Genomic DNA, 141,845 nt, shown 5'->3' on the forward strand with positions numbered 1-141,845 from the left:
GAAGTTAACACCATCTGATACTCACTTTCCAAGGAGAAAACCAGACTGTCTAGCTTGAGAGAAGAACAGTTAATTGTATTTTTTGCAGGTTGAGGGAATCTTCATGGTAAGCAGAGACCACGGCAGCTTCCTTGTTCAGGAGAAATGGCACAAAAACTCTTTGCCTTTTTCTGAAGTAAGACATCTGAAACAAGGTTGTGAGAGCCTGTGTGAAGCTGAATTATCTGGATAGATTGGTTCTGTAACTGGAAGTTTTTTGGTAGAGATGCTTCAGTGCATCTTCAGAAAGAGATGATGAGAGAAGTGGTACAGTGCTGCAGCTTCTGAAGCAACTCAAAAGACTTCAAGAAACAGAATTTTCTTCAGGTTTGGGCAGCTAATAATGAAAATTTGTCAACACGTGAAATGTGAGTAAACACCAGCTTAAACTGATAGCTCAGATGTTCAGAAATCTCTGACTATAGAACAGTTTATCCTGGATTGTCTTTCAAGGGAAGACTGTGATAGTGAACATTCACCCTTGCTGACAAATGGGGAAGGTTGCCTCTGAAAATTAGTGCTCTTTTAACTCATCATTCTACTGTTTTTATGATGAATCAAATTTGGTTACAATCATTATGTGTATTGGGGGAAAAAGGCAGTAAAATTGCATACAGGTTTGATTTGAGGAAATTCTCTTAAAAATTTGTCAAAATCAGAAAAATAGTGTCTGGAATGTAATTAATTTGCAGTGAGCACACTGCATTGCTTCAGATGGTGGCACAATAGCAGCTGCAGTACTTGGCTTTCCTGGAGATGCAGGATGATCTGGAAAAGAAGAGTTCATGTCAGTATAAAAGCAAAGGTAATGGTGAGGGTAATGGCAGGCAGTGCTCCTTCCCAGAAGAGCTGACAGGGAGGTTGTGGCAAAGCATCCCTCTGTTACTGTGCTGTTCCTGTTCTTGATGCAGACCACTGCTCTTGAAGTGCTGATTTGTTAACAAATAGTTTGTGATAAGCTTAATGCAGCCAATATGAAAGTAAGCCCAGAGAAATGTAGTGTGTTCCATAAAGAGCAATTTAATGTGAACCTGCAGCCAGCACAGGAAGAGGGGTTTTATCATGGGAGAGAAGGAGAAGCTGTGCAGTGCTGGCTCAGTCTGGTGACATGAAGCTCCTTTGCCAGCTTGCTAATCTTAGAGAATCAGGACAAAAAGATGCAATGCTTTCAGTCTTTTTCTTCTCAGGCTTGAAAGGTTCTTGTTCCTGTTCATGTGTCTTAGTTTGCTCATTTTATCCAAGCCCCTTTGGCCACTGGTCACAGATGTTTGTGCTTTTGCTTTGGGTGTGGATTGGATGTGAGAACAATGCAGCACTGTCTTAAAAGCATGGAAGATGATTACAGCTGAGCTCTGTGTTCTTGTAGGATAAATGGTTGTACCAGGTGAAAGGGACCCTGGCAATGGCTACAGCTGTGCAGCATTTCCATTTTGAGAAATGTTGTTTAGGGACAGCCACAACTCCTTGTTAGACTGGAAGAATCTGAAAGGTTGTTTCCCAATGCTGGACAATCCCCAGGACCTCAGGCCTGGGCACAGCCATGGTGGTTCCAGTGCCCTGTGGAGAGGCACTGCTGACAGGCCAGTTGCTCTTGCAGCAGCTGAGTGGGAACGGCTGTCCAGGCATGCTCAGGAGGAGATGCCAACCCCTGTGTAATTCACAGGAGGGCAAATGTTAGAGGAAATGAATTCTCAAAAACACTAGTGTAAGATGTGATTAGAAAACCCTTGAGCAAATGGAGGCACCTTGCTAAGAAACCTGATTCCATTACTGCCAAAGGCATGTTCTGGCTGCACTGACTGAGGTGAAGTCCAACAAATGATGTAGCAAGAGGCAGTGATTAGCTGGGTACGCTGTGGCTGTCTCAGAATGTCAAGACTGAAGCAGTAGCAGGATTTTTGTACAACAAAATATTGACAGAAAACTGCTGAAAAGAAATACTGTGTTTTCATTGCACAGGAGGCTTCCTGTGAGACATGGGAATCTCAGGGAGTAGTTCTGTTCTGGGACAAATATGTTGGTAGCAGTGGGCTGCTTTTTAAAAGTTTAAAAGTCATAATCAGGAACCAATAAATAGCAAGAATAATGGAGGGATAAAGATTGCAGTGAGCTAGTTCTTTATGCTGAGAGTATCAGACCAAAAGGAACATCATCTTCAGAGGAGTCCACAGAATTTGTGTCACTGTTAGAAATGTGCAAAGATTGTCTGGGGCTGGAAGGCAGAGTCACAGCAGAGATTGGAATGGGTTTGTGCTGCTGGTTCCTTTGAACTGTTTTCTTCAGGGCACTTCTGAAAAAAGCAGGAATTTTCAGGAAGCCTGTGCCTGTGGAGCTCAGTTGATGTAAGAATGCAATGAATTCAATGAATGGAGATAAGGAGATAAGCATTTTTAGTCCTTATCAAATGATTTTATCAAGGCTCTTCATTTAGAAGATGAAGTGGTCTTCATCTTTAGAATGCTTCGGTCTTGGTAGCTTCAGAGTTCAAAGATGTATTTGCTTTGCTGTAGCTGTGAGCAGCAGCACAAAAACTCTGTATTTTCTTGTCTTCTAACAAAGTAAACTTGTTCTAAGGAGCAAACCCTGATTTTCCATCCCTTCCCATAACTTCTCCCACCCTATGTTTCTTGCTGCAGATGGACTGATACAAAAACAAATACAGTATTAATACAGGGTAACACCAGGAAATTGTAATGGGGACTGAAACCTAAACCACAGCACTTCTCAGGGGAGGATTAACACTCTCTCCTCACACCAAACCACCAAACAAACAGCCCTGCCAGCAACAGGCTCACAGCAGAAGTCACCGGGGAGTCTTTCTGTTGGAAGCAGAACATGGTCCAGCTTTGTTAAGAAAGTGACTTCTCTGGCACTGGTGAGGGATGCTTTGAGGAACCAGGCCAGGTAATGTGAGAGACTAATTTCACTTCTGTTGCAGAAAGGATCACTACTACTTAATGAAGACCTAAAGAAGGGGTTTTTTTATGCACACAAAGAAGTTTCTCTGTTAGGCTTCTGATCTAGAAATGTATCACTTTCTGTGGTAATCCCTTCCTTAGGATTGATAAAATTGTATTCTGTGAGACTAAGAGTTTATATATTGTCTGAAATGATTCAGAGTTGCATTATTTAATGCAATTACAAGGTTGGTAATGGCAAGGACTAGTTCAAAACATACTGTTTTAATAGGAATTTTAGGGATAGTGGGGTTTGTACAAGATCTAAGGTTTGCCTACATTAGTGGCTTGTTCTCACAGGAACATTTATGCATGGCTCTTGGATCCTTGTAAAGAACCTGTATCTCTGGCAGCTGTGTCACCATGATCTTTGGCAATAGTAATGAAAAACTGCTTCCCCCTTGAAAACCTATTCTTTTTAAAGTATTTCTGTAAAGGCTGTTTGCAGGTTTTCCAGCTGTGCTGCTCCAGCAGAGAGCGCTTTTGTTATATCCCAGATTGTGCATACACACATGAGCATTAAGAACCAGAAATACTAGCAGCTGGGAAATTTGCTCCCCTGGCACTTGAGAAGTAATCCATTTCAGGTGATCAGTTCCATCTTGAACATTTGTTTGTTTTTTCAATTATATTGCATATGGCTTTTGTTTGCTAAATTAGTAGCTCTTCTGTTTTTATAAGAATAAGGTTTACTGACTCTCCAGGTTAATGCTATAGGGTTTTGGGGAAGCTCTATGTGACTGGTTCTATTTCTAATATCATGCTAAAGGATGCTCTTTAATCCTGGGCTCATTTGCCTTAGTAAGTCGCTCAGCCCAACAGGGGACCTTGTCCCTGCTGGGGGCTTGCTCAGCTGTGCTCCCACAGGAGCAACTCCCAGCAGCCATCCAAGTGCATTCAATGCACTCCTAGAGTGCATCCTCTGATTGCAGTTTCATCTGAAAGGAATCCAGCTGGTGCACTCTGGAAACCAAAGTGGAGTCTGCCAGGCTGATAGGGAGAGTCACTTCAAAAGCTGCCTCCTGTTCCAAACTGAAATACCTGGGCAGGCACACCCTGCCCGTGCAAGGGCCCTGCCCGCTCAGCGCCCAGCCCCTCCAGCACACGCCTCTGCCCCCAAAATACACCCTGCTGGGAAAACAGCTCTCTTCAGTGTTTCTGCTCTTGGTAGCACGCCAATGCCGCCCTCTAAAGTCAGCTCTTTCCTCACCTTAGCTTGTCTCTTTCATAGCACTTGATTCACTGGTTCTTATATTACAAAGGGTGGTGGAGGAGAGTAAATTGCAGCACTGATCATTGCTAGTGGGTTCCCTGAATGGTAACATTTCTCCTTAGAGATGCTGCATTCATTCCTGCAAGAATCTACACATGTGGATTCAATTCAGCTATGTACTAATCCCACCACAGGCAATGGAAATTCTGCTATCTATGAGCTAATTGCACATGTGAATTTACAGTGCTGGGACAATAGCAGTGAGCCTTTGTTTCTTGATGGGGCTGATGCCTTGTTGTGCACCTTGCAGCAGAGTAAGGAAAGGGATTTTTGGTTTTTTTACTCCTAGAAAGAATGGATTCCTTTACCTTTCTATGCATTCTTCTCAGGAAAACTCAACTGAATTTTGCAAGCTTATAAATGTATTTTTTCATTTTAATATAGATGTCTTAAAAGCTTAATTTCTCCCTGAAGACATTTGGGCAAGGTGGAAAGAGAGATTGATCATTTCCAGATGTTCTTCACTGACAGGCAAGAAAAATTCTGCTTCAGGTTAACACTTGTGAATGTACTTTAAAAATACACATTTTGTATACAAACCTGCCAGGGAGAGGCACAAGCCAGTGCAGCAGGCGCTGAGATGCACAGATTTGCAGTGTCATAGCTGCATTAATAAGGTAGGGCTTGCCCCTGCTGACTGGGCTAAAAGCCTTGGGAACTTCCCTCCCTGTAATCTCCTGTGGACAGGCAGGGGAGATGCATATGCTTTTCAGACAGAAACACCATGTGCAGTGTGCTTTGAGGTAGACACTTGGCTCCATGGTGTTTGCTGAATCAGATATATTAAAAGAGATAATTCACTATTTCTTTGATGTTCTAGGAACATTTCATACTGGGATTCCTAAACATGGCACACTAAATTCTGGCAAGACTTGGTCCAGAGAATGACAAGTAGTTTGACTTCAGGCTTCTGGGAAGTACCCCAGATTAGTGAAGCAGGGGGAGCTGGTGTCCTACATGTCCTCCATGTCACCTGGGAGGACAGGCAGGCCCATGGAGCAGCTGGGCCCTGGTGTCCTGCTCCCTGTGTGTCCCTCTGGCTTCCCGAGCAGCACTGCAGCATCACCCCTGCAGATGCTGCCCCCTGCACCATGGAGGCTCACCCTGGCACTGGCTGTCTCGCCTTGCAGGGATCTCCAGTGGCTACAACGTGAGGACTTCTTAGTGGTGAATGATAAACATCAATCAGTTCTGTAGGAAACCCTGATGCCTGGGAAGTGCAGATTCTTCTTCAGTTTGTTCTGGTCTCTAAGGCAACAGCAGCCTGAGCATGAGAAGTAACGGAGCTCCTGCCTGTCAGCAGCAAAGGAAGTGCCTCCTTGGGAAGCAGTCCTTCCTAACAACTCTTGTCCTTCTCAAATGGTGTGTGGAACCAGAGATGCCACTGGAGAGCAGGATGCCTTTTTGAGTCACAAGCTGGTTTTCACTGGGTGGGCAGAGGAGGTGGGGCAGTGAGCAGAACCAGCCCTGCGTGTTGCCTCCTTGTGCACATTGAATCCTGAAGGAATAAGTTTCCATTGGAAGGTCAGTAAACCTGTCTGCTTTCTGAGGTTGCTGACTGCTAAGACTGTTTTAAGTAACTGACAGACAAAAGACTGATAAACCCATTTTCCTGCCTACAGAGGCCTCTGCCCCTATGAGGGGCAAAGCTCAGGGCCCTGGGAGCGTTATGGGCAAAGCCCCTCTGAAGGCCCAAGGAACAGGAGTGTGAGGACTGCCACAGATGTGAGGTCTAAAGATGGTGAAGGTCCACTTCAGGAAATGAATCTTTAATGGAGATGTGTCGTGGCACTTGTCCCAGTGTCCCAAACATCAGCTATGACAGAGTAAGAGGGAAAGACAGGAGGTAAAACTGGGGGGGAATGATTCTCTGGGATTTTTCAGGTAAATATCTACGGGTCTTCACTGAGGCCCTATATTCTTTAGAAAGGAAAAATATGCTAGCTTAGAGCATTAATTGATTTGTGTTTCAGAAGCAGGCAAAGTAGATGGGGAAGATGACTTTGAAGTCAAATTTTGGAGTGTTTTCTATGAAAGAAAGATATTGAAAGGAGGAAGGGGCAGGCCTGGGGAAGAAAAAGGAACATTACAGTTTTTGTCCATAAAGAAGGACCACGTGCTGTGCAAAAGAGAGCTTTGAATCCTGAGACAAGGTGTTGATGATAGTGAGGTGTTAAAGCTCTGAGACTTGATACAGTAGTTAACAAAACATCCACTTTACTGCCTCAGTAGTGTTGCTGAACTGATCTGTCAGTTTTGGTATTGTTCATAGGGCAGTGCAGGAGGCAGTCACTGGTGTTTGCTTAGGGTTCTTTTTTTTCCCAAAATATGTGGATGAAGATCTGAAGAAGCACATTCAGGATGTGTTTCCTCAGGGTTTTCCTTTCTCAGCCTGCTTTGCTGCACCAGTAGCTGCCCAGGTGGGGTCCTGCCTGTCACATGCATGTGCAAGGTGCCAGCTCAGAAAGGCCAACTGGTAATGGGCTCTCAGTGCATGATTTAGCCTGTGACACCTGATGAACTGGATGCATGATTAGAATGTGCTATTTGGGGATACATCTTCCAAAATTTGCAGCTTTACAATTTGACCTGATTTTCTTTTGTTGCTGGTCATAAAGACAGAAGCCACTACACAGTTAAAATCTGTTTTGTTGGGTTTTATTTTGGGAAGAAGTGGGATAATTTTAGTTCTTCAGCACTAAAAATTAGATCAAAATCTTGGCAACTGTACAACATAAATGAGCAACCTTGCAATAAAGGGGTTTTTGTCACCTTGGAAACACAGTTTGAATAAGCTACTTGGAGTAATTTTAGTTTCAGACTTTCCTCTGCCCTTGTCCCTCCCATGCAAATTCTGGTTTTACACTCAGTATATCCGGTTTAAATGTATTTCTTTCATAAATAGACAACAGGGGAATTTGCCAGACAAAAGTGGAAGTACACAGAAAATGACCTTGCACATGATGTTTCAGAGCAGAAACTGGTGTTTGGAAACATATAAAGTTAAACCCATCCAAAAATAGATTTTAAAATCAGTCATTTTAGATTTCAGAGCTCAATATAAAAAACCCAGAAGCTTAACTTTAAATTATTGTTTTTTACATACAGTGAGACTTGTTATTCTGGAGAATATGGCATTTAGGAAACAAATTTTAGCACTAAGAAGCAAAGCTGAGGGGTTAAATAAGGAGAAATATACATTGAAAAGTTGATGTAATCTATTAGATATACATTCTTTCAGAATCCCCAATATTGTGATACTGTGATATTGTGAAATTTGTTGTATTAAAATGCTGTGGATCTCTGTTGTGAACGTTACACAGATTATCCTGGGGCATAGCTGGAAACTCAAGTAATTAGAGAAGAGATTAGGATAAAGTAGTGCTTCTATCCACTAAAGAATGTAAATATTTTGAATATTTTCAATAGCTCCCACTTCTCTAACAGGTCTCACCTGAAGAGTGCCCTTACTGTGAGTGCCCACTAGAGAAGCCTTTGTAGCCTTTTCCGAATACTTGATCAGCTGAGACACAGTGAGTTTCCTCTCCCATGGAGACAATATTTCAATTTACTCTTTTAAATAATTGATTTTCAATTATTTAAAAGAGTAAATTGCATTTGAATATAGATATTATTGTCCAGGTAATATCCCTGGAAGCTCACAGGAACCCATGCAGGACTGGCTGGTGGCCCCTGTGCCAGTGCCTGGTGTCACCTTTGCCCCCAGCAGAGTGGTTTGCTAGGCTGGGCAGGGAAAGGTGCCACCCAGGACCATGTGCCATGGCCTGAGCAGCCACAAAAGACCAGCAGGAAATTACACCAGTTCATCATCACACAGAACAGCTGACTAACATTTGGGTTAAATACTTGGAAATGCTTCCTAACTACATGACCACAGGACGAGGTGAGGTTGTTGGGATAATAATAGGACCATATAACTCGAGGTATTTAAACCCAGATTGATTTGAATATGAGCAAATGGAGGACATGTGTGATTAAGGGAGCACAAATGGGATTCTAAATCTATTTTTCACCTCCATTTTCGTGGATTCTGTTTTGTCTTCCAGGAGTGACTGAATGTTATGATAGATATCAATAATGAAAAGAAGCTTGACCATAGCACCTTCCCATGAGCTGCTGGCTTTTACCATTCCTTGTTATCACAGCAGTGAGTGAGTGCTGGGAGCAAGCTATCAGCAGATGGTAGGCAGCAACTCCGGCAAGTTTGCAAATAAGGGACTTTCCCCGCTGCAGCCAGCTGGCTCAAGTATTAATCTTCTTGCTGCACTGCTCTTTACAAGTCAAAAAAGCTCATCAGGTCAAAACATGTATCCTATATTGGCTGTCCAAAGCAGGAAAACCTTTTCTGTGATGAAACACAGTTTTATTTGATAGGTGCACTCCAGGACATGCAAAAAAACCCTCCATGGTTCCTCACCATTAATGTCTCTGATTGCTCCATTTGACACACACAAAATAGAGAGAATGAAGAGAATATTTCAGGTATGAAATTCCACAGATCTCTCAGCAGCCTAAGGTGATATGCTCTGTTTCTCTGGTTTTTTTTCCCCCCCACATTTGTTTTGGCTTTGTAACATACAGGGTAACTATAATGAAATTATCTTTATGCACACTTGTAAAGTTTTTTGAGTAATAAAATTATTTAACTTATGTAAAAGAGAAAAATAGACTAGGTCCTTTCAGCTTCCAAAAGTCATTTGCAGATTTTGCCTACAGAAACATCTGTTGCTTAAAATTTAAGAGTATGAAAACACATCTTTAGGGCATCCTTGTGATTATCTTAAGTCAAGTATTTTGAGCACCACACACTATATACAGTTCTTAAAAAGGATCAGTCTTTCAATTGAAGGATGTTTCCACTTTTTTTCCTATATATTGCTTTTCCTGATACCACATTCTGAAGTCTCTTATACTTTGTGAAGCTTTGTCTCTTATACTATGTGAAACTCAGAGTTTGGGAGTTGATGATTTGAAAAAATGGCTATTTCTAAAGGTAGAAGTGGAAGAAAGGGGAATCTACTTTCTGAAAGTTCCTAAGAAGATGCTCATTAACTGTGTTCCCCCAGTCTGGCATTTTGTTGCTCATAGTAGGTAATTGGAAGTCATTCAATTCGTACAGGGTTGTAAGTTTTGCAGACTTTTTAATAAATAAATTTTGAATATGCTGCATGTTTTAAGGCCCCATGTATAACGTGATTTATGACAGATGTACCTTGCAACATCCCCTTGCAACATTCACTTCAAGCAAGGTTGAGTGCCACCAATCTGCTGGTTTTGTCTCCATGTTAGGAGAAGGTAATTGTGGTAATGCTCATGATACGGACTATTTTTACTGTGTGGGTCATGCTTTGGCTTCTTATACCCAAAATCTTTTGGTATTTTTAGCATATCCAGCAAGACTGACATCCTACCATAGCACTGGCATGTTGTAAGACTGCAGAGGTGGTAATGACAGCCCTGAAGTTCAATGACGTGTTTTGAATAAGTCATAGAGATGTTAACTTGCATTTTCTAAAAAGTCAAATACTAACTTAAAAAAATAGATGTAAGATGCTAAAAAAAGCATGAATTATTGTCTTATTTCTGCTTAAGCAAAGCGCAGAAGGCGGAGCTGTGAACATTCCAGCTGCTTAGGTTAGCTGATAACTATGAACAGAAGAATTTCCATCACGTTGCTCATTTGACTCTAGGTTTACCTTATATGGCTCTTCAAATCTTTTCCTGTTTCATTGTAATTACAGTTTAACAGGACACATAAACCATGTCCCTGGAAGCAATGGGCTGAGCACTTCATGTAAAGGCAAGGTAACCAACCTGAGGCTGTAGGTCCCATTGCCAGAGCCCAGGTGGCCCATGCCATTGGAGTCAGAGGAGGACTGAGGGTGGCAGTGGCTTCTCAGAGATGTGTTACCTCCTGGTGACAAGGTACCCACGTTTTGTTGGACATGGCCGAGCAGCAGCAGTTCACGTGCAGCACACCAGGTGTAAGATCTTGACAGCAGTGCCTCAAAGCTGTTCTGGTTGAGGAAGGTGTCTGGCAAGGATGCTCTCTACAAGGAGGGCAGTGGTTTGAGCCAAACACTTCACTGCCCTTAGAATCTCTGAAATCTGCTTTTCAAAAGGGCTACTCCAACTGCAAATATTTCCGGTGACCAGGGAGCAGATGGTGGGCCCATTTTGGCAATGAACACCTTCAGCTTTGTCCAGCCTGTTGTCTATCAACCTCCTCAGGTTTAGAATATAAATGTTTTATTCTCCCATTGGTTTGTCTTCCTAAGATAAGTAGCTGTATTCTGGGCCTCTGGGGTGCCTTGGCTGGCCAGTTCAAAATAGGGTATGGGGGTAACAAAGGTCTGGAAGACTGTAGTGGTGTCTAGGTCTGAGAGAGATCAGTCATTTGGCAGGCTGGAGATAAGACACACAGCTATTAGCTGCCTGATAGAGTTTCATGGGACTCTGATTTCAGTCCATTTTGATGTCAGGAAGGCAGACGCTTTCAACAAAAAGAGTGCTCATAGATTTTATTGGGGCATTCAAATGCTTCCAGTTCCCAGCTGTCATCAGCTCCACTTTAGTCATATAGTTGTCACTTTATCCCTCTGTCTGCAACAGGTCTTGAGAGAAGAAAGATACTGATTTGTTAAGCTTTAATGAAAAGGAGACTCATTCATGTTTGCAGACACTTTTAGCTTTACTCACACAAATGAATCTCACTGAAGGAAAATAAAGTACATCTTTCCACAGGCACATCCAAAATTATTAAGAAACTATTATTTCAGATCCATCTGAGGAGATCTTGTACACTGTGAGGGATGGAATTTTCTGAAGTCAGACAGGAGCAGTTCAAACCCAGTCTCCAAGTGTGTACAGAAATGAAAGCCTGTGTACTTAGGAAAGCACAACTTCTGCTGAGGCAGAGCTTATCTCTGGTGCTGTCAGCAAGGCTGGAAAAGGTTATTTTTCAGTCCTTCATGAGGAAATATTTAGCTGCATAATTTCATTATTCAACTATATCAGTGCCCAAACATTTCTACCTATGCATCAGCATCTTCACCAGGGATATCCTTCTGATAAATGCTTTTTTTTTTCAACTTAAGTTGAACTTTTTGCCTGTTCAGCTATTTACAGTTCTTACATTATCAGCTTGGAAAAAAATAAGTAATTGATGAAATCTCAATCTGTTAATGAAAAAAACTTTTAAAAAGATATCTCTTTGCAGCATCAGAAGAATACTGTTTTCTCTTTGCTAAAAGTGACACTGTTTAACTGGTCCTAAATATTTGCCTGTCTCCTGACAAGAAGCCTCTTCAAGTCTATGCAAGCTCTAGTCCCATTCTCTTAAAGTAGCTTTTACTTTTTGTAGAAGGCCAAATAAAAGGACTCACATTCAGCACTGTGTGCTTTGCAGCTTCTGAACAAAACAGGCTGAGCTGAAAACAAAAGCTCAGCTTTGACTCTTACTCCACTGGCTCAAGTTAGCTCCAGCCAGATCCTTAATGTTACTTTATCTGCAGGTTTGGGGGTTTTTATGTGTGATCAATGCCATCACTGTTGGGCAAATACAGGATGCATAGGGAAGTTAAAAAAATCCAGCTGCCAACAAGAAAAAGTGCTTTGTAACCATAGTTTGGAATGGAAACAATTTTCTAAGATACAGATCAAACTGTGTTTATAGACTCAACTATTAGCAGCTTTTCATCAATCTGTTTCCTGTGTGCCTATTGCACAGAGGAATAATCTAAGTGCTTAAATTAACTTTCAAACCATACAGAACATGAAGGAAATACTGTGTGAAGCAGCATGGAAAACACAATGGTGTTGAATTTTCTTTTGTTTCCATAGCTAAAACTCATGGGAGAAGGCAGTAAGTACTGCACACCAAAGGCCAGTACTCCAGTTCTTTACAGGATTTGGTCCTTACTCTGGCCAGTATTTACTTTCTACTAATATTTTTGTAGTTTTAATTGCTGACATATCCAAATGACAAACATTTTCAAAAATGCTTCCTAAATTAGACAAACTTGCTAAATGTTATATAGTTGCTTTAAGTGCAGCAAGTTATTATTCCTTAGTAAAATAATTCAGACAATTAAATCTACACATGAACAGAAGGAATCTGATTTCCCATTAGAACAGGTGAAAAATCTGAAGGTCTGAAGATAAGAGTCAAGGTAGACATAAACTGGTTTGCTCAGTTTGAAATGGTTGCAGCAAATGTTTCTTGCAGAAAAAGCCCAGAATTCATCTAATAGCTGTTTGGAAGCTGTTTGGAATCTTTTTGGTGTTTTTCAGTGGGGCAGGTTTCCTCTCCCAGATTTCAAATGCATGCCCTTTGCTTCAGGCATGCATGTGCTGGTGGCACATCTCACCTCCTGACAGCATCAGTAAGGTCAGGGCACTCAGGCTGTGGTGCCCATGCAGAATTTTAATGGGGCTTTTGTCGCTGATGTGCTGCTTGGCTGGGCTTCATTCCTTCTATTCAAGCCATGTCTCAGCTGGAGAGCATGGCAGCTCCAGCAGAGGGAAGCTTTGTGGTTAGGGGAGTAATTTAGGTTGGATGGAACCTCTGGAGATTGTCTTGTCAGCCCCAACACAGAGCAGGAGCCATGCAGGTGACTTTGGCCAGGGCCAGACAAGTTTCCAATGTCTCCAGGATAGAATTCCCACAGCTCTTCTGGGCAACCTGTTTTGGCATCTAATTATGACATGCACAACAACAATATCAAATTTGTTTATACTTTCTTCTTCCTGTATCCTTACAGATCAGTTCTGGGAGGTATAGTAAAAGGCTTGGCTTTACATACTGATTCCAGCTAGAAATTTTTGTTGGGAAAGAAAACCACCTAAACAGGTAAGATCAATTCAGGTGAGGTAGTGCTGGGCTTTTCCTTTACCTGGGCCCTTGGATAATGAAGAAAATGTAATTGTGGATGAATTTCCTGGAGACAGATGCATGCTGGAGACAGACATGGATTGTACACAGCAAGTGTGCTGTCAGAAGAGCATTGACAGTTTGGGGTTGATGCATTTCTTGCACTCTGATTTGCCTGAGATGCAGTTCCAAACCCAGTCCATGGGTGCTGCAATGCAGCTGCCAGAAGGAGCAGGATCTGAGGCCACAGGGGCAGATCCATTGGGACTCACAGTTTCCCATCTGCACAGCAGTGAGTATTGGGATCATTCCAACTACCACCATTGCTTCTGGGATTTTTCCCAACCAAAGGCATTCTGGAATGGTTTCACATCTTGCTCTGAAACCTGTACACAGTTATTTCACAATATGTGTATTTAAAGGAATGCAAATGGTTTCATAAGACTGAATGGCAAAATAGCATTTCAAGTTGTTGTGCTGTGATATATGGTAACTACTGTGAGATTTACTTTATATGAAGAGAAAACACAACTACTCTGTAATGAGTTGTTTTTAATTTGTAGAAATACAGGTATTACTGGGTTGGTACTGTTGGTGTCTCACGTTTAAAGATTCAAAAATTTAATCTAATTTTGTTCTTCAGGAAGAATTAGTTTCAGATGAGAAAATTGTTAGACCGTTCTCAAAATCTGATAAGAGAGGAAATCTATGAATATGTGCGATGCTCTTATGTGGCACGGTGTTCTCTAGAACCAAACAAGCACTTCCTTTGGTCCAGGACTTGAGTGCTGTGCTGGGCATGCAGAATGCATGGAATGTCTGTCTGCTCCTGGCTGCCTTCCACAGTGAGGTGACAGCCAAGCCACAGCCAACGGGGAGGAGATGGCAGTGCTCCTCTGCTCTCACCCACCACAAGACAGGTGTACTGCAGATTGTTTGTAACCCATGCCACATAAAAAGCTGCAAAATATAGTCATGAAGCTGTTTATAATGAAATTAAATGTAGGAGATGTAGACTCAGGTACACATTAACTAACGAATCCATCTCAGTACTTTATCTTGGTAAAAAATCGATGCTGTATCATCTCCTAAGATCGGTTTTGAAGGGCTGTGCATTTGCTAATGGAACCAATGCAGGATGTAGCTGAGCAGCACGTATACCAAAACTGGATTTTTGCCCACTCGAGCAGCCTCAGCACACTATTTACCCTGTCCTAATGCTGTTTGTCTTCCACCGGCGTGGCATTTGGGCTGGGACAGTAACAGCTGCTAAGAGCGAGGCCAGCTCCGTCCCCGCATGCCAGGCTCTGCGATGAACCTGCCGGGGACTGAGAACTGCCACACGCACAGCCTGAACCCAGGGGCAGAAACGGGTTTTCAGCCCAGGGACTTGTTCCTTTGGGGACGGGGGAAGCCAAGAACAAGGGAAAACAAGTATTTAAAACGTGCTGTGATTCTTTTGGTCTTGGTCAAGAAACGCCACGCACATGGTGGCCGAAGATGATGACACTCGGGGCGGCCGTGGGGAACGGGTAACGATGGGGAGTCCGTGCCCGCACAGCGCCCGGGGCCGGAAGTACGGCATTCCCGGGCCCCTCCGGCAGGCACGGCCCGGGCCCTGCCGCGGCTCCGGGGGTACGGTACTCCCGGGCCCCGTCTCGCCTCCGGGGGCTCGGCACTCTCCCAGGCGGGCACGGCCCGGGTCCCGTCTCGGCTCCGGGAGCTCGGCACTCCCGGTCCCGTCTCGGCTCCGGGGGCTAGGCACTCCCGGGCCCGGCGCGCAGGGCCCGCCCCTCAGCCAGCCCGGCTCCCCCGGGGCGACCCCGCGCGCGGGCGGGGCGGGCCGGGAGCGCATGCGCGGCGCGGGCGCCCTCTCACCCCGCTCAGCTATGCCAAGTATGTGCGCGGCGGAGCCGAGGCCGGGCGCGCGCGGCGGCGGCGCCATGGGGCGGTCGGGGCCGGGGCTCCCGGCGGGGCCGCCGCGGCGCTCGGGGGCTGCGCGCTCCCGCGGGCCGGGGGGCAGCGCCCGCTGAGCGCGGCGCGGAGGCAGCGCCAGGCATGGCCGACCCGCTCCGCAGGACGCTCTCCAAGCTGCGGGGCAGAAGGTCCCAGCGCGGCGCGGCGGCGGGCGCCGGGCACCGCCACGGCGGGGTCTGCGCCCCGCAGGGTAAGTGCTCGGCCGCGAGGCTCCGGCTGCCCGCCCGCGGCCGCTCCTGCTCCTCCACCTGCCGGCCAGCGCCGGGCGGGGGCTCCCGCGGCACCGGGATGCTCCGTGCCCGCTGCCCGGGGCGCCGGGGCGGGCGGGAGCTTGGGTCTCGGATCGCTCCTCGGCCGCGGCAGCGTGCCATCGGTACCTGCGCCTCTTCTGGGAGCGGGAACTGCGCGTGAAAGCGAGAGCTCCTGGGGCTCCGACCAGCGCTGGGTGCGCGTCCTTGCGCGTTGTCTTGTCTCCCACATCTGCTTGTCACTCCTCGGCTGCTGTTTGCCCGCTGGGCTTGGTTGGTTTGTTCGCTTTTTAAAGATGCACTCGGAATCTTACAGATCAGTTTTCAGTTTTGTCGTTGTACCATTTGAATATATAGTAGTTGTATCTTATACTTTTGTTAGGAAACTTAGCGAAAGAGAACGTGTTTAAATATCTTCCAGAAGAACTGAGAGTTGTTTGATCCATATATGGAGAGGCTGGATAAAGCTGTTCCCTGCTTCCATGCAGTCTGCAAAGCAAGGCATGGTATCATGGTGAAGTATTTTCTGTGCCCACGGAGTTGGCATAAGGTCAGCTTTGACTGCAGTTGAGTTGAAACATTGAAGCTTTGATTTCTGAGCATACACGTGTCGGTACTATTATAGCTTAACTTGAAATACTGATTTATTTAATTTTTCTGTCAATGGAGTGAAAGGTGAAGGAAATACCTGACTTTTTTCTTTTCTTGAACACCATATTGAAGCCTTTTGAAAAGGAACCGTTGTCATGTTTGGTATTTGTGTGGAGACACGATCTTAACTATATTAAATGTAATATTAAATAAGTATGTGAAAATGCTAATAGTAGGCAGCATTCTTCTGAATGAAGCATTGCTCTAGAACAAAAAGTATGTTTCTGACCTGTATGTCTCTCAGAGCTTTGTATTTATTTAAAATGGACTCACTCCTGTAACAGCTAACAACATTGAAAACTAGCTCTGTGATATTGATCCACTGGTTGTGCAGATACTTGCATGTGAACCAGTTTGTTACTAAAATAAACACAGGCATAAGGGCTTTCAGGATCAGGGCCAAGTTCGAATAAAGGGGAAGCAGTGCTTGCAAATACTGCTAGCAATTGCAGAAACTGCAGTTGGGAGACGTATGTGGAAGTGTATAATGTGGGTGAGTTTCAGTGGGCATTTCCAATCGGTGACGTCTGGCAGCATGTGGCTGATGAGTTGGGATGGTCCTGAGTCCTGTGGAAGGTGGAGTGTCCCTGTGGGCAGCCTTGGTGGACGAGGCTGGAGGTTCTGTGTTGATAGCTCTGCTCCAAGCTTTTGCAGATTATGGAGATACCTGGGTGGATGTTGAAAACAAAGTTTTCTGCTGCTAGGACTGAAGGGCAGCCTGGGGCTCACACCAGATGTGCCCCTGGGTGTATGCTTAGGCACACTGTGCTGCACAGGAGCTGTTGTTTTGGGAATTGCAGCCTGCCCTAACCAGTGCGGAAGGACCCGTGTTTGTGCAGCAGAGCAGGAAGTAGCAGATATTTTTGTTTGTGGAAATACAGCTCTCGGATGCTCCTTCTATTTATGTCACCAGAGCAGGGACCAGCCTTGGAATGAAGCAAGGACTTTGGGATATTTGTCACTGGCAGGAGAATGCCTGCCTGAGAAGTCCCTGACCCAAAGAGGCTTCTTGAAAATATAGGCATAGCCCTATGCCTGTTGCAGAACTATCCTTTTGGTTCGTTCTTACGTGAAATTGTAGTGTGACAGTGTGTAAGGAGGAACCATTACAGCAGCATGCTTCCATTTCCAGGCTGTGGGTGGGGGAAGGAGCATGATTGCTGCCAAATCACTGAAACTTTGACAAGAGATCTGCATGCACATTTCCTTCAGATTCTGTTAGCTGCCTGACTTAGGCCCCAAGTGTAGTAAAGCACTTCAGTGGAGATGTGCAAAGCTTCAGAAGGAGCATGATTAATTTTGTTATTTTGTTAATTCTTTGAAACAAGTTAATTCTTCAAATCTCAAACAGTGATAATACTGCAGTTTAGCTGAACAAGCAAACCATGCTTTTGAAAAATCAAATTATGAATCTTTCATCAAATAAAATGGTGGTGTTTCAGATCTTATCAAGGATCTCTTCTATCATTAAAGTACAAAACTAAAAAGAGGGTCAAAGGGAAGGTGTTCACATGAGTCTTTTTCATGTCTCCCTTTCTACAGCAAACTTGGCTGGATTTACAGAGCTGCTCCATGAGTCCTCCATAAAGGTGCCCATATTTTAACATCCATTATTGGTGTGAAAATAATTCTTTGCTAAGAATAATGTTCAAGCAGTAATGAATAGCTGCTTTCATCTCGAATTTCCAATTGCAGAGAGCTTCATGTGAAAAGAGGTGGTCTGTTTATATGAACCCAGTTAGCCCCATTCAGTCTCAATGGCTGAGCAAGCCCAGTGTGGATTGTCCTGGTGTGCAGAGCAGCATGAGGGTTACCTGACCTGCTCCCTGATTTTAATTTGGATGTGTTTGCAGCTTTTCTTCCAGTCCTAGTGCAGGGGTCACAGCTCCCCGATGTGCTGCAGCCAGGGGGGTATAGTACTGCTGCTGAGTGGAGTTTGGCTGTGCTCTGACAGGGGGCTCAAGTGTGAGCAGCACTTTTCATGGACAGTTAAATCTTTCTCTCTTGCTTCAATGAAACTCTCAAGTTTTGGGGTCAGTGGAATTTGTTTACTTCTTGTGTGAAATTTTTGTTGTTTAAAAACTTCTCTACATTTCTTCTTTCTCCTTCCTTATTTTCTTGATGGTGTGTTTTGTTTTATTCCCCCCAAATCAGGGGATGCTTCTGTCATAATTGTTGGATGAAGCTGGTAAGGACAGTCCTTTCTGGAGGTTCTGATGTAGGACATATCACCTTTATATAGAAATCTAGAAATTAATATATGTGGGGGTTTTGTAGCCATTTAAGCAGTACATTGGGACTGTTTCTTCATTGGCATAACTAAACTGGAGAAGTACTGTGTAGTAACTTTTCAAACCAGTTGCACCTGAACTTGGCAGAAAAAAGCAGCCATTTCTGTGGAAGTATGCATGACCTTTCAGCAGAGCTATCTCACTGTCATTTATCTAAATTATGTGGTGTTAAAAATACAGCCAAACATGCCTGGCTCTTTATTAACTATGTGCACATTCTGCTTTGATGGGCTGAAATCTAATTTTGTGCTCATATCACCTTATCTTTTGTCCTTTTGGATGAGGTCTGATGCAAGTGTTATACGACAGCAAATGTGTTCATCTGTCAAAAGCCAAATGATATTCTAAACATTTGTCTTTCCCTCTCTTTTTGCCTTCCTTTCTGGGAACAGATTTCATAGAAAATGTTTACATAGCTTCGAGAAGCAGGAAGGAGCCCGAGTGCCCCCAGGCCGGCAAGGTGCCCGAGCACAGGCCGCAGGTGAACAGCATCACCGTTTCCAAGAAACGCAGCTGGCTGCAGCAGAGCACCCACCGGCGGCCCCCTCCTCCCCTGGAAGAAGAAGATGCCTGTAAGGAAGAGCCCGGGGCCGTTGTCCCGCTCCCCAGGTCTCCCGTGCCGCTGCCGGAGCCCGCCGTGCCCTGGGCTCCCTGCAGGCCGGCGCGGAGCTGCGCCCTGCCGGGCCCGGCCGCGCTGGGCAGCGCCGCCCCCGACTGCGGCGAGGACGGCGACGCGGATGATGAAGGAGAAATATGGTACAACCCCATCCCTGAAGACGATGAGCCCGACTTGCCCGGCGTGCACCCTTCTGCTGTGAATAGCCTTGTTGCTGTGGGCTCCCCGTCGGTTCGGTACAAAGGCCACGCTGGGGGTGACTCTGGGATGGCCGTGAGTCCCCATGAGGGAGCCACGCGCCCTGCGGAGGGCGGCCGGGTGGCACAGCCCGCTGAGGGCAGCCTGGCGGATGCTGCACAGCCCGGGGAACACGCACAGCAGCCCCTGCAGAGGTTTGCCTGCAAGGCTCCTGCTGTGCCAGCAGCAGAGGACAATCCTGCCTTCAAGTGTCCTTCCACAGGTAAGACTGCCCAGGAACATAAGCGCTCCTTTGTTATGTCTCTTTTCTCTTTCTCCACCTCTTACGTTACCATGTAAACTTTTGGTGGCAGTGCATGTCAAGCGCATTGAAAATGACTCAGATTGTGAGACTGATGCCTGCTAAGCGCAGAGGTGCGCAGTTGTTTCCCAGTCACTTTGTTCATGGCATGTCCAGGTGTGCTTGGCCTGGGTTCTCTCTGGCTCCCACCTCACTGAAGACAAAGGTTTTACAAAATGAGCTTGCTAAAGCCTGGTAATGTGAGGACACACTGGGTTTCCTTTGTCAGCTGGTGTCTAGCCCTGGCCTTGGATTCCTGCCTCAAAGCTACTTAATGTCTGCAGAAGTTTCTTTAACTTGCTGTCTGGGACTTTTTAATAAAGACCTTTTGGTAGACCATGTAAATGCTATTCATCACGTAGCTTTCTGTAATTACTGTCTTGTTGACTGTCTCAGGCTAATCTAATAGACTGCAGAAGAGTGGTTTTCACTTTCAGAAGGCAGCCTCTTTGTTCCTTGTTATCTTTGGCTGAGTGTTTGATAGTCTTGTTTCCATAATTCCATTAGTGTGTGAATTCAGCATCATATTAAGGATTTTTCCCAGTCTGTTAAAAAACCCCAAACAAATATAGAACCACACCAAACAAAAGTAAGTAGAAAAAACTCTCCCAACCCTTTCCAAAAAGGTATTACTTTTAATTACTTACGTGCCTCATATTATCTCAACCTTAACTCTAGTGTCCTATTCAAAGTTAAAAACAGCGTAAAGTTCAGGAGACAGGGAATTCCAGGTTCCTTTCTTTGGGAAAGGTTACACTTTACACTGACATTTAAGAACCTGTATTTCTGCCTGGTTCATCAGAAAGGACCTGAAACATTGGTGTGGGAGCCCAGGTGTGCATTGTCTTCTGGAGGGGCTTCTTTTTGGGTTGTCGCCATCCAGCCTCACCATCCTGGCAGTCTCTGGCCCCATGTCCCTGTGTACTGGGAGCTGCTGTGCCTGGATTCCTGGTGCAGAGATATTCCTTCTGGGAACAGGGTTTGTTTTCAAAGCACCAGAGCAACTGCTGTTAACAGCAGAAGAAAAAACTCTTGGTCTTCTGGGGGCTCACATTTTGTTCTCTTCATGGAAATGCTGCAGATACAAGCATATTTTTAGTTGCAAAGTGTGTTAAAGTTTTTGGGCATTTATTAGAAATAGCTCACTTTATAGCTGTTTTAAATACTTAGACTGGTTTTATTTGCTTGCAAGACAGATGAGATTATATGTTCTTTGGTAGATTTGTCATTGTTTGGGCTCAAATGCTTTGTAGAGGTCACTAAGTGTGGTTATTTAGGAAGGCTGTGTGTGTCCTGCAAACTGCTTGACCTCTGTTTAGTTGCTTAATCTCTCCATACGTGGGTGACTATTTCTTTTTTTAAAGTTAGTCCCTTTCTGTAAGAAGAAAAATGTCAAACTTGTTTTCATACTAAAGATGCATTTATTTCTGAAAGCAGAGTTGTTGATTTCAAGAGTTTCCTCAAACTGGGAGAGAAGTTACGAATTTCACCTGATTTTTTTGTTATGCATTTAGTTAATTAAGGTACTTCAAATGCAGCTCTCCTTCTACATGTGTTGGGTGGTGATCACATTGAATAGATTAATTGATGATGAAGTGGATCCCTGCTGCTTAGTAATTGGCTTTATTATGGAGAAGTGGCTTAGTTCTTTTTAATCCAGTTAAAGTATCTACAGTTATTTTCAGTCAAATTTAAAATGACAGCTCATCCATATGAAATTACTACATGAAAGGCACCATGGCCAATTTCATTTTATTTGTGTTAGGACCTTGTTTGAATAATATAGCTGGTATGAAATGGATGTCTCTGTTTGTAGAGAGCTGGGTACTTTAAGCAGTAACTCCTGTCAAATAAGAAATTAAAGCTTTGGGGAAAAGTCTGCCTACCTTTCTTATTGATCTCATATATAATATGTCAATATTGGTTAGCATTGGAGCCTAAATGTTAGGTTTTGGGAAGCACAGACAGAAAAAAAAGTGGGGCAGTACAAAATGCAAGAAAATATATATTTGTTTATTTTGTCATTTGCTGTTTTCTTCTTTGGACAATGGAAACAATTTTGCCTTTAACATTTTAGATATTTTTGCCTTACTTTGATTTCCAATTTTGTAGAGTGAAAATAGTAATGACTTTTTTTTTACTTTTGGTTGCTTTTTTGAGTCTTTATTAGACAGGAGATTTCTTTATGAAAAGAATAAATGATAGAATTCTGTTCTTGTGGGTCTTTCCAAACAGAGCACTAAATAGTTATTTCCTGTAACTAGAAATACTATTTCCAGTACAATGGATCATAGTTGTAGAAGTGCTAATTTGTCCCATAGTCTTAATTTACACTGCTAGCTCCTGGTATTAATTTGGTTACTTTCTACAGTAAATGCCATTTACATTAATAGGATTTGTCAGGTAATTCCTTAGTGAATAATTCTAGCCTTGTTGGCTTTAAAAAAGAAACTGATTAGAAATAAGGCACCCTTATAGCAGAGCTTGGGAAAAAATAATGTATTTTCTTTATAACATGTATTCAAAAGATAGGAGTAAGAGGGTAACTTGGTTCCAAGTTAATAATGTAGAAACAGCCCAGCTTAGGCTCTTAGGTCTGTGGGAGAAGAATTTAAGTGGAAAGAACCCTGGAGGCTGTTTTTAATTATGTGTCTCTTTGCACAGAAAAAATGGTTATGATTGAAAAATAGAATTTTGGTTTTTGTTACAAATGCAATATGAGAACTTTTTTCACTGTAAAATGTTGAAGTAAATTTTCTTTATAACTCTCTAGGACTGAGCTCTTAACTGTGTATTTTTATAGCTGTGCGTATCACCCGCAAATTGTTGAAGGAAAGCATCCCTTTGTAATGTTGGCTCCTGAGAGAGATTTACACCACAGAGCTCTGAATAGTGCCTTCTGTTTTTTACAATATTTAGAATATTTTTGCTTTTGGGGAGGTTAACTGTTGGTATTAGTGCCTACCTAATGAGTGGAATCATCTCGTGTATCTGTATCTGAGAGACGTCCTGGTAGGATTGGTGCATTGAAGGTTGCCAGGATCTGGATTGTGCTTTTGCTACTAAAAATGTACTTGAGTTAGTTGTCTGGGTGGAAAATCCTGGTAAGAGTCACTGTAAACAATTTCTTTCCAATGTTATGGCAAGTGAAGATGGATCCCATATTCCCACTTAACCCTGATATGTGCCAACTGGAATTTGGCTTAATTCCTATTAAAACTACAGGGCTCTTTCTCCACTTAGGCTGTGACCATTATCCTGGTTTCCAAATACATCTTTTGGGGCCCACGTATGCAAATATTTTGCATGCTTACATGTTGCAGGCAAGCTTCCAGCAATATACATAGAGTATACTGGGCAGCAAATGTTATCTACACCTTTCCTTCCACATGTTACAAATATTATTTTTGAAATTTAATGCTTATTTCCCAGATGGAAGATGTTTTGTGGTTTACCTGTTTTTCAAGTGCAAGGAGCTTTGGTTTCACAAGACAGAAGTGCATTGATGTGAAATACTTGCACAATGTGTGAGATACCAGAATGGTAAGGGATATAAAACTTCAGAGCAGAAGTGTAAATGTTCTCTCAATGCCATTTACACTTCTGCTCTGAAGTTTTATATCTGAACAGGTCTAGAACTGTGCCTGCACCTCAGAAACTTAACAGCCTTTGACATCAGTAGAGCTGATGTGCAGTGTGTCAGCTGAGGATCCGGATCAGTATCTCTTGTGGATTCTGCCACAGAAGAACAGTAGCCCTCTTTCACCTATTGTTTGCTACAAGAATGGTTTTGAGATATTTGGGCTCTTCTATTTTGATTTGCTGCTTTTTCACTTTTAATACATTAACTCAGCATTTCCATTAGGTGTGAGAGTGGCTGTTTGATAACTTCAGTAGCTTGGTGTAGTAAGCAACTGGCTGCTTTCTGACCAACTTATTCACCTCAACTTGTTGCCCAAAAATAAATTGCATGTTTTCTGAGTAACTTTAAAATAACTTGGAAGCCCTATCTTAAACAATGGGGAATGTGACATATATAACAGGGTAGTCAAATGTGCCTGTAAAACAGCATGTGTTGCTGGCAATGGATGTGACAGTGATAAATGTGCCCAAACACATATAAACTCCATTTAACAGGGGCAGACAAGCATGTTTACTGTGCTAAATCACTGCACATGTCTGGCAGGGCCTGTGTTGTAGGTGCTTGAGTCTGAGCCCTCTCTTCCCTTGGAGCAGTGTTGTGTAGGTGTAGGTCTGCTTGGCTGAGGGGACACTGGTGACTGTCCTGTGGACACCTGGATGGATGGGCTGGCAGAGGGGCCTGGTTTGTGAGGCACTGTGGGCTCTTCGTGTTTCTGTGGCCATGGAAAGGCTCTGTGCTTTCACAGAGCCACAGTGCTGAGCAAAGTAAAGGGTGGCTTTCTACTCAAGCTGAACCCACAGCTGATGTTGCACACAGTTACTTAGGGTGTCCGTTTGTTTTGACTTGGATTGCATTGTCCTGCAAAAGCTTTTTTTTTTTTTTTCCCCCTGTATTCATACTGCTGAAGTGTCAGAAGGCACAAGGCAAATGTATTGAAGCCAGTATAATAGCACAGCCCAGGATGGAGGGGGCATCAGATGATCATCTGGGTCACCCTTCAGAGGAGCAAGGAGCCTAAATGAGACCACCTACCCCACCCTGTGCAGTTGTAGCTTGGAAACCTGCAGGGGTGAAGACTACCACGTCCCTGGTTGTTTCCAGGGGTTGAGTGTTCTCACTGTAAAATATAAACATTACATACACATACAAATGGTCAGCTGTGTATATAAAACTGACCATCCCCGTGCTGTCCTGGTGCAACAGGTGCCTCTTATGTTTTGTCTTCTGTCACCCTTCTGTAAGGATATTTTTAATGTCTAACTGCTGTTTGCAGCACAGTCTTGTAACTGGGATGAGAAAAGAGGTGCAACTCAGTTTCTCTGTTACCCTTGTGAGAAAGCTGTGTCAGATGGGTAGGCTGGGCAGTGAAGTGTTACTGGACTGTGCTACAACTCCTCCTGCAGCTTGTTCAGAGCTGTCATGTACACTCTTTTAAAATTGCGTGCATACCTCAGCACATTGCTGGCTTTAGTGGAACAACATGTGGCTCAGTGCTGATGGGAATACCATCCTGCATAATGCTCCACTGTTGAGTTTCCTCCAGCCACATATTTCACTTTAACTGTTTGCTGCTGAACGCAGCAGAAGTTGGACACAGAAAAGTCATAGTGTTAGATTGACTCTTTGGTTTTAATGAGTTGTGGGGGGGAAGTTTAATTTGTTGGCCTGCTTTTCCAAGCCTGTGCCAGAGAGTTTTGACAGAAAGGGGAGATTAATGTTAGAGGCTGCAGTGTGGCAGCGATTGCTATAGTGCGCTCCACGCCAGCCCACCAGTGGGACCGTGCGGTGATTTGCAGTACAAGGGAAGGCTTTGTCTGCCTTTATCAAACACCACATTTCTAACTAGCTGCTTGCCAGAAAAGCACAGCAGGCGTGCTAGAAATAGCCCTGCCCCTGCAAGGGAACTACTTCCATGAGATTAAATGAATTTTCTTCTGTTCCTCTGGAAGACAGATTCTATGCATTATTCTTCGTAACTGAAACCTCCTTTTCTAAAGGTACTCTTTTAAGCCACTGTCTGCAAAAGTTACTTAATCCAAACTTCTATTGAGACTAGAACTAGCCTTTGTAGGGTTTTTCTTGGAAGGGGGTGAGGGAACCAAAACCACAGCAGATGACTTTGGTCAAAGACCAGATTGCCTGATTTAGCTGTTAAGGTTTGGTGAAGTATAAAGAAGTATAAAAAGTACATTACAGTCCAGTGGTGAAAATTAATTTGAATGCACAAAGCACTTGTAAGAATCACTTGCTGTGGACTTGAAGTGGTTAGTTTACAATTAAAGTAGTAAGTCCTTGGCAAATCTGAAGGAGAAACTCCTTTAAAGTGTGGTTTACTAAGCATCTTGTGAAAACAACACTTCTTTCTTTCTTTTTATATGCTGTAAACAATCCCCTTTTCCATGGCTAGCAAAGGGTAATGATGGATGGATAAAGGTGTTTGAGTCTCTGTGAGCTGCCTGGGCTAATTGCTTCACACAGGGTTGGTGTGTTTAGGGACTGTATAGAACCCCAGCCTGCACAGGCAAGGCTACCCAGTCCTCTTGGGAGCTGCTAACATTTGAAAATGGTGATGGGGATGGCTGTTGCTAGCAAGAGGTACTCTTTTTTTCTTAAGGGGAGGAAAAGTGACTCTAAGTGAAAGTAATCATGTAATTTTATTAATATCTATCTATCATTCTGCCCTCAGCTTCCCTCCCGCATTGTTTCTTAACTAAGGTAAATTGATCAATTTTCTTACAGTTATTACTGCCTCATGCTGGTAAAAGTGAGAATGACTTGAGCAAAACTTGGTATTTGCATTTCCTTGGGTATTAGAGCATGAGGTGAGCCACAGGTTCCTGTCTGTGTGCAGTACTGGCTTATGTCTAATTGTGTTCCTTAAGTAGTAGTTCTTTACTGCTGAATTGAGGAAGTGTTGTTGCTTTGGTTTTTTTTTCTTTTGCTCTTTTTACCATCAGTGCTTGCTGTTATATACTTTTTTTTCTTTTTGGTACCTTGAAAGGGGGGTGATTTCCTGTGAGGATGTCACTTGGGAGCTGTCTAACTTTAAAAACTCTTGTGGGGTGGTAGTGCCAGGAAACATGGAAGGTTGCTGGCAGGCAGTGAAATGAGGCAGTGCAGGATGCAGTTTTTGGAAGGAATAAATCTTACATCATGCTGTAGAAAGGAGAGGCTGAGAAAAATGAACGAAAAGGTGTGAGACTGCCTGCATCTACACAGGAGAGATTTAGGGCTCTTTGAGGTAATAGAGGGAAACAAAGAACCACAGTCTTTGCCAGAGACAAGTGTCTTTCCTTTAGACATTAGAGGAGTGGCAGTGCTGATGTGTTGGCTGTGTAGCTAACTGCTCTGCAGACAAGGGTGCCTTTGCCATATTTCCAGGATTTTTTCAGTCTGGTTTCCTTGCACTTGTGCCCCAGGAATGTGGCTGTGTGTGCTTGTCTGGGGGATGCAGCACAAGTGGCTCGAGCTGAATGCAGCGGGTGCAATTGCTCATTTGTTTATATGTAGTTTCTGGCCCTTTCATCTCCATAAAGCAGAACAAATCTGGCTTTTGACAATGAATTGCCAAGTTTGGCTGAACGAGTCAGCAGAGCACAGCTTTCTGAACACTTGTGAACATCTGACTGAATGAGTGAAGGGTGTCTGAATGAATTGTACTTACCAGGTTATGACAAATTGTACATGTTTTCCCCAAGTTGAAATTTTATTTTTCCATTGCTGAGAATTGCAGTTTGAAAATGATTGTTCCTTCTCTTTCCTTCTAAAGGGTTTGGAGCTGCTCTTGCACGCAAGCCTGATATACCCTCCACAGAGGTTTCTCCTCCAAGTCCCAGTCCCCTGAAAAAAAGTGGATCAATCAACTGGCCTTTCCCTGATAGAATTAAATCTCCCAGGACTGTGAGGAAGCTTTCCATGAAAATGAAAAAGCTGCCAGAGCTGAGCAGGAAGCTGAGTGTGAAGGGAAGTTCAAGCCATAGTAGTTCAGATAATCCTCCTTCCCTGCTGAAAAGTAGCTGCCGGGATACAAGCCATACAGTGTCTTTGCCTTCTTCTGGAAACTCCACCACAGCTGCCAGCAGGAATGTGATAAGCCGTTACCATCTTGACAGCAGTGTGTCCTCACAACACACCTACAAAAAGAAGAGCTTGAGGAGCTCCAAATCCTTCAACAAAGGTGGTTACCTCAGTGATGGTGACTCTCCTGAACTTATAACAAAATCAGGTAAACACAGACATGACACCAAGTGTGGGAAAGGAAAGGAGAGCCTTCCAAGTAACAGTGGTAAACCTGAAATAGATATCGATGCCTTCAGACACTACAACTTTTCTGATCAACCCAAGTGCTCTCAGTACATCTCTGGACTCATGAGCATTCACTTTTATGGTGCTGAAGACTTAAAGCCACCACGAATAGACTCAAAAGATGTCTTTTGTGCAATACAGGTTGACTCAGTAAATAAAGCAAGGACTGCCCTGCTCACATGTAGGACAACATTTCTTGACATGGACCACACATTCAATATAGAAATCGAAAATGCTCAGCACTTAAAGCTGGTGGTGTTCAGCTGGGAACCCACCCCACGGAAAAACAGAGTGTGTTGTCATGGAACTGTGGCTCTTCCCACTCTCTTTCGGGTCACCAAAACACATCAGCTGGCTGTCAAGCTGGAGCCCAGGGGGCTTATTTATGTCAAGCTGTCACTCATGGAGCAGTGGGAAAACTCTCTTGATGGCCTTGACACAGACCGTGAGCCTGTGATGTTTGGGGTGGATGCTCGGAAAGTTGTAGAGAAGGAAAATGCAGGCTTGATGGTGCCCCTTTTGTTGCAGAAATGCATTCTGGAGATTGAAAAGAGAGGCTGTCAGGTACTGTGCATATTTTAATCTCTTTTGTCAATATTTCTGTGTTGAGATAGCTGTTGTTGCAGTGTAAATAGCAAGTGGAAATGGGGGAAATAAAAAACATCTTTACAAGTCGATTTTTTTTCCTTTGCTGCTTGTGTGTATTGAACACTGGCTATTGTAATGTGGGAAGAATAACAGGACTGTGTGCAGGCAGCACTTCCAGCTTGGCCTTTGTAGAGGAGAAGTACACTTGCTCACAGGAACTGCTCCCAGCAGAGCTTTAGGAGTGGGGTTTGTGAAACAAATGTGCAGCCCCCAGTGTGTAGAGTCACCCTCGGAAAACAGAGATCAGTTGAGAATTTGAGAATATCTGACCCCTGAGACATGGCTCAGTCTGTAGGGACACACATTTAAATGCCAAAATGGTATGGTTCACTGTTTGCTCAAACCCAAAGCTGAGACTCTCTGCAGGGACACAGTGAGCCCATCTTTTGGTGGAGTCTCAAGCCAGTGTGCCTGAGACCCATCTCTGTCATCACTTTGTACACAGCATTAGGATGAGACCCTGAGGGGCTGAATTAGTTCTTTCCCCACACCACTGCTCCTTGTCTTTCTACAGGTTGTCCTCAAAATTGGGAGTGCTTCAAAGCAAAAGTGCCCAGTGTCTTTTTTTCATCCCATTATTGGTTGATGTAATCTAATGAATAAAAATATGTGTGAGAAATGAGGTATGGAAAAACATCACCGGTTATGGGTGCTAGACAAGAGGTCTGTTAAGAAAGAAAGACTATGCAGTCTTAAGCTCAGATGTTCCCCGTGGCAATTCGTTTGAAACTGGTGGGAGGACTCTTGTCTGCTGTTCCACAGCATTAGTGAGCCCTCCTTGTCTTTTGCACCTGTTCTCACTCAGGTGAAATTGAGAAGTAGTCACACCTACCAGTGTTACTATTTTAAATTGCTGACAGGTTGGATATGCTTGCAGGTGTGATGAGATTAGCTCTGCTGTTTATAACACAGGTCATGAACTATAGAGGGAAATGGAACTTCCATGTGGCTCTTTTGCTGAAAGTCATCACTGGTATTAGCTGTGTGATTTTTCTTGTGGATACTTCTCCTAACATGCAATTACTGGAAAAGAGAAGTTTTATTCTTTCTAGTATATGTGTTCTATGGTTTCAGCACTTTATTATGGGCTTATTAGCACCTAGTCATGCAAATGATATTGGGTAATCAAGGCAACACTGGTAATGAAGCAATTGGGATTTAAGTTATCTGAATGTACCTGATGCTTTTGAGCATGAAATCTATTTTTGTATTTTCACAAAGAGAACCAAAAGTGCAAAATATACTGTTAACTTCTTCTTTTAACCACATGCTTGTCTGACATTTTTGACTTTCCTATAGACTGCAAATACTGTCATGGTACATAATCTCCACCTGAATTTCAGATGTGGCATTAGGAAACTTTAAAACTTTAAAAGAAGTTGTCTTAGGCATATACTACGTCATATTCAGTCTTGAGAACGGGGCAGTACAAATTCCATTGGGTAACTTTCTGATTAATATATGACCAGAAAAATGCTTTTGCTTTCATACCTTCATTCTCATGGTCTTAAGACAGTACAGATGGGTTTCTTTGGTTTGGCTTGGTTTTGGATAATTTTTTGTCTTGAGTCCATGGTAGTTTTGAATTAATCTTTTACTGCTCAGTACACCTGTTGCTAATGTTAATTAAAATAAAATTAATATTTCTAAGAATTAGTCTTGTAAGATCATAGCAGTACTTTGCATAAATGGTGCTGATGAAAGTAATGATAAAATGGAAAATTTCAATACATGAAAGCACATGATTTAAATGGCAATTTAGTTCAAGAATGTTGCAGGTTTCACTCCTATCACCTTAAGCATGCTAAATAATAGCTGTTTTGCAGAAAATTTTCAGTATAATTTGAAACACATGGAAGTCAGCATCTTATCAACTTTAAAAACATCATCTTACAGGTGTAACAATGGAGTAGTCATAGTTTTCTTGAAACTGGTTAAGGGTATAAAAATTTTTTTTTTACTATATAATGTAATACTGTAGGAAAATGCTTTCACTTATTTTGGGTTTGTGTTGGTTTATTAATTGATTTGTAACTTTCCTCATTTTTAGTATGGAGTCAGTTGTGTGACTTTTTCTTCTGCTGATGATTAATGACTGTATTTGTACTGCAATTTTGCTTACATAAAGCTCTAAACATCTCTCACTTCTTTCTGCTGATGTTTGAATTCTATTTTGAATAATTAAACAATTATGCCAGGAAAAATAATGATGATCTGAGTGAGTAGGGTGAGAAGCAAATATATGCTTAATCTGTATTTCTTTCCTGATTCTGCATAAAAGCAAAATATTAAGGCATACCAATTTAGAACTTGTGTTACATTGATGAAACACTGCTCAGCACGTTGACTGTTGAGAAAACAGGAGCATCCTTCTCTGAGTGCTCCCAGCCCCTGTGTCCTGGGAAGTGTCTGATCCTGTGTGGGGTGATGGGACAGCCTAACTGTGCAAGCCCAGCTGCATTCCCAAACAGCTGCTGTTGCTGTTGGCTCTCTGGTGGCACAGCACAGGGTGCAGTCACCAGCTCCTGCTCTCAGGCTCTCTGGTGGCACAGCACAGGGTGCAGTCACTGGTCCCTGGGCAGGCATTGCTGACATGAGCTGTGCTTTGTGCTTGCAGGTGGTGGGGCTGTACCGGCTCTGTGGCTCGGCAGCGGTGAAGAAAGAGCTTCGAGAGGCGTTTGAGAGGGACAGCAAGGCTGTTACTCTCTGTGAGAGCCAGTACCCAGATATTAATGTCATAACAGGTAACACATTTACTTGCTTTTCTTCCAACAGAGTTGTGCCATGTTCCTCATGTACCTTTAAAAGGGGGAAATTGTGCTTTGAACTCTTTCTGTTGTTATTTTAACAAGCTTTTAACTTCTGCTGAAAGCTGGGTGGGAATGAGTGCAGTTACTTTGGGGATGTGTAAGTATGGATGAAGCAGCAGTGATTTTTAGGGAGGGGAGGACATGGAAGGATCTGCTTTCAGTTACTGCTCCACCAGGTACAGAGGGAAGTGGGAGTCTGAAAGGAGCTGGGGTCTTGGAGCTGGTTAAACCTTTGCCATTGGTTTGTATTGGAGAAGATCTGGAAAAGCTTGGTTGTGATCAGGCCCCTCTGCTGTGCTGGTGGATCCTCACCATGTGACCCAGGGCTGCCTTAGACCAGCTGTTCTCCCCTTTATGTTGGAGACTGCAGGAGATATGGAAGCAGATTTCCCATTGTATTGTGCAGGCTAGTTAGAGCTGCAGGAAAGTGCCTTCATTTGATCACTGCTTTTTTAAAACCTTGCTGGGTTTTCTCCTGCTCCCTGGAGTGGCCCTTCACTTGGTGTCACTCAGCAACCTCCAGAAGAGGTAGGGCTGCTCCTGGGCAGCCTGTCTGCATCAGCTCCTTACATGGCTCTCTTCACAGGAGTTGCACTGCAGAACTGAAGTCAGTTGTTGAGGTTTTTCTGGCTTGCTAAAAACTGGAACAGTTTTATAACTATTGATATTTGATGCTAGCTAAAGTTGATCTAATTTCAGGCATCACTGAGTAAGCCAGTTGTTCTGAGAAATTAGTCAAAAGCATTCACTGCCTGTATATCAGGGGATGGAAAATGTAACAGTAGTTGGGGTGTAAATTTTCTGTGTCAAAACCCTTTCTGTAATATCCAACATCCAGCTGTATAGAAGAGTTATACCCTGTTTGGAGGTCTATTTCATTTCAATGTACTGGGAATTAATTTTATTCATTACATTTTATAATGATACAACACGTTAGCAGAAGATGCTACCCGATGACATTTACTGAGTTATATAAACCTCCTGGTTCAGTGTGCAGCCAGTCAGTTTGCCTTACTTGCCTTGGCTGATTTTGCTGTGGGGTTCAATGTTGTTCACAAGTACCAGCACTGTCAGCATCAGAAACTTGTATTTATAGAATCATAGAATTGTTTAGGTTGAAAAGACCTTTAAGATCATCAAGTCCAGCCACTAACCCACCAGTGTTTCACTCTGATGTTATATATCAGCTTTTATAAACGAGGTATCTGGTAAAGGTAAAAAATATAAATGATCTTTTAAACTGGGTCATTTTCTTCTCTTTACAAATAAATTAATGAGAAAAAATGCTGAGAACTTCTAATATCAGATTGTTCCATGAAATTATTTTCTGTCCAGAGTTTGCATTGCAAGAGTGAAAAGACTACAGCTTTGTTTTCTGCCTTACAGAAAGTCTGTTGGGTCCTTTAGTTTGCCTTCTCTTGCAAGAGATTACTTACATGCTGCTTTCCTTACAAGGGAAAAGAGTTTTAAGGAATTACACTGAAAAGCAGATTCTTTGCCCTGGTAGCTCTGCAGCTGTGCTGTGCAGGTGCCTGCAGTGCCTGTGTCAGCATTGTGCTGCAAGGACTGACTGTGGGGGCTCTGTGGGCTGGGGAGCAGGGAGGGAAGGGCTCTTGGCATCTGTACCTTCCACTGACCAAATGCAGCCACTCCAGTTATTGGAAGCTGCCTGCTGTGGATTGACAGGGGAAACTGCAGTTTTTGTGGACAGCTGAGTTAGCCACTGTGCCCAGTGCTAGGAATAAAAGAGCCCACAAACCTTACTGCATGTGCTTGGGGAGTTGGGTTGAGAGGGAATGTTTCCCCTGATTACTTAATGCTGAGGCTGATGCACATGATTCATACTTCTATCAGCCAAAACATGTGTTCCACAGAATATGAATCCTCAGCATAAATCTTGGCTGATTTGAAGAGACGTGCTGCCTTATGTCCTTTTTGAAATTTGAGTAGCGCTCCTTTTCAAAAAGATGAATATTTTTTTTTGACAGCTCTCCAAAGACTAAGGAATGAACATTTAATGATTAAATCTTGACTGAGAAATACTCTTGGGATTGGCACAAGCTGACACACAATTAAGTGGGCTCATGGATCAAACTGAGGCGGGCAGGCAGTTCATGGAACTGACCTGTAGCCATGTTGTTGCATCGTGTCTGTTGGCATCCACGTGAATTCATATCTCTGCATAAAGCTTGCAGTGCTCTTAACAGTTCAGTGGGTCAGAAAAATGAGGAATTAATGAAGTGGATGGCAATTTCTGCTCTCTGTCTAAATTTGTTGTGTGTGGTTGTGTCAAGAGGAATGTGCTAGTGGGCTGGCAGCGGCAGGAAGCGTAGATTCATGGAAAAAAAATAACAGCAGCCTCTTAGAGGGCTAATTTAGCTGAGTGAATAGCAAAAGGATTTAGAAAGGTCAAGGGGCATTCATGGCTCCCAAACCATCCTGTTATCTGGAGCTGAACAGGAGAAAGTCCTTTGGCAGGTGGCAGTCCTATGATTGTGGATGCTATTGCAGGAATTCCTGGTAAATAATTATTAATAGACAGTTGTGTTTAGTATAAGCTAATTTGATTAGAACATATAATTTCCTACTGTAAGCTGGTTTTGATTTCAGTCTCTGCCTCCAAAAAAAGCACAACTGAAACAGAGATCTTTATAGAAGTCAGCATCTCTTGCTAATATTTTGTTTATGAAAAAAGGAAAATATCCCAGATCATGTTGTACAGCATCAACATCTGCCACATTTGTTTCATAAATATTTTAACCAGCTAATCCACATAGGGAGCATGACCCTCTAAATTCAGGGAAGAAAAAGTATTTGGTGGGAAGGGAGGAATATGAGTAAGTTACTAAACAAAAACTAGCTACTTTAGTGGAGAAGTACCAAAAGTGCATGTTCTTTTTAAAGCAAACAAAAAAATCCCACCAAAACACCAGGGGAAATATTTTTTCAGGAAAAAGTGGTTGTTCTCATATTTTGTGTTCCTGAGGAGATGTTCCCATTTTGAGCACAGAGTGAGCTCCTGGAGGCCGTGTGGTGTCTGCAGAGCTGGTTCTGCCTGGCTGCCCCTGCCCGTGCTGCAGCAGGAGGTGATTTGGCAGCTCAGGTTCAGGGCACTGCTGCAAGGGCAGGATTCTTTTTTAAATGAAAATAATTATACAGGTAGAAGACAACTCTTGCATGCATTCTGCATGTGAAGGATGAAATGTTAACTTCTGTTCCCTGTACTTTGTAAGAAACTACCTTGTAACAAAGCCCACCCTGTACAGTTCATTTTACAGCTCCGTTGCACAGGCTCAAGTAGATGAAAACTGTTGCTTTGTTAAATGGCACAGTGTGATGGTAATTGCTGTGATGTGAGATTTTACAAGGTTGTGAGGAGGGCCTGCTAAAAAAACCTGCCTTTCAAACTTTACCTGTTTGGAGGACAGGCTGTTTTGTTAACTGCAGTTCATACTTTTGAACAGTTTCTTCTAGTCCAGCAGTTCTTCCTAACAAAGTATTTAAATGCAGTTGTGATCTAGCTAAAATTAGTAGATATTTGTGGCACAGAAAGCAAGTTTTTAAGGAAAATGAAAACTGCTGGCAGGCAGGCTTGTTTCCTTCAATTTTTTGTTGGTTGTATTGGATATTGCGCCTGGATAGCATCCTGCTATGTCCTTTCCAGAGACTGCTGTTAGAAGCCTTAATATTTTGGGTTATTTTATCACTGAAACCCCTCTCAAAATGAAGTATCAGCCAGGTTCCAAAGCCAGCTTACAAGAATGCAAACCTCAATTCCTCTTCAGAAAGAATAGGTGGTAATGAGGTGCCTGCCTGGTTGTTGCAGTCCCCGAAACAGCCTCTGCCCCAGCACACCCCAGCTGCAGAAACGCTGCAGTATTTCAGTGCCCCAGGGCAGGCTCGGTGCTGGGCACTTGAGGCAGTGCCCCCGGGGGTGTGGATCACGTCTGTCACAGCTGGAGGGAGTGGTGTGCAGGGGCTGCAGGGTGCCCAGGAGCAGCAGGGCTGGTGGCCCTCTCTCATCAGGACATGTTTGGTTTGTGCTTGGCTGGGTGAGAAGGCACCAGGTGCTTTGCTGTACGTGCCCCTGGCACTGGGATGTTTGCTCATAATTTTATAGCTGAAAATAAACAGAAAAGAAAAACTACCTGATAGGCTTATATAAAAGTTGGACTTTGATGTCTGTAGGAGCTCCTTTCCTTGGATGGGAGGTGGACTGCTCTGAGTCCTTTCCTTGCCTCCCCTCACCCTGAAAGGAGGGAAGCTTGGGGAGATGTTCACCTGGTGCCCAGTGTCCTCACACCTGCACATGCAGCAGCCCTGTGCTCCTGCCCCTCTTTGCTGTGCCCTTTTGGTGCTGTCCTCCCACCCCTTGCTCCTGAGGGCCAGGTTTGGCACTGACACAGGGGATTTTCTTGTGTAATGAGTGCAGTTGATGTGCTTTAATGCTCCCAAAAATTGCTGCAAAGAGAATCTGCAGCTTGTTAAAGGCAGCTGTTGTGTCCCATTAGGTGTCCTAAAGGATTATCTGCGAGAGCTGCCCTCTCCCCTGATAACCAAGCAGCTCTATGAAGCAGTGTTGGATGCAATGGTGAAAAATCCCTTGAAAATGACAGCCAGTGGTTGTGAGAATGACCCAAGTGACTCTGAGCACACAGCAGCCCTTCTGGATTGCCTGCCAGATGTTGAGAAGGTGAGTCGTGTTAGCACGTTCAAGTAAATCACAAGCATCAGAAACTAAAGGAACATATTCACACTGGATATAAAATGTCTCAGAACTGTTTATCAGATCAAGTGGTTCACTTGTATTTGTGATGCTCCACATATGTGAAAATAATTCCATGCTGCAATGAATTGGAGGGTCTGCATTGCTGGACTTGCTCTAGTTTTCATTTTATATTGTTTCTTTAAAACTGAATGAAAGCCTGTGATCTCTACTTTTACAATATCACATAAATGATAATTCCATTGTCCTGCTCCACTTCTGCAGAGCTCTCTAATCTGTATGTTGGAATTACCTGGGCAAATCCATTCCTCTTTCTTAAGTATGTGCAATAAAGCCTTTGCTTCCCTTGCTGTGCAGTGTGAGAGAGCTGTGCACTGTTACCTGTTAAATTCCTGTGTAGCACCACAAACCACAGCCCCTTCTGGGGGGGAGAGAGGGAGGGATGGAGGGGCCTGCATGGTATCTGGAATTACCTGGAAGCTTGTTCAGATGCTGACATCATCTCGAGGGTTTCTTTATTTTCTAATGTACCTGAATCATCTGTACTGCTTCTGCAGCCTCTCCTCCCTTCCTGATGTACTGTGAGAAAACTCATCCGTGTGAAAATGAGTTCAGATAAGAAACAAACTGAGTCTTATCAGAAAGTCTGTCTTAATTGGTCTGCTCTGTCATAGTCAAATACAGCTTTTCTAATTCAGCACTTGGATGTTCTGTTGATGGGTGTTGGTAGGAAAACCAGAGCTATCAGCCTTGATCTTTTCTCTCTAGAGCTGTGACCAGTACCACTGTTGTTTGGTGTTTGGTTTCCTGAGCAGTATTTTGTTTCTTTAGGCTACCCTGAAGATGCTGTTGGATCACCTGAAACTGGTGGCCTCTTACCACGAAGTGAATAAGATGACGTGCCAGAATTTAGCTGTGTGTTTTGGCCCTGTGTTACTGAGCCAGAGGCAGGAGACCACCAACCATAACAACAGAGTCTTCACAGACTCAGAGGAGCTTGCTAGTGCCCTGGACTTCAAAAAGCACATAGAGGTTCTTCACTACTTACTTCAGCTGTGGCCAGGTACTTTCATCTGATCAAGGAAAAAAAGTCAAACCATTGCTTTGTGTTTGCACTGTGTGACACTGTACATTAATTCACAGGATGATTGAGCAGCATCAGAATTCTTAAAATGTGAGGTACTATGGCATCACTGTTAATCTAAAGAAATGATGGCAGTTTCTATTTGGGCACTTTGCTAAATGGGAAGTTTGTTGCTTTAATTGCTTTCTTACCATATGGCAGTGTTTGAGTATAATGAAAGAAATAGTGAAGACTTTATGTGAGTAAAGACACTAGAAAACACCAACTCAGTTACATTAAAGTTTCCATATCTGTATTAGAGAGGTGGTGGATTTTTTTTTCCCCTGCTCTTCAGCTTTGACCTGATGGGGTTAATTTATTTCCACTCTTATAATTTGGCAGAGTTGAAGATATCCTCAGAGTAAGAGGTCTGCAACTTCTACTTGTTTTTGCAGAGCTTTGCATAAGGAAAAATGTTGCTACTCCATGATGGGTTTGAGGTGACTGAAGATGCTGCTGCTCACTTGTCAGCTGCAGGTGGGCAGCTCCAAAGCTGCTGATCACCAAAAATGAAAAGAAGCTTTCAGTCAGATGAGTGAGTCTATGCAGGAGAGATGAGGCATGTAGGTGGAGGAAGAGGGAGACCAAGAGCTGTTTGGGCAGCAAATACTGTGCAGAAACTAATCCTGAAACCATGGGGATGGGTTATGGCATGGCTGCTGTGGACTACAAAACCAAGTGGATGCAGCTCTGCCCATGGGAGTGTGTATTGCTCTAAGAGGGTAGGAGTAGGGTAAGTAGTAGACTTTTCCTTCACTTAGAAGAAAAAGCTGAGCCCTATCCCTTGGCTTGCAAGAACTGTGCAGGATATTGTGTTAAAAGGGAGGTAAAACACAAATGCAGAGACTTGAGTAGGTGAATGCCACACAGTGTAAACAGCACACTTGGATTGAATGGAAGGATCACAGTCTGGTCCCTTACATTTAATCTCCTGTAGTTTGAGACAGCTTGATAACCAACATGTTGTGCAATACTTTGATTTCCGTTTATTTCTGAGCAAAAACAAATAGGCCTTGTTTGGCCAGCCTGTGTAACACTGGCAAGTTATTGTTAACCCATGGCCCTTCTCTTAATGGAGCACAGTCTAAACAGAAGGGGTTTGTTATAGTAAGGGGGGGGAAAGCAGTGAGAGTTATTGCATATTACTGTGCAAGACATAAAGTAAAATCCCCTGGAGACCTGAACTGTGGATCCAGAAGGAGAAGGGTTGGGCACATTTCAGGACTGAAGCTTTGTGCTTGTGTGTGGGGAGTCTAACAAGGAGGGGCTCCCATGGTGAACTGCATGGGTTTGTGTGCACTTTTCAGGGGTGAATGGGAATAGGAAGTCTGTGCTGCTCATTACAAGAAGCAGTGGTGTGTATAAAACCAGAAGTTTTGCAGCTCAGACACTTACTAGGCCCAGGGCAGTGAGCAGAGCAGTGCTGCTTGCCTTGGGCAGTGGGTCACAGCAGAGCAGCCTGTCAGTGACTGTGCTGTGCATTCATGAGCTCAGGTAATGCTGCCAGCAAACCTGTGTGAGTGTACCTGTGCTTGTGCTGCACAGAGAAATTACTGCAGGGGAGCTCCTTCAATAGCACAGAGCGTCAGGGCAGAAGAGAAGCACGAGAGCTCAGCTCAATGTGTTGTCAGCTTCTCTAGGGGTTTCTCAGTGGTGGTGTTTTGTTGTGGTTTAACCTCTTTTGCTGTGCCTGCTTTCTGTTACTCCTTAGCCTGGATGAAGTGTGCAAACTGAGCAGTTTGCTTTTCTTTGACCAGATCTGAATGGTGATTAACTCATACAATGAATTTAATTGGTGGTCTGGGAGTTTCCACTTTAAGAAAGGCTTCTCTACTGTAATTTGAATCTGGCATGAATCTTCAAATTAGGAAAAAAGTAGTTTTTCCTAATTATTTTATATCAAACAATGGCAAAAAGTGTGCAATGTGTTGGCTGTAAGATTGCATGTATTCATGCATGCTAGGTGGGACATTGAGGGTTGACATGGACTTTTGTGTTGCAGCATGGGTTCAGTTGTGACTGGTTGAACTTCTCTCTTCTAGTTCATCACTCGCCTGCCAAAGAACCAGCACATCTGAGTGTGTTTCCTGAGCACTCATCCTGCCTGAATTACCTGAGGCCCAAGAGGCAGAGACCCCAGGTGCTGAATCTGAGCGGTGCCGAGATGTCGGGGGTGCTCAGACCGAGGCCAGCCGGCCTCGACAGCCCATCCAGCAACCGCTATGCTGGGGACTGGAGCAGCTGTGGGGAGAACTACTTGTTAAGCCCCAGGGACTGCCTGGGGGAGGCAGACTATGATGATGTCCCTTCCGAGGGCACGGAGAGCGGGGAGGACAGCGGCAAGGCCGAGGAGCCGGACGGCCCCGCGGGACGCCCGCAGCCCGGCCCCGCAGAGCTCCCCTGTGGGAGCTGCCTGGCAGTGCCAGCCATGGACTCTGCAGTGGATCAAAGAGCCCACCTCAAGGACCTGCAGGAGAGTATTGATACTCTCATAGGAAACCTGGAAAGGGAACTCAATAAAAACAAACTAAATATGAGTTATTAAATCCTGTCCTGCACGACATCTCCTTGTGCCTCCGTGCCCCTTGTTGGGCTTCCCTGGCTGAGTGAGGAGTGATGGTGCCCCTGAGCACCCTGTGGTAAGGCCATGGCCCACCTTGTGTTAGCACATTTGAAGCCATTCCGTAATGTTTCTGCCTTTCTCTTAGAAGGTGTTGTCCTGATTTGTGTTGGAGACAAGCTTAGACTGTGATGTGATTCCACATAGTGACATTTCTCCCCAAAAACACTATGCACTTAGGTGGCCTGGGCAGTACCTGGTAGAAGATAAAGTAACATCTTTGCTGTCAGTGGCAGCAGAATTCCTCATTCCTGAACTCCTGGCTCTGGTACAGATGTTCCTCTCAGAAGAGGATGAACGCTGCTTGGCCTGAGTTTTGCAGCAGGGACTTCAGATAGACTTGTTTTACTATATATGCAATGGCTGCTATGAAAAATGCTTTATATAATATTTATATATAAAGTTTTAATTGTACAAATATTAACGTATTACTGTATTAACACTTTTCAGTAATTATTTAAACAAGCAAAAATAAATATTTTTCTAACCTTGTTTGTATATATCTATGTATAAATGTGCATGTGTCTGTAGCCATCTTTGTAAAGGAAAGGTCTCAGAATTATGAAATGTTCCCATTTCCAGGAAGAATGTTCAGTGATGCCAGGACAAGGTTACCCTTTGGGTAACACAGCATTTGATTTATGCACAGAGACATGGCCAGAGAGAAGGTAGGGTGAATGATTAATGTAAATGACCTTGTGTAGTGCAGGAACAGCCGTTTGCAGGTGTTGACTATTAACTCTCACACACACACACACACACACCACCCTTTCTCTGTTTGGTTTTTTTTTCTTCATTGTTTGTTTCTTCCTCCATTGGTTTTTTCACATATAAAGAAGGTCTGGAAGGTATTTACTTTTCAAAAAATATTTTTTTGTTTTTCCTTTATAACATCTTGCTTTGTTTTTGATGTTTTGGTACGTTTTTTTCTTTCCAGAATTTCATGTATTCTTGTGGTACTCTTGGCTGCTGCTGGTAGTTAGATGCATTTGAGCCCTCTCTAAAGGGTTGTGGCTCTGGAGATACAAGATATAAATTCAGCACAAAGCCAGTTACTTTTTTTTTTTTTTCTTTTTAAATTACTCTCCCAGAAATGGAAGCCAGAGTTGTCACATGAGGTTGAATGGGTGGAATGATATTACTCCTGGGGAGTTTGGGTGGGATTGCAGTTCACTGTGACCTTATTAGATTCAGCTATCACCATCTGCTCAGAGCCTCTTTTATCTCTAGTCATTTACGATGAGCCATTAAACATTTCCTGTTAAGGAAACACATTCTTGATTCAGGTAAAAATAGTCACCAAATTGTATACAGGTGTTTTGATAGTCCTTCTAACCAAAAGGACATACAGAGTCATTTCTTGTCCTCTACAGGTCATATACACACCCCCAAGGAAGGGGGGATTTGGGCAGGTGGGGCTGAGAAGGTTTTGGTGTTTTCAGAGGTCAGTTGCTGCCAGGTGGCAGGGTAGAAATTAATTCTACATCTTTTTGGTACGATTTTTGACATCCCACCATGGCTTTCCATTCACCGTGTTGGGTAAGTGCTTTTCTGCTAACCTGTACTTCCTTATACTGCTTAATTGAAGAGTTATTTATTTACAGTAGCAAGGAATTAAGAATTGCTATGGCAAACTTCACCCCTCTTTTCTAAGGAATTATTTTAGCATGGTTCCAATGGGTTATTCAATCTCACTAATTTATTTTTATAAGTATTAAAAGATGCAAAACAATTATTGCAATATAATGATATGAATGAAAATGTAAATTTAACCTGAAGCATTTATCAATAAATCGATGTATTTTTTTAAACTTTTATACCTACAGAATGTGCATACTTTTTAAACTATAAATTTAAATTCTAAATAAAATTTGAATTAAGAACAAAATCTGTCTGTGCCTAGCTTGTGATTATTTAAACCTGTCCAAACTGATGTCATCCATTTGCACTGGCTGACACATGAATTAATTATATAAAGACATTTAGCTTTTCAGATGTTTTGTTCTGTTGTCATGTCCAGACTGACCCAATGTTTGAGTTAGGTAATTAAAAACAAACCACTACTCCATTTGCACTCTTTGAAAGATGTTTGCATTTAAATTTATTTATTAATCTTTCATTGCCTGTAATAATCCAGATGAGGTAAGTGGTCACCTCTTGAATGCATGTAAGCTTTTCCTCCAGGAGAGCTCTGTAACTCTCAATATTCTAATATTACAACAGTGGAAATTAGTGACTCCATAAATTGTATTCATGTTAATATCATGAGGTAATTAAAAAACATTAATATACTGTATTACTGAAACATTTCCTGGTAATTTAGTTATAACAACTTGTAAAACACATCTTCTATCTTAGAAATCCTCCTTTAATGAGATATTTCCCAAGTGGTATTTTGTTATGTTATCCCTTATATATATTCTTATAGAGACTGTTATATTTCATATAGTGAGTTATAGAATCTGGTCAAGCTGCATTCTTTTTGTGATTGTTACAGATTCTTAAGGAACAGGATTACTGTGGGAATTGCCTTAATCTAGGAACACTAAATTGGGAGATTAAAGCAACCTGCTTCTACCAAAGCAGTAATTAAGTTTCTTACACAAAAGGGCAGCCTCTGGCTGTGTGTGGATGCAGGGCAGAGCTCCTCCAAGCCCTGTGGCCACAGCCAGCAGCCTCCTTTGCTGTGCTGATCCCAGCAGCCTCCTTTGCTGTGCTGACCCATGATGTTGTCTGCTGGGCGAGACTCCTTTGGCACCAGGAGCAGCTCCTGTTCACCAGGGACTGGAAGAGTTAACAGCAGAGGGAGAGCCTGCAGTGGAGTTCAGAGAGCAAATTGTCCTTAGTATGTCTGTGGACTTCCTTCAGGTGTGACCTCTGCTTCCAGGTAAACAGGTAAAGAAAATGGGTGTGGGTGCTTTTACAGAGGCAGCTCCAGGGCTTGCACCAAAATCACAAACAAATGGTTTTACCCAAGCACAAGCCACTGATGGCCAGTGCAGGGCTGGGTCACAAGCAAGAGTGTAGTTTGTAGTCCCCAGGGAAAAGCAGAAATGCAAAGGTAGGTCTGTGCTTTCTTTGCTGCCAAGGGTGAGGGATATGATACACTGCAGATTTAGGAGTGGACTAGGGCCATTTGTAGAGTTTTAATCCTTTCCTGTTTGTTTAAATAGGTTTTTCCACATTCCAAACACTGCTGGTGCTGTGTGGCTGATCTACCTTTGCTTTACCCCCTATTAGCTTCCCAAAGGGCTCATTACAGGAGCATGCAAGATATGGGTGGGAATAGTGTGGAATAGTGGGGGGCATGACCTCAGGCTGGCTTAAGCCACTGGGAACCTACATGCTCAGAAACTTCAGGTTTTTCCATCTGTCTTTCCCAAAAGTGTAACCTGTATGTTTGTTTATGCACCAGACAAGAAATGGATCTGCAGATATTCAGACGTTCTAAAAACAGAGGGAAACATCCCCAATGGATGTGTAGGATTTTTACAGAATAAATCTATAAATCTGATAAAACAGAGACACACATGGTATTTTCACTGTCAGATCTTAACCCCTTCCCCTTCATCCCCATCCCAAGGATGGGGATACTGGGATTCTTGACAGGAAGTGCATTTTGATATAGGAAGCTGTTGTCTCACATTCTGCAGCTAATACCAGCTGAAAGATGGTTATTTGGGGTGTGAGGGGGACTGATGTTATACTGTTATGTGACTATGATACCTTTTCTTTAAAATGTCATCCTACATAATGAATTTACTGTTTTTATTGTGCTTGTCCCTTAGAACCAAGCAGGAAGACCTGTAACGGGCAAAACTGCAACAGCCTGACCTGAGAGGATGCAAAGCTGACCCTGCAGGTATTTGAACATCTAGAATTGTGTTAGACAGATTAAAGGATCCTGATGGGATGTCTAATCTCATGTCTTCTGTATTGCTTGGGAACAGAGATGAGGAGGAAAATGGCTCTTAGGAAGATTACTCCCTTTCCAATGGGGCATTGCTGCAGCTCCCCAAACTACTTTGCTCTAGGGAGGGAGGGGAGCTGATAAAGCAGAATCCTGATTTGCTGCCTCTTTGGCCTTGCTGTTAGGAAAAGCTATCTGAAATCCCTCTGTTTTTTGGGACTTTTTTTTAATCAAAACTTTTAAGAGCACCTCTGTGGTGGGGAACAAGGCTCCCATTGAGGCTGCTGCCTCTTCTGGGGAGTAGTGACAGAGCTGCAGTGGAGGGGGTTGGCTGGGCTTTCCAGATAAGCCATAGCCATCTGATTGACTGATTTATATGTAGTTTGCAGCCCTGTTAATCAAAAGAAATCTGTGGAAGATGCTCTGAGGTGGTGTGCTAATGAAGTCCATGCCTGATAATAGGTGAGCTTTTTTATTAGTCAGCTGTATGATGTTTACATATCTGTGTAGAGCGGGCTGTTTGTTAGTTAAATATTGATTTAGCAGAGAAGCAGTGTTCTCTTCCTGTTTGCACTCTGACTGCAAACACTGTGCTGCAGGTGCTAGGGACATGCTTGTTGAATTTTCCTTGGTTTTAATTTAGAACTAGTTCAACATGAGGACAAGGAATATTGCTATAATATTTAAACTTCAAAGTAACAAACAAGAGACCATTTTTCAAACCAAGTCCTATCTACTGGCTCTAAACCTCTCTTAATCTGACCAAAGTTCAATCAAAGTGCTAAAAGTACATGATAGAGAGATTCTGGCTGTAGAAAACTGAAGGGCCATGTCTTTAACACTGCCTAACCCCAATTTGCAGTGTTTATTTTGGGATGCAGGAGTCTCACACTTGATCCTGTTTTCTCTTTGGCTGTGCTTTACTGTGACAAAGCAGAGCACTGGGGCTGGCTATTGCTTGTCAGCTGAAGATCCTTTCTGCAAATCCCCTGGGTGTCAGTTGTCTTTTGTGTTTTAGTGTCTACTGTGACCACATGGACATTTGTTTGACAGGAGTCTGTGACCCTCAAACAGTTTGGTGAGTCATGGAAAGAGTGAACTCACCCGTATAGGATTTAATCTGTCCTTCTCTGATAGATTTAATTTCTGCCTGGCAGGCTCTGCTCAGTTACATGGTGTCTGACCTGGCTATTGAAGTAGCAGCAGAACCACTTACCAAAGAGTCCTCTCTGGATGGAGAGTGGGCATTAATATTCATGAGCTGTTACTTATTTACACTGGTAAATATTAAAACTTCTGTATAACACCATTTGATCTCTCTGAGGGATAATTGTCTTTTGACAGAAATGTACAGCTACAGTGAGCTTACTAAAAGCTGTTTGTTCTAAATAATACTGACTTATTTGAGAGAACAATATATTTTAATGGACTTGGTTTTCTATTTGTAAGCACTTGCCAGGATTAAGTAACAATATGTTTGTAAACTAATGATAGCAAGTAAAAGTAGTTCAGAGTCCTGACAGAGCTTTGAAAACTATTATTTAACGATAATATTCATTATAACTGTATTAAGGAAAAATAGTGGGGAAACTGGGTCCAAATCAATTGTTCTTTAACCACACTGTGAGCAAACAAATACATAAGGTTAATGAAACAATAATCTCTTGCTGCAAGATTCTTTCTTTCCAAAGCTTAACATGTTCTGCTGAAATAGAGGTCTTTCAATAAGAAGCTTGCTGGTTCTAAAGGTGATAGTGGGCTCTAAGCATCCAGTGAGGAAAGTACTTCTTTTTTCTAAATCCATTACTATCTGCTTCTCCAGCTCTAGAAACATGGTATAATGTGCATTTTCTTGATTCTCCATCTCTTCTTTTGTTTTCTGTTGTCATAATCTGAAGGAAAAAAAACAAACCAGGCAATAATGCACTGTTAAGCTTTGAAACTGTATGTGACCCCATTGCTTTCCAGTGGATTGTGTCAGTGCTGTCACAAATTAATGAAAATAGACATCACCATCAATCAACCAAAGAAATGGCACTTTAGTTATTATGACAGTTTAGTTATTTAGTATTAAACCATTTACCAAAAAATGGATAAGCAAAATTCGTATGTAAAGAAGGGAAGGCTGGAATTCATCATTGCTTGAAGGAGCAATAGGGAAGTTGACAAAATGTAACTCTTTGACCAAGCAACTGGTGTAAAATGAAAAGCAAATTTAGAGTTGTTAAATGTCCATAGGCTCTATTGCTCTTGCAGGGGGGGTTCATTTGACCAGGAAATGCACCACATGAACTGGGACCATCTTTTCCATTCTTAAGAACTATAGATATAAAATAAAGAGCTGCTAAACAATTCTGATTATGCCCATCCTGATTTTTTATGGAAAATCCTGTATAGCAATACAGGTGCATTTTAAAGATAAAAGAAACATAGAACATTCTCTTAATTCCAAGTATAACATACTGTTTTCTATCTCTCTGTCTCCAGCTCAATTTCATTTCTGTTTTGGCTTGAAACTTTTGATACTCTTCAAACTCCTCTTCACAGTACTTCAGATATTTGACTTCTCTTTCAAAGTAATCAAGTACTTTGGCATGCTGTAAACACAGTGACAAACAAGGGTCATTACATGCTCAGAGACACAGATCTCTTGCTGATGATCTGAATGGTATTCATATTTTATCTAAATTGGAAATAGAAATATCTCTGTTTATCCCAGTAGTTTGCAGCAAAACAATACAAAGATGTGACAAACTTCAGGAACAAACCATAAACTACCATACTTTGGTAGTACATTTTGCATTTATTTTATCTGGGATTATGTGCTTTACTTTTTTATTAGTCTCTTCAACAGCCTAGTGTTTCTCAGTGAATACTTTGTTTACAATCAACATAATCTAAATATTAGTGACTGTTCTTTGGTTGATAATTCTGCACCCTAAAGAGTTTGGTTCTAAAGCACAGGTAATCTGTGCAGAAGCAATGTGTTTCCTCAGATCACTCAGCTCCTGCCTTGCTTTGGAGAAGTTGTTTTTACTAAAATGAAGCTGCTGACAAGATGTTTTATTGCTGCCTACTGCATCTCTGTGCATGGCAAACCTTTATGGGATATTTAGAAACTATTTAAGTGCCTACATAAACATTACACTGCAGTAGAATGGGAGGATGGTTTTGTGATGTGAGAGTAACAGTCTAGGCAGCAGGCAAGACTGCTGGACTGAGACACTAGCTTGATCTTTGGCTGGGAGGTGGAGGAAAAGAAAAACTGAAAACTATGTAGAAAAAAAAGAGAAATTAAAACTGCTTGCATTGTTTCTGTGGCCTTTTGGTACAAATGCTCCTTATTTCAAGAGTGTGAATGAGTGGGAATGTTAATAACTTTCAAATAATAATAGCTTTCAAAATGTGCTTTCACTGAACTAGAACCGGATACAAAGACATGTAAATTGAATTACCAAATTATAAGGAAAAAAAATCAACACAAATGTGGACAAGAAGGTGTAAAGAAAAAAAGGAATTCAGTATAAATACAATGCTATGCACTCTAAAACATTGTTTTACTGCATGAAAGGTGTCATTTTATGGATGTGACAAAAAATGCTGGCCTCTTAATTGTGTTTTCATGTAGCCAGGTTGGAACAGTGGAATTCTGCCACCTATCACTGAGATTTCCTTTAGTTGACTCTTATCTAAGCTCTCTACAAAGTCAGCTTGGCTACAGTTGATCTTTGGAGAATTTGGCTATACTGATCTCAAATTAATTGCCATTGTTTGAAGATGCAGACTTGTTTCTGTGTTGGAGTCTTCAGGATAAAGTGTCAAAGATATTTAATAAAAATTCTTACTAACCTCATTACTTGGAGGGTGACATAATGTTTGACAGATTTCCAAAATGTGCAGAACTCCAAGATTGTCAGAAACAGCCAGAAAATGCTGCTCTGCTGAAAGATATTTGACAAAAAAAGTATAAACAATCCAAATTCCAACAGCAACGTGAACCTCCACCCAAAGACAAGCTACAGACAGTTCTTTTTTTTTTTTTCTGGTCTTTTTAGTTTTTCTGGTCCCTTTAGTTTCACTGCAGCAAAAGAAACAACCTTCTTGCTCTGTTATTTTATTAATCCCTTTCAAGTTTTTCTTTTAAAAGACTTTTTTTTAAAATGAAATATTTTCAGTTGCCTTTATGCCATAGTAGTACACTTAGAACTGAAGTATCCATTTTTGTATGTACAATGTTAAATTTGTGGAAGTATGTACTTATATAAGATCATTTGTAATAAGATTTGTGTCCCTCAGAGTTATGGGCCATTTTGCAAACAGGGTAGCACAATAAAGCACAATCACCATCCACATACCTGAGGCACTGGAGGGGCTGATGAAAGTGATGATTGATTTGGAGATGTTCTGGAAATGAGATGGCTCATGAGTTTTCTTCAGTAAGTCCCAAATATCTATATTTCCATTGTCTCTGCCAATGAAGAAAACTCCTGGTCTTGTTAAGGACCATTGTCCTGCAGTGTATCTTCCTGCAGAGCAGCTTGACTGAAGGATTGGTCCATTCTTATTTTTTTTTTGTAAAACAAAAGATAAACCAGACAATCAAACAGTATTATCAAGTCACTACTTCAGAGCTTCTGTCTTGGAAAATGCTCACCATTTAAATGGTCCCATTACAAAAATTAAATTAATGGCAAAATTCCTGCTACCTGCTGCAGATAAAAAGGATTGTGGGGAAATAAAAACCTCTCACTTCCAGTCTCTTCAGGTAATCTGTCTGTCTGCTGTTAAAACCTGTGGTCTGGAAATTTTGTCAGGTGCAGCTAACCTGGGTTCCTGCATGAGACACTTAAAAAGCCCCCATGTTTCTTTGTTTTCATGTGATGAAATAACCTTGTCCTAAAATACAACTTCAGATTTGTTCAGCAGGCATTTCTCTAGCAGGAGAAATGAATAGTTGGTAAGCTATGCTTTTTACAAGGTTGGAATTTAAGAAAGTCACTTCAATTTTTCTAAAAGGCAAGACTACTAAGCTCTATCTAAAATAATTTTCTGATGTGAAGATGGAAAGCTTCTTTTATATCTGTTTTAAGATATGAAGCTTCATGACTTACATGTTTCTGAAAATACAGTCTCTGAGCCTGTCGTAGTCCTGTCTTGTATACCTATCACAAATGTTACAGCTGTGTTAAAGTAACTTACTGTAACTCCTTCTTTCCAAATGGCAAACTTCTGGCCTCCAATGCTTAGAAAGATGTCTTTAAAAAATGGAGATTTCTGGAGAGTATTGATAGTTTCAGTGTGGAGGGAGTATTTTTGGGAGTGCTTCTGACCTATTGGAGGAAAAAGGCAGTTGCTTGTTACTAGTGCCTTAGGGATCAAAGAACTAGAGTGCAAGACCTACCACAGCCCTGGAAGATATCAGCCTCTTCTTTTTAATCACAAGGTACAGGAATTGGATTTGCCACAAATCTAGTTACTTCCATGATTTGTGCCAATATCTTTGTACTGTTTTCTCATGCCAGCTAAAGTGCTTGCACTTTTGAGGGTGTACTGTTAAATCCAGGCATTATCAGTGAGAGAGACTATTAGAGCTATGAGTAAGAACCTTAAAAAGACAAATTACAGACACAAATATTTTCAAGTTAGTAATATATAAAGGCTTAAACAGGTATTGAGAAGCTTGAACTTACTAACTGGTTTTGCTGTATTAGTATCAATTTTCTTTTTCCATTCAGAATAAACAACTTCTCCATCCTGTAATGTCAAAAAAATCAAGCAAATGCTAATGTTAGAGCTTGGTGGCTTATTTCAAAGTGACTTGTTTTTAAGTGGGACTTTTCTTAATTATAACCATTGATGCCAAGATGATTTTTTGCCTTTTATATACTTTTTATATAACTTTTATGTATCCTCAGTATTCCTAGCATGCATACTTGTAGTTCCTGAAGTCTAATAACTTAGCATAGTCCTAGAGTTCTGTTAGGCCAGGAGAGCAAACATCCTGAAGTCCTTCTAGTAGGAGGCTGGAAAACCCTACACTAACCTGGGAAACCAATGTCCTCACTAAAACATATCCTGCAAACTGGAGATTTGGCCCATCCAGGGGGAATTCCTCAGATGGGGGAATCTCATGCCATTCATCCAGGCCTCCCATTGAGGATATTCTAATTTGGAAGGTCTATAAATTGTATACAAGATCTGTTGTGTGTGTGCATTGGGTCATATCCCACCTTGGCAAAGTGGTGCATCAGTCATGATCCTTACTACATATTGAGGTAAAAACCCCTTATCCCTTTACCCTGTCTGGCTCTCCATTTTTAAGACCAGGGAAAGGCACCACCATCATTACATATGATCTGAGTAACTGAGAACCTGAATTTGCAGCCAATGTCTGAAAACACAATATAGTTTTGCATCACCACTTTTCAGTTATGTATTGCCAAAACAGCTTTACTTGCCCTGATGTATGTAAGCAGTCCTTCCTGCAGATTTAGGTGTTTGGTTTTGATAGTTCATACTTTGCTCCAATATTTGGGGAAAAGCTGACTGGAAGCAAAAAGGAGCCTAATTTTCATTTCCATATGAACTCAGAACTGGGAAAGACCCATGAATTTTAGTAGCATAGGGTAGGTAGTGGGTAATGAATACTTGGAATTTCCAAACGGGAAATTAGGTTGGGCGGCAAACTGTAGAATAAATGTTTTCACATGACATGTGGGAAGACACTAGAAGAATTACTAATCTTATGTGTTCTGGAATAAGGAAATACTCTTTGGTTCCTAATAGGTGGTTAAGCTCAACATATTTTGGAAATGTCTTCTAATTCTGCTCTTGAAGTAAGAATTCATAGTCTACTGAATATTGGAGGTTTATTATTTTTAAGCATGTAGCTAAAAATATTAATAATGTATTAATTAATAATATAATTAATATTAAAAATTTATAGAGTGGAAGTGAAAGGTGGCATGTTCAGAGAGATCTTTTTAGTTATACCTGAAGAAAACATGCAAGTTCATACATTTGTGAAAACTCTGTTATTTAACTCTTCAGTCTTTCAGATATTTTGGATTAACATTTTCACTGCTAATACATTATTTTCACTTACTTCATTTCCAACAAAAAAGTCTGTGGATATATTCTCTAGCAGTTCCAGATTTTTGCTTGAAGAAGCACTCATCTCTGTATATGTGCTCTCTTTGATGGGTCCTCTTAGTGTGCTCCGAGGTCTTACCCTCCCTGGGAAATGACAGTGGCATCTTTTTGTTACACACTGGAATTTATTAGACCAAGCAAATCCTTTGTAAAGGTAGTTTGTGGATAAGGCGAATTTCAAGAAGAGATGTGAAGAAAGACTGCCAAGTAAATCAGCAGTTCTGTAGGTTTACTGTTTCCTGGTGGTCTCCCTATTGCTGCAACTCTGAAGTCAGTGCTTCTTATACCCAGACAATGCTCAGGGTACTGCACCATCCTGTTCTGTGCCAGTTTTACACAGCACCAGTGTCTCTGTGGGAGCTGCCCTTATACATCACCCACAGCTGCCACAACCAGGAGCTAACATCTCTGCTCCAGGGAATGGATTATGTTTCTAAAAATAGTTTTCTGTAATGGCTGAAAAGGACATATTGTTTCAGGGATAAAGAGATTGGGTGAGGGATTTGCATAGGCTTTTTAGTGAAACTGGATAGAGTTACTGTGTATATGGAATTGCTCAGTTTGGATTTTTACATGTAGATGTACCTCTCTTCATAGTCAGTACATGCAGGTCACACACTGAATCCCACTATACTTAAGAAATCTTTTTCTCCAGATGTATTTAGCTACACAGTATTTTGTTGCTCAGCTTTTATTATGTATATACTGAAATACAAGGTTATTAATAACACTTTCCTCTGTAAGGTGTAAATGAAAATATTACCTGGGGGTTTGTAACGATACTGCAGTTTCCTTAAACTGATTCTCGTGGGACCATACTCTGTGTCGTTATCCCTTTCACGCAGATTGATCTGTTCAGGAAGAAGTGCATTTGCTAAACCATTTTGTCACATCTTTGAGGTACAAGTCTAAATGACTTTCTGCTGTAATGGAACAGATCTTTGCAGTGTGTTTGTAATACTGCACAAACAGTATTTGCTGCCTCACATACAAGCATGGAAAAATGGTGTTTGTGTTGCCTTCTTCCTGTAAGAGTTTTGCTTTGTTTCTAGCAAAAAAGCCCAAACTACCCAACTGTTTGCTTCTGAACTGTTTGTTCAAAAACTGTCAGCTGCAGGTATTCTGAGCAGCACAGATCAGGACGTCTAAAATTATAACTTCTTTTTCTTACCTAACATTGTTTTCATCCTCATTTTTTTTTCACAAACTGCTATGACTGTTTTCATGAGACTGAATGTTGGTTTGCTAGTAATTATGGTTCTGCTGATCATGACCATGTTGCACTATTGGGAGTCCATTGAGATAGAGCATCTGAAAAGGTTGACAGGAACTTACAGTATTTACACAACTACTTTTGCACCTACTGCAGTTTTTTAGAAGCAGTCATGCTGTTTCTTATGAATTAGCTTTTCAAAATGCATTTTATTGAAGTTTTAAAGAAATGTTGAAGTATTTAATTTCATAATCAGAAAGAAAATCACAAGGAAGGCAAAATTTGCTTGAAAAGATAGAGTTGGGAAGCAAAAGACGTTGCTATGGAGTTCTGGCCATATCTACAATTTGGCTTGATCCCTGTGTTCTGTATTTGTGGACACTACCTTTATGAGAGGCTTCCAGGAGAGATCTAAATCCTCATCAGTGTCTGGATCACCAGGGGGCATCTGAGATCTTCTCTCCTCCTTTATTTTCGCGGATAAAAATTCTTCACGACGTTCCATGGATGGAATATCCCAAAATAATATTGAGCTGAAAAATAATTGTATAATGTATATTTTAGAGTGTTTTGGTTTGCAGCTACATGCAATTTTCCTTACATTTTAAAGCTTGAGGTTTTTTTAACCTTTTATCTTCAAGCCTTATATAACTGTGGAGACTGAAAGTCAGACAAAGGCTAGATAATTATTGTTTCTTTTGCAAATGATGAAATATATTTCTTTTTTCACCCATTCATCAGTTAATTATACCAAAGCAGCTAGGTAGTATTCATACAGTTTGCTTAGGGACAGTTATTGGGTGAACTTACTGGCACTGCCTGGGTGAAATTCCTGAAGGCTGTAGCAGGTAATTTAGTAACTCAAATTGAAGTTCAGTCCCAGTTTTTGTTTGTACCAATTAATTTGCTGATGTTCAAGGCAAATGGTTCCACTCATATTTGTCATCTTCAGTCCTCTGATTGTTCCTTTTGTTCTACTCTGGACATTCACCTACAGGTTTGATATAGCCAATGAAACTTTCCTCATTGCTGATATCTCTTTCCCTTTTCTAACAGGAGTTGCTCTTCAAGTATGACACTACAGTGACTTCCCTGTTCTTAACTTCAAAATACTTTCAATTTGGAACCCTGCTGTGTGAGTAGTTAAAATAATTTCTTCTATGTGTATTACTTACATTACACTGCAAACTTATTAAGAACTGCATTTGCAATCTTACTTCTCATTTAATTCTTCAAAGTCTTCTCTGTTATTTGGTTAGAAAAAATAACTTAGCATCATCATAAAATTTTTCTCTCTCTGACACTCCCTTTGATGTAACTAACAAATATATGATTGAGCCCACCCATGCAGCCTTGAAGCCTTAAGCCTTCTGACATCATGAAAGATAAATGTTTATTTCCATTTTTTGCTTTCTTCCCCCCTTTCTAGTCTTTCACACAGAATAATAATATAACTATCATGAGTATTTGGTCCACAAAAGAGGAGATTCACAAAGAGTAATTCTGCCAGCTAAGTCTCCAAATTTGTCTATAGTTTAAAGTATTTCTGTAGAAATAAGTCTAGGAATCTTTTAACAGCTTTTTGTGCATGTCACACAAACAATTGTAAGTGTGGGGATGTGGCTTTCCAGGCTAACATGTGTGATCAACACTCTTCTGAAGGGGGTACACAGAATAGAAACATATATATGCAAGGGTTTTCAGTTAATAAACTCTTAATGCCTTTACTGTAAAGGGTTTAACTGGGCAAGAATGCAACTTGTCTTCTGCATACAGAATTTCAGCCACTCAGGATATGCTGATAGGAATCCAGAAATGTGCCAGTTAAATAATGGATTATGCCTCATAAAGCTTTTCAAAAGGAACTGCAAGATGTCTTGTAGAGTATGTATTGTACATACCAATCAGGGGAGCAGGTTACAAGCTGCAGTTTTTTTTCATCTTTTTTTTCAGAAGTACCACCCTTTTGGTTTTCCTGAAAATAACAGTAATGATTATTACAGGGGAAGAAGATGATGAAAGACAAAAATCACACTCTGATATGTAAGGACTTCAACACATAAAACAGGCTACTAGAAATTAAGTCACTGTTTCTGCTTGGCTAAGGTTTGAAAATCAGGGCTCATTAATTTGCAGTTATAAAGTCAAGGTATTTTACAAATATGCTTCAAGTGAACTGATACCAGCTTTGCCTGCTACACACCTAAAATTCTAAATTAACTTAGCAGGATAAATACTTACCTCTTTAATTTGCCATGTTTGTAACTTCTTTTATGCAGCTTAACCAAAGAGCCAGTAATTGAGAAATTTATCTCCAACAGTTCAGTGTAGTGGGAGTGATGTGCCTTTGCCAAGTTTACACCATGGGTCATCTATCTTAAATTATCACTTGGCTAGACCTCACTGTGGGACTGTAGTGGTGCCCTCAAATGTTAATTATTAATAGTTTAGGTTTTGTATGTGGGGTTCTGCAGGTTTTATACTATTTATCATTTACCAAGTAGTTATTGGTTTATAGCAAATTAATTTTAATTACTCAGGAAAATAAAGGAAAGGTGTCAGACGTAAAAAGGGATTATAGGCTAATCAAATCTACCTTCCAGTATATAAAACCAAACATATTTTGGGAAAAACTGTACTTATCAAGTATGTGGCAAAATTTCAGCTATTTTTTTTGAGCCAAGTTAGGCCTACTCTAATTTTCATTCATCAGTTTGTCTGTCTGGAATCACAATGGTAATAATGCAGGCAGGCAAAGCTGAATTAAATTCTTATAGATTCTATAAGAATAGATTCTATAAGATTCTATAAGATATTAGATTCTATAACTTTGAATACTTTTTCATTAATATGTAATTATAAAACTGCTGATTTCAGGAACTGTGCCATAAAAACTGCTGTGTTGTGCAAAGGCTGACACATATTCCATGTTTATATAACAAAAGTATGTCCCAGTAATGTTGCTAAATACTGGCAAAGTGACTCCTTTGTCAGTGTTATTTATTAAGCATGGGTGTCCTGTATCTGTTATCCCAGATGAACACAAAATCAGCTTTCTGAGCCTAAAGTTTGACTAAAAAAACCCCACCCAAACAACAAAAACCACAACAATGTTCTGCTATCCAATCCCTTTTTCATGCTTTACATCTGGTACCAGTTAGTATCCATGACTATTACTGTATAAAATAATAATGAACAGAGGGATCAGCTGACATTTGATGATATATGTGTCCCCCTTTTCTCTTTTTTCTGGAAATGCCACTAAGGACTGTAGTGTCTGTGAAGTCTTAATTTATTTTTTTTTCAAAACTTTATTGATATATAATTTCCATAAACCTTTTAAAGATTTCGGTTTTCTTCTTCTTGGCCTGCTTTTCCACTGTCATTATTTTGCATTTGACTACATTTGCATTTCAAATGAATTTAGCACCATTTGCAATACTTTGATAGTAAATCAGCACCCAGTGTTCCTATAAGCACTTTGGAGCTTTAAAACTATAATGGAAAAAGTAAGGTGACTACAATAATGCCATTCTTGGGTATCCAGATATTTAGGTAATTGAAGTTATTGCTTGGAATTCTTAGTGACTGGCTAGGTTGCTCATAGTAGAAATTCAATGCATTTTAAATATGGAACACTTACTATAATTTTGAATTATGCTTGTCTGTAAAGTTATGGAAATTTTTTCCAGTATTAGCAGATTCATATCAGACTGAGAGCACAACACGGTTGTAAAACACAATGAACACAACAAGAGGCACCAGATTATTAGTGTTTACTAAATGCAGTGAGAAATAATGAATACAAATAATTAACTCTTTAGTATTTTCTCTTGAGTTTACATTAGGATTTCTGAGGTAGTAGATTAGAAAAGCAATAAGAAGGAAAGTGAATTTTTAAACTCACCTCAACGTTACATGGTAGCCATTGTACATCTGTTGCTGGCTTTGTATGACAATATGGTGTGGAAGAGGCTGCACAGTTTCTCACTAGAGGTGGCTCTGTGCTACTGTGCTGGACTTGCTTAGGTGATGGCTAGAAATGTTTTAAGAAAAGATATCTTAGTGTGTTTTCAAAATAAAATAGTAGATCAAAGAATAAAAGATTACTTCGCATTCTGTTAACACTTTTTGATGTATTTCAGATTAGTTTATAGCACTTTTTAGGGGTCTAATACCTTCCATTTTGTTGTGGTGTGAAGCAATATCCCGTTTCACCTATCCCAGTCCCTCAGGTGTGCCAACCTCTCCCTTTCCCTCCCTGTTTCCCCCTTGCTAAGTGCTGTCCATCAGTCTTAATGTTCCAGCAAGGCGGCGTCTGGTTGGTGCAGTTCCAAAGATGCCCCTCAGCCCTGGGGTCATTGGCCAGTCTGGGTGTCATTGTCCCCTGAGACTGCCCCCCTCCCACCTGGCTGGGACACCTCCCCTTCCCCTCCCTCTTTCCCCGGGCTTCAAAAGACCCGGGACCACGCGGTCGGGATTCTGTTGGAGCTGTTACAAGATTCAGAGATCTGTGACCCTGGAAGAAAACTCTGGATTAAACCCTACTGCAGAATCCATCTCCTTTTCCTCTTCACCTCGCCTAAGGCCTTTCCACCAGAGGTAAACCTGAGTTCCTGTTTGCCTGGACTTGTTCCAAGTGCCAGCTGCAACATCCAGCCAGCCAAAGGTGTCTCTGAGGTGAAACACCACAGCTGCCGCCTTTGGTCAAGCAGCAAGGGCTGGACAAACCCAGGCACGTTCCATCTGGTAATATTGGGATCATATTCCAATACCATTTGAGGAAAAAAAAAAGAAGGAAAGTATCAAAAGAGGCCTTTGGATATAAAGCTCTACAAAGATTTCCAACATGCCTCCACAGATATGCAGACATCATTAATGTCTCCTCTCCTCTTAGGGTTTTCTTCTGCTTATTCTCCTTACTGTCTTTTTCGACTGAAATAATTTTCTCATCTTCCAAGCTACCTTTTCTCTGTTCATAAACATCTAGAATACTTTCAGTATTGTTTTCAGTAACAAAAATATCTGTATTTGACAGGCTTTGTAAGATAAGAGTGGAGGGTATATTGGTGCCCGTTGAAGAACAGACTCACTAAAACGTAAGTTGCACAAAATGCAGTAAACATTTTAAGCTGTACTAATCAGGTAGAAATTATACCATGCTAATTGTGATAATGGTTTGATTTCATGAACTCATCAGCTTTCTTTCCTTTCTGGTGTCTCGTTGCAAAGATTATCTATTCCCTCTTTTGAGTCAGGATACCCTAACCTGTTTTTCCTCCACAGACATACAGATACACTGCAATATACTTACAACAGAAGCATTTAACATATTAATAGCTGTTATCTTGATTTCATAGAATCATAGAATGTTAAGGGGTTGGAGTGGACCTTAAAGATCATCTAGACCCAGCCCTTAGCCATGGACAGAGACACCTCCCACTAGACCAGGTTGCTCAAGGCATTTTCCAACCTGGCTTTGAACACTGTCAGGGTTGGAGCATCCACAGTCTCCCTGAGAAACCTATCCCAGTGTCTCACTGCCCTCACAAAGCAAACAATTTATTCTGAATATCTAACCTAAATTTCCTGTCTTTTAATTTTTACCCATTACTCATTGTCCTGTCAATACAGTTGCACACCAAGAGTCCTTCTCTGGCTTCCCTCTAGATTCCCTTCAGATACTGGAAGGTTGCTATGAGGCCTTCATGCAACCTTCTCTTCTCCAGGCTGAACAGCCCCAACTTTCTCAGCTTGTGTTTGTAGAGGAGGTGCTCCAGTGCTCTTATCAACTGTGTGGCCCTTCTCTGGACTCGCTCCAACAGTTCCGTGTCCTTCTTGTGTTGGGGGCACCAGAGCTGGATGCAGTGCTCTGGGTGGGATCTCACCAGAGCAGAGTATGGGCCAGAATCCCTTCCCTTGTCCTGCTGGCCACACTGCTTTGGATGCAGCCCAGGATTCAGCTGGTGTTCTGTGTGCCAGGGCTCACTGCTGGGGAACCCCTGTGCATTATATCCAACCATCAGCCCCAGAGTTACCTCAGTCACCACTGCTGCTCTTGGCTCACCCTCTGAAGACTCAGTGACTTCATCAACAACAGGCTTTGTACTTTCCAGCTTTTCTTCATGTTTAGAGATATCCCACAATACAATCTACAATGATAAATTAGTATATTACAAATTATATTTGTGTATGTGTATTAATACAATGTGCGTTAATACACTTTTTTTTTCAAATCATGGAGGTTTGGGGAAACAAAAGAAATTCACTTTCTGCACTAGAATTTATGAAGTCTTTAAAGTATTTTCTCTTCAGCTTGATGAAATCAGAAGAAAGGTTACATTTGTCTCTAAAAACAAGTCTTTATGACTTGACTTATTTATCAGTACTACAAAGAAGCATTGTAGGGTAATGGCTCAGCTATGGAATAACCAGACATAGCTTCAGTCCAGGATAAGAGAGCTTCAGGACTCTGTGATATCTGTCTTCTGTCTGTCACTGTGTTACTATGGATGTTGAGTACATCTCTTCACCTTTATTTTTATACTGGAAGAAAATACAGAAATATGCAATTTTATTTTTAAAGATTGAAAAACCTGTCCATCAACACAGCCACCAGCAATGAGATTTGGATTGCTTGGACTGAACTGAAAGCAGCAAATGTCTTCGGGAGCCTTCAACACCAACTAGAGAGAAGAAAAACAAGATAGATGAGAAATAGTCACATCATTTGTTTGTTCTCATGTTATTTAAATACTTGGCATATTTAAAAGTCATGATTAAATACCTGGAGGCAGAGAGGGTCAAACATACTCCAGAGAAGTATAACTGACTGTAGCAATGATTTATTAGAAAGGTTAACTTGTTCTTCATATGAAGGCTGCTCTCTTGCTGACAGTGCTATAATCCCTAATCAAAAGAGAGAATAAATTTTCTCAAAAGAGACGATTCAAGTTTCAACACACTGATAATTATCCTAAATTACTTATATCTATACCTTCTGAATACAGTGAAAAAAACCCACTAAGCAGGAAAGAAACCCCAAACAAACCAACCATGTATATTTCTTTTTGTTTCAGATCAGCTTTGATGAGACTATTTTCGTTACTTAACATTAGGTTATTTTAAAATGAGTCATAGAACCTATGCATCAGGATAAAATTCCTCTTTTTTCGCTCATGCTCCTCAATGGTGTAATAGTGCACCTGAAATGATGTGACAGACATGTAGTCCTGGCCACCCACCATGAAAACAAACCTTTGTAACCCAATTCATTTTCTTACCCAGGCTGCAGTGCTGGCTAGTAGTATGCTGGGAGCTGGGGCATTTTTAAGGAACTTAACTGTGCCTTTAGGTCTGTCTGTGCAGAGCAGTAAGGCACAGCAGGAGCAGGAGTTGATATTTTGTGTGTCTTGTGATGCTCCCTGGCACTGGCAGAGCCGTGTCCCGCTGTGGCTGTGACATTCCTCTCCAGCATGAGGCTGCTGTGAGAGCAGCCAGGCATGGGCACAAGCACAGTAGTATGCAGGGTCATCTGAAGAGTCTGGCACCACAGCCCTGCTTAAATGAGCCTCATGGGGGGAAATTTCTCTTACCTATAATCTCCACTTGTACATTAAGGTAGAGAACTTTGCATGGCCTATATGAATTCTACTAAGAATGTGTCTCATTTTTCATTTTGCCTCAAATTGGCAATACAAACAGGGATACTAAATCAGTTTTGATTTCTTTTTAAATTTAAAAGTTGATGATTTTATGAAAGATGCATATTTTATAGCTGTCATATAATACCCATCATTGAAAACTCAAATCAGTACTATAACTGCATTACCATAAATGGTTGGATGCCAGCGAACGCAGCTAATGGTTCTGTTCTTGAGATACTGCACATCTGTAAATGATTGGTATTCTTTAAAATAAACATCTGCCTTGCCTTCTTCTTGGTCTTCTGCTAGGGCCTTCCAGTCATCAAAAAAAACGTTCATAATTTCATTTTGCTGCAGTGCAATTTCCACTCTGTTTTGTGAAAAGAACAGTTAAGACTTCAGTAATCCAGATGTGACTACTCAATAGTAGAATTACAAATATTTCTGTAAAGAGGTAGCTTCTGTTTTTCACAAAATTATGGTCACATTAGTTTAAAAATCAAGTGTTAATTCCTCAGTGCTGTATCCCTGCAAGGAAACAATCTTCTGTTTAAACAGAAATAGCTACTGTATCAAGAATTTAGCTTCAGTTCTTTGTGGACCAAGCACAGAGCTATTGTCCAATTCTTTGTGCAAAAAATGTCATTAAGCAGGATTTGTCCCACTTAATAGGACGTGGCTAAGGGCATAATCAGGGCTAGGACAGCACCTTTGCTCACTGCACAGCCATCTGTTTGAGTAGGAAGTTTTGCAGTTTGTTTGAAAATATGTATCACTATCAACTTTAGCAGTTCTGATATCTATTTAAAGCAACATTCATACCTATATAGCGTAGACTTCATGGTTGTTCTCATATAAACAAGTTTTAAGTTATTTTTTGTTAATATTATAATAATAAAAAAGGAAAAATTATATAGAAACAAAAAATAAAATTGGTAATTGACTAGACCAATGATCCATTCAGACAAGAGTACTTGCTTGTACTCTGTATTATTTCAGGAGGTCTTGCTGCAATAATTTTACCTTAAATGTACTGCTGTAAGAAATTTTTTCAGCGTCTCAGATGACAGACTCTCTGCTTTTGCTTCATTTGACAACTCCCTTGGATAATACTGCGTGGATGCATTTTTTGGATAAGTCCTACCCAGTTGGAATAAATTTGAATGTAAGTATAGAAAACATTTCAAAGACAGAAACCTATGTAATGTGTAAAATTAAAACATATAGTTTTTCTAGACACTTTTAAAAAAATTTAAGAAAAAAGATGCAAACAGAGCATCCATTTTTTTTCTATTAATCAGTTTGTAACTAAGTAACACCAGAATTTTAGCTGAGGTAAGAAACAGTGCATAGCTTAATAAATAAGCTGATAAATGTTTTCTCATACCTACCATTTTGTCTGAGTACTAGCTTCTCTTAGTTTTGGAACCATTTGCACCCCCACATCCCTTTCAAGCATTTTAATACTGAAAGTATTGTCTTCATAGGCTGTGCATTCAGCATAGCTCTCTTTGTCATCTGCAGCATTCTTGTCAGTAAATGCAATGGGTGCACCAAACTGCCTGCGAACTCGTGAGATCTTGTACTTAATCTGGAAAAGATACATTTCCATGGCTAGAAAAGAGAAAGCTTTTGGAAAGTTCATTCTTTAAAATGGCTGCATTCATATAATGGTAGAATTAGTTCCCTTAACAATTTCTGCACTGAGTTTATTCATATTTCTGCATTTTGAAATTCTGACGTGCTCTTATAAATAAACTACATATGTAATAGAAGACAGGTTTGTATTTGTAAAACTAGAAGTTGTAGCATTTTTGGATTACTGCTAGGAGGACAAGAGAATTACATTTTCTAATTCATCCGGTATCAAAACTGCACATTTAATTAATTGATTACAGAAAGCCTTATATAATACTGAATTAAGCTTCCAAGACCTAATTTTCAGCTCTTCCCTTTTGGTGGAAGTTCAGAGGAGTTTCCTTATGTTGAGAAGGATGTGTCTTGACTTCTGCCCACAAAGAGAAGTAGGCACTTGATTTTGGGCAGTAGAGAGGTATTGCTTTATCTTGGTTTCATATCCAGGTACTTTTCCCCAGCACCTCCCACAAACCTGGAAAGGAAAGTAAGCTAAAAATACTTGTGAGTGGGCCTTGCCAACAATGCAGAATGCAGAATATGGAATTCTTGGACTGTGCATGTATTGAATTGAATGACTGTGAAATAGCTTTAGAGCAATCAGACATCTTTTTAGGTGTATGCAAGAGGTTCATTTGCTGAGAACTATCAAAACTTAGCCAGTCTTCCCTGAAGAGGGACTTAGGTACCGAGTAAAAATCACTCATGGACAGTTAGATACTTGGAGATGCCCCACACATCACCAATTAGTGACAGCTGTGAGTGGATCTAGTTTTTGGACATATAATCTTCTCTCTCTCTCTCTCTATATATATATTATCTGTAGATGTAATTAATCAAATGTAGATGTAATTAATCAAATATGTCCTTCTGTAAAGTCAGCTTGTAATACCTGTGGATACTTAAAGATGTTGCATGCTACTTAAATGCCATTCATATACTAGAACTGTTCCCTGAGCTTCATGGAAACAGAGCAATGACTCCCACTGGCATCTGGCCACTTGGTAAATTGAGCAAAAAGTGGCAGAGCTGCCAGTGATCAAAGATGATCAGGACTTCTGACCTTAAACCTTAAAAAGTAGTTATGTCCAAGGTGGTGATACATGCCTAATTTGCAAGACTTAGAGAATAGAGTTCAAAATAAAAGTTTCTGCAGCACCTTCAGATTTTGTTAAAAGTTTAGATATTTGTCTATTTCTCTCTGTTAGTTTTCTTGAAAGACCTCAAGAAAAACTAGGATTGCAGCTTCCAATTTCCTGACTTGTTGCTTTTTTAAAACAAACATGGGGGTTTATATTTCTTTCATTGACTAACATCTGTTGATTCTGACCTTTGTATCCCTTTCTATAACAGATTCTTCTTCAACTTCCTTTTCGCTGCCAAGGGAAACCCAAGGTTTGCGGACTTCCGGAGTTTCCTCTATGTTTTCTTCTTCTGTTTCTTCTTTTTCTTCTGCAGCTTCTAAAGACTGCAATATCAAACAGTGAGAAATGGTACTTTTTCAAAAATTTGTTACAGAAATGTAAGTATTGACTAGAAACCCGGGTTTCAGTCTTAACCACACATACTTTACTTTTGTCTCCAAGCAGTGAGTCTGGGAATACTGTGCCTCTGGGCAGGGCTGGCTTAGGTCCTGTTCATTTGTGCATTAGAATTTTCCAGTAATATTTAATATTTAACTACTGAAGAGAGACTGTTGTCTTGAAATCAAATCATTTTATATAAAAAGAATTTATAGTGATTTTTTCCATTAGGCCCTCTAGCCTGGAACTGCATTTTACTTTTCTTGATTTTATCTTCTCCTGATTCCCTGATGCTGGATGGCAAACTCATATTCAAAAATTATATAATCTTTCTATAAACATTCTCCTATGATGCAATGTACAAGTTCTATATATCTGGAGCTATTTGGAACTCAAGAACATTTTCATGATTTGAAGAATATATTCATAGATACTATGAAAAATAAGTATAATACTTCTTTGAAAATGCTCTATATGTTTATTTTCTGTTATTTTTATGTCTGAGAAAACTGATTATTGTCAGAGAAAATGAATGCCTATGATAAAAATGTAGCAGTGGGGGTAATACTGGCTCTCTGAAGTAAAATGCAAAAACTTAATTTAGTCCTTCTCAGAATAAAATATATTTTTATAGTGATACACATACTTTTCCATGATCAGCTTAACTATTAGAGAAATACTGGGTGCTAAACAATACTATTCCTGACATTTTTGTTTGAGACTAGATTCTGAAATATTTATAGATAGAACAATGCTCTGGTATACTTCAGTTTTACCTTTAGAAAGTTTTCCTTGGCTTCTTCAGAAGCAACAAAATAAAAGTTCTCTCCATACTGGAAGCTTGGATCAAAAACTACCAAGAGTTCTTCCCCTGGATATTCCTATTTTAATGAAAAAAATTAGTGGAAAACTGAAAACAAATAATACTCAAAACAAACATAAAGTCGTGACTGCAAAAGCTACCACCAATTTAGTACGTTAGGTTAATTTTGTATTCTTAGTGGAGAATTTAATGTGCCAATTGAAAGGAATAGATGGGGTTTATTTTGTAATAAAAATAAGTCTGGGACAAAACTAATCTTTTATACAGACAATTAAACAGAAAATAAACTGTTTTAATGATTTTCAATACATAGGCCATGAATTAGGGGAAGCCAAATATGTGGAGCTCTGTCAGTTCACTGAATCAAAATTAATATATGTTACTTTTAGCATATTTTCAATCTGAAGCTAGTAAAAAAAAATGCATGGTAAGCCATGAGAAACTTTGAGTCAACAACTGTCCATGACCTCTAGCACTCAGATATTACAGCATCAGTGTGTTTACACAGAGTCAAACAAGACAGACGCACTCTCCAAAAGAATGGACGCTCTGAGAGCATAGGTCTTAAAGAGAGAAGGAAATATGCTACATACTAGGATGACTTTTTTGAAAGGGAGGAAATCAGAAGATTTAGCTCTTGTTTTCAGGTCTTGAATTATGTCCTCCTTTTTAATACACTTGAAATTATTTTCTTCTGTGACATCTTCGTCAGGTCGGCAATTAAAAATTTCTTGGGTCTTTTCAGTCAAAAGCAAAGGAAAGATTTCTGGGTGGCCTTTGAAAAAAAGCAAAATTGCATGATAACTTCAGAGTGTGGTTTAAACATGCACCTATACTTTGATAAGTCTATGTCTTTACTGTTTCCAGCATAATGCCTTTGAATCTCTCACCTATGCCTTTGAATCTCTCAGCTTTGTTTTCGGTATTTTGGAAGGCACGAAATACAAATTATATTTACTTTATTAATCTTTGAAAATATTCTACCCAGCATTTTGCACATAATGAATAAGATTTCCCTGGTATAGGGGGCTTTTTTTCTTCTTGATGAACAGGTTATTAACAACTTCAGTGAAAAATCTTTAATGGGTTGGTTTTAATATATTAAGGGCAAAACTGCATGGTTCTGACTTAAGAAAGCCTTTGAATAAATACCCTGTGGTCCTTCCTTGTAGAGCAGCACCATATTAAGCCAAATCTAGGTGAGGATGCTTTTCTGATTTTGGACTTTCATCTTGCTCCCATTGAGTTCAGAGTGCAGGAGAGACTATTTCTCACTGATCAAATGAGACTAAAGCAAGCTCACTGAGATTAAAGTCAGATATTTATTTTAAGTTCTACTGGAGAATGTTGTTTTCTACACACATGATGTCTGTTAGGGTCATTCATATTAACTCAGAATAAGATATTTCTTATCTTTGTGCTAGCAGGGATATCTGCATTGGTTTGAGGAGGCTGGATGCAGTTAGGTGACCTGTCAGCTGTGCTCTGCCAACCCTCAATCTGGGGGTAGCATGCAGTGCTTTTCATTGTGTGAGCAGGGCAATGTGTGTAATGCTGGCCTTTCTCACCTTACATCTTCTGTCTCCATGAGCTTGCATGACAGCTCTAAGGGGCTAAGATCATTCTAGGCCCAGCCAGTTGAATCCTGCCCCTGACACTCCTCCTTTGCTACACTGCCCTGCTAGCAGACTCATGCTCTGTCTCAGCTGCCCTAGTAAGAGCATTCCTCATGAAGGCCACTACATTTTTGTCTGGGCAGGTTAGCAGATGTTCATCTTTTTGGTGAACTGGAAACTAAAAGACTTAGGGATGTGTATACTGTTTTACTGAGCTGAAATATGCTGGCTGTTGTGATAATAGCTGCTACTTTCTCTCTTTGTTTCAGTCACTTAGTATTTTATCTTAATTCCCGGCACCTGTGGGGCTTTTCCTCTTTGTGCATGCCTTGAAGAGAAGTTGACATACCTCAAATGATGATCGTGACCAGCTGTGTCAGCATGTTTTGAGAAGTCATCTCTAATCTAAACCAACAAGGACTCACAAAATGGTAAATCCTCCTTAATCTCTGCATAATCCTATCACATAATACATTATGTTTGATGAATCTGACATTTATCCTTTAAAATCTTTCAGTGCTGCTACTCCACTGCATCTGCTCTGCCACAGTCATCACTAAAATTAATGGCATGCCTGATGTTTCTGGTGCGTGCTACACCATTCCAAGTATGGATTACTTAGTGTCCACTACTTATTTCATAGCACATACAATCTGTAGCATGTACAGGCCATTAGTTCACTTTCATCACAAGCTCTAATTAATATTGCATGATTTTCCTTTTTGATATCTTGGAGATTTCCAGGATTTCTGTGTGGATGCTTCCAAAAAATACAGAATCATAGGGATGTTGATTGCAAAGACCTCCAAGTCATCTGGTCCAAACTCACTGTTGGTAACACCAGACCTCAAAAATCCCAGCCAGGAGTAATGTTTGGTTTAGACATTATTGCTTGTAACAATAAGCTTTTATGGTGCTGTTTTTTAAATGCTGAATCATGTGTAAGCCTTGTGCACAAATGCTAATGCTGAAAAAAATCCTTTTAAAGAACTGTAGGTTTCATTGCCAAATGAAACAATACAAGCATGCATTAAAGTTAAGCAAGAATACAATGGACATCACTGCAAGAGGAAACAGAGTAAGACAGATACTCTAAGTGCATTTTTTTCAACTTTTTATTGCTATAAGCCCAAGCTAAAAACAGAACAATGATCAGAATTAAAATTACACCTTTCAGTCTAAAAAACTAAAATTCTATATTGCAGAATATTATTTTTAACAGAATCTATAATATAAGTAGCAGATACTGGAGTTCTTACATTATAAACATTTTTATTGAATGCTCTTTTCCAGTAAGAAGTGTGTAACATCTGATCATAGGCTTCACATTGTTTTTCTATCCATAAATTGTACCTGTATCATTTGTAACAGTCAGCAGCTCAGTGCTAGGTCTTCACAAAAGACCAAGAAACTCTAAGGAAGAAGTAAAGAACACTTGCAGGCCTAAGGGGTGTGTGCACAGTGTTTAAATCTTGCACAGGCAGTGTTTGCTTACACCAGTGTTGTTTTCCTGCTTTCAGCACCAGGTTCCTAGCAGTGGTTTAGCTGTTAGAGCTCTAACCTTAATTGCCAGTAGGTGGAGGTACAATTCTCTCTTACTAGCTATCTCCTGCAACACTGAAAGCACATTTTAAAAGTACCACTTTAATCATCGGAGGGATCACTTTTTGTGCATTTTCATTAACTGCAGCTCAGCCATTTTGGTGATGCTAACCAGAGAACAATTTTCACCCAGTGCTCATAGGATTATGGATGAAAACAAGTGATTTACAGTTTCTTTTAGAATTACCTGGTTTGTGTATTCCTTGTTTGCCACTCTGTTTTAGCCTTTAACAATAAAAGCTTTATTGTTACAAGCCAATTAATAAGATAACCCTTTGGACTGTTCCTGTAAACCATAGATAAATTTTACTTTGGTATCAATTTAAGTTTATCTGAGGGATAATTGCACAAATTGGGTCAGAAGAAAAATACAACCAGAAATATAAAAAATAATCAACCATTGGAAATCATTTGGTGTCTAAGAAAAAGGAATATATTTAAATTTGGATAATTGCATACTTTTAGCCCTTAATTATGGCCATGCTTAAAACCTAACTTTACTTGAACATAAGACTAATTGTGACTTTTAAATGGTTAATTTTTTTCCCCTACAAAGAAAAAAATATGCTAATTGATGTCTATTGGTATCTATGATTAAGAACCACAAGTGGTATGCTAAAATAATCTTCTCATGAAATTTAATAATGGTTTGGCAAAGATCAAAGATCAATGAATTATAAAAAAATTCATATTTTTCTTTCAATTGCTAAACTATTTCTAAATGCAAAGATTTTGCACCCTATAATTCTGTTATGATGCTTATTTCCCCCTATCCCAACTCCTCTCAAACCAAGAAAAAAACCTCTTCTAAAACCCATACCTGTTTCCTGCTGCACTGCTGGCTACTCAGAGTCACTGTAATTACTGTGATAGCTGCATTTCTAAATAGTTTCTAATTTTTCCCATTCATTAAAAAATATTTTCTTTTTATTCTTTGTGTTATCTGCATTAGTAACACTGAAAATTCAAACTGCTTTGAGTATTCTAGAACTACTGCTTTAAAGCTCAGTCATCATAGCACTTACCTATACTGGCCATAGAAAGATCAGCTTCATCTTTTTTATCTGAAATATAAGGACATGATGTTATCAGTGTTGGTTACAGAACTATAATGAGTAATTTTACCTCTCTCAGTTATTTATGTAAAATAGCATATTCTAATTGATCTCATGTTTTTTTTAATGCATGGGGCCAAAAAAATTAAGGTAGATCTCATGTGAGCCCAGGCTGCTGCTTGTTTCATTTTTGCTGTACCTTACGTACCAAGATGTGTTTCTTTTTCCTTTTCATGATTCCTTAGCTTTGTTTTACCTTTTTGTTTCTTTGCTGCTGGTTTTGAATCTTTCAAGGTGGTCTTGCTGGATTTGACATTTTTTGGCATTTTTTCAGATTTCTCTAGAGAAAGACACATATCATTAATAATTTTAGATAGACAACAGAATGCACCATGCATGAGTGAAAATTTTGTCCATGACTTTATGTACCTTATCATTATAATAATATTTTCATATGCAGCTAAGGGTATGTTTTAAAGTTTTAAATCATAAGCTGTATTTTCATATCATGCGTAATAGATGGAAAAACTTCTTTTGCCCTGGGTGTTCAAAAATGAGCAATGATTGTCCAAAATACTAGCAGGTTAAATGAGGATGGAGGTTCCCCTCACTGAAAGCTAAGGATCTGAGATAAAGTGGGAAGAGCAGTTATAAATATTTGTCCCAATGTTTGTAAGTGTCAACCATTACTCAGCTGCACAAAGCATTTCTATTTGCAGTTTATTTTTCAGTGCAGCTCTGCAGAGGACAAACTCAGGAAGAAGATGTATGCCTGATTAAATGTAGATGCCTGATTAAATGTAGCAACCACACGGCAGGAGATGATATTGTATATTGGCTACTTGTGTTTCATTTGCTTTCCTTCATCCCAATATCTGGAGAAAGGATTAGAACAGAAGGGCAGGAAAGACTCAGTTCCATGGCAAGAAGAAACGTGGTTCAGCTGCCCGCTGCTCAGGCTGGACAGCACCATCATGTGGGAGGTGCTCACATAGCAGCCGATGGAACAACTAAATCAGGATGGCCCAATTCTCTTAGCAGTGTTACAATTGTTCGGTGTTAATATTGAAGAGACAGAGGTGTTCAGATGGGATGAGGACAATGGGGCTCTCACTTTGTATTCTCCCTCTCCATGTTCACACTTTTATGAATGTAAACAGACTGGGAGAGGAACCATTTTTTAAATGGTTTGGGTGCTATTACAATTTTACCACTAACGAGAGGAAAGTAGATGCAGATAGGACAGAAAGAGATGGCACCTCCAGGAACGCTGGCATGACATAACTATTTCTGATGATCTCACAGGAGCTACAGCCCATCTGCCTGTGCACATGAACAGCACATTTTCTGTCAAGATGCTTAAGGTAAAAAGGTGAGTTTATAAAAGAAATGTTCTATCTTGAGGGTTTCCTTATGAAGAACATAAAAATAGTGAGTGCTAAAACAAACATGCTGTGGCCTGTGCGTTTGCAAATTCAGTGGCAAACCCAGACTGAGAAACAGTGGTTTACTGTTTCGTAACACAGTTCTCAAATACTCCAGAAGCAAGCAATATAATCTTAGCTTCTGATCTAAATTTTAACATGGAGATGGCCCTTGATGGCAAGATATAGGTCATGGATTATAGCCTGATGGAATAGCTGAGGTTTGGGATGCATGTTGGCCTCCCATGAACTCAAGGTAAATTTCAGTCTCGGCTTTAATGTGAGCAATTTGACACTCTTATAACAGTTATGCATTTTTCTTTTTCACTCCAGTGAAATTAGAAGAATATACTCTATAAATCCTCAGACTCTTTTCTGGATCATACTGGGTCTTGCAAATCACAGGGGGCAGGCTGCATCCATGGCATGTTAGTGTATTTCTCTCTTGTTTAATCTCTCTTGATTATGGCAAATGCAGTTCCCTTCATTAATTTGTTTGAAGAACAGTAGTAATTTAATCTTCTGCTTCTTCCAAAAAGCAATTATGATACCAATGCAAAGAAAATTAATGTTTCAGAATTCTGAAACTTTTGCTATGAGTGGAATGATGTTTTTAACCCCTGCCCCCGCAAAAATTATATATAATGAATCTAAAGAGAAAGTTGAAAATTTTTTCTGCCCTCATTCTCACAGTATTTTTGTCAAATACGGGAGTAGAAACACTGTTAACATAGTTCTGTGTAAGCCAATATATTTTCATATATATATATATGTATTTTTAATATATTTTCATAGATATGTATAATCTTTCAAAGGAGCCTATACAATATGCTTGCCTTATAGTTCTGAAACACTCAGGCCCACCTCACTGAGAGTTCATATCAACTCAGATGGTCAAAAGAGACTAATTTTTCCTTATTTGAAAAGGAAAGCTGTATGAAGCCATTTCTTATCTATCTTCTTGCATACTTTATGTATAAAAATTGTGACCCATTTTGTAAATGGTTCTGTGACTATTCTAATTTGAAACCAACATTTATACTTCTGTATAAGAGAGACAGCACTCCAGGATGCCCACCAGGAGGTGAGGGCAGCTGTTGTAGAAATTAGTTGAAGGACAATATAAACCATCTCATATATATTCCAGTCACAATGTCTTAATTCACCATTTCATAATTATGCACTGCAACAAACATAGTTTGGAAATTTTGAGTGAGTTCCTCTGAGTATCCTAATCTCTAGGTCACATGGATGGAGGAAACACTGAGAAGGCCAACATAAGTCACATTCGGTGTTTAGTAAAATAACTCACAAATAAAAACATCTCTTTCCTTTCAAAGGATTTCAAGCATCTTTTATCTATAAAAACAGTTAAAACCCTTGAAAATGGTGTCCCAGTACTCAGTTCCCCCTCCTTCACTGAAAGGACGAGGTACAGAGGTAGCTGGTGAAGCTGGTGTCAGTGCCTGGTGCATGTATTTGCATTTATTAATACAGAAGTGCCCTGTTTAAGGGCTGCAGATGAGCAGAGCAGGCAGTGGCACTGCTGGTGCTTCCCTCCGGGATGCTCAGGGCCTCCCAGCCAGAAAGGAGATAGAAAATTGCAGACTGCTTATCCTCCTCTACAACATCCCCAGTACTCTATCACCCTGCCCCTCCTTCCTCCTGTGGCCCATTGAGTGTCAGTGCTCAGGAAACAGGGAAGGCCTGCAGAAAAAGCAAAGGCAGAGCTTCCAGAAACTTCTCTGGAAGCATAACCAGGCCCACAGCCACTCACAAAGCCTAGATGCAAAGTTGGTTTTTACACAGGAATATGGTAACCTCCAGGTGCTCCCTTCAGGAAACACACACACTAAACTTTCAATTATGTATTGAGGAGAAACCTTTTGTACCTCACCTCTTCCAAAAAAGTGTAATAGAACAAAAGTCCCAATGTGTAAGTTAAAAGCTAATATTTTCAGTAGCTACCTCTTAGTTTGGGGGTTTGTTTTTTTCCCCCTAAGTTTTTATACAAGATAATAAATGCTATCAAGAAAGCCATGAAAAAAATCATTCTATATTAGTGGACTGTCTGAAAATGTGACCAAAACAATTAATTTTTTAATCTATGGTTAGTTCCTATTCTCTTATGGGTATTTCTATACTGCTTATTTAAAAAGGACTGGTCAAGGCACACACAAATGTATTATGCCTTTCCATTATGCTTATAAAAGTTCATGATTCCATGATTGAGAAGAGGTTGGAAACAACATGTAAATTAACATAATTTGTAAATTTTAAGAGTGCAAAATCTATATAAAATTATATCTTTTGAAAATTAATTGTCATAAACATTGCCATGTATTTTATTTTTAGAAAGTAAGTAATATTTATGTTTCATTAATTATGTTCAGTCCAGTTTTTCAGCAGTTTTTCAGTGGAACACAATGTTACATTATGTAATTGCTAAAGTCTGGGTAAATATTTGACAACTTTGCTTGACATTTAATAGCCTAGTTTGTTTACAGGTGGCTCTAATATTTTGAACATTAGGCCTAAGAGGAAAAACTAAGATCAGAGTGTTCTCCTAATAATTTAATGTACTGAAACATTTACAGCTAAAAACAAATCCGTGAAGTTGCTAGGTTCTGCAAAAGGCAAAAACTGATTAGCTATCAGTTCTGCAAAAGATGCTGCCTGATTTTAGGACACAGAATGATTCATTAGTTGCCTAATTGAATGATTTAAGGTCAAGTTTGTGTGCATTACTATTTCAGGACTGTAATTTGCTATAATTTGGAATGACAGAAGAATTGGATGCATGTCCATTTTACAAAAGCACTACAAGGAAAGGATCAAAACCCTGTGCTAATTGCTTATTTTGTTGTATCACTAGCAAGCTAAAAACCACATTTCTGTTGGCAAACATTTAGGAACTTGTTAAAAATACCATTTTGAAAATTACTTTGTCTCTCCAGAAATTCACATGCAATGGTGCCTTTAATTAAATTTGTTCTATTTTGCTCTTGACAAAGAGGAAATAATACAAAATTATTAAAAATTATTAATAATCTTGTGCATATTTGAACTTACACAGCTTCACTGTGTAAGTTGCAGGGAGTAAAGCTGAAGTTTTGGCAACTGCCAAATCATTTCAGCATATAAGTAATTCAATTTGAATGTAATGAGTTTCACACTTACAACTTTTCATTAAATCAGGCTTACTTGAACCTGATGTTGATTTTGTTATTTGATAGTAACCAGTAGGTGTAGTTACAGTACCTGGGATGGTAAGTACAATATGTGTAAAATTAGGTTAAGAATTAATAAGAAAGCCGTAAGAGAACAAAATGGAAAACTTCATTAGAATGTTGGCTAATACTGTGTTCTGATTGTCTCCTTTCTTTTACTCAAAGAGAAATAGATTAAAATTGAAAAAGGTATAACAAGGATGACTGAATACATAGATAATATTTTGTACTGGGAATAAACAAGGATTATTTTTAGCCTGAAAATGGTATGATCGAAGTCAGCGAAATCACAAGAGACACAGAGAAAGTGACCAGGAGATGCTGATTCATGGTCCGAACACGAGATCGAGCTGCCATCACATGAGCTTACGGACGTGGAACAAACAACTGGGAACAAACAACAGGACTGCAGAAGTGTTTCATTGCACAATAAGTGTGTGAATTTGAAAATATACTGCCTTTAGACAGGAACGCTGCCAGAAGCCCACAATTTCACAATGTAACAGGGCAAACTGACACATGAAAAATTGAGGGCTACTAAAAATAATGGCAATATATCTGGCTGTAGAAATTGAACCACAAAACCAGAAAAAAAAAAAAAAAAAAGGGGAGCAAAATGTGGAAATATGACTTTACTATTATCTTACCCGGACAGATCTTCTGGTATGAGGCAGTACAGCTGGTTTAGGTCATTAAAATATTGTAACAATTTGGTTGGTACTTAAAGAGTTACTAAGTATAGCATAGAAGTTGTCATAACATGGTCCTGCCAAGAACCAAACAGTAACATATGTTGCGCTGTCAGGACTTTTGAAACAGAAATGCTATATTGTAAAGAATTACATTAGATAAGACTTCTTTACGCAGAGGTAAGGAAAATAACCATCTCAACTATGAACTGTGAACTGGGTGGCTGTACAAGATCCCGTGTGAGAGCGGGGCTGGGGTGCGGGTTTGCGGGGTTTGCAGCAGCCCGGGGCCTGTGCGGGGCCGGGCAGCGCTCGCCGCCCCCGCTCCACTCAGGCAGCGGGGAAGGCACCGCCTGGGGCCCGCTGGCCGTGCCCCGGGAAGGGGCGGCTGGGCCGCACGGGGCAGTGGCGGGTTCCGCACCAGCGGCTGTGCCCTGCCGGCTGCTGCCCGGTGCTCGGGGGTCGGGCACCTTTCAGCGCTGCCACAGCGCGGCCGGGTCCCCTCCGTGCCCTTTGTCCCCTACCTGCGCGGGAACCCTGAACCCGGCCCGGCGCGTCCCCGGCAGCGCGCCGTTGTCATGGCGACGGTCGGCCGTGATTGACGGCTGGGACAGGCAATCAGCGCCCTGCTCTGCAAGCCTGCCCCCGCGGCGGCAGCTTGAAGGGACGCGCCAGGCAAGAACTACTTGTCCCAGCATGCCGTGGGGCACGATGGGGTCTGTAGGCGGCAGGCAGCGGCAGTCCCCTTGCAGCCAGGCCAGCCGCGCACCCCAGTCCAGGCGGCGCCTCGGTGTTTGCCGGGCAGTGCTGAGGCCGTCTGCCGCTGGGACTGAGGCGATTCGATGTGGTTTGTTAATATGACGATTTGTAATCTATATATTTTGTATTTTGGACGCATAAAAGTAATTTAGTTTGCCTTGCTGCAATGTAAAACACAAGGAGCCCCGGAGTATCTTCCGCCCTGTGCGGAGCACCTGGTGCTGGTCCTTGGTGCCTCTCCGAAGTCCATTCACCCCTTCTTATGGTAAGCAGGAGGGTCCCTTCTGTCTTCCTTGTCAACCTGTACAGCCAGGAAGTTCCCTTTCTCAAAATGCCTGCTACTCACCTTGTTTTGGTCTTGGCTTTATTTTATCTTCTCCTTTTATACCAGTGGCACAAATTAGGCAGCTGAAGACTGTGCACAGTTATAACCCGAGGTTTATCCTCTTGTCAGGCATCAATGCCAAAGGGATCATTTCCGCAGTGCAGTGGGACTGGCACAGACCCGAGGCAGGAGTCCATTCTCTTTGAAGTTCAGTTAATAACTTTAATAGCTTAATTGTGTAATGAGTGGAATGACTTCAGCATGTCCACTGTACCACTAGCTGCCCTTCATAACTACAGCGATTTTGGGAGCTTTTTTAATTTGTTTGGTTTTTTTTTTTTTATGACGGGTGCAACGCAGCTATTTATGACAACATTACTTCCCCTTGTGGAGAAGCCTAGGTCAGTAAATCTGGAGCCGGCATTCCCATCCTATGGGGAGTGTATTACAGTGTGGAGAACCGCCCGTCACGTGCGGCAGGAGGGAGATGTGCGGCGCAAGGTGTCAGAGGCCGCCGGTGCCGGTGTGCGCGGCGCGGCCCGGCCCGGCCCGGCACAGCCGAGCCTAGCCCGGCACGGCACAGCCCGGGGTCCGGCCGGGCTGGCGGAGGCCGCGGCTCTCCCGCCCAGCCAAGCGGAGCCGAGGGGCAGCGGCAGCGGGAGCGGGGGCGGCTGCGGGCACGGCGCTCCCCCGGCCGCCCCCGCGGCGGCGGCGGCCCCCGGAGGCCGGGGAGCGGCAGGAGCGGCGCCGGTGCAGGTGCGCGGGAGCCTTTAGCAGCGGGGAGAGCGGCGGGGGTGCGCCCTGGCCCAGGCTTCGCCTTTGGGTGCCGCGGTGAAGGGGCGCCCAGCCCTGAGGGGCAGCGGCTGCCGCGCTCCGGCCTGGCCGGGGGCGGCGATGCCGGCGCGGATGGGGATGGGGACGGCTCCCGCCCCGGCCCCGGTGCCATCCGCAAGGCTGCGGCAGCCCGCGGGGCTGGGAGCCGCCGGCAGCCGCTGGCAAGGGGAGAGCGGCTGGGGGAAGGGCCCGGCCCGGCCCGCAGTGACCGCCCCCGCCGTGACCGCCCCGGGCCGGGCTGTGGGGGGAGCACGGGGCTGCCCTGTGGGAACGGCGCCTCGAGCCCACCGTGGGGACCAGAAATGCCTTTGGGTTTGTTAGTGTTTGGTTTTTTGGTGTTTTTTTTTGGGGTTTTTTTTGGTTTTTTTTTTCTAGCACTGATATTGACAGGACTGTTGCAGGGGCAGAGTAGGGCTTAATTTTAAAAGAAATGCTGGATCAGCTGTCAGTAAGGTGAGTGGAAAGCACAGCAGACTGTACTCTATCCTGCAGGACAATGGAAGTCTGATAAAACAGAAGCTGAACTTTTTTGGCCTCTGTATGGGCCTGTTCTTAGCGTTGCACTGCTGACTCCAAACTTTTCTTGTGTTCCTGACAGCTGGGGAAATTGAAGGTCTCGAATCATGTCTGAAACAGACTGTTGTTATTCTGTGTGCAGGGGCTGCTGGAGGAGACTGGATGTGACTGGGCATTTGTAAAAATGTCTTTGACCAATCTTGATGATGATTTTTTGTTTGAGTTACATACAAAAGTGTTCTTATGGGAATCAAAAATAAACTGTCTAATAAGGAACACATTTATTCACAGCCAAGGCTGTCTTCTCTGCTCTTAATGTCATCTGAAAAAAATATTCCTGGCTAGTTCTTAAGTATTTTATAAAGCATTTATAAAATGCTTGTGAGTCTTTATAAAGCATTTATAAAATATTGAATTTAGTAACAGACCAAAATGTAAACATGCTGAATACTATGTAGAATAATATCTCTAAACATGTTTATAAGGTTCTCATCTAATCTTCTCATCTAATCATACTGAACTCAAATGTGAGCCTCTGGCTAATCATGATTCAATTACCTCTTGTTCTTTTTGTTTGGTTCATTATCACTGGTGGTTTGCCTTGGGTCTTTTATGGCAAAAGAAAAAGACATAATCCTGCCAAATGACAAGTTAATGCTCTCAGGTGATTTATCTGAATTGCAATTTGTCATGCTCCATTACCCAGAGTAAACCATGCTAATAGTAATGTATAAGAAAACCGCTGCCTCTCTTGAAAATTCCATTTCTTCCAGGGACTGGACATAGGCTTGTAGGTGTGGGGGAAAATACTAGCTACAGCAGTAGATAATTTTTCCAGAAGAGTAAATGGTCATGAGAGGCTTTTGGTGCTCCTCTTGAGTCAGGATATCTTGCACATATGCTGTGTTGTCAAGTGAGAGAGGAAGAAGTTTTCAGGAAGTGATCCTGTAAGTCCAAATGGACAGAAATTCCACTACTAAATAAGTGTCCTGGCAGCCTAGCTGTAAATTTAAGAACTTGGCCATGTTTTTCTTGGAGTTCTGCAGAGCGTGTGCAATAATATGTGAAAGGTCTGAAATTCAGTGTGAAGTGTAAGTGCCTTTCACAGAAGATAAACACCTCTGGAGTCCAGGTTGATAGTGCAGACTGATCTGCTGCTACTCTATTGATGATTGCAGGTTTTTCAACGGACAAGGGCTACTTTTCTTTTCAGAAATGGAGAATCCTGAAGTGACTGTGAGCAGCTGCAGTGCACATGACGATGAAAACCTTTGCAGCTACAAACGACACTCATCAGTATCACAGGAGGCACTTTTGGAAGACCAGCTTAGAAGGAAGTTAAAATTTTTCTTCATGAACCCGTGTGAGAAATTTTGGGCCCGGGGCAGAAAGCCTTGGAAACTTGGCATTCAGTTACTCAAAATAGTAATGGTTACAGTTCAGGTGAGTACCTATTGAAGCAGGGACTCAGTTTATGGGAAGTCAGATGAATGCAGGTGACATGCAATTCATGGTGTGGTGCAGAGAAAGGAAAAGGATAGATTGCAAAATTATCTTATTTGCATATATGTGGCTAAGATCTCAGGTGGCCTAATTTTCTCATGAAACTATGGACTGAAAAAAATAGCCTTCCAGTACAGATGAAAGGAGCTATGTTTAAGGGCTCAACTTGACCTTTTACTTTACTTTTTTTCCTTTGCCATTTCCCTGCACAAAGGATGGCATCCCTATGCATCTGTTACCCCAATACCCACTTCACTGTTGTGTTTGAGGGAAGGAGAAGTTGTTTCTGTTTCAATATCACAGTGATAAGAACTGAAATTGGTGACTTTTTTCTTTTTTTGGTTTGCTTGTAACTTGCATATGGCATACAAACTCTTGCATTGAAAAAAACCTCAGAAATTCTTCCTCTCACCAGGTCTTGCACCACAGATTTCATATAACACATTTATCTACTGCTCAAAACACAATTGTTTTTCTCAAAGTTCTGTGGTTAAGGCAGAAGAAAGTTTTCACAAAACCTTTCTAAGTCCTCAGATGATCCTTCAGAGTTGTCCACATAATTTCCCTTTATGGTTATGCCAGTGCTATGGCAATACACGTATAGAAAAAAATGTTTTCTTTCCATTTGCATGAATAATGGCACAAACTGCAGAAAAGTTCTCCTGCTGTGCATCTGGCAGCATGTTTGTGTCCCTTACTGTTTCATTTTAAAATGTGTCATCGTTCTCTGATTGTCATCTCTTCCATTTTGCAACTAAAAGTAAAATTTGATGATGGAAGAATCCAGTAAGAAAGGAACTAGTGCTGATTTCATATTTTCAGAGAAAATCTGCCTTGTGGTAATTCAGTCTGTGCAGTGTTGGTTTGCTGGTGTATGCCTGTGGGCTGAGCTTGCCTACAGAGCATTTCAGTATCTCTGTAACTGAGTTACCCTTATCAAAACCTGCATATCCAGTTTGCACCACGGCCATAAATCTGCAGACTACTGATTCAGACTTATCTCTGATGAGTTTCTTCACAATACACCTGACACCAGATTTGAAACAACAGTCAAGCAATTGTGAGCTCCCAGAAACAATACATCATGTACTTCTAGAAACTTTTTCCAGTCTGGATAGTAGCTAACAGTTTTGTGCTCACTTTTCATGAACGGTTGCAATATATATTTTTAACCAGCTTCAGGTGTTACCCTGTTACAAGCACAGCTTTGGTGAGTTATTCTCAAAGCGCTTTTCACTGAAACTTGATTGAGAGATGTTTGTTTTCCTGAGTTGTCCTCAATTTCCCTTTTGTGGACTGGAATAAGGACTTCAAAGTGGGGTTTTGTTAGGTCTGGTCCTGCCTTTTTGGCTGAGGAACAATGATATTCCCCCAGTGCAAGTCAATTGAGCCAGGCTGAACTAAAAAGCATGTGTAACAGTATATAGGGAGCTCAAACCTGAGATGGTATCGTTTTCTTTGTAAAAATTCAAGTCCTTGGCCAAGATGCTGTAAACATGTTAAAGACACATTGTGAAACCCACTGTTTCCTTAAAGTCAAACTTTCATTTCAGCAGCTGTGGAGTGGAGCAGCCTGCATGTAATTGCTGTGCCTACCAGTGAGGCAAAAGGCTGGCTGTTCATAGAACAGGTTCATATGTTAATGCAGAAGCCAACTCTGTCTTTGAACAGGAAATATATGTCTTTTTCAGCTGGTGGTTTTTGGACTGAGCAACCAAATGGTGGTTGCCTTCAAAGAAGAGAACACTGTTGCATTCAAGCATCTGTTCTTGAAAGGATATATGGACAGAATGGATGATACCTATGCTGTATACACACAAACAGATGTCTATGACCAGATATTCTTTGCAATAAACCAGGTAGGAATTGTTGCTGCAATATGTACAATATGTGTGATCTTTGCATGGGTACCCCTTTTTGAATTGAACTTCTGTTTCAAAAACATCAACTCAATTAGGTTTTCTGTCATTGCTAGAGCACTATAGTATGGCAACATCCTTAAAGATAATCAGTGTACTGGTTCTACACTAAAAGCACTCCTTGGATTTTAGCCAGAATCCTTTGCAAGTAACAAATTAGGCTTTCTAGTAAAGATTGTAAGGAGAAAAACTTAATAAGCAAAAAGGTATTTAGATGCAAATCCTGTACTTAGTGTTTTTGTCAAATACCTTAAGATATTTGAGGACTCAGCTGTTGTGTGGTTTAGGTTTCACAGTTCTTTAAATGATGTTTTAAATAAAAGAGATGGGTTATAACCAATCCAAACACTTCTGCTTTGCTTTGTTTCATTGTTTTGTTTTGCTTTGTTTTGGTTTTTTTCTCAGAGACTAACAGTTTTGTTGCTATTTAAATTGGTTTGTTTGTTTTGGACTTTAGTACCTCCAGCTGCCCAACATCTCTGTTGGAAATCATGCTTATGAGAAGAGGGGAGCAGAAGAGACCCCCCTGGCTGTTTGTCAGCAGTTCTACAAGCGAGGAATCATCTGTCCTGGAAACGACACCTTTGATATAGACCCAGAGATCGTGACTGGTGATGAACCTGATCTATTTTATCAGTTCTTTGGGAGGATGGGACCTACATTTTTGTTAAATTCTTTTAAAAACTTTACAGTATGGTATAGTCTTATCACGTAATCTGTATTGAACTTACTAGCAGCCAAAACTGGTAAGAAAAGTTCTGTTTAACTAACCCTCACCTCCAATGTCTAATGCCACAAAGAAGTAATTGGCCTTTAGCGCTGGTGACCATCTAATTCAAGTGTTTGGGGCTAATTTTCAGGAGTGATCCCTGTGAATTCATGATGAGTAACTTGTCTGGTGTTGAAGGAAGCCAGTGTATTTGTCAGTTGGCTTCTCAGATGACTCCTCACTCAAGTGTGCTATCTTGTCTGGTGTAGCCAACAGCTCATAACAGCCTCGGGAGTGGGACAGGCAGATTACAGTTAAAGAGCCTGATAATCCATGAGATATTGTTGTAAGTCCTTATCCATTCCAGACTGCTTGTACATTGAGCCAACGACTTCACTAGACAACACCACGATGGGAAAGCACAATTTGAATTTCACTCTGGATTTCCCCAGGTGAGGAGGAGGAAAGAGCACCTCCTGTGCTGGGGTTTTGGTGCATTGTCCCCGTGCAGGGCTAAGCTGAAGCTCTGTTGCAGGCTGGTGGCAGTGCAGCTCATGTTCAATCTGAAGGCAATCAACCTCCAGACCGTTCGTCACCACGAGCTCCCCGACTGCTACGATTTCACTCTGCGGGTATGTGGAAGCCTGCCACGTGTCCTTCTGTTCAAAACCAGAAAATTACTCGCTGGTTTACTGCACATAGTCAGCACAGGCATTTTCTGAAGAGTGTTGAGTACCACTGGATCAGTGGTGCCTGGATTATTCTGTTATGGCTTAGTGTGCCCTGTAAATAATCAGCAGTTGTCACTGTGGGAGGTTAAGCTTTGAGTGCTCCTGATGTGGTCCTGAAGTATTTGCTTGGCTTACAGCCACCTGTGCTCTAATCCAACTGAAGTATAATGGAAGTGTAAATCTCTTCTCTTTAGAGATGCTTCTGGGAAAGATTGTTTTCAGATCACAGAGGAATGAGAATGCAGTTAAAAAAAAATCACCTAGTAACTAGTTGATCAAACAATTTGTGGCAAATACATGGTTCAGGAGATTTGTCTTCCATTTTGACACCACTTATTGGAAGATACTTGAATTAGTTTAAGCTTAGAAATGTTTTGTCACTTCTCCCCTAGGAGAATTATTCTGCATCATTATGCAGGCTTAGCAATACAGTGGGCTACATATGTAATTGTTTAACTTTATAAAGACATGCATCTTTTCTTTATTTATTGTTTTTAATACAGATTGTGTTTGATAATAAAGCACACAGTGGAAGAATTAAAATAAGTCTAGACAATGACATAGCAATCAGGGAATGTAAAGACTGGCATGTTTCTGGATCAAGTAAGTGACATAAATGTGTTCAAATTTTCATGCTGAAATTTTGTCCATTAGCACAATGTTTGTTAAACTTTTTCTTTATGGAAATGTGAGACACCATTGACATACAATCTCTAGAATGTGCAGTCTATATCTGATTTTCTAAGAATTTGTTGTTCTTCAACTCCTGATCTGAAAACCTGGGAATCCAGTCACACCATTACTTTCTGCAGCAGTTCTCAAGGCTTGCACCACTGATAATGTCAAACCAAACTTTGTCAGTGCCTCACTGTGCATCCTTCTCTCTTTCACTACTGAACACACTGCTCATTTCTTAAGGCAGACTTGTGAAATGTTCTAGCACCAGGCAACAGGACACATGATAGTGGTGGAAAGTTGAAGCTGATTTACTCTTATTTCAGGACTTAGTACCAGGAAAGATAAGGAAGCATTGTTGGTAAATCTTGCTGGAGTGGAATGGCTAGAAACACTTCTTATGGTTGCTTAAATGCCATTTGTTGTGTATTTGGCTATAACTGAGGTACACAGGATAGTTAAATTTCTTATGCAGTCACTCACAAGAATGAGCCACCTTTGTTGGCAGATATTTGGCCTGGTTAAAACATCATCTTTTTTCATTAGCAAAAATAATCTCTTTGGTAGTCACAAGCCCCGGTGCCGGGCTGGCGGCTGCCAGCAGTGACAGCAGTGCCCAGCGGGCGGCGCTGCCGGGCCCCGCGCTGGTGCCGCAAACACGGAGCCGCTCCCGGAGCTCCTCGCTGACCTCCTGAAATCTTTTAGCATTAAAAATCAAATCTTTCTGCTGTCCCACCTCTTTTCAGCTGTATGGTAGGTATAAAAACAAACAAACAAAAAGATTTGATGCAATGTTTAACATTAGACGATCAAGATTGTAAATTTTAGTAATGTAAGAGATGGAGAACTTGTGTCTAACTCTATAGTACAAGTTATCTGCACTGCCCTAGGACAGAAAAATTGATTCTCAAATACTGATGTGAGAGAGAAGATACATATAATAATATTCCTAGGATTTAAAAAAAATATTTCTGAACCACTCTATGACTCCAAAGGCCATTCCAGTCCCTGTAAAATTATTAACTCTCACCCATAATCCTGCAGGGATGTAAGAAGCACTCACACTTTGGTATATTTTTGATGTGGTATCCACCCTCCTAAATTTATTGAAGGGGTATCTGTAGTGCAGATGCACTTGTGTCTCTCATAAAATATGTCAGATGTACTTTTGTTGGAAAAACTATTATAATTTTTCTTAATTTGGTTGTATAAATATAGTTAACATCAAAACTTGATTTTTACGTCAATCAACAAGAATAAAGGCACTATAAACATGCACATTTTTGTTCTTGCAGTACAGAAGAACACTCATTACATGATGATCTTCGATGCTTTTGTCATATTGACTTGTCTGACTTCATTGATCCTTTGCACACGATCAGTGATTAAAGGAATCTGGCTCCAAAGGGTGGGTACAGCTCCTTCTTTGGAAAGCCTTGTCTTGTGTAAGCCTGATTAACTGTTTTCTTTCCTCCTTTCCCATAGGAATTTGTAAGCTTTTTCCTGTATTATTACAAGAAAGAAGTATCTTTCAGTGATCAAATGGAATTTGTCAATGGATGGTACATCCTGATTATAGTTAGTGATGTCCTAACTATTGTTGGATCAACTCTAAAGATGGAGATACAAGCTAAGGTAGGAAAACTGTTTCTGTCCAGCCTAGGTTTAAATCTCTCAGAGGACTTTAGGCTGGCTGTACTTGCTTCTGAGTGGCATGACATTTTAAAACTCTATCTTCTCCAGAATTGCAACTCATGCATGTTGTTTCTACTAGCAAGATTTAAAAACTCCAAATATCACTCCATATTATAGTGCTGAATTATCTTTGCTCCCTGTGACTCTGAGGAATAAAATGTAATTCATCTCTGAAAGTTTCACCGTTGACTTCCTCCCTTCCTCACTTATATTTGCTCATTTGATGAATTTCTTCAAATTTAGGATTTAATTTTTGGAACTCTGTTTACAAGTGTTTAACAGAGCCTCTCTCCTTAAATATCACTTTGCTGCTTTCCCAGCTTCTGTTTTCCAGCATGTATATAACAGTCAGCCACAGTAGGGTCTGGGCTTTCACTTTCTAAAATAGACTTGATATGGACAAAATTCAAAACTTGTAAAACATTATTTTTTACAGAATTAGGAAAGAAAAAGTATTATAATATGTTATCCTGAAGCACTCTGATATTCAGATAATACCGGTCTTCACAAAGTCTGTAGCAGACTTTGAAGTGTGACATTGCAACATAGTGAACTTTGGACACTCATGATGAGAGGATGGGTCTGAAATCCATCTGCTGACAGCTTGACTATCACAAACACCCTGTACAAATTGCCCTTCTCCCCATAGGACGTATAAACTCACTGAGAGTAGAAAGAAGCTGTGAGGAAGCTGGCCAAGTCAAGAGATAGCTCCATCCTGCTTTGGGAAAAGCAAAAAAGAGAACAAGATTGGAATAAGACCTTGCATTTGGGATTCCTGTATCTTATATTATGCATACATCTATTTATATATGCAAGAGTATTTTACTAAAACTCCTCTCTACAGGTACATTTTGGTCCATTTTTGCAAGCTTTGTGGACCATAATGACAAGATCCTGTTCCATGTTACTGTATGAAAGTGGTTGAATCACAAGTTCACATTAAAGTAGCCTAAATTTGTTTCTTGTTAAGTTCTAAATGAATTATGCTGATAGGAAAGATTAGCCAATATCCATTGCCAATATCTATTATTTTTGTTTTATTCTTAGGAGAATAGAAACAGAAATGAATGAAAACTTCTTTTCAAATAAGCTGTCACGATCCATGTCAGAGTAGAGCTGCAGTTCAGGAACAGAGTGCATGCTAATTTGGATGAAAACAGGCCAGTATCTATAGGTGGAAAAACCAGCAAAATAGAATTCAGATAGAATTCATTAGAAGCTAATTAGTCTTCTCCTTCACAGCTTTGTACAGCTCATAGTTCCCAACTATATAACAAGATCCTCCTGAGTATTTATCTGAGCAATGCTGACAAGTCATGCTAATTTTTACAAAGAGCTTTTCCTAACTAGTGGAAGAACTTTGTTTGTTCTTTGTCATGTTCATGCTGTCCATTGGGTTGTAGTGCAGAGATTCCTAAGATGCTCTGAGGAATCTGTCAATGCAGGTTCTAGAAGCAGTTGCTGCAAGTCTGGAAGCAGCATAAAAATGTTTGCAGTGTCACTGCAGATCTTGGTGAGCTGGGTACAGAGGAGGTGTCTCTGCTTCTGCAGCACACCTGCACTCTTGGCCTTGCAAATAAAGCTCATCTTGTTAGAATCTGTTTTACAAACAGCCATGTGTAAAGGCATGAGCAACTCATTAAATGAGTTGCACTTCAAAGTGCCCCTGCTCTTTCATAGGACCTCTCTTTAATGTATATTGCCTCAAACTAATTTCTAATTGGAGAGAGTTTGCCAAAGGAAAAATGTTTCTAAACAAATCTTTGTAATAATGAGAGTCATTATTTAGAATCTGTCAGTTGTTACAATAATTAATTTTTCCTTTTTTTTTTTGCTTCTTCTCTTGCTTTTTTTCAGAGTCTGACAAGTTATGATGTCTGCAGCATACTCTTAGGAATATCTACCATGCTTGTGTGGCTTGGAGTCATTCGCTACCTAGGTTTCTTTCAGAAGTATAATGTAAGGATCTCCTGGGATCTTCATATTGTTGGTATTTATTCTGTTTGTTGCTATAAGAGGACTGGTAGAAGTTTCTGGTTGAATTCTAACTGTTTGCATTGCTTTGTGCAGCTTCTCATCCTAACACTGCGAGCAGCATTACCCAATGTAATGAGGTTCTGCTGTTGTGCTGCTATGATCTACCTGGGCTATTGCTTCTGTGGATGGATTGTGCTGGGACCATACCATGTGAAGGTAATGTTCTGACGATGAGAAAAGATAGCTTGAATAACAGAATGAGAGATGATACTGCTGTTTTCTAGTTCTCCATGTCAAGGCTTCCCTTAATGTAAAAATAGTGCATCTTCAACATGATGCTGCTCTGTTTGAGGAGTCTGACTTCCATGACTCAATCAGACTTTCCTCAAGTTATGAAAGCTTCAAGTCAGAAGTGGAAGCTGCCGTGACTCCCAATCACATGCTGATATTTTAAGAAATAATTTCCATTTTGCAGAACACGAGTATCAGACTAAAACTTTGGAGACATTATGCTTATCCCTCTTATGAGAGAAATTTGCTTATCTGAATTGAATGTGCATGCATACAGGAGGTGCCAAACTGTTTGTTCCTCAGATGTTTTACTGTTTGCACCTTGTCGTCCCCTGGGTGTAGGAAGAGATCTGAGGCAGCCAGTCATCTCAGTGTATGTTCCTCATGTTATGTACAGTCTTTGTGCCCAAATAAAGCAGTGACATGTCCTTGTCTTCCCTCCTCTAGTTTCGCACTCTGAACATGGTTTCTGAATGCCTTTTTTCATTGATCAATGGAGATGACATGTTCGCCACCTTTGCACAAATGCAGCAGAAAAGTTACTTGGTTTGGTTATTCAGTAGGATCTACCTCTACTCCTTCATCAGTCTGTTCATCTATATGGTGCTGAGTCTCTTCATTGCACTCATTACAGATACATATGAAACAGTCAAGGTAAGCACAGACTCTTCATTTGGAATAACAGAGCAAGACTGGTGCTATCAAAACTGTCATCTCCCTCAATCTTTTAACTTGCAGTGCATGCCAATTTAAAGAATAAATATAATTACTACTTTAAGGGTACAAATTGATGACAGGAGGGTTTTTAATTGCTCTCTACTTCATTTTTCTTAAAAAGTCTGTCTGTTTTTCTTCTCCAATGGCAGCTAAATATCTACTAAAAAGCAGTATTTTCACATTAGGTCCTACGAATCTTCTAATTTCAGATTTGAGCAATGTCTCAAAAGTGGTCTGGGGAGAATTTGGGTTATTGTAGGTTTTAGCCTTTTTAAAGGTTTAATTAAGTATCAATTTTTAGCACTACCAGCAAGATGGCTTTCCAGAGACAGAACTGCAGAAATTTATATCACAGTGCAAAGACTCACCAAACTCTGGGAGATACAGGTTAGAGGAGGAAAGTTCTGCATCTCTCTTCTGTTGTTGTAATGGTATGTATCTATATTAAAATTATCTATTAAGGTAGATACAAAAACAACATGCTAAAAAATGTCCCTGGTACAATGTTTATGAAAAGTACTTAAATTTTGGGGGAAGTTGTATATGTGGGAAAAACCCACACAAAAATCCCAAACTATTTCTAATGAACAGAGAACTTCAGCAAAATGTCTACAGCCAACAATTTTCTTAGAAAATGTGAGGGAACTTCCAAATTAAGAAGCACTCAATGTGAAAAATTATACAGAAAGTAAGATAATATATACAGTAACTTAGGAACCCCATAAGTGTAATGTGTAAGCATTAACATTTCCTGTAGTCACTGCAACAGGCAGGACTAAGAGAACTCCTTCACTGTCCTCTTATCCACTTTTTAATCACACCTTGTGCAGGTAACAGGCCTGAAACTTGGGGAGAAAATCAGCTTGTCAAGGTTTTAAGACAGCATGCAGTTTAAGATACTACCACAGCACTTGGAAAACATTGCCTAACTTCCATTATGGAGGGAAAATGCTTCAGTTATTCTAAGTTGTGTTTCTTCAGGAATACTGATTGCAGGATACATGGTTTATATTTAACCTGCCTGGCAGCAAGTCTGAGTCTTCCTTGCTGAAGAGCCTTTTGGTGGGGGAGCTGAAAAATATTTGCCTCTTGATTAAAAAGATCAAAGGTGCAACTCCTTGGTATTGGGCTTTTCTGGTGGGCAGTGTTGTTGTATGCGTGATAGAACACATTTATGAGAGGGAGGAGATGGGGATATATTTTGGAGCAAGGAGATGACAGAGCCTGCTGTGAGCCAGCCCCTGTTCTGAGCGAGTGTTTTACTGGAGATAAAAGTGTGGGATGAAGCAGAGCAGGGCATCTTGCTCCTGGGTGAAGGGCATGGACACATTAATATTTCCTTTTCTGCACACACCTCTCAGTTTAACCAGACAAGAAAGCCAGGAGAAGATGGGTCAGGGTGGGGATGTAATTAATCTTCCAACAGACTGTGCAGTGGGGATCAGGCATCGAGGAGAGCAGTCTCATATTCAGAATGTTTTCTGGTGGTTCATAGCAGTTTCTTGTCAATGGATGTCAAATTATTAATAGTTCAGTTGCATTTTTAAGGCTCCTTGTACAGTGAAACTATTATTTTGATGCATGTACCTGACAACTTCCTCCTCTTCTCTTGTACAGGTTGTAGTGGACATATTTAATGGATTGTGGGAGTGTATCATGGAGGCTTTAAAGCAGCACACATTGCAAGAACTTGACAGTGGAGCTGGTGGAAAACCTTATTTCTGAAGACTTAATTTGCTTTTCTCAAGAAACAGTGTAAGCCTATGGCAGAAGTTTATGCTAAACTTACAGACTTTTGATTTGACACTCACTGCTAGTTCAGGGGGTTTGGGGATGGTTTTTAGTAGTTTTATTCTATTTGATTCCTTAGCTAAATTATGCTAGAATGCAAAGGGCATAAAAACTTGTTTGTGTTCAGAGACTTGGCTAGATTATAAAAGTAGAATATAAATGTAGTAACTTCAACTCTAAGTAGAACTAGTGCCAGACAACTTCAGCTTTGAACACCAACCTAGCCCTCAGCACTGCAGGCATTATCTGTCTGTGGCTGACCTGTTACTGAAGGAATGAAAGCTCAGTAGAGCCCTCCGCATTTTTTGGTTTTTTGCATTCACAGTAAAAATAAATACTATGAAATTTGATGTAATTTTTTTCTGGAGTCATTACACTGTGTTGATACACAAACCACTCAAATATAGCTGAAAGCACAAAATAAATATTTCTTTAAACACAAGTACCACTGGATGTAAGTGGCAATCTATTCTCAGAGAGGCTGGGATGTGCCAGGCTGAACTGAAGTTTCAGGGATGAGCTGAGTGGAGAAATGTTCTCACGTATCAAGCATTGGGCAGCACCAGTTACAGTCTTCAGCTTAACAGTGTTTGGATCTTACGTTTTTAAAGGGAAAATCAGACAAAAACACTTTCAAAATACCTATTTTTTAAAAAAATTTGAAATCTTCCTCTGGCATACAAGTCTGTAAACCTGAAGTCTAAGCTGATTTAAAGACACAGGATATATGTTTCTGAGTCTAATCTCTCCACACTTTAGAAACTGGATGTTTCCTAGCAACCTAATAACCTGCTACTGTCAGTGGCTGGATGAAACATTAGCTCTTACCCAGTTTTGACAACTTTGTTTATATTCTTTGTTGATGGTGATACTATTTAATGGATGCCTTATTTTCTATAGTCTATTCACTCTGGGAGCAGAATAGAAAACTAAAGGGAAGCATATTTTAGAGAATTTGCATCTGTGAGCAGCATTGCTGTAGCTGTCTGTGACAATGTATAATGCTGTAGAGGACACCAAACATGTTCTGTCTGAATGCTTACACATTGTAAATGTGCTACAATAAACACTTACAGCAGCACTAAGTATTGAGTGTGTCAGAATTTATCTTAAGGCTTTGTTTTTTAATAGTGCTATGCAATTTCTGGCATGAAATGGAGAGTGGAGTGTGTGAACTTGGATTTCCTGTAGCCATGCTAGTTCCTGTGGACCCTGGGGAGGACCTGCCTCCAGCTCATGTTTAACAGCATTTCAAAATTTGCTATAGAAAAAAATATTCAAGTATTTAACCTTACACTAAAAACACTCCTCAAATTCAGCAAAGGCAAACCTAATATAAGGTGTAGGCAGAACAGATTATTCACAGTATCTGAAAGTTTTGTGTACTGAGGTTCTTCTCTTTCAACACCTAAGACTGAAGACTTTTGAAATGTTTCAAGAAGACACAAGGCAGTCTTGCCTCAAAAAGCAAATATGAAGTGACCATGTTTTCTCTTGACACAGTTAACTCCTTATGGATCTTTGAAAATGCACAAAATATAATGTGCACATCACTATTGTGTACAGTAATTTATGTAAGGAACTCTGGCAAGGGTGGCAAGCACTTAAAGATCAATGAAATGCAGAAGGCAGACCTACATGGCTTTTTCATACAGAGTTAAGAGAAAGCTAAGATTAATAATTCACTTAAAATGCAGGTATATTTTGTAAAGAGCTATGGAATACTTTGCCAATACAATTATAAGGTAAGAAATGGTCTGATTTCATTTAGAAATGAGGTAGAACATGTGCTTTGTCACTGTTAAGTTATTAAATTGGCAGCAAGTTTCAACAAAATTTGACTAGAGCTCTAAAGTATCAAATTCTTACAGAGTTTTAGAATAGCAGAGTTTTAGAATAGAGAGAAAGCATGTTAATAGAAGCCTGCAGCGTGAGCATAAGGCATGGAAATCTACAAGAGGTGACCACAAAGCAGGAGAACACACTGTATATAGAGTCTTTCCATTACTAATACAAGTAGTGAAGCCTTCCACTGAAGATTGGTTTCTATTGCCTGAAGTGAAGCACTGGAAATCCCTGGTAGATCTTTAAGTGATGACAGGTGCTTGTGCTACAGCTAAAAAGTCAATAAACTGAGATGCAGAAATTACTTGGAAAACCAAGGTCTATGTTTCTTCTGGATTCCACAACTTTTTATTTAGCATTGCTGGGAGTTGTGTGGGTTTGGGGAGGAAAGAGTTGATAAATTACAAGTTGCCTTCAGACAGTAGTGGGCAGGGGCAGACTATGAGGCCAGAGAGGAGGGCTAGCTAAAAGAATGAGAAGGATGTTTAAAGCAAGGATAGGATGGGGTGAGGGGAAAGAAAGGGACTGCTTATAAATTTAGCAGGGCAGCAATCGTGCATTTCTGGCTATGGGTGAAGGCTGTTACACTGGGAAAGAACAGTACCCCAAAAGGTTACAGGCTTGCAACTGCTCAAAATGTCCAGTTCTGACTGGGAAAATAAATGCTGCTTGTCTTATATTTCTGATACTTAGATTCTGATTATTTTTAAAGAAAGAAGCAGACACTCAAACTTCCATTGTTCACCTTGGTGCTACTGCTGCAGTTTAAGTGCTTGCTTGTCCAGGTTTCTGACCTATGTGATCCTTGGTGTTAAAGATCTTCATCTGCCTGACTATTTTGCTCACCTGAGAAGAAGCCAGTCAGTGCTGTGTTTTCTAGCCTGCTGGTTGCTTTTGACATGAAGTACAGCTCAGCCAGATCTGTGGCTGCTGCTGTTCTGCGTGTGGTGAGGCTTTTTAATCTTATCAACATATGATGTGCTGGTTATGGCCTTGCAGAGCCAAGATGTGTGACAATGATCTTATTCTAAAAAACCCTTGTGACTTGAGTATCAGTGATGTCAGCATTAGCAATCCTGGTGGCACATGTAAAGCTGCGTCCTGGAGACATGGGTATCTTTATGCTGATACAATCAAGCAGGCACAGACAGAGCTGTAAAATGCAGCTGGGGAGAGCAAGGAAGCAGATAAAGCATCTGATAAACTCATGCTTAAATATGCCCTCCTAAGGCAAACAGGGCTTTCAGCCCTGACCAAGAGGCTGTGGAGGGGTAAGAGATTTTCTTTGTTCTGATTCTCACTGGGCTCTGGAAAGTCCAATAGTCAGTATTTTCTCATGAACATAAATCACAGAGTGCTGTATTGGGCAGCAGCTGTTCTCCTACCAAGACTCATTTCAATGCCACTGTTTTGCATATACAGTTAGGGAGAACTTCTTGTTTTCAGCAAGCCCAGATCTTCTAACAAAATGAAGTTATACTGAGAGGAAGAGGTGGAGGGCTTACTTGTTTCTAAGTACCAGTTTCCATGTTGGATTGAAGCACATTCTCAAGAGAAGGTAAACAGTGTGTATACAAAAGAGTAAGAAATCAAATTCAGATGTGCTCATACCTATTCAGTATTAAAATGTGTAAAGGCATAATTTATCTGGCAGGTGGGGAGACAGGAGTGGAAACAAGAGGTATGACAACACACAGACACTGCTGTAAAAAATAAAACCTGTGGCTGCACCTGTGAGGAGCACCCTCCTGCCTCAAGCAGTAGCTAATGCCAGAAGAAGCCTTAAGAAAACCTTCATGCATGAGCTGACACAATGCCCTTGCAGCTAATGTTGAGAAACTGCATATGGATGTTTGTCTGGGCTTTTGTTCCTTCTTCTCCCTTACAGTGTGACCACAATCAAATACAGCATGATCTGAGAGCATTGTGTAAGAATCCTGCGCTGCCCATGTCTACTGTGTGGGCAGGTAGAGAGCTCATTGCTGCAATGATGCCTCTTATGAGCCTACATTCTGTTTGGAACGCCCTAGTTTGGAGTAACTGCATTAAACCACATCCTCTGAGGAACTAAATACCTCTTGACCTGCAAGTCAACCAACTCTGTAGTAGCTAATCTCACCTGCGGTCTTCCCTGCATGGGATCACCGCGCCTACAACTACTCCTTGGCAGTAAGGCAACTCCTGTTATGACAGAGATTATGCTGAGTTGCAGGGGACCCACAAGGATGATCCAGTCCAACTCTCAACCCCGCACGGGACATCCCCGAGAGTCGCACCGTGTGTCTGAGAGCCCCGCGCTCGGGCCGGGGCAGCGGGGCCGGGCAGGGCACGTGTGCTGCGGGCTGGCTCCCTCCTCCGCCGGGCCCATAAAGGCGGCGCGGCCGGCGGGGCAGGAGCAGGGCCCGGGCTGCTCCGCCGCAGTCCTGCCCCGGCCGGGCAGCGGCCGAACCCCGCGGCCCATGGAGATCCCCCTCAAGTCCCTCCCCGGCGGGCGGGCCGCCGCCAGCGGGTGAGGGAAGCGGGCCGGGCTGGGCGCGGTGCCGAGCCCTCGGGTCAGCCCGCCCGGCGGGCAGCGGGCTCAGGGCGCTCCTTCGCCAGCGGCTGGGGCCGGGCCGGGCCGGGCTATCCCATCCCATCCCGCCGCTAGCGCCGGGGCACGGGGACGGCGGGAGCCGCTCGGGAGGCACAGGGGGGCAGCGGGCGCGGGTGCCTCGGGCTGAGCACAAGGTAGGGAGGCAGGTGGGTAGGTGGGTGGGTGAGTGAGTGGGTGCTGCTGCCGCTGGGACGCTGCCCGCAGCTCCGTGCCTGCCCCGGCTGCGGCCGCTCCGCCCGCGGCTGCCGGGCCGGTTTAGCCGGGCAGTGACGGTGGGAGCCCCGCACGGCAGCGCTTTCCCCTCCGTTTCTGAGAGGGCAGTGACGGCGTGAGCCCCGCATGGGAGCGCTTTCCCCTCCGCTTCTGAGAGGGCAGTGACGGTGTGAGCCCCGCACGGCAGCGCTTTCCCCTCCGCTTCTGAAAGGGCAGTGACGGTGTGAGCCCCGCACGGCAGCGCTTTCCCCTCTGTTTCTGAGAGGGCAGTGACGGTGTGAGCCCCGCACGGCAGCGCTTTCCCCTCCGCTTCTGAAAGGGCAGTGACGGTGTGAGTCCCGCACGGCAGCGCTTTCCCCTCCGCTTCTGAGAAGAGCGAAGCGGTGCCGTCCTCTGGCAGCGTGATGAGCTTAGTACAGATGGGGAAGGTGAAGTTGGCGTTGCCCAGGCTGACATGTAGAACTCAATGATGGCTTTTTTTCCGTTTTTTTTTCTCCTTCTTGCCCCCTTAGGACCGCAGGGTTCTCGTTAATAGCTCTCCAAGATACAGAGCTCAAGCAGATAAATGTTGCTGATACGGAGCTCTGATGGACACTGTTAGTGTCGCTGCTCTAGTGAGTTACTCATTAAAGAAAGTGACTGCGCTCACTTCCTAAGCGCATTTTAGCTCTTGATTCAATGGTGCTTTTTCTGCTGGGTGTACACGTGTATTTCATGAGTAGGTAGCTGTAAATTGTAGTACTTACTGTTGAAACCTCTTTCTTGAGTGGAATGTTGAGCTCTAAAATGCCTCGCTACAATCCAGCTGAACCTCAGACTGTCCTACCAGCTACAGCAGTGCGGTGTTGGTTACAGCAGTGCAGCTGCTAGAGCTGAGCCAGTACCAGTTATGAGACACATGACCCTGGATGTGCACCTCAGCATGCATTATACAGTTAGTCTTCATTCACAAAAAAAATTTGAATGTGTCAGTGCTTCACAAAAGACGCTATGGAAACCCATTGAGTGGTGTTAATTACACTACTGTGTCAGGATTTAATTGCTTCATTGCTCTGTCCTGGGCTGGGTACTTTGTTTCAATTAGTTTAGATTATTAGGCTAATGACCATGTGGTAGAATGAGATGGTTTGTTTTAAATATGGTAAATCAGTGGTAATCTCTTGGAGCTTTTAAACTTCTTCAGTGCTTTGGTTGAAGGTTCTAGTTCTGCTGATTTAATGTGGTCTATTTGGATGTAGTTTTTAATCTAGCCTAGAAATGAATTAATTCAAAACCAGTTGATCTTTTTCACCTGTTGCCCTGTTACCTGTTTCACCTGTTTAAAAATGAATTCTTAAATACTACACCAGAGAATGCCTCTTTTTTTAATTGGAAGACAAAGTCCAACAGTGATACAAACTTGAATCTTTGATCTCTCTTAAGCAAAAAAAAAAAATGTGCTGCTTTCTTTGACAAATTTCCTGCTCATAATTTCTACAGTTAATTAATAAAGGGAGCTAAAGACATCAATGAAAATAATCCCTACACACAAGTGAGAGTTCTGTAAAGGTGAAAGTGCTGTTATTAGTCAACATCAAGTTTTTGGAATATCTGTAAGGTCTTGACACATCTTTGGAGTAAGCATTACGTTTTTCATGCTACGTATTTGAATATTTTTAAAAAAAAGTTTATTATAAAATTTGCTGTTTGATTTGTGAGGATTTTGGCCTATGTTTGTTTGTTTGTTTTATTTTTAAAGATTTGTCACTTCTGATATGCTTTTATTGGAAGATTAGGGAAGGATTTTGCTGAAGTCTTGGCGTGGTTCTTATGTCATACCTTCATGCTTTAAAATGTGGCCAGATTTGGCTTAACCCTGTTCTGTTTCCTCTTTCCTTCCCACCTGGTGCTGTCAGTTTGACTCTGGGTTAGCTCTTGTTCACTGTGTGCCCACACAAGCACTGCTGCCTGTGGGAGAGGCTGGTACAGGAGCAGGGATGTCTTTGGGTGTCAGTCAGGACTGAAGCATCTTTGTACCTTGATCAGTGCTCACAGCTGGAAATATCGCATCCTCTTCTGTCAGGTGTGCTTACATCTTTCAAAGTTTTTGTATCTTAGACCTTACTGAAGCTAGTCCAGTATGTTTTTACTATAAATTTAAATAGGGATGATGCCCACAGTTTCTTTTTCTTGGAAACTTCTCATGTTTTTCCTGCTTCAACAACCAAAATCATCCCGCCTCTCATCATCTTCATGAAAGATTGATTTAAGGCTGTGTAGGAAAGATAGCTCTTCAGCTTTTAATATTAAAATAGGGTTTTTTTGTTGTTTTCACTTCCTCTTCTGAGGAAACCCCACAGTGTCAGCCTTACTCTGCTTCTTTAACTGAAAATTCTCTTCTTGTGGGACAGCTGGTTCTAGCAAATCAAATGTGCTTTGTGATCTACAGTTTGAGCTTAAATATCTCTGGACTTCAGACAGGTGAGGACACAAAAGCAAAAATGAAAAAGTATTCCAAGTATCTGAAAACTTGGAATCGATGCTTTTGGTTTTGAGCCTCAGACAAAATGTTATCCTTTGTAAAATTCAGAATTTTGGGAGCAATATTCTGAATGGTAAATGGGACTGATAACCAGCTGCTGTCAGATATGATCCTGTTAACATGTAAAGAGAGAAAAAAAATTTACAAGTTGTGTTCTGGTCTGTGTGTGAAGTAGGAAAGTTCCAAAAGTTTATGGCACTGGAAAACAGGGTTAAAATGATCAGGAGATGGGTAAAGTTTTTTCAGTGTCCCAGTCAGTTGAAAAGGAGAAACCTAAGGTGATTTAAAACACAACAACAGTCCTTTGTACTTGGTCCTCTGATTTTTACATGTCCAGGTATTTAAATAAATAAATGCCTTTGAATTTAGCCCTTGAAGCTGCATGTTCATAACAGAAGGGTGTGTAAAGCCTGCTCTGGTTTAATCTTTAAGACCCCATTTTCTTCTGCTAGAATGTGGGTTATTCAGACAAACATGTTAACAGTGGTCCCTCTTTGTTTCAAATACATTTTAAAGAGAGTACTAGCAAGTCTACATTTCTTTCTATTACAGACCCTCTTATTTAAAGGCTATTAATTATTTGTCTAAATGGTGTGTTTTAATGATCAGATGTGTTTGAATGCTTTTCAATGATGTGATGAGAGGAAAATATTTTTGCATTTCCATAAGATAACCCAAAAAACTATTTTGGACCTTTTATGTCATGTGGTGATCTGAGGTGATACTGCAATGAGGAAATTGTCTGCCAAAATAGTCTGTTGGTTTCTAATTAATTAATTTTTTTTTTTGTGGCAGAAATATGATGACTCAGTCAGACTTGGATCTAAAAGAGACGGCTTTGAAAGAGGATTTGAAGTTTTACTTCATGAACCCGTGTGAAAAATACAGAGCAAGACATCAGATACCATGGAAATTGGCTTTGCAGATTTTGAAGATACTTATGGTTACAACACAGGTGAGCCTCTGGTTTTACTCTTAGAGTAGCAATGATGTGCAAGAGAGGCAGGTCTGTGCTTCTGGGCCTTTGCTATCCTGGGTACTTGTTACTGGCTTGAACCTCCCACTTCAGTCCATAAAGGAAAAATACTATGAAAGGTGTTTCTAGAGGGAAGAATAACATAAATTATAAAAGCCTCCTGGAGTTTTTTAGGGCAGTCATTACTTTAAAGTACTTTTTAGGGCAGGAATTTGCTTTAAAGTATTATGTCAAAATATTGCCATTTTTGACATACTTTAAAGCAAATTACTCTTGCCACTAAATTCAGCACTGTGTTCAGGCTTGTTGTCACAGTACTGCTTTTTTTTCCATTCTTAGATTACAGTTTCGTTGGACTATTTCAAAAGTGATATTTCCTGATATCTAATCAGGAAATTAAGGTGTCCGCGTTCAATGTGAAGATGCTCTGGTTTCTGAAGATGATGGGATGGCTGGGCTGCAGGAACTGGACATTCCTCTTCCTTCTGTAATCAAATAATGCATTTAAAAAGTCTTGTACTGTTTGAGATACTACATGGAGGCAAAGAAGAGGGTGTTTGTAAACTGCACTGGTATCACAGCGCAGTTACAGTCCTCTAACCTTGGTTATGTTACAGTCCTCTAACAGTGACTGCATGTGGAGGGAAGAAAAATGGGACACACATATAAGTAGAAATTACTTTTTCTGAACCTTTGAAATGCAAGACTGACATCTGACAGTTTGCAAGAACAGCTAAATATACAGGCTGGGTTGTTCCTCTTCCTTCAAAGACAGGACAGTAGACTTTGCATGTGAATGATGACACAAAATACAACCTTACAGGTCTCTGGAAAGATTCAGTACTGCCACCTGTCCTAACCTACTGACTTCCATTTTTGGGGGTATCACTGAACATGTAATTTTTCTGTCTGCTGCCCCAGTCTCCCACTGTCCTTTGTGAGCAGAAGGGGTGCTCTGCTGCTTGGGTTTCAAAGGCCACAAGATTTTTCTGGACTGCTGCTTGAGACTTTTCTTGTCAGCCCTTGGTTTTGCTCAGATGTCAGGCTTGGGGATATCCTCCTGCTACTGGGCCTATGAAGAAGCTCTTGTGGAAAACCAAGCAGTTCCTAGGCTCTGTTTGTTTTTCTCAGTGGTGGAAATGGGACCATCCAAATGGCAGGGGAGCACAAGTCTTCGATAGTAACTCTGCAGTTTGCTGTTCCTGCTTGTTACAGCCTCCTTAAGCAGCACCTGGGTCAGGCAGGTGAGGCTTTTTACTGCTCTAATCCTGTGCCATGCCAGGGCTAGGAAAGGAGCAGGAATTTGTCTGTAGCAAAGCAGAGCCTTTCAGGGGTAGCAGGTATGCTGTTAAGTTAGCTTGTGTGCCATTTGTATCCTCCACAGAGGTTTTTGCAAATCCCAGCTGGAGTTGTTTGTCCATGAAGTGTAAAAGCTGCAAGTGATGGAGCTGTCTGTTTGGTTGCTGCAGTGAGTCTGTTTCAGTCACCCTGCATGAGATAACCTTGGCTTTGGAATCTTGTGCCATTGGTTAAAGGGTGCTCTGCTCCTGCCAGAGTTACAGCAAAAGGCACCTGTCTGGTTTGTGTTTATTGTAATTTAAAGCTGTTTCCAAAAATGCTGGTGCTTGACCGCTGTTCAAAATTCAAATCCATTTCTTTTTTTTTTCCTCTTGTCAGCTTGTTTTTTTTGGTTTGAGTAACCAGCTGGTGGTCTCATTCAAAGAGGAAAACACTGTTGCTTTCAAACACCTATTCCTGAAAGGCTATTCTGGAACTGATGAAGATGACTACAGCTGCAGTATATATACTCAACAGGATGCTTATGATAGCATTTTTTATGTTATTAATCAGGTAGGTGTGAGTTTTAATTTAAAAACCTGTATTGATACATATAACTTTGAGGTTTCAGTTCGCTTTCTAATGCAAAAAAAGATTACTTTCTCGAACTTCTACTTCTGTTTTTGTTTTTAAACTAGTACAGGAACTTAAAGAACATATCCCTGGGGACACTTGGTTACGAACACGAAGAATCAGGTCTAAAAATCTGTAAACAGCAGTACAAGAGAGGCACCATGCTTCCTTCCAATGATACACTGAGCATAGATGTTTCTACTGAAACAGGTACAGTGCTGTTGTACTTAAAATGTCTTGCTGTGGAGTACTTGAATTCTTGTTCTAAAGCTTAAAACAAACAGATTTTGTGTGGCCATCACAGGAACATCACCATGCTTCTTGCCTATTTCCCTCTTGGCTTTTAGCACCTGTCTAGAAAAGACAGCTGTGATTGTAGGAGGCTCTCTTCAACCACCTGAAATCCTTGTAGTTGATGCTGAGGTGGTGCTTTGTTGTTCCTTTTCTTAAACACACCAGTTCCCCTCTGTGCAGGAGGTTCAAATAGGGAATTCTGGATGCTGGGCAGTCTGTACCTTCCATGGCTGGGTCCCCTTACTGCCTCTCAGAGATGAGTCCTGGCTGCTCACAAGTTGGTACACAAACCTGCTTCTGACCCCATTAGCTGGGCCTCTGAATAGGTTTGCTCAAAATTCATGTTTTGCCTGATTAGGACTTGCTATACACACTGATCATCTCAGTTTAATGCCACTTTCAATGTGAAGTTTTGATGCTAACATATTTTCCTCTTGTCTTTCCAGAATGTATCCTTTTAAAGCCAAAGGAACTAACTGGTGAGAAGGCAGAACTGAAGCTGAACTCTTCTTTTTTCAGTCTTGAATTTTACAGGTAAAGTGATGCGGTTTTTAAAATTATTCCAACTTGTTCTTTCATATTAATATGGTGGATTCTGATTTGTGCAGTTTGTGTATATCTCTGTGATATTTAAATATCTTTGTGCACTTTTTCAAATCTGCAGGCTTATACAGGTTGAAATCTCCTTCAAGCTGAAAGGCATTGCTCTTCAGACAATCCATGCTCGTGAATTGCCTGACTGCTATGCATTTCAGAACACTGTAAGTGAAAATGGGCTGTGGCACTTCCACCCCTGCACATGTGAGGAGAGCTCAGGCTGGGGTGTAGGTGTCATCCTCACATCTGGCCTGCAGGAGAAGCACAGCTGAGCATGTGCTGGCCCTCACCCCTCCTTCCCAAAGGCTGCTGAAATGGTGCTGCCATGGGACAATGTTGCTTTGTAACATATTCCAGCTGGTAACCTCATAACCTGAGAGAGGGATAGGGAATTGTTCTTCACCTAAAGACTAAGGGTGAAGTTTGGCCTCTTGGAATACAGCTCTGTAAGCAATACATGTCATCTACTCAAATTATGCCTACACCATCATTTATGGTGGCAACTTTCTTAAAGCCTATCTGATCAACAGTATTAAAGCATGCTGTGTCCAAGGAACTTAGCAGGATTAATTTTTCTGGAATGCAATCTTGCTGTTCCTGTTTCTGATGTAGCTCTGTATTTTCAGATAACTTTCAATAGTAGAGCCCACAGTGGAAAAATCAAGGTCTATTTTGATAGTGACACTGACATTCAGGAGTGCAAAGACTGGCACATATTTAACTCAGGTAAGTGTGGTGCATGTGTGTTTGCAGAACAGCACTTAGGGGTCTCCCTTTGCTTTCCCTGGTCTGTAGCAGTCTGTCCAGCCTGTTCATCCCCCTGATAAAACAATGCAACTTGCCTATTCCTCTTGCTAGTCAAGAGCTAGGAAATAATCCCTTTTGTGAAGGTGTTGTGAGATGACACGATCCCCTCTCCATGCCAGTGTGTATTGGCAGTGAGCTCCACCTGCAAGGAGGGTGAATGTTTCTTCCACAGATTTTTAATTGGTGTGCTGCTCTGAGATGACTCAATTTAACCCACTAACACTGGATACATTTCCAACTGAAGCCTCCAACAGGTTTCAATTTTGTTTTCTTCTAACTGATTGAAGCATACTATTTCTGAAAGTTTGTTTTTCGTGTTGGCTTTTTTTTTTTGCCACTGCTGGTAGATGAAATGATGTGTATGAACAAAGGCTGGCATCTGCCATGTATTTCCAGTGTTAAGGCTTGGTCTGACAGCTCAGGAATGTGCACTAAAGGGCCCTTAAAGAAACAGCAGCTGTGACAGACTGTGCAACTGCTTCTCCCATGTGGTGACTTGCTGTAAAGGACTGATGGAACAATATTTTGTAGTGTGCTATATAGTATCTTGATTAATAAATGTGTCAAGTGGCCTGCCCTTTGCCTTCTCTGATAATGCTGTGTTGTACAGATATTAAAGTGGTAATTTATAGAATATTCTGAATAACCTCAAAGTGCCTTGGCTTGCATCTCTGTCCAGTAATTTCTTGTGGCTGTCTTTCAACTACCTGTTCCTGAGTTCTTTCTTTTGTGTCTAATTACCAGCTGAGGGAGCATGCATATTTCAGTAATAAAGGTGAGCTGAAGGGCTATTGCAACAATTAAAATTGAGTGTTGGCCTCTTTCATAGAGTTAAAAATGTATGTTATGGAAAAGATAGGGACTATTGATGTGAGGAAGCAAAGGGCCCATCTACTTATGGGGTGAGAGTATTTGAGCATGAATTGTTGCAAAATGTCACATTACTTGCATTAAAAGAGATGTGGAAAGACTCACCTTACTTTATTGCCTTGTCTCTTTACAGTTCTCCAGAAAAACACTCAGTATATTCTAGTCTTTGATGGATTTGTCATATTAAGTTGCTTGGCTTCTCTCATCCTCTGCACACGATCCATCGTTCTTGCCTGGAGGCTGCAGAAGGTGAGCACAGTGCCCATGGCCTTAATGCTTGTTTGGTCTCTGCCTTCTCTGCTGCTGGTCTTGTGGGGGGTACCACTTGAACATGGGGTATTAAAGTGACAAAAATCTGTTGCAAGATATCCCCCTTACTGTTATCTCTAGGAAGGATGTGTAGATATCTTGGTGGACAATTGCTAACTGTGAATGGATTTTACTTCTGTTTGCGTGGTGCTGTAATTTGAAGTATTTTGTTGTATCTCTCCATGGGCAAAAGAAGCATACTTTTTTCCCCTCTTTCCCCCAGAATTTTAGACAAAATGATTCTGAGTCTTCGTGCTGCAAACAGGCAATGTGTCCTGCACCTCCAAACCACAAATCTTTCTTCCCTGGCTTCAGAGTAGAATTCCCATTGTGGTCTAGTTATAAATTAATGCCTTAGTGAATATACCTCAAAGCCAGCTCTAACAGAAAAAATGTAAAGCACAGCACATAATCTAACTCTGGCTGGGTTTTTTTTTGTAAGCATGTGGCTCATGAGAGTTAGAAGAGTCCATGGTAGGTAGCATATGAAAACACAAATACTTGTATATGTAGCTCAATATATCCTTTTTGTAGCTTGGAAACAAGACCAAGAGTCAAGAGGACATGATTCAACAGAGGCATTGTCAAACTGCTCTCAGGAACAGGCACTTCACATTTATTCCTGAGTAAAAAGAGCAAGTGAAAGCAGATGGGCTGTGCTGGGCAGGGGTGATATTGTTTGCTCTATTGGAAATGAGAACTCTTGCCCTGTAGTTGCATTTGAGTTCTTTTTCACTTCTTTAGTTGGGTGCCCTGCTGTGTTAGAAGTAGATAGAACCTATGGTAAAGGGGTTAACAGGTTGTGGTTAGGTGGGTGGGAATGGGTTTTGAAATCAAGTGATCTCTGGAAAGTTCATTTTCACTGGCTAAATCCATCTTAAGTTTTTCCTATTTATTTCTCTTGCCATTGAGAATGAGCTTTAAGCTACTATTCCAGTGAATACTATAGGAAAATGGGTTGTGTGGAACTTGAACATTGCCGTGCTTTTCATCCAAGGTGACCTGTAACTAAAGATCTAAATGCTTGTCAACAGAGATTTGTGAATTTCTTCCTGGAGAAACACAAGCGCCGTGTGTGCTATGCTGACCGCCTGGAGTTCCTGAATGGGTGGTATGTCCTGGTAATTATCAGTGATGTCATGACAATCATTGGGTCAATCCTAAAAATGGAAATAAAAGCCAAGGTAAGAATTTCATACTTCAGCTAAATACGAATCTTGCTACAACCATGTGTAATGCGCTTTAATCTGTTTGCTTATTTCAGTCCGTTTCCTAGTTTATCTAATAACTACTTTTAGTCACTCTTCCCCAAAGTCTTTCAGTAAGACCATGTAGGCCATTTAAACATCTTATTTCCACAGTTCTAAGACCCCTAATCCCTGGTATGGGACCTGTGGGTAGACAGTTCCTAACAGAAAGACCCAACAATTTGAGTTGTTTGTTCTGTAAGAAGTAGCACATACAGGACTGGGAGGCCACAAGTCCTCCGCTTGAATGATACAGGGCTCTTGATGGCTTGTGGGACTGGACACACAGCTGTCACAGCTTGCTTTCCTGGCAAGCATTGGCACAGACAGTGTGTGACCTGCTCATCCTTGACCTCCCTGCCTGGGCTTGCTGAAATCAATGTGTTTTGTCCAGCTGGCAAGAGGATTTTGGGGTTGGTTTTGTGGTTTTTTTTTTTTTTTTTTTTTTTTTTTAATCTCTAATAGATGTGTGTCAACAATTCATGTGTTCACAAAACTTTGTGTTCTGGGAAAAACAGAGTAGGTGGTGTGCTGCTCCATGTGTACTGAGGCTCAAAAGGCAGATCCCAAAGTGGCCTTCAGAGGAAGCGCTTGGGAATCACTGGCTGTAGGTTGAGGTGGGGATTGAGGGTAGGAAAACTTGAGCTAGATGGCTCTCTTGTGCTTACTGCAACCAGTTCCAGCCTTCTAAAGTAAAGTGCAAGTAGATTTGGTTGTAGTAAAAACAATGCTCAGGTTCTGATCTGCTGGCAGAGAACCTGTTCAGAGATGTAAATGCATGTAAGCATGGAAAGAGCTGTAGTCCCAAGGGTCACTTTTCATGTAAATGATGGCTCATGTTTTTTAAATAGTGAATGAGACCTTCTTTGCCCAACAGCAAATAGTAACCTTCTTTTTAAACAAAAATTTTGAGTTATCCAATCTAATTTTGAAACTGTGTTGTAGCCAAACTAAGGGCTTTTTTTTCTTCCAGACTTTGCACTTCATGTAAAATTTCAAGAATATCAGCATAGGCGTACCTTCATTTGCAGCACTGTTGTGTTTGAATGATCTCAGTAAATAACTGAAGTTCACATTGATCTGATTTTGTGATGTAGCAACAGGCTTTCAGTATTAGGCTGCCCTGCTTTGTTTGTTTGAACTGCTGGAACTTGAATAGCTGTCAAGATGACATATCTACTGCTTTGTAACTTGACCATCTGCTCTGTTTGGATCCCTCAGAACCTCACAAGTTATGATGTCTGCAGCATTTTACTTGGAACATCAACTCTGTTTGTCTGGGTTGGAGTCATCCGATACCTGGGATATTTTCAAACCTACAATGTAAGGAGAGAATCAAATTTCTAACAATTAAAGCATATATATATGCTTTTTTTCCAGATCTCTCTCTAATTTTTTTTGCTTTTTCCCCTCTTCTTTGTTCCACTCTGACTTGTAGGTGCTCATTTTGACTATGCAGGCATCGTTGCCGAAAGTGCTGCGGTTTTGCTGTTGTGCTGGGATGATCTATCTTGGCTATACTTTCTGTGGCTGGATTGTCCTGGGACCTTATCATGAAAAGGTACATCAGCAGTATCCCTCCTTTTGTGGTGTAATGATGGGAATATCTGTGTGTGTGTGTGTGTGTGTGTAGCTCCTAGCCAAACCAACAGAAATGTGTCTTAAATGGAAATGTCTATTTAAAAGCTGTAATGTGAACATGGGAGTGTTTCTCATTCCCTCTGTACTTCCTTCTACCTGCTTCTTGTAACAAAATAACTATTTTTGCTTTTACTGCGTGCCCCAAGTCAGCGTGCTCTCCAGCACCAGGCTGGTTTGGTGAGGGGATGGTTTGCCCAGGCCATGGGCATTGGTCTGTCTCTTCTGCCCTCTTCTGGCAATCCCACTTCAGCTGGGTTAAAGAGGCGCTAAATAGTTCGCTGGAACTTTTTTTTTTTTTTAATCTCCTTGGCTCTGGCCTTGTTTTTCCAAATCTTTCCCGTGCCATGTAACTTCAGCTCCTAAATTGTGACTCATAAAGGAATGGATGAATGCTTGTCTTGTTTGCTTTGCTTCCTGCGTGGGGGCGTGCTGTGGGTTTGTTTGTTTGTTTTCTTAAGGCTCGTATCAAAGTGTGTGCCTGGTATGTCTTGTCTGAAACCTGGGTGCAGGAGTAAGGCTTTGTATATTCTCAAACACAAGCCAAAACAACCCTAAAGCTTGTTTGCTTTTCCTCTTGGCAGATGCTCTGTGTGACAGTTTGAACAGAGGCAGAATCCTGTCGTGGCAAATTCTAAATGTCTGTTAATGACTAACAAATGTCTGATTCCTCATTCTGGATCTCTGGGTGCACACAGTGTGTGTGTAACAGGGACATGCTGCAGTGCTTTTCCAGCTTGCTCTGCCCCCAGAGCTTGCATTGCTCTAGTTTACTGTAATTCCCCCTTTGGGCAATGCAGGTGTTCAGTCTGCACGTTCTCAGCTGATGGCTATACATTTCCCTGGGGGATGCTGGATGCAGAGGGATCTTTTGCCACACCAGAGGCTCAGTTGTTTATAATGTTAGAAAGCACAGCATAATTACTGTTGTAACCTCCCTGCAACAAGTACCTTATCTGAGCTAAAGGAAGGACAGTCAACAACATGCTTATCTATGAAAATGTTACCTCCTCCCTAAATATCATGTATCAATGTCAAGGAAAGCAGCTGGAGCTGTGGAGGATTCCCGTTCCTGCCAGTTCCCCAGTGTCCCACAGGAAGGCAATGTGGCACTGTCCAAGGCAGGCCAGCCCAGGGCTGCTTTCCCGGGGCTCTCCAGCCACTGAGCCCTCCTGGAAGAGATGGGAAGGGTCTTCCCCGATGTGCAGAAACACTGGAGAGCTCCTTATGTTCAGAAATATAGAAATACACCCTCTATTACAGTCAGAGAGAGGGAGTGGGTGTCCTGCATTTTGTGCTATGTCAGCCCAGGGGCTTCCAGGGGAGCAGTCCTTAGCAGTGTCCCTGTGTCAGTGCATCAAAACTTGAGCTGCTCAAAAATTACCTGTGTCATGCCTCCTTTCTTCCTGGATAATCTACTACTGAGTTGCACAATGGCTTTAAAATTCAATTAAAAAATAATAATAGAGTAAGCCATAGGTGTGAACCAGACCTGCTGTTCCTGTGCACCAATATATTCTCCTTACAAGCATATACCACTTGACATCTTGTTTTCATTGTGGGGCCACAATTGTGTTAGTTCATTGATAATGCACAATGTTTTAATGTGGCTATTAATTCATATTGTCCAATAAATTATAGTTAAGAAATCCAGTTATTTGGAAAGGCAGAGCAAAATGGGAAGTGGTTTACCTGGTAGCTTCAGGACACATTCCAGTTTGGGGAATGGAGTTTGGAGTTTAAGAGACTGTCCTTGAAATTAAGCCATGGTTTTTGTACAGGGTATGCTCCAGTAGCTTCATAATAAAGCTATAGCTTGTACTTAGAGCTCATAGAGGTCTTTCTGAGTGACAGATTGTTAATTCAGTTTGGACCATTTGAGTTCTGAAGGCTATGTGCTGACTCTAGCCCCTGCACACAGTATTGATTTATTACCCATACTCCAGTAATGCTGCAGAGCTGGGAAGCCAGAGAATGTGGGTGTGTTCCCAGCATACTACCACTAATTTACTGTATAGGTTCTGTGAAATCACTTCTGCTGTGCTTTGGGAAATGGAATGATACTTTTCTGCAGGTCCAAAATTGCCTATAATTCAGCAGCTTTCTGTGGTGGTCAGTTATTGACTGTTCTGCCTGTTGAACATTTCAAGTTTTATTTCTTGATAATAAATTTTCTTATGTCTGATCTCAACATATCATGCTTAGTCAAGACGATAATTCTACTATTCTAATGTATATTTTTGCCTGAATGGAAAGTGTGGTAGCATTTAATTGCCTGAGTTGGCTTTTTTATCTGCTTTGAGTAAAACTCAATCTTTGAGTCTTGATTGATTTTCACATTCTGCTAATAATTTGTACTCATTTTCTAGTTTGAAGATCTGAACACAGTGGCTGAATGTCTGTTTTCTTTGGTCAATGGTGATGATATGTTTGCAACATTTGCTCAAATCCAACAGAAGAGTTCCCTGGTGTGGATGTTCAGCCGATTGTATCTGTACTCCTTCATCAGTCTGTTTATATACATGATCCTCAGCCTTTTTATTGCACTCATTACTGACTCCTATGACACCATAAAGGTAAAGCATTTGTTTTCTGTTACACTTCCATTCAGTTTTGCATTCATTCTTGTTAATCACTCAACACCATACCATCTACAATTGCTTCTGATGTGTGATGAGATTATTAAAATATTTTCCTTTAGTCTGTGGCAAAGGGTGGCTGGGTTTACTGACATCTCAGAGATGTGCTTTTGGCAGGAGTTTGGAAAGGTTCAAGCAGATAACTCTAAAGTCTGGACATTTAGGTGTCCAGGCCTCCTTAATGTGCTGCTTAGAAATGTGTGGTTAAAAGGAAATGTCTTCTGAGAGGTGCACTACTTCTCGTTCAAGTTAAAATTGTGCCATCCATTTCCAGTATGGACTGTCTGAAAGTGAACCTCAGTTTTCAGTAATTACCTTCTGTTCTGACCTCAAGTGCTCTCTGCCCTCTGTGCTGCTGGTAGCCTCAGTGGCCAGTGGGAAGGGAATGTGGATCCCACCCTTCAGCCCTCATCTCTTTCTTGTCTTGGTGTCACAGGCCAGCAAAATAAGGCTGATCTGACACGAACTACGACTTCCAGACCAAGCAAGAGATTTACTTTTGAAGAGCCTCAAAATATAGTTTAATTGTCTGTGCTTCTTAGTTTACTGGGTGGTCTGATCGGCAAAATGGTGTTGTACTGACTTGTCCCTCTGAGCATTTTTCACAGCTCAACTGGGAGCTGTTTCTGTATGCTGAACTTGTTTTTTCATAGCATTTCTTCAGCATGGCAATATTGAATTGTCACACTGGAACCCTTCAAATTCAGAATTAAAGGTTTTAGGGAAAAGGAGCCCAGGGCACTTGCAGTGAGCACAGCATCTCACTGTGAACAAGGGAGAATCAATACCATTATGGCCTGAGATCACTTGCTTGGCCTTATGGGCAGCAAACAAAACATAAGAACCACTGAACAATGTGAATTTTCTGTCACTTACACTGTTGGTGGAACAAAGCAAGCTATGTAGTGTTTCTAGGATGGGAATGGATTCTTTCCTTCCTACAGACATACTGAATTATTGAACCAAATAATCTGGTTTAACTGTCACACTCTAGAGGAAATTTTAGAATGTTTCATGACCAGTAACTTCTCATGTGTTGTAATTGAAATGCTTTTTCTTTCAGAAATACCAAGAAAGTGGTTTTCCAGCAACAGATTTACATGAATTTCTAAAAGACCATAGCAGTGCTGGCTACAGAAAAGACAGAACTTCTTTTCCACTCATCTGCTGCTGCAGGAGGTCAGTAGGGTGTTTTTAATGAGTGTTTTCCTGAGAAGCACAACAGTTAGCTTCTCACTGCAAAATGCTGGAGTATCCAGAATTCAGCCTGGTAATATTTGGGTGCTGCTGTTCCTCCTGCACTTTACTTCATGTTAGATCTTTAGTCAGCTGATGATGCAAAGGCAGCAGTTCTGAGCTTAAACATGTTTTAACTGTTGTACTCTTATGAAAACTGCTATGCAGAAGCTGATGAGAGGGCTGAGGAGTGCAGCATGAAACTACCAAGGGTTCTGGAGCAAACCAAGTTTTTGCTTCAAGCTGTTTCTAAAAAGCTTTGCTACTAAGCTTGGAGTAGCAGCAGCAAAGTGAGAGGCTGATTCAGCCACAGGTGCTTAATCCCAAAACTATGCAGTGTCAGAGGCACACTGTTTGAATACCATCTGCCAGAATACTGGAAACACACTGGTAAAGGTCTTCTTGTAGGCATTGTGGCAGGGGTCCTTTTCAAGGTGGTGGTGAGAGACAAATGTCTCATCTGGTGCTTGCTGGTCTGCTTTGAGTTCTGTTTCTGAGGCAGCATAACACACCTCTGAAGCCCTGTTAGAGACAGGAGGGACCTTGTCACTGTCCCTAGACAATCCAGGATAATCCGTTCATGTGCACAGAATGTTGTGGGCTCTGTGCAAGGAAGACAGGCTATGGGAGAATGAGCAGACCAAAATGTGAACACTTAATCACAACTGGTGTGACAAATCTCCTTTTAGCAGTAGGATTGTTGTCTAATTATATACTGATGCTTTTGTGAAATGCAATTTTATACTTTTGGTGTACCCTGGCAGAAAGGGACACATAGCCACAAAAGGAACATGTGAGGTGATGATGATGGGCAGGTATCCCAGTGGCTGCTGGGGGCACATGCAAACCAACTAATTAACAAGAATTCTGGCTTCAGGTTTCACCTGCAAGTCACTGTGCAGAGTAAGAGATTTGTGTGCTTGAGCACAATAAGCATACACCATAATATGCTGTGCAGTACTGAGGGCACAAGCCTGGAGTGAAAATGGAGTGAAAATCTTGAGCTTTTGCTACTGTGGGAGGTTTTGCATTGTTGTCCAGTGCAGGAGTTAAAGTTGTATGTGGAAATGGGAGAGCAGAGAACAGAAGGCTCAAATCTGAGCTCATATGGGTAGATGCTTCCTATTGCATTTCTTGCTGATTGGAGAATTGTGAATTTTTTCTTTGCAGACAACAGAGTGATGACAGCTTGATACTTATTAATTGATTGCTGCACGTTGAAATTCACTACTGATATATGCAAAGAAAGCATTGTGGTATGGAGAAGGATAATTCTCCAAATTGCAGTGGAACCTGCCACCTGGATCTGCCTCATGAACAACTTGTTTTAGTTAATTCAGGTTTTGGGGGGAGAAAGCTATTGGTGTGACAGCAGCTGGCTGACCAACAGGAGACCCAGAAGCTGTGTCTGGAGGAGAGCAGTGAAGAATTCTGTATTCTTGCCTCAAGTTCTGTCATGTTAGAGAAGACTGATCCTTGAGCATTGTCTGTGGGAGCTCTGTTTGCTAATGACATTGAGGAGGAAGGAAAATGGCCTTGAATCAACTGTTGTTAATAAGAAAAAGAATTATACAAAAATAATTTTTAAAAAAGAATCCTGTATTTAAAAGTATTAAATAAAAAGAAGTAATGAAGGGAGGAGTTTATCACTTAACTTGATGCATTCAACCTGTCATTTCTACTTGGCACATTTGATTTATTTGAATTAAATTTATGTAAAACAAGCTGCACAAAAGCGGAAAGTAACTGTTGTTTTCCCTCTTGTATATAATTTTACCACAAACCACTTATAGGTCACAGTCTTTTCTTTAACAGCTTTACTATAAAGCAGTTTGTTATCCTTTTATCTTTTTTGGCTGTCTTTTCTATTATACCCACAATATTGATTTATACTGTGTCTAAATTCAACTTACTGCTTTAGTTATAGTTAAATACTTCTTTACAGGGTTGGAAGCTTTTGTGATAAGCATTATCTGAAGGCTGCTGGAAAGATTTTTTCTTTTTTTTTTTTTTTTTGGTATTATTATACTGTTTATATTTTTTATTATTATTATACTATATTATTTGGTAGTATTATACTGTTGTATTGTCATAATCCAGAGGACAAATTCAGTCAAAAACAGTGCCATGGAATTTTACTTCTATTTCAAGCACATGTTAATTGGAAGGAAATATGTAGCAAATGAGCCTTGCAGTTGGCTTGTTCAGGTGACTTTGCAGCTGTCTTTGGGATGGGCAGACTGTACTTTCCTCTTTCCCCTTTAAAAACTTTATTTAATGAGAACAGAGGACTTTGGGGAACTTCAAAGCACTTCCAGGATAGTAGTGCATAAGTGTTAACCAGGTATTTCTGGAAACTTCCAGGGATGCTGACAGTTCCTGGGGTGGGTGTGCTATTATATGAGATGCTCCACTTGTGTCTCTGCACTATTTGCTCTCTAAAAAAGCCACTCTTTAGTAGGTGATGTCAGTGTGTTGGCTTGCACTCAGTCTTGCTCAGCGTGTTCTTAACTACTAATGGTGCTCTCTGCAGGTTCTGGCTTGTCAGTGTTTCAAATGGCAAAGGAAATTCAAAATGCTGCCCTGATATGAGTGAGATGAGTGGCAGCTTTTTTTCCCCCTTTCTTCTGTTTATTTTAATCTCCTGCCTAGTGTTTACATTTGTAACAATTATACTTTTATTGTTGTTGTTGAAAGTGAATGCCATTGCTTTGGCTGCAGCTAGGTGTCTAGACCAGATTTTTTGGTGTCAGGATTTTGATGCATCCAAGTTCTGCACATTTTAATGCTTCTATTGCTGAAATGTATTTGGGACAGTGAATTTTCTTCCCATCCCAGCTGTGCAATGTGTTGCTGTGGCCTAATCTCACTACAGCTTCTGGCTATAACTGAAATTGCTACCAATAACCAAGACACTGTGCTCTTAGCAAAGATTGTCTGTAACTGTCTTTTCATAAATTGTGTGATCTAGAACAGAGCGTTACTGTCTTCCACTGATGACAGAAGAGTCAACTTTTCTCCTGGTGTTTATTTGCAGAACTTGTTTGGGGCAATGTTAGTATTTTGGTGTGTGCTCTGGGGCCCTGGATAACCCAAAAACTCTTCTGCAGACTGCAGGAGGGTCAGCATTAACTGGCTGCCAAGGTCCCTCTCCCTCTTACAATGTGCAGTCTACTTGGTGATGTATAAGATGCTGATGTTTTCTGAATTTGCAGCTATTTTACTGGTTAGCTTTCTGCAGTGCCTCTTTTTAAATCAAACATGTTAAATCCATCATGTCTGAAAATGAACTGAATTTTCCTTACTGCTGTGCCCTCTGCCAGTACTTACAGGAATCTTGGGTTAGAGACTGGAACCCAGCAGAAGCAGATAGTAAAGCAAGTGTGTGGGCAGAGGCTGGTGCCTCTTCCCTGGAGCAGCTGAGGTGCCTCCCATGCCCCTGACACCGAGCCAAGGTGCTGGAGCTGTGGCTCTTCACTCAACCTCCAGCTCTTTCTTCATGTGACCTGCCAAAACCACTGCTCACATAAATACTTGTTTGTGAGAGAACCCCGAGGGAATGAGGAAAAGCATTATCAACAAAAGAAATGCAAAGAATACTTAATAATTCTTAACTGTTTTTAAGACTTAATTTCTGTAATGGAATCATAAGGCTTTCTTGTCCAGTATTGATTTTTTAAAATTATTTCAATCATATGAAATGCTTGCTAGCTAGACTGCTGCTTCAGCTCCACCATATTAGAGCAGGTCACTAATGTGCTGTAGAAACCACTTTTTATCTTCACCATCTGGTGTTCTGTTTTTTTTCCTCTTGAAAAAGAAGATAAGACACACTTGCTGGAGGCTATTACTGCCTCTCTGTTCCACAGAGGTGAAACTTAACAGGAAATCTGGCATATGTTGACTCTGAATTCTGCACATTAATACAGATTTTGAACACAGTTGCTGGCTAATAGGTGGTCCCACTCCAGCTGCTGAGGAGGTAATGCCCAGTAATGGAAGCAGAACTGGAACATAAACTTTTGCAAAGTGCTCTGAAAAGGGATGTTGCCTTTCATAGTCTTTTTCTTTGGGAATAGGAGGCTTTTGCTAATTGCTTGTAGGACTTAACAAAAGGAGGATAGAAATGGATGAGACAATGAGAAGCTTGATGAGACGTGGACAGGAAGGAAGAGAAGAAAATTTCCTGAACCATTGTCAAGGTGAGCATTCAAGTGAGGAGAACAGGATCAGTAAAATTTTAGGCCCTTATTCCGAGGTGTTTTTTTTTTAGTCAGTTCAGCTCTGAGCAGACCTGTGCCTAGGTCTGCACTATGTGGGTATATGCCTGGCCTCAGCTCAGTAAGTGATTGAGGTGGGTAGCAATGGGTCAGATCTGCTTGATCACAGGCTTCAGATAAATGCGATTTTTGTACTACCATCTACTCTTGAGTTTGGCTTGTCTTTGATTGCAAAGCTGCGTGTGCTCACTCCGGCCCCTTGGAGGTGGCATGAGCCGCCAAGTTTCTGTATCACACTGCCGCCTGTGAAATGGTTTTATGCTTTTTACACCGTGTTTCAAAGAACAGCTGAGAGTGTGCTCTACCTGTCTGTACTGTCCGGATCTATTCGCAGAAGTTATTGCAGTTTAATCTGGGTTTTGCATTTGTTTCCTGATGTGTGAATGGTGATGGAGCTTCTGATGGGCTTTTCGGGCAGCACAGCCCTTTGGACTTGCGCGGCTCGGGGTTCTCGCTAGCGTTCTCCACAGCCGCCCGTGCCGGGGGAGAGCCAAACCTTGGTCCCAGGGAGGAAACGAAGTCCTGGGCGAGCTCTCCCGTTCTCGGGCCGGGGGCAGGTGCGGGCGGGGCCGGACGGGTTAAGGCCGGCGGGGCGGGCCGGGGCGCGGAGCGGAGCGGGGCGGGCGGGCCCGCTCTGGCGGCGGCGCTGGCGCTGCTCGGCTCCGGCCGGGGCTGCCGCTGAGTGAGTGGGGCCGGGGCTGCCGGTGAGTGGGGCCGCGGTGGGAAGGAGCGCTGTTACTGCGGGCTGGCCGGGCTCCGGGAGCAATGCGCCTTTGCTTCACGAGTCGGGCTGGCAAAACTTCTTCACTTCTGTAAAACTCTCTGCGGAGCCCCGGGCCGTGCCGGTGAGCGGAGCGGGCAGCGCCGGAGCGCAGCCCGAGCCCGGCGGGGCAGCGCCGGAGCGCAGCCCGAGCCCGGCGGGGCAGCGCCGGAGCGCAGCCCGAGCCCGGCGGGGCAGAGCCGGAGCGCAGCCCGAGCCCGGCGGGGCAGAGCCGGAGCGCAGCCCGAGCCCGGCGGGGCAGAGCCGGAGCGCAGCCCGAGCCCGGCGGGGCAGAGCCGGAGCGCAGCCCGAGCCCGGCGGGGCAGAGCCGGGGCTGTCGCTCTGTCCCGGACAGACGTCGCGGTGTGTGCGGGCACGGACACGCGATCAGGAGCACACACGTGAGTTTCCAAGCATTCGAGACTCCGCTCGCACAGCCCTGGCTGCGGGGGCCCTGCCTTGCTGGGGCGCGGGCAGCTCGTACGGACTGCGGGCGCCGGCAAAGGTCTTGTGTCAAGCGGTTTTTTAATACGGTGTTACCTTGATCCATGCAACACACCGAAAAAATACACTGCGTTATTTTGCATGATACGGTCTTTCCTTTAAGGAAACAAAGTCGGGGCCGGGGAAAGAGGGAGAGGAAGCAGTTTTGTACCCTTGGGTTTCCAGAGATCATGTACTTGGGTCTGCTCTCCTATCTGTGATATGAGTCTAGAAAACGACATTTCTTGTTGCAGACTGGTAAGCTGCATTGCTGTAGCTTTGTTCTTTAAGCTATGCTGTGTGTGTGGTTTCTTGCATATTCTTAAGGTCTTTGCAAAGATGCAGTAGAAAGCACAACTGAAATCCAGTTATACAGTGAAAAATCTGATTTCACTAAGCTTGTCTCTGTACTGAAAATTAAACTAAAAGGCAACAAATCAAACAGCCCCACAAACCAAATCTGCATGATCAGTAAAGAAGCAGCAGTTCTTACCACCGTGCAAAGCTGAGAGATGTATTTAGCTTTTTTTTCCAGAATGCTAGGTGAAAGTTTCAGACTGGCTGTGTCCTTATCCTCCAGTGCTACACTGACCTTTTAGGACTGTCTTACAGCATAGGCTTTATGCTATCAGATAATGAAATAAAATCTCTGAAGTATATGATTTGATGCTCTAGAGAATGTATTTATCTTGGATATTAGAATTAAAGACTGACAAACCTGAATTCTACTAATTATGCCATTAGGCCAACTTCTATGTCTTGAGCAAAAAGGTCTTGGAGTGTGCTATTTCTAACAGCTCCACTGACACATTTGCTTGTGAGCCCAGGCTCTGAATCTCTTAAGAGATCAGATACAGTCAAGTGACTTGTTTTAATCAGCAGTGGTATGATTTAGGTCCTCATCAATATGTCCTGAAAATAAACAGTAAAATTGACTTGTTGTGCTGAATAGTCTCTATTGCATTCTGTAGGCTTTGTGAAAGAAAGCTGATTTATTGAATGGTAAAATGGAGCTGGTAGTTATCAGTGAGAGGACCTGGAAGTTCTGCAAAAATGGAAAACTTACTTTAGAAGCAGAACAGGTATTTTCTTCTAGGCATGTTTCACAATGTATAGGCTGTTTGAATGACTTTTAAATGCTTTAAATGCTGTGTCTGTTTCCGCATTATAGGATGACCTGCCAGCTCCTTCCAGAACCACACTTAAAGGAGACTAAATGAAGGCTTTGCAGCAAAGTTTTTAGTTTGAACTCCATATATAGATCTAGTAAACCATAATTTCAGAAAGTCTTAAATTACCAACGTCTGAAGTCTAAACTTGTGGTAACTAGTGAGTTACTTGCTATCTGTCCCTAACAAATTCCTGCAGTGTATCAGAGCTTTCAGACAATTTAGTGCATTAGAGCAGCTTTGTGCTAAAGGGATTTCAGGAGTTGGAGCCTGAGCTTTGTAATACCTCGGTGGAGGTGCCCCTGTACCTCTGTGCCACAGTTCTACTGTCAGTGTCAGCCTGCAGCAGTCTGCAGAGGAACAGCTCTGTCACTTACATGCACAGGGTGGCTCTTGTGTGCCTGACAGTGATTTTTAAGCCTCTTATCTGACTGTGTGTACAGAGCACTGTGGTTCGTGGCTGGTGGTACTACTTCCTCTCTCTGCAACTCTAAATATTTAGTCTTGAGGTTCTATATTTTTGGTAAGATTAGTACTTTTCTTGAGGCTCTCTATTTGTACCATATAGCATTGGTCTTCTATGCAGGATGTATGATAAATGAAAACCTTAAACAGATACATAAGAACTGCCAAAGAATCATCTCCATCCCTTTTGCCCCACTCCCTTCCCAGTCCAAAAGATGACGCCACAGAAATGGACTGTTACTGGAAATATCCAGAACCATGGTGGAAATATGAGTGCTGCTGTACTTTCCATAATTTAACATTATGTAAGTGAAACAGGCTTGGAGAGCAAATGGATGTGGCACTTTGCTCTCCTTAGTCTAAAAGGTATTGAAGACCAAAGTAGTGGGATAATGCTGCTTGGGAGTGATTGATTTGAGTTCAGCAAGTTATCTGAACTTGGAGATACTACAGTTAAAGAAAAAAAAATAGAGCCAAACAAAACCACAAGTAGATTCCCTTACTAATAAGCAAGTTCTCTGGTTGAAAAACTTATTCATTTGGCCTCATGGTTTTTTACTAATAACTTTTTTTTTTTTTAATTTGTAAAGCTGCATTTAAAAAATGTTTTAGAAAAACTACATTCTCAGATCCTTAAAGTGTACTGTGTACCGTACTGTTTCAAGTACAGGCAGTGCCTGTACAATTTCTGTAATAAACAAAATGTAAAACAGTTGCATTTCTGAGATAATTTGTCTCTGTAGGACCTGTTAAATGAATGTTGGCTGCAGTAACATCCTCTAGTAGTACCAGATGAAAAAAACCCCAACCTTTAGTTTAGATATATTTGTATGCATAATTTTGTGTTCTTTATGTGCTTCCTTTCAGTTTGTTTCTCTAAATTGATTTTGGTTATAATACCAATAAACTATTAAAGACAATTAAGAGTGAACCAGAGCACTTACCTCACAAAACTCTTCCTTACAGTTACATATTAACATTTTTGGCTTCTGCTATGTTACACACCCTTTTCTGCACTGGTATTTCTTTCTAAACTGAGGTAACCTGGATGGGTTTCTTGGGTTACTGTGCAATCATTGGGTTGTGTTTTCCTCCATGGCCATACATGCAGCAGGGTGTGGAGGGGAACAAGGAACCAATTCCCATTGTGGACTGGCACTGCTGCTGTGTGCTGCTCTGGCTGCTCAGCACCCTGCCTTCCTTCTGCCTGTGCCCTCCTCTGGGGAGCAAGGTGAGCGAGAGCTTTCCAGTAGTGAGAAAAGCAAAAGTAGCAGGGGTGGTTTATCCAGCAGAAGAGGACGGGACAGAGGGTCTCTGTGTCTGCCTGTGGCACAGGGTGCAGGCAGGCAAATGTACTCTGGGGAGCCCTGGCAGGGGCTGCACTGGCTGCAAACCTCCAGACACTCCTTTTGTGGTGCTCTACAAGAGCCATCTGCTGCTTGTAGGGTAGATTTAAAAAGCTGAAGGAATGTGTGCAAGTAGGCAATTGCTGCTGATGTTTCTCTGCAGTGACAGTCTGAATGTGCAGAGAGTATTTCACAGTGTGCCACCTGTGCCTGTGATCAGTCATTGTGATAAACTCAGCTTTCTGCAGAGAACTTTTGTAATAAGTTTCAAAATCTCTTCGAGATCTGTATTTAATGCCTGGCCTTTGCTAATGGAGAAGGGAGCCAGGAGGCCAAGTGCTCAGGCAGGGCTGGCAGGCTGCCGGCTTGGCAGGCTGAGCTGGGCACAGCTGGCTCCTCTGCCATCTCACAGACCTGCCTGCACTGTGCTGGCTCTGGGATCTCTCCTGTTCCACTGTGCTTCCTTTGGCTGTTGAACCACCCTGAAATTCTGCACAGAAACTCCTGTGCCAGCTCAGTAAGCCAGGCTGCAGCTCTGCCTGGGCACACCCTCCCTCTCCCCTGAGATGGCTTTCTGCCCTGCTAAAGGACTTCACCACTTTTGTCCTCTTCGTAGGCTCAGTTTTGCTCTCAGGACCTTTCAGTCCATCTCTAAAGCTGGCTTGAATCCTCTCACTGTAGCTTTCTGTCTGCTCCCTCCCTCTTGCATTTATACAGAAACAGGGTAGAAGACATCAAAGTCCCCCAAACTGATGCCAGCCCTTCAATAAAATTGTAACCAATGTATTGAAACATCTTGGTTTTTAATGGACAGGGAAGAAAACTGTGGGAATATGCCTTGAATTACATTATGGCTTGCAGGCTAAATTTTATAATGACTTTATCGTTAAAATACTATTTGTTTTTTCCTTCAGAAATGTTTGCATTAATAATGAGGAGCTCAACTTAGAGCTGATTTACAGGCAAGATTTAATTTTTAATCAAAATTACTTAAAGCTAATTTTAATCGCAGTTTCAACCACCAAAATCTTTGACTTAAACAGCTCATATTAAATTTCATTATAAATATACAGATTTTCAGTGAATTTATTGAAGCAAACAAGATTCCAATTGAATAATAACCATTAAAGCATGCTAGCTTGCAACTAGCCAAACCTTTCGTCAAAAACATTATTTAAGTGTTGTTTTATTTCACTAACTCTTTATTCAGCTAGCTAGTGTAATATATTCCTACACAGTCATGCAAATTCTTGACTTTTATTTAAAGAACAGTGAAAAACATATTCTGACTTGGTAAGAGTTTCACTGTCATAGAGGAATTTATAAGCAATTAAAATATGTATATCTGTCATTAAGACAAATAATGTTCAAGATGTTATATATTGGGAAGAATTCTTGAAGTGTGCTTGTAAGTTTGAAAACAGTTTAGCTAAAATGCCAAATCCTTTGAGATTTTTTGGAACAGAGGATTTTTCCCACTCAAAAAAGAGAAAAAGCTTAAATGTTTACTCAAGAGTGGTATTGGAAAATGCAGTTCATAGTCCATTAGTTTGTGATCTTTGTGGCTGCTATTGGTAATTAAATAAGTTGAAATGAGAGAAAGAACATTTTAGACAAGGGTATGTTTTTGGCACTTGACAAGTTTTGATGTATTTGCCTGCAAGTAAAAGAGCAAGCTGTTAGCTCGACTCACCTGTAGCATATGCAGTATGTGATCACTGCTGGAGATCTGCATGAGGGGATAGGAAACAGCAAGTGGTGTGGAACAGGTGAATGGAGATTGTCTGCTGCCCTTTCTCATAGAAAAAACCCCAAGAACTCTCTCTCTTGGGAGAGCCAATTTCAAAGCAAAATAAGGCAATTCTTTTTTAAGTGAGCAGCACAACAGGGGAGCTCTCTGCTGCAGACTCTGGATGACTCTCTTGCCTTTTTAAGTCTGGACTGACAAGTTTAGCTGTTTTTCTACTCACTTTGAACAGTATTTTGCCTGAATACTCAAATCCTTGTGTACTTAATAAACAGATCTGAAATATGCAATATTCAAGGATTATTTTAATAAAGGGTTATATTTAAGGGTTATTTTTTTCTTCTTAAGTTTAAACCTGCCCTGATTAAGGTAAACATCTCTGATCTGACTGCAGAAGAGAAGACCTGGAGAAGAAAGTCCTGCCAGGACGTGTCCCGTGCCAGGAACTATGGAATATCCTATCCCTGTGCCTGCTGTGGACTGGGGCAGGACCACTGAGGATTCAGCTGCATAGCTCTGTCCCAGCTGTACAGCTCCCCTGAGACCAGGCTCGTTCTGCTGGGAGGACTTCAGATAAAGGTGTGAAGAAAACCTTGCACTGTCTGCAAGACCCCTGGTGTGCAAGTGCTTTTTGCACCCAGGTTGGTGCAGACAGCCACGTGCTGCATCTCCACTTCAAAGGACTGGGATGTAAACTTGCTCCAGTTCAGCTTCTGCTTTGGTGCAGCTCCCATTTGGAAATCTTGAGTCTAACCTGCGACTCTGAGACCTCAGCTGGATGCTTTTCTACTCCTTCTCATCTCACCTCAATACCTCAAGACATCTCTTTCAAAATCATTTGTTGTTTGAGCTCTGCTGTGTGACAGTAAGTGTTTGTAGTGTAATTATTTCAGTGGAGAATTATGGATGTGTGAATGGTCTTTTTCTTTGGTTACTACTTCAAAAGAGGATGGGACCTCATTAAGCTGAAGTATTTAGAATAAATTCATAGTTGATATTTTGGATTTCTTTAAGTTTTTAAACAGATGAGGTGCAAAAAGCATCTGTAGATTTCTTTACTGTCCTGTCACTGCATGCAAGAGATTCATCTGTTGAGATGATTACACAGTAAGATACAACATGTTCAGAAAACCTTCCCTGTAATTTTCACAGTTTTGGCTTTTGGGGATTTTTTTTTTCTTTTCCCTGCCATTCTTGCCCAAAATGCTGCTTCTATTTGCAGGCATCTGGGCTGTTCTGTAAAAGCTTAATGTCAAGCTCAGTAAGTCCTTTGCTGCCTTGATGTGTTAGAGCAGAGGCTTCTCTGCTGGCAGGGTTCCCAGCACTGGGCTACTCCAGTAGCTGTTGTCTGCAGCTCCTCAGGGACTTCTGGTCACTTAGAGACTGAATTTGATTTTTGAGTAGCTCCTAGGTGAGAATGGGGAATGTGCTGACTGCCCAACTCCCCCTTGTTCCCTGAACAGGGAGCAGTGGGCGTTGAATTCCTGTTGACTCATTGCAGTGGATCTGCATTGCTGAGGCTTTTTTATTTTTAGATGGATGCTCTGTAATATTTCAGCACAAGGGATGATTTACTTGTTTCCTTCCACTTCTTGTCCTTAAGTAGCTGTTCTTAGTTCTGACTATGTGTTTAAATTTGATGCTTTAAGTAATAGTCTTTTGTAAAAAAAGTGGCTGGCCAGGTTCTTGAGGGTAATAAAATGGACAACAATGTTAAGTGGCCTGCTTTCTCTCTACTAGGTGAGAATTAAGAAAAATCAAAGGAAAAGGGCTAAGGAGCTAGTTCAGAAAAATGGAATATTAAAAAGAGATAAATTTTCTGAAAATATTTGTTATGGAATAGTGTAATTTGATTTAATACTACTGTAAATATTGCATGAAATAACACAGGTAGCATAACATAAATGACAAAAGATGGACCTTTTTAGTTAAAAGCTTGGAAGGAGCCTTTAATATAACAGTGGTGCATTAACAAGCCTGCTGGGGATTGTTTAATTTGCTTCCCAGTCCCTGGGGAGATGAGATTTAACTGTAAAATAAACACAGGGTAATAATAGGCTAAGTGAACCTGATGATTATCTGTTAGCAATTTTAGCTGCAGAGGTAGCAAGCCTATGCTTTTTAAAATCTTTCTGCCTGTAACCACCTCTTCTAGGTTTTTTGTTGATTGCCATTCTGTATAATATGTGGTGTGATTAGGATCTTGTGCCATGGCTGTGTTCCTGGGTTTTGCTGAAACTATACAGTATCTCTTAATGAACTGCTAAAACCCTTCCTCAGATACTGACAGTGAATGTGAGGGCTGGTGATGGTCAGACACAAATTCTCCCTTCTGAGCTATGAGACCCTGCATGGGCTCCAGCAGCCATGAGTAATTGCTGTCAGATCTCCTGTGTAAATTAGTGCAGGTTCAGTGTGGTTCATAAAAAAGGCAGAGAAGTTGCCAAAGCAGCTGACATTGACCTCACCAGCGCAGCAGAAGTGTGATGTAAGCTGGAACTTGGACTCCCTCTCCATCATCAGGTTTAATAGCCCTGTTTATTAAATAGTGCTGAGTGGGTATGAGAAAAAACCCCAGCACTACTGCTGCTCCTGGGGCTTGCTTTAACCTGTGGTTGGGTAGGGAACTGGGTTTTGGTTTTAAAGATAACTGGGCTGTATTGTGCTTGAGAGTCCAGTAAAATAATTCCTGGCTTTAGAATAGTCAAATATCTAGAAAATATTTTCCCCTTTTCAGCACATTTACTGAAGTTCTCTAGTAGTAAATAACAGATATGCACTCAGAATATATATGCCTGTAGTATCTTATATACATACATTTTTACATTTATAAATATATAATTGAAAAACAAAAAAATATTTTTTCTGTAATGTGCCTTTTATTGCTTAGTCAGTCAAGTAGAAGAGTTATGATTTATGCTTTCCTATCCCTACTGGCTACACTGAGAAATGGAAATAATGATGGGGCTGTGGCTCAACCATGGGATTTCATAGCAAGAATGGCTTGGCTTTTGCTCAGATTTTCTCCATGACCTCCAGAAAGTAATTTTTTTAACTTCCACTTTGTTGCTTGTACAGTGTGACTGCTTGTGCAAAAGAACTGTGCTGGAATTTTTTAAGTAGGAAAATCTTTTAAAATTCCTGATTCATCCAGGCATCATGCACTGTGGTCCTCCAGAATATCTTCTGTATCCACCCTGTACAGTTTGAATTTTCACTTAAGGCCCCTGTGTATACACCCTCTCATTCCCTGTCACAACCCCTTGTCCCCCAAAAAGGAAGTATGGTGGTTGAAGCAAGGACTATTAGCTGATTGTTCATCTTCCTCCTTTTTCCCTTCCGCCCTCCCTAGGATGCAGGGGCTTTAATCCAGGATGAACGAATGCTACTATGACAAGCGCATGGACTTTTTCTACAACAGGACAAAGACGGACACAGCGGATGAGTGGACAGGACCGCAGCTCATCGGTGTTCTGTGCTTTGGCACCTTCTTCTGCATCTTCATTTTTATCTCAAATTCCTTGGTCATAGCAGCTGTGGTGAAGAACAAGAGGTTTCACTTTCCCTTTTACTATCTTCTGGCCAACCTAGCAGCTGCAGACTTTTTTGCTGGAATCGCCTACGTGTTCTTGATGTTCAACACGGGCCCGGTGTCAAAGACGCTGACAGTCAACCGCTGGTTCCTGCGCCAGGGTCTGCTGGACACCAGCCTGACGGCGTCCCTGGTGAACCTCCTGGTCATCGCCGTGGAGCGCCACATGTCCATCATGCGCATGAAGATCCACAGCAACCTCACCAAGAAGAGGGTCACCTTCCTAATCATATCCATCTGGGCCATTGCTATTTTCATGGGCGCCGTTCCGACCCTGGGGTGGAACTGCCTCTGTGACATTACTGTCTGCTCGTCCCTGGCACCCATTTACAGCAGAAGTTACCTGGTGTTCTGGAGTGTCTTAAACCTGGTTGTCTTCTTCATTATGGTGGTGGTTTACATAAGAATCTACATGTACGTCCAGAGGAAAACCAACGTCTTGTCCTCACACACCAGCGGGTCCATCAGCCGGAGGAGAACGCCTGTGAAGCTGATGAAGACTGTCATGACTGTCTTAGGTAAGAGACCACAAACCATGCTGGGCAAGGCTGGCAGTGCCAGTGAATTGGTTTGTGTTGGTTTGGTTTAGTTTTTATTTGAAACAAACCAACAAAAAGCTCCACAAAAAATGGTCAGCCCTCCTAACACAAAGAAACCTCACTGAACTTTTAAGTGCTGGAGGCATTTAGACTTCTGTGTGCTTTAGACACTGAAAGAGCTGTTGCACTATGCAGAAACATGAGACAGAGGACTGGTCAACACATAGAAGAAAAGTGTAGGTGCCTTGTTACAAAACACAAATTTTGAAGGTAAAGGTTTTTGGCTGGTTTTTTTTTTGCTTTTTTTAAGCAGGAAGATACAAAATCACTTTAGATAAAGGCACGTGAAGGTTTGTAATTACTTAGTAGAACATTTTCAAAATAATGTTTTTTAGTATTTGCGCAAGGCCATGAGCGCTAATGTTGGATGTTGATAGTTTTCTTTGCACATCTTCTTGGCTGTTTCCTGGGCATAGAAACTTCTTCCCCCTGGAAATGCACCTTCCCTAGGGAAAGGAGAGAATGGCTGGTGGGTCTGTGACTTTGATGGAGGTTTGCTTTTCAAGGGAAGGATTCACCTTCATTCTGTGGATATTGCATGGTGCAAAGTACTTTTAGATAATGATGGAACAATCTAGCCTTAGATCTCTAAATCATAACATGAGATTTGCCCTGGGTTCTAGCCTAAAGGCACTGTTGATACTTGAGCAGCTCAGATCACTTCATCAGGGAATTGTGATGTAGTGCACATTATATTAGAGATTAAAAGATCAGGTGAATGATCCTTGGAGCAAATACCAGCTGTAGCAGTCAATTTTCTCCAGAATTACTTGAATCTGAACAAGATGTGTCCTGGAAAACAAATCTCATGCCAGCAGGGCTCCAGGTGGAGCTGGGGATACACTGAGACATTTGTGAAGCTGGGCTCAGGTGGTGGTGGACTCTAAACCCACAAATGTGGCTTTACTGCTCTAACAGCTGTTCTGAGGTTGGATGAGCCAATGTAGCAGAGCTGGAGCTTTTGGGAAAGCCGGTGGTCATGTGTACCTGGGACACAGGTGTGTCATACTGCAGCATGGTAGTATTAGAGACCTCTGGGAGAAAAGTGTAGTATTTCATGGAGGTAGGACTTGCCAGGGTAAGAAGTTCAAGTTGAGGACACTTTCTTCCCCTTGCAGTTTTTGGATGCTGTTTGCACAGTCTGGTATCTGATTTTATTGCTTTTTTATGAAATAATAGTGCTGTGCTGCATAACTCCTTTGTCTACCAAATGTCTTAAAGAGCTTCAGAAGCTGAAATCCATTAAAGTTCACAGTTCCTGACCTTGTAAAAGAAAGTATGTACAAGGTTCTCACTTATACTTCTGTGTCTTCTGGAGTTGGTTTGTCCGCTGCCAAAGCCTTTTCCTTCTAAACCATCCCTCACCTGTTCTTTTTTGAGAGTCAATTTAGTGGCTGTTCCTGTCCCTCTGCCCTTGACTTGCTGGAGCAAGGTTTGATCTTTTGCCCCACCTAAGCTCCCGTGCAGTGAAACCTAAACCATCCACCTGGAAGGAGAAAATCCTGCAGAAAATCTCTGACTTGCTCCAAATATGATCCTGTCCTAATGCAGAGGGATGAGTAGACTGTTGTTAAGTGCTGCATTGGAAAGAGACAGAAAGCAGAGCACTTTTAAAAAGCAGTTCTCTGAGCATTTCTGCTGAAGGCAGGACTGCACCCTGCAGCCAGTGTGGGAGTTGGAGGGACAGGGGTGGTGGCTGCCATTCCCTCATCCCTCAAGGTCCTTTAGCCTGTGGCAAGCCTTCAGTGTTCTCTGTGCTGCTGTGTGGAAATAAAGCCCACTTAAAATCTCATTTTGAACTTGGTATTTCTTTTCCTAGGGAGTGAGGCCTTAGGACTATGGGTTGATCAGAAGTTCAGCATTAGCTTCCTCTTACTCACAGCATATGGCTTTTCAGCCATGAAATTGAACTATAATTCAGGCAGAACATTTAATATTATTGTGTGCTGGACTAGGCAAATTTAACTTAGCCTGAGTGCTGCTTTAGAGATCCTAATTTTATATATTTACTTTGTCAGTCAGAAACAAAACTGAAACAGAGCCTACTTCCAAAGAAGTTAAATTAGTGCTGGTGTTGCTGGGTGTACAGTCTACTTCAAGCTCATGGGTCAGAGGAAATGTATCTTGGCATGTTCCTTCATATCAGCTCTCCAAATTTTGACTCTGAGGGGCTTTTTAGAACCATTTATTTCCAAGAATGAGAACTTATTTTTTTTAACAGTTTGAAATGTGCTCTCCTGGCCAAGTCATTCAAGCACTGTGTGCAAAATGCATTAAAAACCAAATAGCTTGTTTTCTGGACTTTCCAATTACCAGGAGTCACCAAATGTGATTATTCCAAAATTCTGCTTATAACTACTGATGCAAGAGCCTACAGCTATATGCAGCACGTGGGTTTTGCCCAAAGCAGTTATTTTAAATGTTTTTTTCTGAAATTTCTGAAAATCCTTTGGAGTACACACCTGATACTGTCTTAACTAAAAGCCCATTCCAAGATGCTGTGCTAGATAATGCATAATAATCTCCAATATTCATGTTCATGTGTTCTGTTGCTTTCATGGGAGATTCAGGATAAAATCCCTTTGCTCTGCTGCTGTGTGGAAGGAAGCTATGTGTGCTGGGTACTGCTGGCCTGCTGCTCCTCCCAGCTTCCTTCTGCTCCCTCCTTGGGAAGGCTGGGCTGTGCCTGGCTGCCCTTCCAGCAAAACATCCCTGTCCTCTCTGGGTGCTCCCCTCCTGTGGCCCTACAGCTGAGACTTGGGGGAATTGAGATTTTACTGTCATTTCATGGACTCCTGGTGACCACAGCTTGTGGTGGCTTCTTGCACCATCACTTAGGCCTGGAGGGTCCCTTCCAGAGGCTGGGAGTCAGGTCTGTGTCATCTGCATATTCCTGCCATAACCCCTAAAATAGTCCATCATGGCATGGGAGTAAGGCCTTCCCCTTGGCATGCTGAACCACAGAGTGTTATCTAGTTGAAACTGGAAGATGTGAAACCAGGAAAAAGGGGCTAAAATCCTCTTGGGCTGACCTTGTGGCACAATCCCAGCTCAGCCTGTGACTGCAGCTTTGAAGAAGAGTGGCTGCAGGTGTGGGTGTGTGATTTTCAGGTGGTTGTGTATGTGGTAGCTCCTCTGAACCTGGCAGAGAGATTCCTGCTGAAATAGTAGCTTTGGAGGGGATGATTTTCAGTTTCAGTGAATTTATAGTTTAATTGGTAACTTGCTGTTTTAACTTGGTCGCACATGTGGCATTGGCATCTGGAACCTACTGCACTTTTTTTTCTCTCAGTGTTGGCATGCTCAGGGACAGCCTTGACGTGCAGGAGTTTATGAAATGATGCTGTTGAAGCATCAGTAGTGCTTCCAGATCCACAGGAATTAATTTTTAATCAGAGATGATGTAATCTGCAAGAAATTCCATGGTTAAATCTAATGGAAAATCCTCAAACTAACCTTGAGGCACTGTGATCTCCCATAATCTGCTGAAGAGACTCCGAGTTGTTCTAATCTATGTGGCAGTCAGGCTGTATTTCATGTCACTTTTGTGAATTTTAATGAGTCCCAGAAGTTAAATTATTTTTAGAGTGTGTCACTTTGTCAGGGAGGGGAGCTCCTATGGGATAAATATTCTGCAAACAAGAAAATTGCCGAAGGGCTGAGACTAAGGTATATTTTTATGCTTAACCATGGCTCCCTCTGAAAGCTTGGTGGTAAAAATAACAAAATCTGAGCAAGGCTGTGAGCCTGAGGCGTGTCTCACTTTCATCTCTGTGGTGCTAAGAGCAAAAAGTGTTTTTGAAGAAGTCAAAGCACCCCCCAGAAAGCATTATCCAGGAACTTGAACACCGTCACTGCATTGCCCTGTCCTTGTTTTTGGTCATGGGAAATGTGTGGAGACATGCCTGCAGGTGCCTTTTATCTTCCCTTACTTTTGAAACCTTTTAGGGTTTTGCTTGTATAGATAGGGTTACATCCTATGAGTTGGTGACTACTCCTGCCTGCAATGTTGGGTTCTGTTTGAAGGAGAGATTTCTGTGTCTTTTGTTAAATGTGCCTTCTGGGGTCTCTTTCCTCTCCTGCTGGTTTCCATACAAGCGTGGTTGCACCTTGCACTCTTTATGGTACAAGTGGTCAAAATGCTTTCAGTGTCTGTTCTAAGGAAGGTTTGGTACCATCTCAGTTTCTGCATGGAGCTGGGGGATTGGCAGCTTTGCCAATGACCCTTGTTAGTGGAAGCTCTGTGTCTGAACACTTGCTGAGACACTTAACCAGGCACAGTATTGTCTGGGTGGTTGGGTTACAGCACTTGTTAAAACTGATGGGATTTGCTGGTGAACCCCAGGACAGCAATTCTGTGCAGTGTTTTGTCCATTGTAGATGATAAGAGAGAGCTGGTGCCCTGCTCACAACTGCTTACTCAGCATGCAGGAGCCAAACCAGTGTGTAGTACAGAGACTGACCAGGGAAAATAAGTGTTGTGGTAGCAGCATGCAGCTCCCAATGCCAGTGGGCAATGGAGGAATGTTACTGATGTTAACCAGTATCTCAAAACTAACACCATGAAATTAGCACTTAGCATCACAAAAATCTTGGTACAGCAGACTAGAAAATTCAGTTTCTGAACAAAGTGGTCTCTTGCCTTTCTGTTCAGGATTGCCTAGAACAGAGTAAATCAGCTGAATTTTGTCTGTAGTCCAGGAGCAAAAGGTTGCAGCAAGATCCACAATACCTTGTCCTGATACATTTTTCAGCAGCCCTAGTGCTTGCTAAATCCCACAAATCCCCTTAACATACCATTATGGCCTGCCTGTCATATGGGCATTGCCCACTCCAGTCCTTGATGGGGAGAAGTGTTGGTGCTGCTGACCCCAGCCTGTGTGTGCAGCACTGCTGGTGGGTGCCTGGCTGCTCCTGGGCACTGCCAGGCTCCCTCCCTCTGCTGGCTTCCACAGCTTGGAGATGGGAATATCTGCAGCTTTGAAAAGATGAGGTGGACTTGCTTGTTCTACCAAAATTGTTAAACAGATATCCACATCCCCAGAGAGCTTTTAGGCATGTAGATGCTGTTATTTGTTGAATTTTTTTTTTCTAAGCTCCAAAATGGGGAAGCTCTGCTGTGATAAGTGGTTGGAATTTCCTTGGTACATTGTTCAAACTATGACTGCTGGGCAGAGTTGTAATTTTCTATTTCTGTATGTCAGACAGCAATTGTGGCTTGTGCTAAGTTAGTATTATCATGCATATGGCTACTCCTTCCCTGGGCTCTGGGTGAGGGATCACGGGGTGCAGTGCAGGGGGGAGATCAAGGGGCAGACAGGGCAGTGCAGGGCCCCTCTCCAGCTTGTGGCTGAGGCTGCATTTGGTAGCAATGTTACCCCTGCTCACCCTCACTTACAGTGTGGGTGTGCAGGAACACGGGAAGGTGCAAAGGCAATATTGAACTGCCTTCTAAGCTGTGGTTTTAATGCTTTCTTTGTGCTGTACTCAGTCTAAGATCTACCTCATTCTCCCTTTAATTTTTTTTGCCTCTCACAGAGTTTTCTCTTCCCCCACACTAAGCACTTACTTCCTCATACTTTTTCTGTTTTGCTTTTGGTTTTTTTTTCCCCGCCCCTTCATTTCCCTTCACTTCACCTTCACCAATTCATCTCTTTGTTCCTCCTCTCTTTTCCTGTGTAACTAATTTTTTTTCCTGCAGCTGAATTACTGTGTCTGAGCATGCAGAGCCTGGGAGGGAGCAGTGGAAGGAGGTGAGCTCAGCTCTGACAGGGCAGCCCACAGTGCTGGTGTCTTGTAGGGAGAGGCACATCCTACACTAGCTGTGGGTTTCCCTGCCAGGACATGTGTAAATTATGTGACACCTGTCTTACTAATTGGCACTGCAGAGTCAGCTGTGGGGTGGCTTGTCTCTTTAGATCATATTATGGCAGTGGTGGAAGTGAACCACCTGATAGCTTCTCCTCCAGTAGATGAAAGAGATGAACAGAGGAAATGTGTTCCAGTGCCAGTTCTCGGCTTTTAAATGCTCCAAAGCTCTTGTTTATTTATCAGCATGGATAAATCGTTGTTGTGATGACCTTTTCCCATGTGTGTTTGAGTTGATGCTGTCAGCAGCTCAGATTCTTGCTCCCTGCAGTCTTCTGAGAGCTGCCCTGCCTCCTGCTAAGGGCTTGGCAGAGAAGCTGTAGCAGATATAATCTTGCTACTCTCATTAGAATTTTGTCCTCTCCTGCTTTTCTCACTTTTGTGTAGAATTTTGACAAAATCAATAATCTTGTAAGATATTAAACACTCCAAAACCCTAGAAGTTTGAAGTCAGATTTGGTTTTCTTTTTATTGTCTCCTATATTTCTAGGTGCCTTTGTTGTCTGCTGGACCCCTGGCCTGGTCGTCTTGTTGCTTGATGGACTGAACTGTACTGACTGTGGGATTCAGCATGTTAAAAGGTGGTTTCTTCTCCTGGCCCTGTTGAACTCTGTGATGAATCCAATAATTTATTCATACAAAGATGATGAGATGTGGGCTACCATGAAAAGGATGATTTGCTGCTCCTCTGAGGATAGGAGCCAGGAGAGACGCTCATCCCGGATCCCCTCGACAGTTCTCTGCAGGAGCACGGATATCTCGGGCCACTACATTGAAGATGGCATTATTCAAGGGACAATTTGTGGAAAAGGAGATCTTGGTGACAAAGGAAACTCCTGAGCTGTGCAAGGGACTGACTTGGCTGGAAAAGGAGAGGGGGAAGGGAGAGGTTTTGTAAGAGGAGATCGACTGGCAAAGCTGGTAAACAATATATCCACTTTGTTCCAGAGCCTCAACTCCAGTGTTAACAAAAGTTCTTATAAATAATTGCCTGATGGAAAAACACTTTGTAATGAAGAAAACTTTCTGTACTGCCATCCTTTTTGTCTTTCAAGTACATGAAATTGTTTTTTCATGTGAATGGAATAAATACCTCTCAGAGACTTCTTGTGCATGGAAACAAAGTGTAAGCAATGTAAAGAAACCCTCCTTAAGCTCCTACAGAGAGAAGAAACTTGCCTGACTCTGCAGGTTTGGCATTCATTGGGTATTTATGCTTTGAGTAGTTTCTGTGTGTCTTGAGGAGGATTGCTGGCTTGGTTGGACAGAATTGTGATCTGTTTTCTTGTTTTGTGAATTTCATGAAAAAGTTCATGCTTACCTCTTCTCTTCCTCCTCCTTATCTTGCTTTCAAAATAGGTAGTTTGATAGTTTATTAAAGCTATGCCAGAAACCTGGCTGTGATGGGAGAGCCAGACCAGGCGTCAGTGGGTGTGAGTGTCTGACCATGGGCAGTCAGGATCTGAGGGTACAGAAAGCACAAAAGCCATTATTCTTCCCCAGAGGAGTGAGTGCTGCAGGCAAAGACAGTGCACTCTCTGCTGCTGTTGTGCAGGTATTGAGGGATTGGATTAACAGAAAAGCAGTGAGGCTGTGTTCATTATGCTCATTTTTCACTTCCCTAGACAACATCAAATGGGTGTGCTCGCTCCTCTTTACCTGCTGTGCCACTGAGAGAAATGAGATCCAAAGCTCTGGTTTACAAGGGAACTTTGAAGGGAAGTTTAAATACCCACATGTCCACACCCAATCTATTTAAAATAGAAATTAATGTACAGGCAAAAAAAGCCTGAAATCAATTTAAGCCCCTACCATAGTACAGTGTGCATTGATTGTCAGGCCTTGTCTGGACCATATTTAACCTCTGGTTTGCAAACAGATCTTACTGGAACAGGTACTTGAGGAAGGGGTCATGAAACAGTGAGCCATGGAGGGCTTTCAGCATTGTGACTGATCAAATCTAGTGCTGATGCAGCCACAACCCCAACAGCTGGAGTTTGACTCGTGGACTATGCTGTAACAGAGGATCCAGCAATACAGAGCTCTATGGTAAACTTCTTCTATTTAAACTTTCAAATTAAAAACTGGATTGTCATTTCTCAGTACTCTGATTGGCTGGCTCATGCTGCCTGGTTTCAACAGCAGTGAAGTCCCTGTTGCCATTTTAACTTCAAGAGGAGTTTCCTGTGTTGTCTCCTAGGGAAAGTCTGATCCCTAGTATCAAGGCAGGTTACCACAACCAGAGGTCACTTTGAAAAGTTTTGGAAGTTTTGACCACTTGGAATTATCAGAGAACAACATGAAGAGCCAACACCAAGGACATATTTTATGAAGCTGGAAGATAAAGTTCAGCTGCGGTTTGGACAAATCCTTCCTTTGGTGCCACTTGCATATGGATATCTGGACTGTGTTGGTCAAAACAGAACCAGCCCTTGGCTCAAAGGCTGAGCAGGGGGTTTGCAGAATGCCCTGGGACACTTCACAGCAGCCCTTAGCATATCTTGCAAGCACAGTAAGGCCCTGTTCAGAGAGCTCTCCCATAGCATGCTCATCCCATCCCATCTGGTAGGGATGTGCCCAGTATTTGAGGCAGATGCTGTGTTTGAGCAACGCTAAAAATGTTTACACATTTTTTTGCTATTATAATGCAATTTTTTGTGCAAATACTACTTCACTGCTCTTGTGTTCTGAAAAGCATGTAAAGTGGTGCTTTGTAGAGGCGGTGGTGTGGTGGGTTGAGCCTGGCTGGAGACCAGGTGCCTACCAAAGCTGCTCCATCACTCCTCTCCTCAGCTGGACAGGGGAGAGAAAATAAAACAAAAGGCTCATGGGTCAAGATAAGGACAGGGAGAGATTTATCACCAATTATAGACTTGACTTGGAGAAAAATTAAGTTATTACCAATCACATCAGGGTAGGATAATGGGAAATAAACCCAGATCTTAATACTTTCCTCCCATCCTCTGTTCTTTTTGGGCTTATCTTTGCTATCAGATTTTCTCTATCTCCATTCCACAGTGGTGCAGGGGGACAGGGAATGTGGTTGGTTCAGGTTGATCAGTTGTTGCCACTCCTTCCTCCTCATCATGAGGTTTCCTCAAACTCTTCCCCTCTCCTTTATGGGGTCCCTCCCACAGGAGACAGTTCTTCTCAGATTTCTCCAAGAGGATGGGTCCCCCATGGAGTCACTAGCCAGCAAACCTGCTCCAGCATGGCCTTTCCATGCGCTCACAGCCTCCTTTGGGCATTCCCTGCTCCTGCATGGGATCCTCCACAGGCTGCAGGTAGATCTTTGCTCACCATGGGCTGCAGGGGAAGCTCAGCTCTGGTGCCTGGGGTGCCTCCTGCCCACCTTGGTGTTAGCACAGTTGTTTCTCTCACAAATTCTCACTCTCCTCTTCAGTTGCAGTTGCACAGGTTTTTTTCATCCATCTTAGATGCATTATCCCAGATCTGCTGCCACTGTTGCTGATGGACTCAGCTTTGGGCAGGGGTGGGTCTGTCTTGGAGCCAGCTGGCATTGGCTCTGGCAGACACAGGGAATTTCTGGTGTCTTCTCACCAAAGCCACCCCTGTTTCCCTGCCCCACGCCTCTAGGGAAACCTTGCCCTGCAACGCCAGCCCAGGGGGCCTTGCCAAGGCCCAGCAGCAGGCAAGGCCCAGCCCTGTCCCTACATCCCTACAGCTACTGCAGTGCACAGTTGGTCTGAGCTAGGCTGAAGCTCTGTATGCAAACCTAATAGAAAATAAAATGGAACTTCAAAATGTAAGTCTTGTTTTGCCTCCTGTTTGAATGGTGGTGGAACAACGATGGGGAAATGTTCTTTGATGTTACTGTGGCTCCAGGGTGGGGGTTGTTTTAATAAAATTTTCCTATTTACTAGCAGTGCTGGCCAATGTATTGCTTGGTTGAATCAGGCCCTGAAGAGAGCTTGGATGAAGATCTTGAGCATCTGCAGCAGGGGAAAAAACATTAGGTTTCTCCTGCAGAACTAGGGATTTAGGATGCAAAATAACTACCTGTGGATGATATTTCCAGGTAAGCAGGACAAGGTGACTTCTGTGAAGGTAAAGGACTTAGTTTTTTTTTACAGCACTTCATCCAGTGGACTCTCATCTGGGTTAAGGTCTGAGAGGTGTTACCAATCATTCAGCTACAAGCAAGTAGGAGAGTTTGAGGTCTCTATCCTTTCTGTTGTCTGATTAAGGAGAAAAAAAAAAGAAAAAAAACCCCAAAAGCCTGCAAACGGGTGCTTGGAGAATGGTAGTATTTGCAGTGACGTGCCCTTTGTGGCTGCAGAATGCTTTCCTTGGAGCTGCTACATTCATGGACTACTGCTATAAATTGCAATGTGACATGAGTGGAAAAGGAAACTGATGTTGCATCAAACTTTCCTATGAACTGCTACAGCACAGGCTGTGTAATGTTTCCAATATCAAACTGTCTAAACATCTACCTACTCACAGAGCAGGGAATTCCTTATTAACTCCATAAACATTTGTCAGAATAGTTTGTCTCAAGGAAACCATTAAAGCACTATTTACGCTTGAGTAAGAAAAAAAAATAATTAAAAGAACGAAGGGCAGTCGGTGATGGCAAGTTCTGCAGGGTTCCTTTGTTCCCTTTTCCACTAATATCCCCAAATATCTGGATCACTTGACTTGGCATGTGCCTGCTCCTAATTGTGTAAGAACATTATGCTGGGGAAGGCTTTAGGGTGAACACTCACAGAAACCCCAGGACATTAGTTCATGGGAGGCAGAGGAAGAAAAGGGAAGAATTACCATTAAGTCAGATAGTTATGAGATTCTGCATGTTCCTGGTGGTGCTGGAGGTCTTTCTGCTTTTGAGAGCTGCTGTATTTCAGGAAGTAGCAAGCAGATCCTTCTAAAACACCATTTTCATAGCAATTATGGTTTGAAAACCTTTGTGATAGTCTCCTCTTCTTTTCTCTCTCCAGCTGCTCCCAAACCAAAGTTGCTTTTCCAGTTGATCATAGGGTCCAGGAAGAAACGCTCCATGGCTTTTCCCAGGGCAAAGATGTATGGTCTGTCCTCTGTGATTTGCTCTCCCATAAAGCCTGTGTGGTCATGATCATTAGAGATGCTTTTCAGAGAACTGTTATTAAAAGCTGGGAACAATGAGGTTTTATTTTACACGCTAGATCTTTTGGATCTTTCTGGATAAGCAGCTAGACTGATCCTTGTTTAATAGCTGTGTGCGTGGGAGAGAAGTTTCCCTGATATCTGTGCTGTCAGTCTGACCTAGGTGGTGTGGGTGATGAGTCCCTCTGGGACAGCAGCCAGATTGCTAAAGCTTGAGTGCCTCTAGAGCACGACCCTTCCACTACTTCAGGGCTGCTCTGCCATGACTATGTTTCCCTCTGTATAGGTTTTTTCGTGAGCTTTTATTTTCAGTAATTCCTGTAGACTGGTGAAATACATCTGTATTTGTGTATATGACAGCTTGTGTATGTATTTGAACTGCAATAATTACTGCAGCTCTATGATGGTGCCTTTCTCTGATCAGATCTTTATTTTATACATATTTATATATATTTTTCCCTTAAAGTCTCTTCCAAGTAGCAGTGAACTATAGGAGCAATACTTCTGATATGATTCTTTCACAGTTTTAGTGAGCTCTGAAGATACATGAAGATTCTAAACTACTGGTTAATGGAAGATGACAGAGGAAGGGTCCTTTTAAGCTTGACATATTTCTTATGCTTTTTCCCTATGATTCTGACTACAGGTCACCATCCAAGCAGATGCAGGGCAGGATCAGCCTTCGGTCCTGCCCAAAGCAATCGCTGCTTGCAAGACTAGAGCCAAAAAAAGAAAATATATGGAAATGTTAAAAAGAAGAAGGCAGGGACCTTCTGTTATTTATCCCTATAATTCTAATTAAATCACTTGAAAGAAGTGATCCCATTTCCCCCCTTGCTCCCACTTATGCTGGTGCAGCCATTTGTGAGATCATATTGTGAACTGTAGTAGGTCTGAAAAATAACCCTGGATGTCACATTTTGCTAGTAACTACAGAAGATTTTTTATTTGTCATGAGCCAGCAGCTGCATTTTTCCTCTGCTTGTTATGTGGAGTCACACAGATGATTTTTTTTCTAGAAATCTTTGTGAAACACAGTCTCCCTTAAATGCTATACTTCACAGTGACTAGGCATGCTTCTATCAGGGAAAAATAAATCCATCTGGAAATGAGGAATTAGGTCATGATAGTTCCTCCCCACCCACAAGTTCTTTTGGAAGACAAGGAATTTAGACTCATTTGCTTTCAGCCATGATTCAAAACATCCTGCTTATCTTTCAAGTACCATTTGGTCCCTGGCTTCTTTTGTACACATTCTTATAGTATTGAGAGTGTTTTTTCATTGCAGCAGGCAGAAGCATCTGTTTTCTTCCAACCCACTTAGAAGTGCTGCTTTGCAGCTCACAGGTATGCTGTTGTGAATTGTCTTGTACATGCATCCATGCATCTCCTCCTGTGGGAGCTGAAGGGAACCAACATTTAAACCACTCTCTGCTGTACTTACCACAGACAACTGTGCTAGGCACAGCTTTCTTTTCTGAGCTAGCCTTTACTAAAATCCCATTTGTGCACTTCTGATTCTGATATATGGCCCTGTAAGAAAGTCAACATGCAGAATAAGAAAAGCACAAATCACTTGTAATCTGTTCTGAGCAATAGCTGTATGTTAACTTAAATGTTAATTACATTGAAATCATAGATATGGCCTAACTTCTCTGAAAAACCCCAAAGTAAATGAACAAAAACTCCCATTAAAAAGGCTATGGCAAACAAAAAACCCACACCAAACCCAACATTATGCATATCTGTAGGCCAGGAGTAAGTCAGCACACTTACCATCCCTTTAGTTTCCCTGACTTGTTCTGAGATATATGAAAATAAGGAATTCTTGTTTCTGAGCACAAGTGATTGCTTAGGGGTTTGGTATGTGATCTCCTGAGGATGTGCTTCTTATCTAGACAGGTTCTTTAGCTTTCCTGCTAGAGCTTCTGTGGAAGGTGGTGGGATACTGGCCTGGGAGCATCATTGTATCATCCATTATTGCATTTCATATGTGCAATTGGTAAAAATATAGATCTACTATATTGTCCCTAAATGTTAAGATTCTTTTGCTTATACTAAAGACTCTCACAGTTCTGTAGCACTAATTTTATCCCCAGATTCCATTTGTATTTATGCAAACAAGTGCTTGGTGTGTTTGCTTTACTTAGATTTCTGTTAGCAATATGCTCAGTTGCTAAAAGATGTCAAAACGCACAGAAGTGAAAAGGCTTGATCTCCAGAGATGGAGATGTTATTAATGCTTAAATGACTCTATTCAAGTCCCAGTTAACACATCAGTTGTTATGAATGTTAGTGGATTGGCTTGTGCAGTACACTCTGTGATGCTGGGCTGGGATTTTCCCACAGGTATAAATGAGTTAATTTAATTAGAAATGGAAGGGTTTGTGCCTGTAGGGGTAAAAGGCTGGGGAATGGTGAACTTGCAGTTGCTCACCCCCATGCTCAGTGCCACTGCTGCCAGTGGCCCCTTTTCTGTGAAAGGAGCCCTGGGAGTGTCAGCAGTTGTGGGGTGAAGACATTTAATGGTGTGGGGTAGATGGAAAGTCCCTGCTGTATGGGAAACTGTCCCTATAGCAAGAGGCTGGCTGACAAACACACCAGCCCCTCTCAGACACAATTACTGATTTTAAAGAGGAGACATTTATGCTCATACCCACAAATTTACAATATTGGATCGTGTCCCAAATTTGACCAACATTTTTTTGTCCTGTTTTCTCCTTTATAATCTCTTTGCACAGTCCATGCAATTTTTTGTGTGTTCTGCTTTGTTCTTCAAAGCACAGACTAAAGCACACTTCTCTCTAAACAAATAAATTCCAGCAGTATTGGGTCCTATAGCAACCCTTCAATTTCACAGACCAGAGAGCCACAAAAAGAAGTAAAGATGGTTGAGCAGAGATTTTAGTCTTGAGTTTTTGCAAGGTCAGAATACCAAAAATAACAAAAATAGTTATGTTTGCATATATTAGTTAAAGATTTTGGAGAAAAATACTTTGTCAAAAGAAAAGGAAACCCTGAGCTTAGAGCTGATTTTTTGCAGTTAAAATGTGAGTTGGAAGTTCTAAACTTTTAAATTGTGAGTTTTCTGGGCAACAGAAGGAAAGAAATCTGTTTTCTGTTTGGTTTCTCTGAACTGGATGGAAGCTGCCATGTGCATCCAGCTCCTTCCCAGCACGAGGGGATCCAGGCAGGAGGGAGATCTCCTGAACCCCTTCCCCCACCTAGGCCCATGTTTCTGTCTCCATGGGCTCTGGGAGCCTTTGCTGATTGACAGAAACAAGACCAAGGCCAAGGATGGAGGAGCTTCTGCAGAATAGAGTGTGAGCTCTGCCTGGACACTTTCTGTTAAGTGCTTGTGCCTCCTGTCCCCAGTGGTGGCTGAGATTGCTCCATGGTCCTTGCTTCTCTGGAGCAGACTCTCTGCCCAACTGGTTATTTTCCCAAAACCTGTTTGTAAGGCAACACTTTAAATCTTTGCTGCTCAGCCAAGTTTTACTGAAAGTGAGTGATGATTTCAAAAATTTCAAGGACTAGTCAGGCAAAAAGTGGCTCACTGCCCATGCCTCATCCCATTCAGAAATCAGGATAAAAGTGTTTACCACTTTATAAAAGTGGGTACCACTTTATGCTTGCCTGTGCATAAAGGAACTTGCAGAACTTGCAGGAAAATGATGAAGGCCATCCCCAAAGTGGCTTCCCAGCAAATGCCCAGCACCCTGATATCCCATCACTGCTGTGCCTCTAATCTTTGCACACAGTCAATGCCAGGAAAATGCCAGTCTGCCACCTTTATCCATTCTGTAGTCAGCAAAATTGTTATGGAATTTTGGAGGTGAAATAGTCAGTGCTCCTTCTCTCTGCAGAAGTATGAATATGGCTTATCCAAAAGGTAGCAGGATGACTTGCAAAGAGCTGTGAGTCCATCTGTGAACACAGAGCTGTATGTGAAAGAAAATCAGGCTTCTGTGTTGCTCACCTTGTGCATGGTGTGCTTACTTTGTGATGCCTGAGGTACAGAGGTTTTGCAAAGTGACTTGAGGATTTACGTGAGACCTTTCATTTGGTGGAAGTGGTTCAAATGAGCCAGAACCACAGGGGGATTGACATGAGGGGGCTCAGGGGATGCAGATGGTCACAGGAGATGTGCAGAAACTCTTCTTGTTAATGAAATCTGCTGTACTGACTCTTCATTGCACTGTTTGTGTACCAGCTGTGGTTGTAAGTTGTGGTTGTGGTTGTTTTTGTCTGAATGGGATTGGGTCACCCTGGAGCTGGGGGTGTTCAGAGGCTCAGATGTCTTGCTCAGGGGTAGCAGGACCAGGTGCTGGAGTTCAGTGCCCTGGCACAAGGGTAGGAAGCTGAAAGGAATATTAGGAGGTGACATCTCAGTATCTCAAGGGATTTAACCCTAAATGGCTCACTGAGGGTTTCTAGAAAGGAATCTCGGGTGGATGACAATTCACATCTCTCTCTCTCTCCCCTCCTGTCTTGCCTTCTGTCCTTTCTCACCCTTTGCAACAGCAGTACCAGCTTCAGAGTTGAAGTACAAACCCTTTTTGGCCAGTCAAGCCAAACGTTGATGAGAAGAGGTGCCAGGGATGAGATAACACTCGGATTTGGTATGAGCAGTTCATCCTCCCCTGAGGCAGTCAGACTGAATATTTTGACTTGCTACAATAATTTCCTGTGCACTGATAACCACTGATTGGGTACAAATGATAGTAACAGGCTCCATCAGGAGCCTGATGTCCTGAAGGGCTGTTGATTCATTTAATCCCACAATGAAGATTGAGTGGGCTATTATTTCGAAAGGCAAGCTGGATCCAGCGTGTATTTGTATCAACACGCCAGAGATGACACAACCAGTGCCTCACCCAGCCCAGCAAAGTGGGGTTTTGCTAATGTTTTATTTGGTCTCCATGTTTGGCTGGGAGACAAGCAACACTCTTTTGATGTGTTGTTTCTATGAGCAGCACACTGGAAACATTCTCTGTGAGAGGGTGACACTCCTGTGTTCTGCTCACTTGATTTCTGTGCACCTCCCTTCTGCATGGCTTCTAGTGGGAGATGTCACTGTGAGAATAAGGACCTAGGGCTCCTGGAGTTACCTCAGTGACTCCTCCTGCCACACTTTGGGAAGCAGGAGGAGAGCCTGAGGGTGGCCTTGCAGCAGGAGCCCTGGTGGTCCTGGTCAGACACGGTGCAGCAGCTGCCTCCCACCTCCATGTGGGCTCCTCACAGGCTCCTCGTGACTGCTGTCCTGGGAGAGCCCACAGGCACTCAGGCATCTCTCCAGGTATGAGGTTTAAATTTTTTACCCTTTGTTTTTTAAGGAATTTTTTTGACATTGTCAAAGTTGAAGCAACTGGAGCTTTCTTTTATCTAGGAGTGAAGTTGACTCAGCTCTGCTTTGCCCAGTTTTATTTAAAGACCATGACTCCTACTTCACATTACTCATGAATGCTGTTATTGCATTATCTGCTTTTCCATCTGTTAGATGCCATGGCCCCAGCAGCACAAATACCATAACAGTAGCAGCTGTCAAAGGTCTATTTAGGCATCTTCAAAAAGTAGTAAAACCTGATACCACTGAAGATAAGCCAAGTTTTGTTACAATAAAGTTTTCTTTGAGTCTGATTTAAAAAATGTTACTACTTTGAGCACCTCTGAAATTTTACTTTTGGTAGGAGGGAGGTTGTACTAATCTATTATTTTAAGGACAATTTTGCTTTTTCCTGGTTTAAACAATGCCGTGTTATTGTTTATAACCTATGTACAAATATATAACCCTCTCTTATATCTGCCTGCAGTACTCTGGTTGCTTCTCAGCTCTGGGAGTTCACATAGGATAAAAAAGGATCACTTGGGCCAAACTCATGTCTCATCTTCTGGGTAACCCCCATGACTTCGTGACAAATCAAAAGTCTAATTATAAGCATATCTCATGAAGCAGAAGATGCCCTGAACCAAGTCCTGTGTATCACTTAGAAATGTAAAATTACAATTCTGTAGTGAATAGTGCATTTAAATATGAATGATAATTGCAGCAACAAATTAACCTTGTTTATGCTAATTGAGTGGATTTGAAGACTCCTTGCAGACAGGTGTCCCATTAATGAGCATTGCCTAATGGACTGCAGTTCCTTCAGAGGCCTCACAGTCTTGACCAGGCACATGGAAACACCCAAAGTATTCTGCAACACTACAGCTCCATGATGCTGCACACAGACAAGCTGCATGTCTGCAGGACGCCTGGGCACCCTGCTCCTGGTCCTGGCTGCTCTTACAGCCCTGTCCCCATGGGCTCAGCCCCTGCTGGTCCTTCAGCCAACCTGGAAAACTGCAGGAGAGCACAGTTCTTCCTGTCATAGGCCAGGAGGGATGGGGGTGATGATGTAATGGCCATCAGCTGCTCTTGGGGTTTGGTCTGCCCCAACAAGTAGTCACAGAGGTGAGTGGTGCCCTGTGGCAGCTGCACATTTCCTGAGAGCTGAAGGACACAGCAGCAGCAGCAGCTTTCCCAGCATTTCCTGGGCATCTCCCTGCTCACAACTGTGGATGTCTGAAAAGCACATTGGAGAAATGCATGTTTTAGGCCTAAAACCAGAAATGGGAAGCAGTTGTGCTGGGACCCAGGCTCTTCCTGGTGATAACAACTGCAGTCTGCAATCTGTCAGGTAAGGAGTGCTTTTGGTGGGGCTGGCTTTTTTCCTGACAGAGCACCCTTGGTGCTGCCATGGGGCAGCCGGCAGGAGCCACTCTGGCAGGAGGCACAGCACGTTCCCTGCAAGGTACATGGCACTCCTGTCCCCTCCTCCCCGTTGCCTGGAGCCTGCCAGGACAGCCCAGCACCTCGGTGGCATGGCTGTGTGGTGCCTGCTGGCCATGTGCCACCCCAAGGGCTCCCTCCCCACCCTGGGGACGTTGCACAGAGCGCTGGTCCTGCCCAGACCTTGGAAGCCCCTCAGCAGGGACTGGGCAGGGGGTGGCGGGTGCTCTGGGGAGAGGGCAGGCAGAGGAGTGCAAAGATGGGGTTGTTGATAAGGCTCCAACCACCAAACCGGTCTGGAACCGTGTGATTTGGCACAGCGCACGGAGCTGTAGCTAACAACACAAAAGATGAATGATTGCCGAGTCACGGCATTCATTCTCCGAATTTAAAAATGATTAAGCTCTTGGTGAGGGCAGGCAGCTGCAGGTTTGGGCTGCCTTTGTCCCCCCAGCCATGGCTACCATGGCACTGACGTCCTCTCTCCTCCTCCAGCTGTGCCCTTTGCCAGAGCAGGGCTGGGGCAGGGCCTGGCTGGGCCCCTCCTGCCCCAGGCTAAGGGGGATTGTGCACGGTGTGAATGCCAAGGGAGGTTCTGCTGCCCCCCAGCTCCTCCCCCGAAGTCGTAGAAAATATGACCAGTGAGGAAAGTCTGAAATAATCGAGCTGGACCCTAGGCCTTTCTCATTAGAGAGGGATAAGCACCATTAATGAGTGTTTCAAAAAGAGATGGGTGTGCATGTTGGAGCCTCAGGTGTGGTTAGGTGCATCTTAAACAGAACAACCTTAGGTTTCATCCAGTACTGTGTTCTGCGATCTTCCTGTGTTCTTGCAGATGCTGAACTGGGGTTTTAAACTTTTCACCCTTCTTGTTTCTCAGGATGGAGTGGGAGGAAGACAGGCTGGCAGCCACAGCACAAGACCTCACAGCCACAGCTCCCAGACCACACTGCTGGTTCCACTGCTGGTCCTGAGCAGCATTATCTGCAGGTAATAACCTTACAATCCCTGGACTTCTCAAAGGGGTTAACAGCTAAACTCTTTCCTGAAATGGGCTGAGGTCTCTATGTGAGTGGAACTAAAGATCTGCTAAGTAATATCATGTTGCTGTTAAGGCGGCAGGAAGGATAAACTATCCTGGCTGATACATAAATATTTGTACTTACAAACAGGAGCAAGGGTAACTGAAGAAAAATGTGAAAGACTCATGTTATTGTTTTTTGAAGTTTGCTGTCCTGCAATGAAATACCTTTTAAATAATTCTATGGCAACCACAGCATAACAAACCCCACATGGCCTTCTGCTCAGTTACTTTGACCAGCACCAGAATGCAGGTTTGAACCTCAATAGCTGCTGGTGTTTTAGCCAAAGCACAAGTCTGCAGGAGCTGGGTCTTGCTTCTTTCTTTGCCCAGTTTAAGAAAATAAAAATAAAATAAAATAAAAGATGTTATATACCAGGCAGTTACAGCAGGAGAGATACAGAAATAACCTGTTTTATTAGTAAAAGATAGCTCTGAGCATCCGAGTGCTAGGCTGCTCAGTAATTAAAAATCATCTTAGAACCATGAACCAAGCTGTGCCTTACACGCTCCCATTTCAGACCTAACAATTCTAGAAAACAGCTTAAAAGAGACACTAAAAGCAGCAGACATCCAGTTAATAACCATAGGGTACATTAGGCACATTAGGGAACATTAGAGGTTTGCCTGTTTACTTGCATTTTTTCTGGCATAAAGAAATAACAGTTCATGAGCCTCTCCTCTCCAGGCTGAACGTGCTGCAGACATCCGGTTAATAACCATGGGGTACATTAGGCACATTAGGGAACATTAGGAAATAAGATGTTTGCTTGTTTATTTGCATTTTTTTGGCATAAAGAAGTAACATAGAGCCTCTCCTCTTCAGGGCTGAATGTGCTGGTGGTGGAAGGCTGAGATGGGAGATCAGCAGAGGTTCATGACTGCCAGTAGCAAATCCTGTAGAAAAAGCAAAGACAGAGTTGCTAAAGATCATCTTCTCAGAACCAGGACTGGGAGTGGTGAGCCCTGGAGCTTCTTCCTCCTTTACCAGCACCTTGTAGGTGGGTGAGATGGGGTTCAGTGCAATGAACCTGCACAGAACATTCTGGAAGAAGAGGCTATTAGGGCAGGAAACCTCTCCTGCCCAGCAGAAGAATGAGGCTGTGGCTCAGGTGGGGCAGAGCTGTCTTCCTGCTGTTCTCCACAATCATGGGTGAGGTGAGTCTGGTTTTGCCAGCCAAGGCAAATGCAACTGCTCTTGGAGATTGAAACAGGTAGAGGGTGAGTAGGACCTATGAACCAGCACCAGTTCTGAGGCAGAACTGTTCCTGGCAGTATATTCCCAAGCACTTGATCAGATTTAATTTTAAATGCCCCTCTCACTGTGATGCTCTCTGCTTCCTCCAAGAATCTTGGTTCATTAGGTCCATTAGTGCAATTAGGGACTCAACACAGTAGACCACTTGAAAAATATCAGTCCAAAGGTCATCTCACTGACAGCTGATGTGGCTTCTTTCTTACTGCACCAGAAAAGCTGCAGGGAAAACAATAAGAATATCCGAGTGTGTCCTTTCCATGAGAAACTTCCTTTGCCATGAAAAAGCAAGGGTGTTCATGTGG

At 41.9% G+C, this 141,845-nt stretch overlaps 5 protein-coding genes across 15 annotated transcripts; 4 read left to right on the plus strand and 1 right to left on the minus strand.

Moving 5' to 3' along the window:
• Positions 1-15,056: 15,056 nt before the first annotated feature.
• SYDE2 (synapse defective Rho GTPase homolog 2) lies at positions 15,057-39,860 on the plus strand. Its single transcript, XM_071436364.1, has 7 exons — positions 15,057-15,329; positions 18,722-19,405; positions 26,896-27,995; positions 30,697-30,823; positions 35,401-35,582; positions 36,447-36,678; positions 38,781-39,860. Exons 1-7 carry the CDS (start codon positions 15,221-15,223, stop codon positions 39,281-39,283), a joined length of 2,937 nt encoding a protein of 978 aa, XP_071292465.1. The 5' UTR covers positions 15,057-15,220; the 3' UTR covers positions 39,284-39,860.
• A 5,167-nt stretch (positions 39,861-45,027) lies between these two features.
• DNAI3 (dynein axonemal intermediate chain 3) lies at positions 45,028-73,518 on the minus strand. Of its 4 annotated transcripts, XM_071436367.1 has the most exons (23): positions 73,401-73,518; positions 67,790-67,873; positions 67,504-67,542; positions 63,854-64,035; positions 63,214-63,318; positions 62,245-62,382; positions 60,671-60,870; positions 60,303-60,419; positions 59,465-59,649; positions 58,421-58,542; positions 58,230-58,319; positions 57,672-57,785; positions 55,541-55,669; positions 53,535-53,608; positions 52,019-52,166; positions 51,184-51,271; positions 50,374-50,504; positions 48,959-49,022; positions 48,468-48,598; positions 47,624-47,828; positions 47,118-47,209; positions 45,732-45,865; positions 45,028-45,160 (listed from the first exon to the last, which is right to left on the minus strand). In XM_071436367.1, exons 2-23 carry the CDS (start codon positions 67,857-67,859, stop codon positions 45,154-45,156), a joined length of 2,565 nt encoding a protein of 854 aa, XP_071292468.1. In that variant the 5' UTR covers positions 67,860-67,873; positions 73,401-73,518; the 3' UTR covers positions 45,028-45,153. The 4 variants fall into 4 exon arrangements, with proteins under 4 accessions (XP_071292468.1, XP_071292469.1, XP_071292467.1 ...); XM_071436368.1 differs by lacking the exon at positions 67,790-67,873 and having other exon boundaries at positions 73,401-73,487; XM_071436366.1 differs by lacking the exon at positions 73,401-73,518 and having other exon boundaries at positions 47,118-47,206; positions 67,790-67,889.
• Positions 72,964-88,406, plus strand: MCOLN3 (mucolipin TRP cation channel 3). 7 transcript variants are annotated; one of them, XM_071436374.1, is made up of 14 exons: positions 72,964-73,056; positions 76,524-76,753; positions 78,505-78,672; positions 79,190-79,343; positions 79,809-79,893; positions 79,977-80,073; positions 80,676-80,775; positions 82,143-82,255; positions 82,333-82,482; positions 84,403-84,504; positions 84,616-84,738; positions 85,261-85,467; positions 85,832-85,961; positions 87,148-88,406. In XM_071436374.1, the coding sequence occupies exons 2-14, from the start codon at positions 76,526-76,528 to the stop codon at positions 87,165-87,167; spliced, it is 1,677 nt and encodes a 558-aa protein (XP_071292475.1). In that variant the 5' UTR covers positions 72,964-73,056; positions 76,524-76,525; the 3' UTR covers positions 87,168-88,406. The 7 variants fall into 7 exon arrangements, with proteins under 7 accessions (XP_071292475.1, XP_071292472.1, XP_071292471.1 ...); XM_071436371.1 differs by lacking the exon at positions 72,964-73,056 and adding an exon at positions 73,602-73,900 and having other exon boundaries at positions 76,489-76,753; XM_071436370.1 differs by lacking the exon at positions 72,964-73,056 and adding an exon at positions 73,602-73,900.
• Positions 88,407-95,144: 6,738 nt separating this feature from the next.
• MCOLN2 (mucolipin TRP cation channel 2) lies at positions 95,145-109,489 on the plus strand. The gene is made up of 13 exons (XM_071436377.1): positions 95,145-95,448; positions 97,147-97,320; positions 97,446-97,590; positions 98,121-98,208; positions 98,339-98,435; positions 98,898-98,997; positions 100,082-100,197; positions 101,292-101,441; positions 102,726-102,827; positions 102,943-103,065; positions 105,512-105,718; positions 106,845-106,960; positions 108,188-109,489. Exons 1-13 carry the CDS (start codon positions 95,293-95,295, stop codon positions 108,222-108,224), a joined length of 1,611 nt encoding a protein of 536 aa, XP_071292478.1. The 5' UTR covers positions 95,145-95,292; the 3' UTR covers positions 108,225-109,489.
• A 2,822-nt stretch (positions 109,490-112,311) lies between these two features.
• LPAR3 (lysophosphatidic acid receptor 3) lies at positions 112,312-131,096 on the plus strand. Of its 2 annotated transcripts, XM_071436379.1 has the most exons (5): positions 112,312-112,458; positions 117,662-118,132; positions 120,620-121,377; positions 127,160-127,211; positions 127,817-128,014. In XM_071436379.1, the coding sequence occupies exons 3-5, from the start codon at positions 120,642-120,644 to the stop codon at positions 127,863-127,865; spliced, it is 837 nt and encodes a 278-aa protein (XP_071292480.1). In that variant the 5' UTR covers positions 112,312-112,458; positions 117,662-118,132; positions 120,620-120,641; the 3' UTR covers positions 127,866-128,014. The 2 variants fall into 2 exon arrangements, with proteins under 2 accessions (XP_071292480.1, XP_071292479.1); XM_071436378.1 differs by lacking the exon at positions 127,160-127,211 and having other exon boundaries at positions 127,817-131,096.
• Positions 131,097-141,845: the final 10,749 nt, after the last annotated feature.

Source organism: Agelaius tricolor, unplaced genomic scaffold (assembly GCF_023055355.1).
Source record: "Agelaius tricolor isolate 1412-34295 unplaced genomic scaffold, bAgeTri1.0.p SCAF_11, whole genome shotgun sequence".
Classification (NCBI taxonomy): domain Eukaryota; kingdom Metazoa; phylum Chordata; class Aves; order Passeriformes; family Icteridae; genus Agelaius; species Agelaius tricolor.

Bases quoted from the DNA above. Each gene is read 5' to 3' on its own strand.
- SYDE2 (XM_071436364.1), top strand. From the start codon at position 15,221: ATGGCCGACCCGCTCCGCAGGACGCTCTCCAAGCTGCGGGGCAGAAGG. The intron at 15,330-18,721 runs GTAAGTGCTCGG...TTCTGGGAACAG, and splicing joins CGGGGTCTGCGCCCCGCAGG to ATTTCATAGAAAATGTTTAC. The intron at 30,824-35,400 runs GTAACACATTTA...GTGTCCCATTAG, and splicing joins AGATATTAATGTCATAACAG to GTGTCCTAAAGGATTATCTG.
- DNAI3 (XM_071436365.1), bottom strand. From the start codon at position 67,889: ATGTGTCTTTCTCTAGAGAAATCTGAAAAAATGCCAAAAAATGTCAAA. The intron at 60,871-62,244 runs GTCAGAATCAAC...TATCTTTTCCAG, and splicing joins TTATAGAAAGGGATACAAAG to ATTAAGTACAAGATCTCACG. The intron at 50,505-51,183 runs GTAATATTTTCA...GTCATTTCCCAG, and splicing joins GTATCGTTACAAACCCCCAG to GGAGGGTAAGACCTCGGAGC.
- MCOLN2 (XM_071436377.1), top strand. From the start codon at position 95,293: ATGATGACTCAGTCAGACTTGGATCTAAAAGAGACGGCTTTGAAAGAG. The intron at 101,442-102,725 runs GTAAGAATTTCA...TGGATCCCTCAG, and splicing joins AAATGGAAATAAAAGCCAAG to AACCTCACAAGTTATGATGT. The intron at 103,066-105,511 runs GTACATCAGCAG...CTCATTTTCTAG, and splicing joins TGGGACCTTATCATGAAAAG to TTTGAAGATCTGAACACAGT.
- MCOLN3 (XM_071436374.1), top strand. From the start codon at position 76,526: ATGGAGAATCCTGAAGTGACTGTGAGCAGCTGCAGTGCACATGACGAT. The intron at 85,468-85,831 runs GTAAGCACAGAC...ATCAATTTTTAG, and splicing joins ATACATATGAAACAGTCAAG to CACTACCAGCAAGATGGCTT. The intron at 85,962-87,147 runs GTATGTATCTAT...TCTCTTGTACAG, and splicing joins TCTCTTCTGTTGTTGTAATG to GTTGTAGTGGACATATTTAA.
- LPAR3 (XM_071436378.1), top strand. From the start codon at position 120,642: ATGAACGAATGCTACTATGACAAGCGCATGGACTTTTTCTACAACAGG. The intron at 121,378-127,816 runs GTAAGAGACCAC...CTATATTTCTAG, and splicing joins GACTGTCATGACTGTCTTAG to GTGCCTTTGTTGTCTGCTGG.